The sequence below is a fragment of the Podarcis vaucheri genome (assembly GCF_965113315.1).
Source record: "Podarcis vaucheri genome assembly, chromosome: 1".
Lineage (NCBI taxonomy): Eukaryota > Metazoa > Chordata > Lepidosauria > Squamata > Lacertidae > Podarcis > Podarcis vaucheri.
Window position 1 is genome coordinate 112,281,981 of NC_138759.1, and position 133,522 is coordinate 112,415,502.

The 133,522-nt window shown below is 42.7% G+C and overlaps 1 protein-coding gene and 1 long non-coding RNA gene across 5 annotated transcripts; one reads left to right on the forward strand and one right to left on the reverse strand.

Annotated features, from left to right (window-relative positions):
- Positions 1 to 5,423: 5,423 nt before the first annotated feature.
- On the reverse strand, positions 5,424 to 111,426 carry LOC309540002 (sodium channel protein type 1 subunit alpha). Of its 4 annotated transcripts, none has more exons than XM_082236557.1 (27): positions 111,218 to 111,426; positions 57,240 to 57,555; positions 53,484 to 53,604; positions 48,402 to 48,489; positions 46,727 to 46,855; positions 45,499 to 45,590; positions 44,174 to 44,443; positions 39,984 to 40,047; positions 39,205 to 39,346; positions 38,822 to 39,028; positions 37,979 to 38,278; positions 35,880 to 36,227; positions 34,223 to 34,355; positions 31,973 to 32,211; positions 30,186 to 30,359; positions 28,979 to 29,335; positions 27,948 to 28,424; positions 27,234 to 27,351; positions 26,060 to 26,214; positions 25,274 to 25,447; positions 23,795 to 23,917; positions 15,392 to 15,673; positions 13,311 to 13,368; positions 12,477 to 12,610; positions 11,734 to 11,838; positions 10,947 to 11,217; positions 5,424 to 8,639 (listed from the first exon to the last, which is right to left on the reverse strand). In XM_082236557.1, the coding sequence occupies exons 2-27, from the start codon at positions 57,501 to 57,503 to the stop codon at positions 7,465 to 7,467; spliced, it is 6,000 nt and encodes a 1,999-aa protein (XP_082092683.1). In that variant the 5' UTR covers positions 57,504 to 57,555; positions 111,218 to 111,426; the 3' UTR covers positions 5,424 to 7,464. The 4 variants fall into 4 exon arrangements, with proteins under 4 accessions (XP_082092683.1, XP_082092681.1, XP_082092682.1 ...); XM_082236555.1 differs by having other exon boundaries at positions 35,847 to 36,227; XM_082236556.1 differs by lacking the exon at positions 45,499 to 45,590 and adding an exon at positions 45,689 to 45,780.
- Positions 111,427 to 114,340: 2,914 nt separating this feature from the next.
- Positions 114,341 to 115,574, forward strand: LOC309540372. The gene is made up of 3 exons (XR_014223225.1): positions 114,341 to 114,754; positions 115,111 to 115,265; positions 115,411 to 115,574. It is a non-coding gene; the product is annotated as an uncharacterized lncRNA (long non-coding RNA).
- The last annotated feature ends 17,948 nt before the right edge of the window (positions 115,575 to 133,522 follow it).

A 133,522-nucleotide genomic window follows, 5' to 3' on the forward strand; every position in this document is an offset into this window, starting at 1 on the left:
AGGATTACCAAAGGCAAGCAAAATAAGAGAAAATTAAGCTCCTTTTCATTTGCTGGTTGTTGTTGTTGTTTTAAATAGCATCAGATCCTCTTTCCAAACAAAACGAGGACAGAATACCAAATCCTGGGGTAGCAGAAGCAATGCTTTTGTGATAGTACTCATCCATATAGTACCGTCCCCTCTCTTTTTCTGTGTCAGGACATGAGTAACTGGCAGTTCTTTTCGGGGAAAGGAGCGGGGGGGGGGTATCCGTCCAGGTTGGGCTGTCTTACACTCAGCGCACGTCTCAGGCGCCAGTTTTGCAGACCCGCACGCTGGGCTCTGAGCCCGCATGCAGGAATTTTTCCTCCATTCCAACGGGAGCCGGAAATGCGGTGTTACGCGTTCCTCCTCCTCCTCCTCCTCCCTGTGAATCGGAAGGGAAGCTCTTGAGCGCCGCCGGCGATGGGAAGGTTCGCTCGTCAACATCTTGTGTTGGCACTTGATTGGCTGGAGGTTCGCTTTTATGGAGAGGAGCGGACGCCGGAGTGAGCTTCTATTGGCTTACGCCGGAGACGGCAAAGGGGTCGTCAGAAGTCCCAACGTTTTGCTGCAACGAAAAGCGGGCTCTTGCGCCCTCAAGTAGCAACTCTCCCGCAGCTTCAGCCAGGAATGTTCAACCCCCTCTCCTCCAACAATAGTTACACAGTTATATAGTTAGCATACCAGAACGAGACCGTCTTATATCACCCATCAACCTTATTGTGAATAACGAAGAGTCTTGTAACGCCTTAAAAAACGTGCTCTCTCGTCTTTTTTCCTGCAGAAGACCAGCACGCTACTGTTCTGATGTTATCAGTTGTCCGATTATATTGTGAATAATTGAGCTTTGCATGGAAACACCATGTATATCACGACCATTTGACTCTAGTAGCTTAACTTTCCCGTCCTCTATGGTCATGTATGTAGATAAATGTACTGTATATGTCATAGCTGTCAACGTTTCCCTTTTTTAAAGGGAAATTCCCTTATTCCGAATAGGATTCCTCGCAAGAAAAGGGAAAAGTTGACAGCTATGGTATGTGTGTGTGTGTGTTGCATATGTTTGCACACACAAATCACACACATAACCTGGGACGAATCTAGTATGAAATGAATGAAGCTTAAACTTCAGGAGGCCCCTAATCCTAGAGGGGCCCCAGAAGTGATTTTAGTCCACGTTGCTTAACAATTTTGGGTCTAGTAGACCCAATTTGAGCCGTATGACGCAAACTGATGATGATGATGATGATGATTAATATATTTCAACAATCTGAACATTTGAGAGTCAGTAGCACAGATGTTGTAAATGTGTAGGGATCTGTCATGGAACAACCCCATGGAGGAAGAGAACAGTGGTTACCCAGACCTTGTTGCTAATGGCGAAGGGGCCCTCGTGACACTGCAAGCTTCAGGGATCCCAAAACGTAGGTCTGCCAACTGCAGATCACCTTGAAGAGATTGTCACAATAAGTTAGTGCGTCTTTGACGTAGCAAAAGGCTCACCTTGGCTGTCTTTTTGTTGTTGTCTTTATTGGCACAGGCTGTGGCTGGAATCCTAACCCCATGGATTTCAACAGGAATTTCTTCTGAGTAGACATGGTTAGGATCGCTCTGGAAGCTCAGCTTCTCTGGAGATTATATTAATATTTAAAACCTGTTTGCACACTTCAGGCAGGCACTCGGTGCTGACCATTGTACATAATGCACACAGTAGAAAGCCAAGTGAATGGATCACCCCTCAGCTCTCAAGCCAAGCACAAATATGGAGAGGGAAAGGCAACACCCACACAATCCTTACACTGCTCTGTAAAAGGGAGAGAATGTTAATAGAACACTGAAAAAACAAGGGTGTTACAAGCATATCAACATAATGTTTCTTTGCTAAGTGGCTAGCTACAGCAGTACTTGCCTCTGGTAGCTCAGTTGATTGGGGCATGGTGCTGATGACACCAAGGTTGCAGGTTCGATCCCCATAAGGAACAACTGCATATTCCTACATTGCAGGGGGCTGGATCCTCAAGGTTCCTTCGAACGCTCTGATTCTACGATTCTGTATTCCAACCATGGTTATGGGCGAGTTTAGGAGGTGCATTTGACAACAGCATATGGACAATACAACCAGTCTATTACAATATTCTATAATATAATATATTAAGTAACTCCCATGAAATCAAACATCCATACTGGATGTTTATTGTGCTCAGCATAGGCATGCTCTGTTCATGCACTTTATACATGGTACCTGCATGAACAAAACATCATTTCAGTTGTTATTCTGGGCAGTAATGGCTTGTATAGCCCAGGGGTCAGCAAACTTTTTCAGCAGGGGGCCGGTCCACTGTCCCTCAGACCTTGTGGGGGGCCAGACTATATTTTTTGGGGGGACACACGAATTCCTATGCCTCACAAATTACCCAGAGATGCATTTTCAATAAAAGCACACATGTAAAAACACCAGGCAGGCCCCACAAATAACTCAGAGGTGCATTTTAAATAAAAGGACACATTCTACTCATGTAAAACCACACTGATTCCCAGATCGTCCGCGGGCTGGATTGAGAAGGCAATTGGGCTGGATCCGGCCCCTGGGCCTTAGTTTGCCTACCCATGCTATAGCCATTCCCTTTCCTACACCCTCAGTCGCCTCTCCAGGAATCAACTATTGCTTTAGCGCTTCCCTTTCCAAATAGCATTGCCTTTATATTTATGCATATTCCCCCCTCCCTCTCTTTCTGCCCCCCCCCCAACTGCAGCAGGGGGCAGTCATGGTCATGAGTGCTGAAAGGATGTGGGGGGAGGATTGAATCCTTCTACATAATGGCCCCAATGAAAATCTCTCTCCATCTCATACCTCGTCCTGAGACACATCTGTCACTCGAGTCAACAAACTGCTCCACTGACTTGCATGCAGACACGGTGTGCTTTAAACAACTAAAACAAAACAACATTTTAAACAAGATAGTATGAGTATGATCATGCTCTGAGTTCAAGCATGGCCACTTTATCTTTTTTCTGCTTCCTTTTCCCCCTCACAGCTGCAGTCCATCCAAATAAGCAAGATATAAGAAGTTACAAGATCCTATTTTACATCAATATTAATAAATCTTTTCATAAGAAAAATAAAGGTAGAATCTTGGATTTCACACCATTTGTTCTGGGAAGTGCTTGCGAGGGAGGGGAAAACCATCTAAACCATGACATGGGAACCTTTATCTGCTGAGGAACGCATTCTGGCAACATCGTGGAGATTGGTCTTTTGCTGCTACAGATCTTTTAACAATTTTTAAACCGCTTGATGGTTGCCTGTTTATGATTATTTTAATTGTTGTTTTGTGATTGTGTACTATACTGTATTTTATGCATTTTCTATGATTTGTTGATATTGAGATGCTCACATAACAGGTGACGTGCACGCGTTTGAAAAAAATTAGAAACGAAAGGGTGGAATGCATGTACTTATTTGTCTAAGTGTACAAATTATTATTATTACTTGTTGATCATCAGATGGTGCTGAAAAACAGCCTTCTTCATCAAACAGGGATTGGCTGTCAGTAGTGCAAACAGCGCTGACCACCTGATTAGCTGACCACTGTGGGTGAGAATCTTGATCCTGCACTATGGAAATTGAATACAAAATCTCTGGTACTAGATGCAGAAGCCATAATCCTGGCACTCAGCCCAAAAATGTCTCCCATGGGCAATTTTCTCAGAATGAACTCTTATTGATATCAATGGAACTTTGTTCCACGCAAGTGTGCTTGAAATCACTACTTAGTTATGTTCCTATTTACATCAGTGTCCGGGATTGGCTTGTTGAGGAAAAGTGGTGGGTGACACCTGCCTAAGAGTCCCCCAGGGAGGGTTGCCATATGTCCTCTTTTTCCAGGACACGTCCTCTTTTCCAGGTTTGGTTGCCATATGTCCCTTTTCCCCTTGACATGTCCTCTTTTTCAGAATTAAAATTTTTGTCTGGGCGGATTTCTAAAATTTGGCAAAATGTCTGGGTTTTTTGTTTGTTTTTGTTTACAATAACTGAAGAATTTTTTTCTAGTGTATTAGACTCAGATCTGAGGCACTTGGCTAAGCTAGTCTGCAGCAGAGAATCACAACAGAGCAGCATCTTAAGCTAACTACATACTGTATAAATCCATTCTCTTGTGGCCGAACTAAAAGGACACTGGCTCAGCTACAAGATCCTGGAGAAGGAGTCTGGGAGGGCAAGAGTTAACATCCCCCTGCCCTTAAGGAAAGTCCATATTTACATGTTAACATAGCTGTCAATGTTTCCCTTTTTTTAAGGAAAATTCCCTCATTCCGAATAGGATTCCTCGCAAGAAAAGGGAAAAGTTGACAGCTATGCATGTTAAACAGTTTAATAAATTGTTCCGTGCAGACTTACGTTCACAAAGATGTGAACATGAGCCAAAATACTTTCACGTGGCAAGTGAGGGAGCAATATGTATTACTATTATTTTGTTGTTGAAAGTTAAGAACATTGCTGCTAGCAAAATATCACAGTTTCCATAGCCTGCACATAGTAGGGGTATTTAAAACGAGAGTTGTCAAAGCAATCCGTAGTTAGCAGTCGGCAAATGTGTCCTCTTTTTTGCTCTTCAGAATATGCCAACCCTAACACAGAAGACGATTTAGACCCTGGATTGTGGTGGTGGGACACTGGGGAGCAGTCTGGGGAAGGGACGATCTGGGAGGTGCTAGAAGCAGGAGGTTTGAGCAATGGGGGGGGGGGCAGAAGAAAGAGACTCTTCCAGGACAGGGCTGGAGGCTGAGAGTCACAGTGCCAGTGCAGACTCAGAGGGAGAAGTCAGAGGTTGCCAATGCTACCCAGTAGCAGGACAGTCCCAGTTCTGCTGCCCCCCCGACGCCCTGCTCGAGGACAGTCCTGCACATTGCTGAGCAATGGGAGAGACAGGACTAGAAGACAAGCTCGCTCCCTTGATACAGCTTTTGTCTGCTTGCGGGGTGGGGATCTTGAGTGAGAGGTTAGAGAGAAAAGGCAGGACCAGTGGTCAGTTTCAGCAACATCTCCAACTAGAGCTAAAGGACCTCTGCTGTGTTGTTACTTTCTGTGAACCAAAGCTAATTGCCTTTCGTGTCTCAGGTTCTTTCCTGCCCTGTGGATGACTTGTGCTCGCCTGACAGCTCCTTGACAATCAAGAGGTTGCAGTTCATTTTGTCCTAGATACGAAAAGTAGCCAAGGAAATTACAATAAAAAATTAATCTTTATTATTTTGCACATTAGTAATGATGTATAGCATTATTTAGGATATTAGTAGCATTTCCTGCATGCAGTTCACCAATACAGTATAAGTTGATTGTTTATTAAAAGAAATAATCTATATTTAACATATCCCATGTAAGAAACATAAAATGTCCTGATGTGTTTGGTTATATAATTCTGCTATTTATTTTTTTCTGTGAAAAAATACTGTGGACCCAAGATATATTTGTAACAGTTCTATTAAAGCATGAGTCAAATGAACAAACACAGTCCGCGTAAATAAAAACAGGAAAAGAACATGGTTCTGTGAAAGAAAAAGGCTACATTTTCTGATGCAGGCACTGCTAGAGATTTAAAATAAAAACATTGCATCCTCTTCCAAGTGCAAAGAATTGCTGGAAGCAAGCGAACTGTGAATCTTTCCTTCACAAATAATTTAATTATTGCACCTTGAAAATGTTTGCAAATACAATTTTAAAAAGCAGAAAGCTACAATTACCCGTCTCTTCTTCATTTCTTATTTTCTGAAGTTCTTCCGTGAGAAAGTGCTATGGACAGAATGTAACCCAAAAGGCTGCAACGTCAACCTCAAGATAAAATTCATTTCTCATTTTTATGTACATAATGCTCAAAAATAAAACAAACATGATTTTTTTTTTTTTACAATATTTATATTTGCTTATAAAATTCTAACCACATTATTTTCAACAGGTTTAGCAGTTTGCAACGTGTCTGTACAGTCTGGCTATACATCAGATTGGTTTTCACTTCAAATTTAAAAATGTCAAACAGAAAGAAAGAACCTCTCAAGTAGCTGCAAATATTGCTTAATGATATGAGGGGATGAGGTCTTGTTGAACACTTTTTTCCACTTTACCTCTGACGTATGGCTTCCCATATTTAAGATTCTGGACACTTGAAGGAAGAGCAGCATAGGCAATATAAACATGCACTGATAGGATCCAAACTATCTATAATGGTACAGAATACATTGTTTTTACCTGTTGAAAGCTTGCACACTAAACCTATTGTGGTACATATTTGATGCAATAAATGTGCTCAGGTCGTTATTCATTTGCTCAAACATGCACCACAGGTAAAATTACTATTTACACAACAGAGGGCTCTTCATTGAACACGTACGTTGGCAACCTGGCTGAGAGCTGAAGATGGCTAAACAATACTGCAGGATGAAGTGGAACAAATTCATAAAGGGGTTTTTGGTCAGTTCAGTTGTTTCTTTTTTTCTTTTCTTTTTTTTAAGGGCACATTGCCTTGAATACACCATACAGGGAAAAATAATTGACACAGACATAAAAACAGCGACTCCCGACCTCCAGCTCTAGCTGAGATTTAATTGCCGGTGCAAAAATAATCCGTCTTGTTTTGCTCTGGTGAGTTTGAGGGGACTTTAGAGGCATTTAAACACTTGCCTGAATGTAACACAACATGAAAACACGTATGTTAAAGCACCTCAGAACGGAGTATTCCCTCGCAGTTTTAACAAGAGTTGTTAAAAACACGTTGCTCTTGGTGGACGTAATGTTTTCCCCCCATGCATGATCTATAAGAAGTGCAGCATGCCCCCATGCAAATCATTTTGGTGTGCATATAAGAGAGTCATATAATAGAACACCTGGTCCTCATACCGACAAAGTAGTACTTACCCCCTTTCCCCAGCATAAACCCCATTTACAAAAATAGTCACAATGTGTGAATAAAAAGAAAGAAAGGAAGGAAGGAAGGAAGGAAGGAAGGAAGGAAGGAAGGAAAGGAATCCACCAACACAGATTTCGTAAAAAGATGACAAATGTGGCAGTTGAAATGGATATACTTACTGACTGTACTAAGTGTTCTATGTTTTAACACACACACAAATTAGTGTTCCCCCCTCCCAACCCCTTTTACTGGTCCCTACAGTCTGATTAGCCATTTTTTCCTCTCCTCTTCAGCAGTGTCAGCTGGTAATGAAAACAGGAACCTCCTGCCATGCTTCCCATAGTTTATATATAGTCACATTTTGACGACGAGGGGTTTCTGTCTTGTTATAGGCACTGACCTTAAAGAATACAGTATATTTGTAAAAACTGTCTGTTTGGCATATACCGCCTAGAGGAGTCCTGTTGACACAACTACATTACTCACACAGGCTGTAAACAATTTGTCACCCAATCAGTTTTGTGTTTTTGTTTAAACTGGCGCTTTACTTTTTCTTCTGTACATCTTTACCTTCTTTTTCGTGTTTTTCTTCAATGGGCTTGGTTACGCGGTCGTAGGATGGTGGACAAAGAGCGGTGGACATGGTCAGGTCTGTTTTTTCTGTGTAAGAGTTTTCATTGATCTTGTCAATGAGAATTTCATCCTTGAGACGCTGGCCCGCCCCTCCTTCTAATTTATTTTTATTATATACAAAGGAAGCTTGGTGTATTGTCTGTCTTAGGCGGTAACGCCTGTAAGCCCGCTGAATGATGACAGCGGACAACTCCTCTTGTTTACGTTTCAATGTAGTTGTGATGGGCTCGTAGGAGGCCTTGGAAGGGTTGGATTGCATAAAGCGGTCCTCCATCTGTATGCGGAGAGCATCCATCTCTCCGCTCTCCCCGAGGACGCGCTTCGTAAAAGCAAACAAGATGTCAAGGCAGTGAATTCTGTCACCACTTACCATGGGTAGATCCATCGCAATAAGCTGAACCTTGTTGGGTTTTGGTAAATGAAGAGGAGGTTCCAGAGCAGCTGCAAACTCCGAGAGTTTTTCAAATTCCATAAACTGGGTTGCATCTGGGTCAAACTTTTCCCAGACTTCATAGAACATCTCAAAGTCGTCCTCGCTCAAAGGCTCAGCACTTTCTTCGGTCGCCACACCAAAGTTCTCCAGAATGACAGCGATGTACATGTTTACTACAACTAAAAATGATATGATGATATAGCTGACAAAGAAGAAGATCCCAACAGAAGGATTGCCACAATCTCCTTTGACTGAGCTTCCAGGGTGGTCTTTTTTAGGGTCACAGTCTGGCGGCCCACTGTTGAGAATGGGAGCTAGCAACCCATCCCAGCCAGCAGAGGTGGTGATCATGAAGAGGCAGATCATGCTGTTGCCAAAAGTTTCAAAGTTGAACATGTCATCAATGCCCACTTCTCTCTTCACGTAGGCAAAGTTGGACATTCCAAATATAGCATAGATGAACATGACCAGGAAAAGGAGAAGACCGATGTTGAACAAGGCAGGGAGAGACATCATCAAGGCAAAAAGCAGAGTGCGGATCCCTTTAGCACCCTTGATGAGACGCAGGATGCGACCTATCCTGGCAAGTCGGATCACTCGGAACAAGGTGGGCGACACAAAGTATTTTTCAATAATCTCTGCTAGGAACATACCTGTTAAAAATACAATTAAGCAATAGTCTTAGGGCTAATTGTTTATCAATGCCAATGTCCTGCCTTGACTTACCTGTGAACTTTAAGGAGCTTTCAGTGACAAAGTCTGCAATCCTATGCACAACGACTCAGAAGTAAATCTCATTGAACAAAGCAACCCTTATTTCTGAGTAAACATGCATAGGAATGGGCTGTAAACTGCCGAGTTTCTGACTTTATGGCAGTGTGCAGTAACAACTCAAGAATGCTAGAAGTCAACTTTTATATTTTATCTAACACATAGAAAATTATGTCATCTAAGCCTTTCTAGATTCATTCATCTTAACCTATTGTTATTTGAAATCTAAATCAAGCAGCACATCTGGGAGTAACCAATTTAAATATAACACATTAGGCAATAGGTGGCTTATGCAGATGTCAGAAATGGAACAAAGATACTAGAAGACAGTGATAACCAACAAAAACATACCTTATCAAGATAATAAACAATGCCGAGGCTCCTGCCCTATGGAACAGGCAAGCCTGCTGGGCTGACATTAAAGGAGGATGGTGGCTGTTTCCATCCAACTTAGCAACTTCTTGGTTCCCCCCGACAGCTGAGCTGGATGGGTTTGTGCATCTCCACTAGATCTGGCCCTTACTAGCAGGCCGAATGAGTTGGCCACCTCAGCAGCAGATGCTGCAAAATGAGGAGTGGCAATAGGTATTGGTGGACAAAGCTACCATATGCGCGTCAGGCAGCCAGTGGCAGAGCAACATGCTGCAGTCCCCAGAGTGGAGAACAGGCAGGGGGATGGCTGGCACGCGTCCCTGGAGGGCACGTGCCTGGCACGCATCCTGGGGTGTGTGTGTGTGTGGCCGCGATGACACTCTTTCCCCAAATGGTACCCGGTGCACTCACCCTGCCCCCCTCAGTACACCAGTGCAGGCAGCCTGTTCTCCACCCTCATAGGCTAGGCTATTGCCTTCAGGTGTAGTGCAAAACATTGCCCCATCTCCAGTGTTGACATAAGAATCAGCTGTTACTCTAGTGAACTTCTTTACATAGTGGGGTGGTGGTAGCGGTTGCTATTTTCACCTTTGCTTCAAGCAACAGGTCTTGGGCCAGTCCCGGTTCCCACATATAGAGGGAAATGGGGCATTCATCAAAAACATTAGGTCCAGTCGTGACTGACTCTGGGGTTGTGGCACTCATCTCACTTTATTGGCCAAGGGAGCCGACGTGCAGCTTCCGGGTCATGTGGCCAGCATGACTAAGCCGCTTCTGGCGAACCAGAGCAGCGCATGGAAATGCCATTTACCTTCCCGACGGAGTGGTACCTATTTATCTATTTGCACTTTGACGTGCTTTCGAACTGCTAGGTTGGCAGGAGCAGGGACTGAGCAACGGGAGCTCACCCTGTCACGGGGATTCGAACCGCCGACCTTCTGATCAGCAAGTCCTAAGGCTCAGTGGTTTAACCCACAGCACCACCCGTAGTTGCTATTTTCACATTTGCTTCAAGCAACAGAAGGTCTTTTGCCAGTCCTGTTCCCACATATAGAGGCAAATGGGGCATTCATCAAAAACATTTTCCTTTTCATCATTTCTTTAAGAGCTTGTAAATTATAGCCTTTTTGGGTAGTATTGGTTTGTAGATCAAGTGTAAGAATGAACTTAGAAAAGATAGCCTCTTTTTTTTTTTAAAGCAGCTTGTGTGATTTTTGTTACCCACCCTTCCAATGTGCTTAACCAAATATACTTACCATGCTACTAAAAATAAAAACAGGGTGAGGAAAACCCCCCTGTGTTGGAATGATTTCGGCCCACAGGAGGACTCCCAAAAGTGGAATATGTGACTCACCATCTTTTGGGGATGTTTTCTTAAGAAAGAAACCTGGGGCAAGGGGAGATGCCACAGTCTCCAAAGTGGGAAGATAAATATGCAGGGACTTTCTAACCAAATATATTGGTGGGTGTGAGAGTACCCGTCTTTACTGAAGAGTGAGAGGGCCAATACAGAAAGGAGAGGAAAATACTGCTCACTGAGATCTAGCAATTTGAAATTTTAACCTGTCTGGAATTTCCCTCATTGGATGAAATGGATACAAGCAACCTGTATCATCGCAGGCAAAGATAAACCTTTTTTTTGCACATTTGTCAAACATATTCAGAAATGATCGTGCTCCGTATGACACAATTACAGAAGATGCAACTAGGAATCAACGTAGCTGAGCAACTGAAAACAGCGAAAGAAATAAAGCAACATTTGAAGCACCTTAATATAGTTTTGACATTTGCCTTGCTTTGTTTAGAACAGGCCTTACCTACAATGGAGAGAATGACAACCACAAAATCAAAAATGTTCCATCCAATGGTGAAATAATAATAGCGCAGGGAAATTAGTTTCAAGACACATTCTCCAGTGAAAAGGACTATGAAGATCAGATTAATCCGATACAGAATATCTTCCATTTCTTTACTTTGGTCATCTGTTTCGACCATCATGGTGATCATATTAAGGCAGATGAGAATCATAATACTGATGTCAAATACTTGTCTTGTCACAAAATCAAAGACCATGCCTTGATATTTGTTCTGAGGTATAAAGAAGAGATATTAAATCAGTTAAGGCTCTGGTGTGCACATTGCTGGATTACAACTTAATTAATAACATATATAGATATAGACACACACAATAAAAACATAGTGAAACATCAAACAAAAACTTTTCAGTACAGGACTACCTTCAGATGTCTTTAGAAGTACAAATAGTTTGCACATATGCATGCCTAATGTTGGGAAGGATTGAGGGCTCAAGGAGAAGGGGACGACAGAGGACAAGATGGTTGGACAGTGTTCTCGAAGCTACCAAAATGAGTTTGACCAAACTGCAGGAGGCAGTGGAGTGCCTGGCGTGCTCTGGTCCATGGGGTCATGAAGAGTCAGACACAACTAAACGACTAAACAACAACAACATGCATGCCCCAAACCAAGAAAAACAAACTCACTTAAATGTATTCAAATATTGATTGCTCTCTCCAATTTACAGAAACTCACTTCTCATTTGCTGTTTTTAAAATGAATCTTTCAATCTAGAATAGACTCACTTACCCCTGGTCTAGGAATAGGCTTTTGAGGCTTTTTAGACCCTAACTTTTTCATTGCATTGTAGTACTTTTTCTGTTCTTCTGTCATAAAGATATCTTGACCTCCAAAGTAAGGGCATAACATGAAAAATGGTTATAATCACATTCTCATAGATGGCCTATACACTCACTTGCATTTATTCCATATTCATAATCAAAAGAAAAACAAATATTGGGCTTAATTGGTTTTTACAATGAGGTTGTTCCAAATTTTCCAGCGATGCCGGTAAAAGGTGATACCCTTTAAATGGTTGTGCCCATTTACTGATTGTAGAATAAGAATTTTAATTTAGGCTCAATTCAGTAAGAATGGAAGATTTAAGTAGAACAGAGGTAGGGAAATTGTGGCTTTCCATATGTATCCCAGGTAGCACAGCTTATGGTTGGGATGATGGGATTTGTAGTCCAGCAACATCTGAAGGAACACAGATTACCCACCCCCAATATAAACCTTAACTGCCCCTACATTCAGAGAGGAGGTATTGTCAACCACTAGACCACTCCGCAGGAACTTCTTTCCAATGACCAAACATTGCAGCTCTTCAATGTTTTGCAAGGTAAGGTTCTCTCCCAAATGGTCATGAATATGTATAGGTCTCTCCACTTTTCCCTTTAAAAGTCAGAGCAACTATTTCATTTAACCGGTTCACATGATTTAGCCAGAGTTTATGATGTGAGCTTTAAAGGTAACGCAGGTAAAATACTTATCTTCTTTTTTTGCTGATTGAAGTTATCAATGATGACGCCAATGAATAGATTCAGGGTGAAGAATGACCCAAAGATTATGAAGATAACAAAGTAAAGGTACATATAAAGGTTGTCTTCATACTTAGGCTGCTGTTCTACCTACAAAGTAAGCGAAATGGTTGTGAAACCTCAACATAGTTTATTTTAAAAAAGCTTGCAAGTTGGCATCAAGACAACTCTGGACCCCTCCAGATGTGTGAATGTGTGTGTTTTGGCAGGTGTATAATTGAACATGTCAATGATGTAGTAATAGAGCATTAGTGACAAATTTATACGGGGGCACCAAGACACCTTATTAGTTCTGCGATGCTTCCCCAGTGTTACTGCACTATTGCCATCTGGAGGGGCACTCTTGCACTCCAGCACAACAAAAGCAAAACAATGCTGCCACCGTTTGTGGTATGAAACCGGTGCAGGATTGTGTGCAGCCACCACCATAAGTACAAATGATCATAAAAGCACAATGCAAAAGCACTTCCCGAGAGTCTCATAGCAATGCTATATCTTCACTTTAATGGTCAGCATGCCTGGAATTCTTTATGTTATGATGATGATGGTATTTCTTGTACCCCGCCCATCTTTAATAATAATAATGATAATAAACTTCTTGTACCCTGCCCATCTGCCTGGGTTACCCCAGCCACTCTGGGCAGCTTGCAGCAAAGTATAAACAAACACAAACCAATTAGGGTGCTATTGAATTTGAACATAATTCATGTTTACATTAATGTTATCCTCAAGCGCATTTCATCAGCAAAATTATAGAGTCTTTGTGTGGCAAAGAATGCAAAGTACTTACATTTCTTGAATCAATCGCTGCATACATAATGTCCATCCATCCTTTAAATGTAGCCTGCGTCAAGAAAACATTTTAAACATAAAACTCTGAACTCACAGCCGTGCTCAATGTCTTGTACCAGAGTTACCTATAGGAAATGCTTTACATATACATATATTATAACTATGGACTAAAGTAAAGGGGGAGCTGTTCAAGCTTTCAGTGGGCTTGATCCTGCCATGCAGTGGAATGCTATACTGGTCAAAAGTAAGTTCCGTTAAGTTCAAAGAGATTCACTGACAAGTAAGCATGCCTCCAATGGGATTAAGCCCCATTGACTCTATGGAACTCATTCTGAGTGGACATGCATAGGATTGTGATGTAAATTTGTTAAGCTTCGTTCCCCATGAAATAAAATTGGTCCCAACTAAATCAAATTGGCATGATGGTCATGACCTGGCTTAAGTCCCACTCCAGCTGATACAGTTAAGAAAATTCAGAAGCAAACAAAGGTTTCAGTATTTCAGTTCATTATACAAAGCACAGATACAAAAGATGATACCTTTGGCAATATGGAAATAAGGTACTTTAATGTATCCTAAGATATAACAGGCTCATAAAGAACTTAATCCCCACCCCCGCATTCCTACTACAATGATACTTATTATCATAGGAGCAAACTCCTAGAGGCTGAGGTCCTTCCATCCCTCCATAAAATATTTGAGGGGGCTGCCCCCCCAAGTTGATGGGCATTGCCATTGAAATTGTGTGGGTGCGTTGCGTCTTGTGATCAGTGATGCAGGGTGGGGCTTAACTGCCCCACTTCAAATATTTTATTCAAGTTGACACCCCTGCTTATTATGCATGTTAATTAACTTGCTGTGCAAGCAGAAATCCTTGCAGGGATAGAACGATTTCCTTAGCACCATGCTGGATTCCACTCACAGTGTTCAATGGGACTGACTCCCCTGTAGGTGGGATAATTATTCTCACCTACATGCCCATTGCCCGTTCTAATGCAGAAGAGTCCATGCTACCAAAGAAGGAAATCCAGATGCCCCATTTATTTATTTATTGTAGGTTGGTGAGCAGTTATAACACTCTAAAGAACTATGCTTAAAGGACTGGTGTTTTTTAAAGAAATGTCAGCTTCTTGTTATATACTATCCAACCATATTCACTGATTTCACAAAAATTCAAGGACAATTTTTATTCTTAACCAGTGCCACTAGCGTTGATACTTATAGTCCTTGTTCAGATGATCCCAGCTACAAAGCACTAATCTAAATAAATGACTAGGAGAATTATGCATGTCAGCTCTCTCTATGAAAGATGTTTCCTAAGATTCTTTAGCAGCATACTTGAGCATCACCTTGTAGCTTGACCAAGAAATAAAACCCTGAATAGGGCTATGCAGAATAAAAGGTGGGACCAGTGGCATAGCGCACGGAGGGCAAAGGGGTGGTTGCCCCGGAGGCTAAATGGTTAGAGACACAAAATTTCAACACCAGGTGCTGCCTCAGTACAGCCGGGCACTTCTGCTGCTGGACTCCATTGAAAACGGCTTCCCCATGCAAACCAGGAAGTGACCTCCCCAGACAACAGGACAACTCTTCTTTTCTTATCTCGGCAGCTGTGATCTTCTGGATGACGCAGATGGCTCTGGGCACTGGCAACCCACGCTATGCCCCTGGGAGGGTCTACAATTCTATACTAAATGGGACTGACTTCTGAACAGACATCATATCATATCATAAATATATCACTTTCCTCCAAGAAGCTGAAGATGGTGTATGCGTCTTTTCCACTTTTATGCTCACTGTGAGGTAGGTTAGTTTGAGAGTTGGCAAATAGCTAATGAGTGCCCAGAAGGTGAAACTGGCTCTCCCGAGACCTAGTCCCACAGCCTCAAAGTAACATTTTAGGCTACCTTCATTTTATATTCTGGCAGTCTACAGTGATTCCATGACCCTCTTACCACCGAATTCCTAGCAAATTCCTATGAGCCTGATCAGACTGTAAGTGACAAAATAGTTGAACCAACTTTTTATTGTACACTAAGTAAACAAGAAGTAGTCTGTAAAGAGTGTTCACTTACTACTTGCAGTAAAGAAAGATACCCAAATCCCACATTATCAAAGTTAACTTTCACATTTTTCCATCTGGCGGATTCATTTCTTCGTATGAGCTCCTCACACTGAGTCCTATTGAAAACTTCTTCGATTGTGAACATGTCACCAGTTGTGGTATTAATGCAGTGGTAGAACTTGCCAGCAAACAAGTTTACTCCCATGATGCTGAAAATTAGCCAGAATATAAGACAAACGAGAAGCACGTTCATGATGGATGGAATCGCTCCTAGAAGGGCATTCACAACCACCTAATACACAAATACAGGAGGGGGGAAAGAGTATAAGAATACTTACAGCAGTAACATAATCACTCTGTTGCACCAATGCATAATTTTTCTGTTTTATTTTATTTTTTAGAGTGAATTATTAAATTGCTAATTACAATTTTGATTGCAACAGAGTCCCTATTTTAAAGAAAACTTTCACATATGCAACAACATCAAAGATGAGAAAACTAAAATACTTAAATAAAAGTAAAAACTAAAAAAACCTGATAATAGTAACATGAAGATTGTTGATCTCTGTAAAAAAAGAGATATATGTTAAAATACTAATACAGAAAATTAAAATATAAACTGAAATGACTGTATAATTTCTTTAAAACTAAAAACACAAAATGTCAATAATGTTATCAAAGAGAATTAGTCAAGATTAGTATATATATATATCTTGTACAGTTAACCATGCATTATTATTACAAAGATTAATTTCTTTGCAGAAGAAAGCCAGACAGTTTTGCAATATGTGCTTATTTAAATAATCACATAGTTTATTTCAAGCTCCAGTCTTTATTGAGAAAATGAATCTATTTTCAGTTTAAACATTTTGTTTAAAAATGAATAAATGAAAAATTCGTATGTCCTTATAGCTAGTTGTTTAATGAAAGTATCAAAAACATTTAAACACAATGGACTCCTTGACTAAATCAAGAAACACCTTACTTTATTGACTGCAATACATCTGTAAGTTTATCTAATAAAACATGACTGGGAAGAATGCTATCAAGAAAGCTAAGATGTTAACGAGCCTAAGATCCCTTGAGTGGAGTTCCACTCGTGGAAAGGTCACTCCCTCTGCAGTCCCCTAGATATCTGCTCCGGGGGTCCAAGGGGGCGGACTGGGGGGAATCTGTGAATGTTCACTCTCCACCTTATGTTAGTGGGAGCCCCTGTTGGCTCAAAGGACCTTCTAGAAACAGAATGGCACCTATAGAACCAACACAAGTTTTCTTTCCTCCCCAAAACTGCTATACTGTTTTGGGGGGGATGGGGACGGTGGAGAGGTTATTAATATTTAAATGTGGAATAAACTTCCTTTTCAGCATTAATTAGCATGGCTGTACTCCAACATGTAGGCACAGAACAACCACAACTTTATTTGAGGAACCCTCTCCAAAAACCCAAATCCTACTGATAGGGTCTTTGGCAGAGAAAGAGAGAGAGGGTTCCTGACCACCATCCTTTTTCTAATTGATGGGATTTAACTTTTGCCCCAAGAGGGCTCTTCATGCACAGTCCACAATCCATAGATCGATGGATTGAGCAGCAGAACTGCACAAGCAGGACCTATTTGTGGCTTCATATCCAGGGAGGGATACACATGCAGAAAAAGCCTGTAACTGGATCAGGGAGATATGCGCTTTGTTTACAATTAGTAAGTTTTTAAATGCATGTTCCCAGCATCAATCACCTTCAGAGGAGTGAGCACTAGAGGCCTGGTATGCAAGTCTCGTTAAACCATAGTTAAAATAAAACCACAGTTTGCTGCAAATGTGCAGTGTTCTGGTGCGGTGCTGGGAAACAAGCTTGCCAAAAACAATCCTTGGTTACCACTTGCGGTTTCTTTAGAGAGAAACAAACCACCGTGAGCCCAGGTTTGATTGCAACCCTGCCTAGGCTTCGTTTCCTGGCAGCACGGCAGCAGAAGAGGAGAAACGCTTGGGATTTTAGCAGCCTGCGTTAGCTCGTTACACACAAGCCGTGGTTCATTTCAACAATAGTTTGACCACAATGTGATGTGCAAACTGTGTTGCGGTTTTTGCAAAGCCTTGCTGACTGTAAAAATACCAAGGAACAACCAGAGCAGGCCCTCAGAACCCAGTCCAAACACAAGTTATGAACTTCGGGGGGGGTGTCCTTGGAGCTCACACAGCTGCTTAGAAAGCTCCTTTCCCAACTTAGAAACTTGTGCATGGCAGTGCTTTGAAATGATTTTGCTTCAAGCCTGGCTAACTACGCTGCAGCAAGGTTTCCTTTCTCTCAAAAGCGTTCAGGGTTAGGTCATGCCCCTTCTCCCAACACCACTTCCCATATAGCCGCATGCTGTGGTTATTTTGGAAACAGCATTCTAGGCTCTTTTTGCTGTACCCCAGCGCTTAAGTTGTGCAGCTGGCAGCGGCCATAGGGAATGAAGGATGAGTGATCTCGAAGGCAGGCCCTGCCTTCTAAGGTGACAGCCTCCTTGCTGCTCTCCTAAACCTTGAGCAGCGCTGTGGGGAACTCATGTGACTATGGGGCCATCTTGCCTAGCTGATGGTTAAATAGAACATGATATACTAATAGCAAGCTCATTCCCCAAGTGCCTATCCTTACATAGGCAAACAGCACCATCCACACACAAGATGTGGGGTTTTTTTTTTTGGGGGGGGACCCAAGATTAGCAGAAGTAAGAAATTATTTAGGGAAAAACTATAAAAGGAGGGGGCCCCTGACAGTGTATTGAAGACTGAGCATGCTCAGTGGGCACAGAATGTTGGGAGGAAATGGAAAACTTCTCGGTAGTGGTGCCCGCCCTGTGGAACGCCCTCCCACCAGATGTCAAAGAGAAAAACAACTACCAAACTTTTAGAAGTCATCTGAAGGCAGCCCTGTTTAAGGAAGTTTTTAATGTTTAATAGGTTATTGTATTTTAGTGTTCAGGAACGCGGGTGGCGCTGTGGGTAAAAGCCTCAGCGCCTAGGGCTTGCCGATCGAAAGGTCGGCGGTTCGAATCCCCGTGGCGGGGTGCGCTCCCGCTGCTCGGTCCCAGCGCCTGCCAACCTAGCAGTTCGAAAGCACCCCCGGGTGCAAGTAGATAAATAGGGACCGCTTACCAGCGGGAAGGTAAACGGCGTTCCGTGTGCTGCGCTGGCTCGCCAGATGCAGCTTGTCACGCTGGCCACGTGACCCGGAGGTGTCTCCGGACAGCGCTGGCCCCGGCCTATAGATGTGAGATGGGCGCACAAACCCCAGAGTCTGTCAAGACTGGCCCGTTCGGGCAGGGGTACCTTTACCTTTACCTTTTTATTTTAGTGTTCAGTTGGAAGCCGCCCAGAGTGGCTGGGGAAACCCAGCCAGATGGGCAGGGTATAAATAAATTATTATTATTATTAACTGTGGTGAGTGGAATAGAGTATCCTGGAAGAGGGAATGGCTGGCTGAAAACCTGAGCAGGAGCATTTCACACTACAGTATTCTGCTGCAGGTTCTCCTTTCAGGATAAAGCTTTGTCCTATAAGGTGGAACCCCAACATGTAAATTGGAAGGTTACAGTACAGGTAGTTTGCATGGTAGTAAAAATCAGGGGAAAGGGAGGAGTTGGCATGGCGATTGAATTATCTCATTATGGTGGAACATAATGCTTGGCATTTAGAGGGCTTTTGGTCAGGGGATATTTTGGAGCTGAACGTTTGTTTATTCTCTTTTCTTTCTCACAAGGAGACAGTTTGATATAAATGAAGTCACAGAACTGGTTAAATCTCAAGTATATGAATTTTTCTTCAGCCTTAACAAAATTCACTTGAAATGCTCATCATTTCAGAACAAATGTGTTGGCAGGGGTGGGGAAGTTCTGGCCCTGCAGTGCTGCTGGACTCCAACTCCTATCAGGTCCAACCAGCATGGTCAAAAGTCAAGGATGATGGGAGCTGGAGTCCATCAACATTTAGAGAGCCATAAGTTAGCCATTCCTGGTGTATTTCAGTCTTACATAGCTTTCTACTTTGGAGTTTGAATAACCCTTCCATGACCAGAACGCCACCTTTGACACCAACCCATTGATTTTAGCCTTTGTTAATGTTTCTCTCTTGTCATTATTTCTGGCCTTATAGAATGAAACAATCTAGGGGCGAAAGCTGTGTGAAACAATCAAGCTGCGAAAAGTAATTAATTACTGCAGAAGGATTGAAGGAGGAATTAGCTGTCCACCTCACCCATAAAAATAAATTGGCTATGCAAAGATAATTCAGTAATTAGACCTGGAGAAATGGAAAACATGTTTCTGATTCTGTCAATTGTAAAAAGAGTTATTACTGCATCAACGTAAGAGGCATTTTTAAGCATATCTTCTGAATTGTACAGAATAAAGATACCAATTTGCTTTTCATGTTGCTGTCTCGGAAACTGGACTGGAAATTTGAAATATGATATCACTTTAAAGCAATCAGCCAGAAATGTGCATAAGACATGCAAAACTAAAACTGCAAGGTGGATTAATTTTTAAAAACTCCTTTTCCGCTTTACTGCTCTAAGAAAAATACATCAAGCACGGCGTAACATGCTCTCTTTCAGTGAGTTTACACATAAACACATGCTTTACATATTTTGAACTACTGCAAGATCATTACATTACAGGGAGTTTTAAAAATGGTAAATATAAAGCAATGGATATATTCAAATCTCACTTTGCATGTAGTTATAAGCATTGATCTACGTGCACTGAGATTAGAATATAGCTTCCAATCTGTGACAGATTTAATTCACATAAAAGCGATTATTTACTTTGCCTTCCAGCACCTCTGTGGAGTTAGGATGGTTTAAATTTACTTTTGAATATATTTAAACAGTTCTCACAATAACACAACAGCCTTGCATTTTTTAAACGCTTACTTTGATAAATAATTCCCCTGTCCCTGTTGTGCATGTTAAAATAGTTGTTATACTTCACAGACTTACGTTGTCCTTAGGTCTTGGATTTTTCTTCCGCATAGGAATAATTTTACCGAATTTCGAACAGAGAAATCATATGAAGTTAATTTGAAGCTCCACATTTAAGTATAATGATACAAATATGTGAAAACCCAAACTTGATAGGTAAGAACAACAGGTCAGAATTTTAGGTTCTGATTTCATGGTTGTTGTTTTTTGTTGTTGTTTTTTTTGCAAGCTGCTTTAAAATTTGGTGTGGTCTATTCCACCAGTCAATTAAACAAAACCATTTTTTAAATAACACATTGAAAAAAAAGACAGTTGATGCTTGACCTCAGTTTCATTTAAATCTGAACAGTATTTTTTATCGCCGACTAGACTACAAAGTGGTTAACTAAAGGTCTTGTTTATGATGCCTTCTTTCCCTCACAAGACTGGCCCTTAATTCTGTAACAGTTTTCATCTCTCTAAACTATCCTCAAATCGAGATGCAGTGCTTGTCATCTTTCACTCCAAAGTAGCCTCTAAACCCATTTGGCTCTTTGGCTGCTTTAGTCAGAGGTCATGAATTCCCAGTTCAGCACCAGACTCTGAACACGGCTTGTCAGAAAAACCTGGTATTATTTGAGTCATGCTGAGAATGGAAGTCCCAGAAGACCAATAGCAGATACTACTGGAGAAGCTTTGGAGTCCCTGTGGAAGATTAGCAATGCCAAACATAGAAAGATATTATAACAAATTTTGTGAAGCATGCTATTGGGCCCAGGGTGCTTCGAGACTGCTGTTTATTGTGGGATCAGTACAGTCATACCTTGGATCCCAAACGCCTTGCAAGTCGAACGCTTTGGCTCCCAAACGCCCCAAATTCAGAAGTGAGTGTTCCAGTTTGTGAACGTTCTTTGGAAACCAAACGTCTGACGCAACTTTTGTGGCTTCTGATTGGCTGGAGGAATGCAGCCAATCGGAAGCCGCACCTTGGTTTCTGAACGTTTTGGAAGTCAAATGGACTTCCGGAATGGATTTTGTTTGACTTCCGAGGTAGCCCTCTACTGATCACACATGCAGGTTTCTTCAACATAGCATCAAAATATCTGCTCACATGTCTCTCCCCCCCACCCATTTAATCCAGATTTACACTTTCTGCAGAACATCCAGTAGACTAAGAAGAAAACCTGGTGCCCACGACTCATTTGCAATGTCAGAATGACTTGCTTGTAATATTCTGTCTCTATGTGGAAGCACTGCATTGGCACTAGTTCAGTGCTGCAGTTATCATGGAAGAAAACAAGGAGGCATTAATGATTTCCATTCATCATTTCTCTGCCACCAACCCAATCCTGCCTTTGCCATGTCCCCACAAAATGAAGTTGCTGAAATGAAAACTGTCTCAAAAGAGTGCAGTTCAGTGACTCCTTTGAGAGCTGGTCAGGTTTTATGTCTGAGATTTTTTTTTCCCTGTTCACGAATCATTCATTAACAGACACACTGATTTCTGTGAATTTCTGTGAATGGACACACTGATTTCTAAATTTGGGCCAAGTGCTTTGGACAGATAATGTTTACTGTTCAAGTTGTTTGTGCCCTTAATCCATTTAATCTGTTTATAATTGACTTTGAATTATCAGCCATATGTTGCTTATTTTGTTCTTTGGCTTAATGAGAGAGGGCCTTTAAGTGGGAGAACATGCACAGGAAATTGTGAAAAACTGACACTGTTGTGTACACGACTCCTTGGTTCCTTTTAAATATCATTAAAGAGAAAAATCGCAATGGAGATTGTGAATGGAAAAATGAAACCTAGTATAATCATATTCCTTATTCATATGAACCAGAAATTTTGAAATTTATTTATTTTCAGGTCGCCATATTCTTGGTACTCGTATTACATGAACATTTAGCAGCATTGCTATTCTTGTAGATTACTTAGGAATGAGTACAAAGGACAACAGTTCCCCAAACATTTGTGCCAACAAAAACATATTTGCAAGAATGTTCATGAATAGTAAATAAAAAGAAGTATGAACATGGATAAACCAAACAGTCAGTTAAAAAACTGAATGAATGTTCGTGAACACTACAGCAATTGACCAGCTCTTACCCTATTCCACTGCTGACTTCTCAATTCATGAATTTCTTGTTTAAAAGGATTTGTTGAAATTAAGGGGTGGTTAGATGCACCTGAAATTCATGTATCGAGTCAGTTTCAATTTACAATATTTCTTCTTAGAAATTTTGAAGAAAATATATGCAACCTGATGGATACAATTTGAGGAACTGAGCTCCAGTATTCAGAATTTTGTTTCATGGTACTGATGCGGCTTTTACATCTCATGAGTAATTAGACAGCATGTTATGTTATTGGCTGCCCATCTCACTAGAAAGGTTTTCTTTTATCATTATTCAAAAGCTGTTTCCTCTTATGTTTCCATGAAGTGGCAAAAAAGAGCATTCTCTAAAAATAACAGGTTTGAACAACATGCAGTTTTGATCAGGTTGTATAGGGAGTGTAAATGAATGTTTTTAACGGAAGTCTTTGGAGTTTTGCTGGTGACTTCAACACAGGCACAAATTCACCCAGTAACTTTAAGGAACAGAAGAAAACAGGGGTATAGTGCGGTAAGGAACTTTTCCCAGAGAAATGTTAAGCCGTGGTCCTGACTTACCCCAGAAAGAAAACATGTAACACTGCATGATTTGTGTAGATAATGCTGGGGGATTGCTGGAATTACTTTAACTGTTTTGGAAATTATTAGCTATTGTGAAAAAGAAAGAAAAATAATCCATTGAGTTGTCTGGTTAAATTAGTCACGTAAGCAAGTTTAGTCCAATCAGTGAGACCATAAAAAAATTAAATCTTACTGAGTTGTCTACATGGTATGATTACTAGTTGTCCTTGTATGCCACTAGGTTTAAGTAGTTCATTGTCAAAAACTGAGAGAGGGAAAGAGAGAGGGACAGAGACCTATATGGAGACCTGATAGTAATCAAATTTGACCTACTGAATGAAATTCTAAACTGAAGCCATTAATTTCAGTGGGAATAAATTAATTCTCCGTTAATTTAACTAGCAAGAGAGCTTACAGATCTGGATTTATGAAAGCAGCACACCCTTTCAACAAGCTGTGTAAACTAGATAATGAAGTAAAAAATATTTAATTTATCAGAAACAAAATGACACAGCATCAACTCACCTTTCAAATCACTATTAGCAAATCTGACAAACTCCTCAAATCGGCTAGAAAGTAAAGTAATATGAATGCACACAGCTTATGCGTGGTACTGAATAAAGGGTTAAGGTTTGCTAATGAAGCTTTCTGCTTATCTATTACTGATAAATGTGCAATAGAATGAAAGGGCAGCATTTCTGCATGGTTATGTCATTCCTCACAAAAGCATGCACAGAACATTCCTTACATTTAGGCATGCGTTTTATGTCTGGCAGACTTTTCTCTCATTTCATCTTACCCTCATCCCTTCAAATCTTGACAAGGCCCGTAAAGGTCTCAGAGCTCTCAGGGTCCTGAGGGATTTGATGGCTCCAAGTTCTGAGTAACCCAATGCATTTGCTGTTAAGCTAACCAATGATACCTGTTAAAAAAAAAATAAGAAAAAGAAAAATTGCCACTTTGCATTATATTATGCTATAAGGCTTTGTAGATTCAGGACTGTAGAGTTTCAAGGAATCACAGGACTATAAGCGCTCAGAAGCACATCATCCAGTACATCCTGTGCCAACTTTGGACCTTTAATTCATACATTAGCTCACCATATGAAAGTTGGGCGAATGGGTTGCAGTGGTCAAAATGGGTTTCTCAGTTGACTCTGGAAATGTGTAACAGGGCCTAGTACAGCTAAGAACGAATATTTCAATACAACAAGGGGTAAAAACACACACTTTGGCTATTTTGGGAGGACCACTGAGGCGCAAGGTTGGGTCCCATACAGGAACACAATTTCATTGTTAAAGCCTGGAAAATCTTTCTCTGCAGTAAAATATGTAAGGCTGGAGAGAATTATCAATTTTTTTAAAAAAGGTTTGGTTTGACTTTTCACAATGTGTATATATTCTTAAGTGAATATATAATTTAAATGTTGTTCTCTTTGAGATTTAATTTGCATTCTTTCATGATGCAAGATTTTATTTTTTTTAAAAAAATAAATAAATGCAAAAGGGCATTCCAGATGTTATGATTTGTAATCATAATAGCTGCTGGCACTTGTCACTACCAAGTGTTGCTGTAGAATAGGGATAACCAATGTATTGTCCGTCCCCCCCTCCCAGATATTTAGGACCACTATTTTCATCAGGCCCAGCCAGAATGGCCAATGGTCAAGGGTGATGTAAGTTTTAGCCCATATCTGGAGAGTACCACGTTGGCTACCACCGATATGAAATCCACAATAGTAGAACTCTGTGAAGTTTGCTAATACGATGCCAATATATTATGCATTCTAAAGTTTTAAAGCAATACACTACTTGCTAATAGCCTATTCCAAGGCAATATTAGAGTATTGTTCTTCCACCGTGTGGAAAATGGGTTATGTGCTTATCTTTTATGGTAATTATTATTATTATTATTATTATTATTTGCAAAGGATCTAATATTAATTGTGAACTCATTTTCAGAGTGGACCCCGATGTAAAATGGCACAATCCACACACAGGAGATAGGCATCAGTAGGCCGGGGTGTGTGGAATCCCAATATTAGGAAAAGCACAAAAATATTTTTGGGGGTGGGGAGGGAAGGCCAGTGTGTCCTGAGTCGGCTCAGTGCATGCACAATGTTGATTGGCTGTTTGAGAGAAAGGGAAAGGGAAATTGAAGTGGTATGGATATGTTTTGAAAAAGTCAATGCTAACTGGCTGGCACCCTGAAAAACATGAGCACTCCACATCTGTATATATACAAACATATATATAAATAAAACACTTAGGGTACATACATCAACAATCAGGAAATCCAGCCAACACCAGGCATTAGTAAAGTATGTTTGATATCCATATGCTACCCACTTCAGAAGCATCTCGAGAATGAAGATGTAGGTGAAGACCTTGTCAGCGTATTCTAGAATGATCTTTATAGTCTTCCTCTGTTCAATGTATATGTCTTCAAAGGCCTGCAAATTGTTCCCAAATGTTTAGTGTTATTGTTTATTATGGTAGCAGGACTGGAAGATTGGTTTGCTTTTCACTTTGTTCCTAGTCTTTAGTTTAAAAACCTTTTTGCAACCCTTTTAGAGACGCTCTTTTATCTCTGGTATAAATGATAACGCCATACACTCCTGCCATTCTTGCTATTTCTGTAACACAAATGATTTCCTCATATAAAGAAGCAGCACGGTACAATTTTTTGGCCATATTGGAATTCTCATAACATTTAATAGTCCATCTGCAAGACATCTATGAAGTTGTTCCCCCTCCCTACTTTATAAAAACACAAACTGTAGACAGCAGAGACTAATATCATACACCAGTGAATGGGTGAGCTGCAGCAAGTCTAAATAATACAACTTATTTCCTATTTGCCCTGTATTTCCATTAGGTAACATATTTTCTCTCTGTGTCTTATCTTAATCAAAAGTGAATTTGTCACTTGTATTAGATATTTCATGGGTGCTAGAGACAACTAGCAACAAGTGAAATTATTATTCAGTTTCCATAATTTCAAAAGCAGAAATATATATATATATGTAACGTTTATTTTTAACGTCTCTTCTGTTTTCACTTACCAGCGCACCACTGCTAAGAAGAATCATAAAGACAATGAAGGTTTCAAACCAGTTGTGCTCAACAATTCGGAAACAGGTTTTTCTAAGATTCCACCATTGTTTTCCTCTCCCGGCCTCTACACTAACATCACAGCACTTGAACCTTCTCACGCAACCTGAAACAATAAATTAGATTTTTGAGGAGACAGAAGGAAAACCCTCCTGATATTAATTACTTTCACATATCCCACTGTGACATCTGAATTACAGTGGTACCTTGGTTTAAGAAAAGCTTTGTTAATGAACAACTTGGATTAAGGATGCTGCAAACCCGGAAGCAGGTGTTTTGGTTTGTGAGCTTTGCCTTGGAAGCAGAACATGTTCCGCTTCCTGTTGAGTGCAAATTGAGTCCCCCGCTGCTTTGGGAAAGCACCCCTTGGTTTAAGAACACTTTGGTTTAAGAACAGACTTCTGGAACGGATTAAGTTCGTAAACCAAGGTATCACTGTATTAAGCTGTGGTCTTTCTGCAAGAATATTAACTTCCTGTAGAACAGGGGTGGCTAACCCCCCCCCATATGGGGCGGGTAGGATTCCATGATTGTAGTGGCATCAGCAAATGTTAACCCTCTCCTCAGACAATCTACGTACATCCAGTGACATAGCGTGGGTTGCCAGCACTTGGGACCATGGAGGGAGTGGGGTGGGAAGGAGAGAAATGGACAGAGTACACATTCACATTCAACTGTGTCTGTATCACCTAGGAGTTTGCAGCTGCAGAAATAAGAAAAGAAGAGCTGTTCCATTGTCTGGAAAGGCCACTTCCTGGTTTGCATGGAGAAGCCATTTTCAGCAGAGCCAGCAACAGAAGTGCGCAGTTGTATTGAGGCAGCACTGTGTTGAAATTTTGCACACCTAACAATTTTGCGCCATTGCATGCATCAGCTGAATTTGTGTGGGTGGGTGGGTGCTTATATAAATGTCTGCCTGTCTGCAACTATGTCCTGTGGACACACCACGGGAATATGTGCCCCCTGCCTAGGATGGTTGGCCAAGAGAGAATGTGGCCCTGAACCAAAAAAGCATTAGCCACCCCACAGATGGCTCACATTCCATCACAGCTCATCTCTTCTAGCGAGAAAGCTAACACAAACATTTCAGAAGCCACACCAACATTTCAGATTCTGAATATTGACCTTCTGTAAAGCAAGCTTCAGGTTCAGCTGCTTCCTCGGGTTCTACTTCCGGTTGTTCTTCGGCAGGAAGTCCAATATCAACAGTGCTTCCTTCGGATGAGCTAGAAGAATTTAGCTTCTGTTAAAGAAAAAAATAAAGGTGGAGAAAAACAACAACATTGATACAAGAATACACTCAGGTTTGCAAAACTCCTTGCGTGACTGCTCACAGTTCATTAGTGCTTATTAGTGTTCAGTATCTGAAGAAGTGTGCATGCACACAAAAGCTCATACCAATAACAAACTTAAGTTGGTCTCTAAGGTGCTACTGGAAGGATTTTTTTTTCAACTACAGCAAACCAACATGGCTACCTACCTGTATCTAGTGTTTCTGGTAACTTTTATCAGATGTTATATATATTGTCATTTGCATGAAAGTTGCCCTTGGATTAGGAATTGCGCAAACAACACAAATTGCGACAGGACTGAAACCATGTGATTTACAGCAGCAATATCAATGAAGTAGATGACAAAAAGTCATTATGGGTGCTCTTTGTTACATTTGAAGGGCTTTAAGGAGGTCTTTTTTTTAAGCAACCAAGCGGGATATAAATTATATGAAATAATAATAAAAATTCTCTAATTTGACACTGGCTAAATCCTAAAAAGCAATACAGATATAGATTGTTGTTATTATTACTAGATCAAGTAGATTAACAGTATTTAAAGGTTCACCTCTTTGCTTTCTTCCAAATCTGATTCACTGCTGAACTCCTCTGTATTTAAATTTTCAAAATCGGATTCTCCAAGAGCTATTGGCACAGTCACAGTCAGGCTTGGGTTATTTATGAATGACATGTAATCACTTTCATCAATGATGTATTTTTCCACACTGCTCCCTGTCCCTATGCCGCTTGTGGTTCCATTCACATCCCTAAGATAATCCAGATCTTTACCAATTTCAATAGTATGGTTAGAAATGCAGCTGTTCTTATTTAGCTCCTCAAGGGGCTTGATTTCGTCCAAAGCTTTCTGCTTTTTAACGAAGGACTTTTGGATGAATTCTCGGATTTTTCTTTTCATGTATTCTACTCCTCTATCTATTCTTGCCACAGCAATCTGGAGATTGTTCATTTCGTTGTCATCATCTGTGGCAGCAAGGTTGTCTGCACTAAATGAGCTCAGCAGCAACGCCAAAAATAGATTCAGTACCTAAACAAAAGGGAGGGGAGGGAGAGAAAAAGATCCTAATTTTTGCTCAGTTTATGTATTGCCCTGGAATAACATGTGTGAGATAAAGGCCTGCAGCCCAGTACATAAACCTAGCATTGTAGATTGAGAAGGGATTCATGCATAGTGTAGGCAACTATGAAGGAGATTAAGGGCTGACATCTCTCCCAGCAAAACTGCCTACTAGTAAGTCCATTCACTGCTCTCCTCCTCTCCTGTCTGCACAGCTTGACATGATACTGTTTGCCAATTCCTACTCAAGGTCATTGCAAGGTTTTATATTGGCCCAAAAGCGTATAAAGCGAAGGAAGAGTGGATGCTAGAAAAACATTTTTTTGGATAAACTGGTAACTATGATTTCGCTTTCCAATTCTTTCTAGTGTTAAAATGAATATGAAACTTTGATCACTTTGTTCACTGATTATCTGAAAAACCTCCCCTGTAAATGGATGTGTTTTAAGAGCTTTGATGAAACAGTCCAGGCTATTTTCTAGACTCAGTATAGATCTAGATTTATTTTTTTCAAAGTTACATACCACTAAATTTCCAATCACCATAACCATCATGAATACTGTAAGGCACATGGCTTGACCTGCAACTTCCATACAGTCCCACATGGTTTCTATCCATTCTCCGCAAAGGACTCGGAACACGATCAAGAAAGAGTGGAAAAAGTCGTTCATGTGCCAGCGTGGAAGCTCACAGTCCTTTGCAATCTTGCACACACATTCCTTGTAGCTTTTGCCGAACAGCTGCATGCCCACCACGGCAAAAATGAAGACTATGATGGCCAACACCAAGGTCAGATTTCCCAAAGCTCCCACAGAGTTGCCGATAATTTTGATCAGCATATTTAGCGTCGGCCAGGATTTTGCCAATTTGAAAACCCGGAGCTGGAAAACAAAAAAGGTAAATTGACAAATGTTGTCTGTAAGGGTGAATACAAACTTGTGAAAAAGTTTGTGGCCCACTCCGGAAAAAGTTAAGTGCCACTAAGTTCCACTGAAATTGATGGGGCTTTAGTAACGCCATGATTCAAGCATTATGTAGATTTAAGTCTTGTTTAACTAATTTATTTCAAATGAATTCTCTGTAGAATTGCACTGAAAGCCTGCAAACTTGTGCGCACTTCCGTAGGCCAAACAGTATGAGATGTTAGTCACAGGTTTTAAATAAGGGTGGTTAAGCTAACCAATTCATTTTGAAGCTCTGATCCAGAACATGCTCCTGATATAGATCAGGACCCTAAATCAGTTTTCAGTTAAAAAAATTATCTCTTAATTGGCTTCTCCTTGCTCCCTCATAGGTAGTGTTTGCAGTAAACATCAATTTTTGGGAATAGAAAGCAGCTGCAGGAGCCCATTTTCAACAGAAACCTGCCATGGGTCCCCAGTCCACACCCAGGGGAGGTTTCAGATAGGGACCCCATGGCAAATTTCTCTCCAGAATCGAAGTGTCCAGATTAAACACCCTTGTTTAAATATCTGACTTGAATCTTGGCCCTACAGCTCACTGAAACTCATGGAACTTGTTGAGTAAATGCATGCCACATCATTGGTTTCAATGGGATTTAGTATTGACTAACTTTCACTGGACTGTGTCTTTTATAATGTACATTTTCCATTTAAGATAGCTCTACAACATTTTTTATTTTTAGATTCTCAGAATTCCTAAAATCATGGAAAAGGAAATAAGATGATTCAACAATAACATTGGCTAGACATATCGGTTGAAACAATTTACCAATCTGAAAGACCGAAGAACTGACAGTCCTTCCACGTCTGCCAGGCCAAGTTCAACTAAACTAAGGGTGACAATAAAGCCATCAAAAATGTTCCAGCCTTCTTGGAAGTAATAATAGGGATCCATGGCTACTAGTTTCAGAAACATTTCTCCCGTGAAGATTCCAGTGAAAACCTAAATGGGAAATACAAATACATGAAGTTTAAAATTACTGTAGAAGTTTAAAATTACAGCAGACATACAGAAGATGACCATGGCTACACGAAGCATGCCTACAAATGTTTTTGGAGATCTTTGTTCATTCATCTTTTAGCACTGGATTCTTTCATTGATTTTTCTAAAAGCAGCATGTGGGCATACACAACAGCACGTTGGCAACTACACATGGCAAATGGCCCTGAGGGAAAACGTTCCCATGTCTGTCACCTGTACTTTGAGCCACTGTTCAAACCTAACAATGTTGGAACAATAATGTATGATGGCTGCCCTGAAAATGACTGAGCTGTCTTGTCTCTTTCCAACTCTCATCTTCCTTTCTGGGCATTAGATTCCCTGTTTTTGGAGAACATACAGCCAGCCTTCACCCATGAGCACTCCCCAGACAGGTCTTCAATCTGTGGGGCCTGTGCAAAGTTTGAATCTGAGCCAAACTGTCCGATTTTGCTTCTCTCCAAATCTAGACTGTGAACATTTCGCTGCTTACTTTGTTCCCTGGATACATTTGTTGGGCAGATCTGTCAATTTCACTTTCTCATTTTTCCAATCTTAAATTCAATTTGCACGCATAAACTTTCTCACAAAAAAAATTGTCAGCATGTTAGGTCACATTTACAATGTATTTCTCCTCTAACACAGATGCATTTTGTACATGGTTTTTCACTAATAATACATGCCATTTATCCACCCTTTCCACAACACACACATTTTTGTACATGTTATTTCACTGGAGAGCTGCATCTCAAAATTCAGACAAGTGTGGTTTTCAAAGGATGGATGAGTTTCAGTCTGTATATTGTTTCAGGAAGTGCAAATTAAGTAGGTTCACATTACTGTGAGAACCAGACTTAATTTACGCCCCCCCCATCCTTGAGAGAACTGTGGCTTAGTCAATCATTGGCAAATGTGCCAATGCCACAAGTGCAATATTGTGCTAGTGCGGCAGAAGACACTGTGCATATTTCCCCATAAGAATAGCTAAAACAGAAAAATAAGCAGGGCATTACAGTAGTCAACATCAATGGATTTCAGTCATCACATTATTAAACGTCTAGGACTGCGTCCAGCTAAGTCATATTACAGGTAGACTCACTGAAATCAATACTTTCAGTGGTTCCACTCCAAGTATGACTTAAGTTAGCTATGTCGCCTAATCTTGAAGACAATTTAAAATTCAGAAGTGGAATTCTAGACAGATCTTTCTGTTCATATATTCTGGTCAGAGGTGCCATCTTGGGAGTGTGATTAGGGGTAGCCATTGTTGCTGCTTTTGAAAGTCCTGGTATGTAATTATATTTCCACCATACATTCCTTTGATCTAGATAATTCAGAATGCCACTACACTGAAAATGAACAATGAAGAAAACCACTTTATATCAAAGGGTTTATGAAGACAAAGTTATATGAGTTCGAAATGAAACCTCCTGTATGTTGCGTTGGCATACACAGCTATCCAAGCATTATCCACCACTAGTTTCTTTATTAAAGGGGTAGGGAGTGCAATTTTTAACTTAGCCTTTATAAACAAACAAAAGTTAACTATCTTGTGCAATATCCAATGGATGACTTACCAGGTTCCCAACAGAAAGTACATTACTGAATTCATCTGTCATTGGGTAATGTTCCATTGCCATGAAAAGGGTATTTAAAACAATGCAAATCGTAATAGCAAGATCAACAAATGGATCCATCACCACGATGTTAACAAAATGCTTTACTTTCAGCCAACATGGACAGCAGTCCCAGATCAAGAAAATGTTTGCAAACTTGTACCAACACGGCGGGCACTTCTGCCGTGACTCTTCAAGTTCTGTTAAAAAGAAAAAGAAGACCACACTGTTTCATGCTGACTCTTCCTAATTCAGGAAATGCCACCTCAAACATGGCTAAGACAAAACCAAAGAGAGAGAGAGAGAGATGGTTCTATTGTTTCTGCTTCCTCTGGTCCACCTGAGTCCAGAGATAAAGAAATAAGAAGAAAAGATGAAAGGCTGAGTCATGTACGATCTCAAAAATGGTGTCTGGGAACTTAGAAAGTCTACAAAAAACAGGGTAGCCTAGTCAAGCACTCACAACACACACACACCTATATCCAGGGCTTTCCCCCCAGCTGGAACTCACTGGAAATCAGGTGGGAGCCACTGTCATTATAAAATAATGAGAGGCGTCCATGGGGAGTTCCAGCACCTCTTTTTCTTTTTCTAGGAAAATAGCAGTGCATATATCACTGCTCCATGTCCTCAATGAATGAACTTCTCTTAAAACATGGAGACATGGACACAGAGAAGCACCACATTTCAAAAAGGGCATTGTTGAGCTGAAAAATGTATAGAAAAGAATAACCAAAACGAACAGTAGCTCTCTTATATGGAAAGTTACAGTGGCCTGACATCACAATAAGCCAGAATACAGCTTAGAGTGTCCACAGAAAAATTACTTGCTGCTCAGGGGGAGCTCATGCCTGCTGTGCTCTTCCCTGTATGTTTGTTTTTTTAATTTCAGGGCAGGATGACAGCTAAACCAAGGTTTGGCCTAGTGTCTCATCTGAATCCAGGATCACGATTTAAGTTCTCCCCCACTTAACTATGACTACAAACTTAGCTACAGATTGTAGGAGAGACCTGGACCATGATCCTGAGGTCAAACAACAAGCTAAGCCAAAAATTGGCTTACCTGCTGGGCCACAGTGACCGAAAAAGTCTGGGGAGAAGCAAAGTGACTGCAATCTCCTGGATTGCTATCACATTCATGCTAAGCCCTGGTTTGGCTTAGTGTGTCTTCTGAACATAGCCAACGTTTGGTGCTTTTTTGTTTACAGAAATGGAAGATAAGGGAGACACAGTAAATTATGCAGGGGGTCGCGAACGTGGATGGAGAAGCCCCACCCTTCCCACATAATATTAGAAGCCAAAGTCATCATAATGCTAACTAGCAGGTGCTTCAAGACAGGCGAAGTATTTCTTCAGCACAGTTCACTGCCACAAAACTCAGCAATGGCCTCCAGGTCAGAAGGCTTCAAAAGGAGAGCGGACAAATTTGTGAAGGATAAGTCTGTCAATCGCTGCTAGTCACGATGGCAAAATGGTTTCTACAGGTTCTAAAATATGATGCCATTGAATGTCAATTGCTGTGGAACAACAGCCGAGATATGGCTATTGATCTCATGCCTTGCTTTTGAGTTTCCCCGAGACATCTGGTCGACCACCATGGGAAATGGAATGCTGGACTAGGTAAACCTTTCACCTAAGCCAGCAGGACTATTATGTCCACATGGAATTCCTCAGGTACTGTGGGGGATCACAGGTGCTTAGAATTCTTAAAAGGTCAATACTAGGAACTTGAATTGAGCTCACAATGCTGAATCCGGCCATTGTCAGGAGGGCATAAGGTACACTTCCTTGCAATAGACTTGCTTTTTTAAAGCAGTGATAACTCCACCTGTTTAAAAAAGGTGACAATTCCAATTCCATGTGCACAACCCTTTGCCTTTACAAAACCTCTCCTCTGAGACGCCTTTGCTGTTGCTTAACTTTCTGACTTCTAGTTTCACCAGAAATTGGGACTTCCTTCTTTCCCCTTCCCACCGTTTCATAATCTGTTCTTCCAGCATACATTTCCAAACTGTGTTCTCACATTTCTGCTGCTGGGTCGTCGAGAATCTGAGGAAGCCTAGTGTAACCTACCACAATCTTGTGCATTAACCCTGGCATTCCACAGAGTGGTAATCATTACAGAGTAGTTTGGGGCAACACATTTAGTACATTTGAAGGAACCTCCCTCCCTCTCTCTCTCTCTCTCTCTCTCTCTTTCTCTGTATATACCTTCCATGGTGTTTGTGATTATGCTAGCTATACTCATTGCTCTCTCTCTTAGAGTAGGGTCTTCCAAAAAATCCATAGAAACGTGAAAAGAACTTGATCTTCTTTTTTTCATTTCCGTCTCTGTGGTTGTGGCCTGCAAAAGAGAGAGTGAAATATAAGATCATCCTGAAACCAGTGGTTGAGCATGGCAGCTTATATGAAGAATGTCTAAGTCTGAAGGCATACATGCGTCATGCTTTTGAGTTATGCTTAATTATTCATGCCAAATCTTAGTTATTTATTGTAATATTAACCTGGTATTTTTTTGTTTTTTAAAAAATCCCTTAAAAGTATTTGTAAGAAACATGCTGTCCTCATCTCAGTTACTTCATTGTTATACTTCTCAGATGACTCTCAGGGAACATCCCATGGGTTCTCGTTGCGTTTTAAACTGCCTTGCTTATGTTCATTAGCATTGCAAAGTCCCACTTACCCATACGTTTCAACCTATGCATTGATTTCAATGGGATTTGCTTCCAAGTAAAGATGAGCAGGAATTCAGCCTTGGAGAGCATGCTAGACTTTGCCAAATGGGGAAATACCGCCCCCCAACATACTAGGCGCAAGATCTATGTAAAACAACCTTTTACACTTCTCTTTTAAAGAGAACAGTTGGTGGGAGAAGAAATGAATTGGAATTAATCAGTCAACAGCTGTAACCCTAAGATCGTTTACTTGTGAGCGTTTTCCACACATAGGATTACAGCATAAATCCCAGGTTATAAATAAAAATTATAATGAGAGAAAGAAAAAGAAAAAAAGGCATGTCACTTGCTTATCTTCTGCATTTAAAATGGATAGCAAGCTTTTCATTCAAACCAAATCAAAATAAATGTTAAAATTAAAATTAAAAATCCAGCATTGTCATGCTTCTCCAAATCAGCACAGAAAAGTCCTATAATTTTTATTGAGATAGCTAGAAAAATATAGTGTGTGTATATGTGACAGCAGATATGTGCACATATATTTGTAATTTGAAAAGTGTGTGCATCAATGTGGTAATTAAATATCATATTTACTTTGTCAGCCAAAAATGGAGCATCAGGTTGAAAGATGCATGAAAATGCTAAATATAAAAAGTGAAATTTTGGAGTGATTTTACCAATGTTTGGGGAACCAGAACTTCTAGCCACGTTGTTTGTATGTTGTAATGATGTTCACGAGACAGAATGTAATCAAATTTATGTACAACCAAGGCAGTGTCAGAATCCATATGGTACCAAAAGTTATAACTTCCTCTTAGTTGTGGAGTAAGATGATTTTTTTATTGGACCTGGCCAGATACAATTAATTCATAGCCAGATAAATGTAGGATCCAGCAAGGTTTTCTGAATATAAAACACACAAAGCAATATATTTTGCACATTCTCCAGACAATTTTTCTCTCTCTCTCTCCACTGCTTGTTTTGCAAAAATTATGCTTTAAATTGATTTTGTTAGTATATATAAAAAGGTATTACAAGATGCAGGAGCATTCACAGCTTGACCAACCAAGGATCATTCCCAAGGGATTCCATTCTGTAGACACACTGGCTGGTGCATTAAGAAAAGGCCACCATGCCTGAACTATTTAAAACTTCCTTACATTGTCATCAGTAGCTGGTTTATCTATTATCACCTCTGGCAGAAGCTGTCCAACAGGCGATGTAGGAACAGATGGTCCACCAACCAAGGAAACCACCCCATTGCAATCCACAGTGCTGTGCATCTTCCCATTCACTGGAAACACTGCCAGCATCCTGGATGACCTACTGGCCTGACTAATGTTACTGTTGCGCCGTTCACCATGTCTGCGCGGCACAAAAAGGGAATCTCTTCTGCTATCATTATCTTCAAATGTGCTGTGTTCATCATCAGCAAAGTCATTCTCTGATCCTATATCCTTTGCTCTACCTCTGAAGCTGAAAAGGCTCGTTCTGCTGTTGCGCCTTGGGGAAAACAGGGAGCCACGCATGCTCAGCAAAGACTGCAAAGAAACACAGGAGAACACGGCAGTTAGCTATAGAGTATCTACAGAGATCCGAAAAAGGGTAAGCAAAATACAGATCCCCATCTCCCTTTACCCGTTGATTCTCAAACACCATGTCGAGTTCCATATTATTATCATTATTATACATTAAATTGGTAGACCCAGTGCTTTTTTTCTGGGGGGACACAGGGGTATGTACACCCCTAAACATTTTGTGAATCTAACGGGAGAAGAAACTAAAAATTATTTTAAAAATTAGTTTGTTCTCTAGCACAGTGAATCGTCAGTTCCGTTGCTACCCCCAATGGTGGCCTCATTTCCTGTCACAGTGTTTCCTGAGTCTCAGACAGAAGCGAGCATTTAATGTGTAAAGTAGGAGTTGGAATCTAGCATAGTGATTGGTCAATTTCGTTGTTACCACCTCCGATGGCGATGGACACCAAGAGCAAGCAGAGGAATCGGGAAGATGTTAGTGCACACAACCTCACGCCAGTGTGGAAGTTACTGTGAGCTGTCAGCTGTGTTATATGAGGTAATGCATGTTCTTTGTACTTTGAGTATGATACCCAGCTCTACCTCTCTTTCAAATCAGAACCAGTGAAGGCGGTGAAGGTCCTGTGTGAGTGTCTGGAGGCAGTTGGAGGATGGATGGTGGCTAACAGATTGAGGTTGAATCCTGACAAGACAGAAGTACTGTTTTTGGGGGACAGGAGGCGGGCAGGTGTGGAGGACTCCCTGGTCCTGAATGGGATAACTGTGTCCCTGGAGGACCAGGGGCGCAGCCTGGGAGTCATTTTGGACTCACAGCTGTCCATGGAGGCGCAGGTCAATTCTGTGTCCAGGGCAGCTGTTTACCAGCTTCATCTGGTACACAGGCTGAGACCCTATCTGCCCGTGGACTGTCTTGCCAGAGTGGTGCATGCTCTGGTTATCTCTCGCTTTGAATACTGCAATGTACTCTATGTGGGGCTATCTTTGAAGGTGACCCGGAAACTACAACTAATCCAGAATGCGGCAGCTAGACTGGTGACTGGGAGAGGCTGCTGAGACCACCTAACACCGGTCTTGAAAGACCTACATTGGCTCCCAGTACGTTTCCGAGTACAATTCAAAGTGTTGGTGCTGACCTTTAAAGCCCTAAATGGCCTCAGTCCAGTATACCTGAAGGAGCGTCTCCACCCTCATTGTTCTGCCCGGACACTGAGGTCCAGCGCCGAGGGCCTTCTGGTGGTCCCCACACTGAGAGAAGTGAAGTTACAGGGAACTAGGCAGAGGGCCTTCTCGGTAGTGGCACCTACCCTGTGGAATGCCCTCCCACCAGATGTCAGCGAGAAAAACAACTATCAGACTTTTAGAAGACATCTGAAGGCAGCCCTGTTTAGGGAAGCTTTTAATTTTTGACGGACTATTGTTTTTTAATATTTTGTTGGAAGCCGCCCAGAGTGGCCGGGGAAACCCAGCCAGATGGGCAGGGTATAAATAATAATAAATAATAATTTTGTCCATTTACTTTTTACTGTATTGATTTCCCCCGATTTGAACTATAAAATGGTGGTTTTCTTGAGTCAAAATGAGAGTACGCCTAAAAAGTTTTTTATATAAAAAAGTACTGGGTATACCACATTTATATACTGCATTTAATTACAAGCAGTCTGCCATGCAAAAGCGGTCATTCTTAGATTAGCAATACCAGAAGGCAATATACTACAGTTACTACTAAAAGACAGAGAAACGAAATACTCAGATACCTGGTGGGGAGAAGAGTGTTTCCGTTCTAGTGTTAGCCTGTTCCCTTCAATAGAGAACCGGCAACCTTTTCTCCTGATGCTATCTTCAGATTCAGATCTATGAAACTCATCTTCGTCCTTTTCTTCTCCTCCAGATTGTTCCCTTTGTTTTCTTTTCTTCCTTCTGTTTCTCCTCTCTTTGGCGCTCTTCGAACTCAACTTGGACGCTTCAGAAGAACTTTCAGAAAGCCCCCCTACGCCGCCGCCTGCGCTCGGATCCTTCGACTCAGCCGATGCCGTCGCTGCTGCTGTCGCCGCTGCCTGCCATAAAGCATTTTTGGGTTTTATTTCGCTGGCCTCATGAAAAGAACAGCGTTTCTAAACTTAAAACACTCAAAACTCCATAAGAGAAGTCCAAGCGTAGATTTAGTTTTATAAAATCAAAATGGTTCTTTTCCTTATACATATTCGTTTTTGTGCCTTATACTCCTCCTTACATGCACCTGCACCGAATTTTATTTATGCATTTATTTTATTTTAGAAAATGTGTACCTTCACTTTTCACCTGAAGGTGCCAAGGCAGCTGACAATACAACTACCCCCCTAATACTCTAATTAAGGTTAAGGTCAGGCCAGGGAGTATAGTACCCTCTTTCCCTCAAACTACCTGGGTAGGGCTTAAATAGGAAATATATATAATAAAAACCAGACAAAAATATCAGGTAGATTTCTCTTCACAGTATCTTTGGGGGAGCTAGTTGAGACAAAGAAAACACCTTTAAGGCTTGGCAGCTTTCTAAATGATACATTTAGCTAGAGCTGTGTTCAATTATTATGTTCAATTATTTCCCATCAGAAATATACCTGAGCTGCTTCTTGTTGCTTTTTCAGCTGCTCCAGCATTTGCTGGAACTCAGCCTCCTTCTGCTCTGCTTCTTCCATGGTGGCTTGGTTCTGCTCATCATAGGCCATGGCAACAACAGCCAAGATCAAGTTGATCAGGTAGAAAGAGCCCAGGAAAATCACCAGGACAAAAAAGATCATGTACGTTTTGCCGGCAGCTCGCAACGTCTAGAGAAAACAATAGGGTTTCTTTTAATATAAAAAAGTAATATATGAGTTTGCAACCCCCTTCCCCGTGTGACTCTTGCAAGCCAATACAATATTTGTCCTCAGGGTACTTGGACAGGTTTTGTTTTGAAACCAGCATATGTTAAGCTCTTGCCACAAAAATTATCCTCTCTCACCAGCTGATAAAGGTTTTCCCAGAAGTCCTGAGTCATCAGTCGAAAGAGAGACAGGAAGGCCCAGCTAAACGTATCAAAGCTTGTATAGCCATAGTTTGGGTTTCTACCAGCTTTTATACACATGTATCCTTCCGGACATTGACTGAAAAAGGAGAAAAAGATGTTAGGCTGAAAAACAGTCAGTCATCAAAGCTAGTGAAATGCCTACTTTGCAATGGATACACATATGGGCATAGTTGAGTGGGTAGGCCCTACCCTGAACCGGAAGTTCCTAACCCAAATTCCTTGCCTTTTGTTCCTTCTCTCCCCTCTTGCTCCATTGGGACTACCAGCTATCTGCTTTCCTTACATCCATTCAGGATGAGAATTGGATCCTCCAGTAAGGTAAGATTCAAGTCTGGATTTCCCATTTTTTAAAAAATTTGGTCTCTTGCTTCCCATTTCCAATTCGACATATTTAATCAATGACCACAATCAAGTTATTTAAAATGAAGCCTAAATCAGAGCACATCAAATCCAATTCTCTAGTTCAGGAGTAGCCAATGCAGTGCCTTTTGGATGTTCTCGGACTTCCAGCTTCCCCAAGCCCTGATCATCATGGCCAGTGGCCAGGGACATTGGGTGAAGGGGCTCAAAAACATCTAGCAAGTGCCATATTGGCTACCCTCCAGCTATACACTATATCAGGTTATAGTTATCAATTATATGGTACACAACAATGTTAAAACCTGTTTTTTTACTTTGTATTTTTAAAGCTTAATGGTAGGAGGTGGTCTCACCCTGCATCAGAACTGTTGCCACAAAGCAATGCATCATTTTGTCCTTCCAGAAAGTAAAAATGACCTGTTTGGGGGAAAAAAATTTATTTCAAAACATTAGGAGAAAATAACCCAGCAATTTTGAATCATACAGTATAATAATTTTTATTTTTATTTTTTTGCTTTGTGGCTTCATTCTTGGAACCCTTTCACCAACAATTCCAATGTGGAAAAAGGAAAGGGCAGTTGGTGGTGGGTAATCTTACGAGGCTGTCCAAATAGAACGAGGGTATTGAGGGAAGACATAAAAAGAGGACACCAACAACTTTGCTGGATGTTAAAAAGGTCCCAGTTCTATAGAGTAGGCACAATGAAAAACTGGGTCACTGGAGCCATCACAAATAATATTGCCTTTAGGATGCTCCATTGTTTTGTCCCGTAATAAATGGAGGCATCAGCAAGTTCATCTCATGACAGCAAGTGGTTAAATTTACCCTTCAATCTAATTAATGGATCTCTAGCTTGAGTGAAAGCATAAGGAATTTAGCCAACTTTTCAGCTCATTGTTACATAAGAATTTAATATGGAGTGCCTTAGAGCATAAAATGAAACTCACTAACTGATTCTTAGATCCTCCAAGAACTCCCTGAGAACTATCTGGGGACCTGACCCATCCCATAGGCTACAAATACCGTATTTTTCTGTGTATAAGACTAGGTTCCCCCCGTAAAAAATAATGCCCCAAATTAGGGGGCGTCTTATACACGGAGAGTGCTGAAGGTGGATTTTCTTAAATCTGAGTCCCCCAAAATACACGGGGGCGCCTTATACACAGGGGCGCCCTATAGACGGAAAAATACGGTACATGGCTTACACCCAGTTGTTGAATCACAGAGTTAATCGTGACCTCTGTTTCACCATCATCCCTCAACATACCTGGTCCCAAACTTGAAGCAAACAATAAAGAGCAACACTCAATAGCTCAGTCTGCATGTAATAAGCAAATGTGTAGTTTCCTGGAACAGTTTGGGAGTGGGTTTAGTTATTGACCTGATTTTGGGCAGCCAAGGAAAGTTATGGTAAGAAAAGTAAAAACCTTCTGCCTGTTGTTTGTGCACCAGTTTGTACCGGTGCAAATGCCCACAGAAACTGTCATGGGCACCACATACAACTGAAAACATAGTAGGAAGGGACACTGCGGGCATCAGGGAAGGCCTCTGAGGGCACCCCTGCTCTGTAAGAATCTGTCTGTGGTAATTTCATTCTTTGTGAATGGGGGCATAGCCATGGGTGGCAGAAAATTACTACCTACTTTATTTAGAAATGCGTTATTGTCATGGAAGAGTAATGGTCACAATCACCAAAGTGCCAGATGCAACTGTACTAAGCCGCTTTCTCTTTGAGGCTGGGTGATTCATCCTAATCAAACCTAGAATGCTACATTTATTTATGATACACAGGCTGTGTCATTCTGCCCTCTATCCTCCCCTCCCCTTGTCTTCTCTGTAGCTATGACTATACTGAAAGAGACGCAAATAACCACCCTGATTGTGCTGAGAAGTGCTTTGGCACAAGAGAACCAAGAACAGCTATATCCACTTCCTGAACTCGGTCAACTGTCGGAGGACATCAGCTAAGGCAGGACAGGATTTGTGCATACACATCAGTGGAGACATCTGGTCTTGGTGAAACATGGATGGCGAAACAGATTCGCCACGCTGTCCAGTGGATGACAAGGCATCACCCACCAAGTGCTGATGTATGGAAAATTGGACTGGATCTAGCACCCACAGCCAATTCCCACCCCTATGGTGACGATATTTGCGTTTTAATGCGTGTTTGCGCACAACTTTTTTTGGTTGGAGAACTTCATTGCGAAATTGGGGAAAGTGCAAATTTCAAGAGGATAGCTTTGGCTTGTGTGTTGTTTTGAAAAGCACAGATTCGCTTTAAACCATGAAACCAAACTGAATTTCTTCCCCCATCGATACGGACAGGTCACTTTGACCTGCAGCAGCCTGAGAAGTGCAAAAACACACCCTAAACTATTTTAGTTACACATAAATTTGAAAGTGGGCAAGTCCCCCTCCCCTGAGTGGAAAAGCATATGGACGACGATTTCTATAGCTTTCACTGTTTTTCCACAGTTATTCCACTTCTTGGGGATGGGTGGGAAGGTGAGGGTTGTTGAGAGGGCACTGTTTGCCTCAAAATAGTAATTCTAAGGAACCTGAACAAGATATGGTAAAACATCCCTCTTCCTTGCAAGAAAAGTACAGAAGAGGCTGGTAGGCGGCTTGCCCTCCTACAGCTTGAACAATTGTGTCATTACAAAGTGTGATTAACATGTTCCCAGAAATGATGAGACTATCGATCCCTTTAGGAAATGGAAGCTGGAACCTTTCTCCTCAGTTTCTCCAGGGGATGCCCTTCCGTACGCTGTGAATTTCATGTTGTCATAGGCATACATTTTAAAATAGACACTCTGCAGCTTAAACTGTTGTGATAGTTGCCTCCAAGTTAAATTAAAGAAGGCAAAAAGGGCAAAAAATAGATTTTGGAAGTGCTGCTATTACAACAAACAAACAACACACAAACACACAGTGTGATGTCCTGTTTTTATAAGTGAAGAGGAGAAGTGGCCCATTTCTGGAGCATTCCAACCTTAGTCACTCATGGTGAAATGCACAAAATTTACCAGTACTAAAGAAGTATGTTAACTGTGAAAGAGTAAATAATGATTATAACTTAACAGTGGAAGGGTGGTGTTTCAGATGCGCTCCTTCTTTGTAATTATTTTTGGGACTTAGGTACCTGAAGGATCACCTCCTCCCATGCCATTGTGGCCAGATCTCAAAATCTTCCACTGACATTCTTCTGTCACTGCAAGTCAAGCTGGTGACAAGAAGGGAGAGTGCTTTTTCCATCAGTGGCACCTATCCTGTTCCATTGTGGCTTCTGGCTTAGGCCTCACAGAGGAATCGGTGGGCAACTTATTTCAGTGAGGTCACATCAAGTAATGTCTCTTCCATATTGTCACATAATGTCAAGTCATGGTAAGCAGGGTCGTATCAGGCCGAGTCAGGATGATTCGGCAATCTATGTCCAGATTCTGACAGGCGTTATCAGGACCACAGAAAGCTATCTGCGAGCTCTCTTAGCTGGTTCTCCCCTTATTATGGGTCATGGAGGGATGTTGCCCCACTAATGAAGTCACTAGAAGCCTTATGAAGTCTGGCAAGGTCTGTTTTGTGGTTGGCCTTGAGGGAGTTGGCGGTGCTCTTTAAAGACACCCTCTCTGGTTCTGAAACTCTTGGCTTCTAGAAGGCTGAGGAGATGGAAACCCTAATGGGGAAAACCAAACTAGAGAAAGTATGTCCTGACTAATGAATAGAAGCAAAAGAATAAAGTTAAGAAATTATAAAATAAGCATTATGTATTCTATAATAAAATCATGAAAAAGTTTAAAAACTTTACAAAGAACGAATCCATGGTTAACAGACCAAACAGGAATAATCAATCTTAAAAGCAAACAAAAACACTGAAAGCATAAATGATGTTTATTTAGTACCCTGACTTTATTCGTTCTTCTGCTGCTACTGGGGAATGGATGGCAGAAGGACCACATCTTCAGGCTGGAAGAGCTCAGGAAGAGGTGCTAAATGTTCATTCCTTTCTATATCTCTTCCCTACCCCCTCAACCTTTGCTTGGCTCCTTTGGAAGCCACAGAAGAATCTCAGCTGGGGAACACCCTACCTGAGATCAGTTCTTCACATCACAAGCTGAGATCAAGATGAAGAGAAAGCATGAGCGCTGTTTCAGACAGCACACTAAGCAAAAACAATGGCTTTGCGCAACAGCAGCAGCTGGACTTAAGGAGAAGCGAAGTGGTCATCATCTCCTCTCCGGAAGTCTGCATGCTTGCACTAAGTCATGGTTTCGTTTAGCATTATGTGTGAATTGGGTCATAATTCAGTCCCTGTGGAATATGGCTTAGGCTGCTGTGTCCAAGTGACCTGATGGAAAAAACTGTAAAAAGAGCTAGTTTCTATTTAGAAAAGCATTAAATTGAGGGGATTTCAACAGCTCCCAACCTCCTTATGTCATGAATACTTATGTCATGGTTATTTAATCCCACACACTGCCATATAATATTATTAATGATAATACTATTACTATTTAAAATAACAATATAAAATTACATTCTTACTTTCTTCTTGTATGTATGCATCCCAGTCAAACGGCGTGCTATTAAATGTACCATTTTCTCCTAGATTTTCTTCTAATGTGCTATTAAGGTAAGGATCACTTGAATTTGTAGCATTGGCCGGATTCCAATACAAGCATTTATGCCTCAAGTTGCCCATGAACAGCTGGAGCCCTATTAGAGCAAATACACTCAGACAAAATACAGTCAGAATCATTACATCTGACAGCTTCTTCACAGACTGAATGAGGGCTCCCACAATTGTCTTCAGGCCTGAAAGCAGAAGAGCACTGTTAGGAAGATGACAAACACATATTTTAAAAATACAACATACCCCAGTAACAGTCCCTGTCCCCAATAAAAAACCATGCAGAAGCCCAAATAAATGACTTTGATATTTTATGAACTAACAATGGTTCTATTGCTTGTGAAGATGCGTCTTGTGGAGATGAGGTCACTGGAAGTTTATATTCATTGGACTCGTGAATGAAAATGGACTGCACTTAATTCTTGAAAACAACTTGTTTTAATGCCAAAACAAGTGATTTTTAATCATGCTTTTCATTAGCTTCATACAAAAGAAATCTTACCGTACCAAGATTAAACAATTTTACACAGAAGGAAGTGCTACTGAAACCATTGCAACTTGCTCCTGCATAAACATGTTTAGGATCCAGGATTGAAGTGTTAGAGGTGTGGATTTCTAAAGAAAATTGTCAACACTTTTAACCCAACCCTCAACTGGAATTAGCTTTATAACATGTTGCTAAGTAAAAGAGTATATAACATACTAGGACTTAATGCTAAGAAACTGTGGGTGGTTTGGAAAAAGATAATAAATTTCCCATGCAACAACCATGCTATTTTTTATTTTTTAATCTTACTGTTTTGCATTCAATAGTGATTCAGATATTTCAACAAGTTCAATTGTGATACAGATATTGGTCTTCGTAAAATTAAAAAAATCCAAGAACAAATACAGTTTTACAGTATGCAGGTAAAAAAACACATGGGTAAAAAAAGGTCACAGTTATGATTATGTTTTCTGTCACAGCTTGACCTAAAAGCTTGACATTATATGATGCAAATCACACAGGCTGTGTATACTGCCGTAATCTCATGCAACAACATGTTAAACGCAAAGGCTGGTTTCAAAAGTAAAAAAGCAAATGGCAAAAAGCAAAGGACCACAATGTTCATTGCTACCGAAACATGAGTCCTGCTTTTTCTTGAGTGAGCAAGCAACGAGGCTTATGGTGAAGGAATGTGTGTGGTTTGAATTTCCATGAAGTCTGAGAGTCAGCCTCTGTGTTTAACCTAGCTCTCACCTGGGATGACTGATATTGTTTTCAATGCCCGGAGAACCCTGAATGTTCTCAACGCTGAGACATTGCCCAGGTCCACAAACTCTGTCACATATCTGCAATAGGGGAGTTCACACACAAACACAATGACAGGATAAAAAGGAACAGTTGGGACGCACGAGGGACCTAGCACTTTACACCACTTACTTCTTACCTGGGATTACAGAAATAGTTTTCAAAGCTCTCAATACTCTGAAAGTTCGAAGAGCTGAAACATTGCCTAGGTTTACAAATTCTGTTATATACCTGTAGAATCAAATCACAGTTATTCAGCATCAAGGCAGATGTTTTGCTACTTACTTGGGGTCTTTCATCAAGATCCCTTGGGTAACTTTAGTGGAAAAAATTAAATAGTGACACTGAGATGTTTACCTTTCACTGCAGTTTGCTTTTCATTAAGGTCTTTCAGTGGTGATTAGATTACATTTAAATGAAGGAGGGGGGGATGAGCCACAATAATTTTACTTGGAAAGCTTAACATTTTAATTAAAGTCATTTGTGAAGAGAAAGGGGAAGGTGTTCCGCTTTTGGTAGGAGGGGGAAATTGCAGGACTTGAAATTACCTTCTTTGTCAATAACTTTACTCCTAGTGTTCCATGAATTCCACAATCGACATTACTAATTACTTTGCTAGTATTACACCATATATGGATTCACCAAACAAACAATCAAACAAACATACAATGCCACTATCCTTATTAAAGTTGGGGAATGGGGAAGAACAAGCAGCAGATTTTTCTGGAAGATCAACATTGATAATAGTTTGCCACATGAACTTCTTAAGCTGCAAACCCTGATTCATTGTGTGTTATAAGTACCCACAGGACAAAAGAAGAATCTCTAATCTGCTGTGATTTATTTTCTCCAGTCCAGTTGGCTGTAAGCCTGAACACGGGGGTTATATGTTGGCAGCAAAAATAAACTTGTACAGAGAAGTTTCTTCTATATCTACTTGCCTATTCACATTCATATTCCTTGGTGTGGTATAACAGTATTATACGGTTTAACATGCACCAGTCACTAGAAAATTGCATCCAGTCATTAGTCACTGAAGGATCTATTTTCTCCACCCCGATTGATAAAAGCACATCGTATTACCATAAACATCATAGGTTTTTGTATGCTCTCCATGCAAAAAAACCAAAAAACAAAAACAAAAAGGGGATGGGCAAGAAAGGACCGTAAAACTTACGCAAATGTAATGACAGTGAAATCCAGCCAGTTCCAGGGATCCCGAAGAAAGGTGAAACCATCTATACAAAATCCTCTCGCAAGTATTTTTATAAGTGATTCAAATGTATATATTCCTGTGAATGTATACCTGGGCGAAATAGTCAAAATATTCATTGTTAATTAAAATGTTGTGTTTTTAAATAAACAAACAAATCTTTTTCTAAGACTGTCAAGTCATCATTCGTCTCAGGTATCTGTTTTCAGAGCCATGCTGTCTTTGAACATGGACTTTCCTTTTAGCGACTATAGGACAATGCCTGTCCATAGACCTAGCCCTCTATTGGTAGATCTGTTCCCCTTTTGAACTGTCTAAGCTAGTGGCCATCACCTCCTGTGGCATAAAGAGAATTATACATAGCAGGAAGAAGGGTCCACTGCAACCCCTGACAGCCCATTCTCTTGAGCAGTAAGTTTTCTTTAAGCATTAAACTTACAATTAAGGAAAACGTATGAGTGTGGACCTGGGCCACGCCAAGTGGCCCATGTGCCCGACATCCAAGCATACAGTACAAAGGCAGCTTTGTTCTTAGACTTCCATATTGTGTAGAACCTTAAGAAACAGGGGTTCTAGTATGTATGGGTAGAAGCTCCCTCCCTGCCTTCAGATGTTTGCGCTGCATGTGTGGGTGCCAGGAGGAGGGACTACTTGGCACAGCCCAGTTCCCTACATGCTTGTTCTCCTTATCTGTAAATATAATGCCTGAACAGGCCTTGACTGTGCAAGAAGAGGTGGATCCCCTCCAGCTCTGCACTCCTGTGAGCTCACTGCATCCTAGCCACATTCTACAGGATGCAATCCTTAAATGAGTGGCTGAGAAGTATGAAAACAGTTTCACTACTTTAGCCAATGCCCTGCTGAGCTCAGGTTGGCAGGGCAGAAGTGAGGATGGAGTTGGCTGAAGGCTCTTGCATTTCTTAAGCCATTCCTGCTCTCATTTTTTGATGCATTTATGTTGGAAGGGGAATAATATGTCTAATTTTCCCTCCTGGGGTGGTATTAGGGGCCCAGGAGTCGTATTAGGGACCCAGGAGAGACTCTGAATCCTTTCAGTCCAAGCTGTTCCCTGGCCATACCAACACTAGAGCTCTGATATTGGTTAGGCCAGAGCTTCGTTCTACCCGGACACTGAAGTCCAGCGCCGAGGGCCTTCTGGCGGTTCCCTCACTGCAAGAAGCCAAGTTACAAGGAACCAGGCAGAAGGCCTTCTCGGTAATGGCGCCCACCCTGTGGAACGCCCTCCCACCAGATGTCAAAGAGAACAACAACTACCAAACTTTTAGAAGACATCTGAAGGCAGCCCTGTTCAGGGAAGCTTTAAATGTTTGATGTATTACATATTTGGTTGGAAGCCGCCCAGAGTGGCTGGGGAAGCCCAGCCAGATGGGCGGGGTATAAATAAAATATTATTATTATTATTATTATTATTATTATTATTATTATTATTATTATTATTGCAGGGAGAGGGAATCTCTGTCCTTGAGGAATAGAACTGATCTATCCTACGTCCTCTGGAATTCGCTTCCAGGGACCATCAAATTGCACCTTACATCTATCTTAAAAACATTATTAGCTCCAGTAGAATTCAGTCCACAACAAAGCATGCAAACATGCATATTAATAGTATTCAACTTACTCTACATTCTTTGTCCAATCAGGAGGGTTACTTAGGGTCATAAATACGCAGTTGGTCAAAATAGTGCACATAATGAGCATGCTGAATAATGTAGATTATATCATTAAGGAAAATACAGTGGGAAATCATATAATTATTGATCAACAAAACACAAAATTAATGGGACGTTCTGTTTTTATTAAATCAATACATTTGTTTAAAAAGCAACTATGGGACAATACATTAACTTCTTATTTTTTTGAAATCCATGACTATAGTAAATGTAGATAAGGGCAGGCATTATTTAGATAAGGGGAAACAATAGAATTCATTTCCACCAAAGACCATTACTCACTCGAGTCAATATTCCTTGGACAGAACTATCTCAGAACCCATATAGATATGCCTCAGGCAGCCACAGCAGAAACTGAGGCCTCTGAAAATTTGTTTTTGTTTTAATTAAAAAATATTGCAAGTAGCACAATCACTAAATGGCAGCAGATGTAGTGAAAATTCCAATAGCTAAGGTGAATATGAAAATATATAGAATGACCCCAGTAGAGCTTTCAAATAGTAAGAAAACAAGTGTACTCAATACGGGATGTTAATAGCAAAGTATTTTAAAAGGGTGCAGCTGCTGTGCAAAACTGGTGCTATCCATTGAACTTCAAGTTCCAGCAAAATGAATGTAGATGCTGAAAGTCACAAACTGGATAGGGTGTGCCAAAAATAGAAGAGTATTTGCATACAACATGGGCAGCCAATGGGGTGCCCTCCGGATGTTGCTGAACTCCAGTTCCCATCATCCCTGACCATTGGCCATGCTGGCAGGGAATGATGGGAACTGGAGTGCAATGACTTCAGTAAGGCGCCATGTTGACTTAGGGTCAGATTTCTTCTGGCTCAAGCTAAAAGATAACAACCCATCTTTAATTAATAAAAACCTAAGAACAAAAAAATAGCCTGCTGGATCAGGCCAATGGGCCATCGAATCCATCATCCTGTTCTCACAGTGGCCAACCAGATGCCTGTGGGAAACTAGGAAGCAGAATGTTATGTACTGAAGTTCTCACCCTGGGCCAGCAGGGGGATACTGTAGATAGATATGCAAATAAGGGATCAAAAGTGATGTTCAGTGATTGGATAGTTTTAGAAAGTTGTTACAGTAGCGTTGTAGTGGAGCTCTATATAAGCAGGCTGACTGAACCCTTCAGTTCAGTTCTGTCCTGGCCTATGAATAAACAAGAGCTGTTTGAAGAATCACTGTGTCATCTGATATGTTCACCCACAACTTAACACAGAACATGAGCGCAAGAGCACTCTCCTCTACCGTGGTTTTCAGCAGCTGGTATTCAGAAGCACTGCTGCTTCTAACAATGGAGGCAGAACATAGTCATCATGATTGGTAGCCATCGATAGCCCTCTCCTCTGTCTAATCCTCTGAAAGACACTCAAGTTAGCAGCCACCACGGTCTCCTGGGGGACCAAGTTCCATAGTTTGACTCTGCACTACAATGTCGAAAGTTCATTGTTTATCCACAGGTAAAGGTAAAGGGACCCCTGACCATTAGGTCCAGTCATGGCTGACTCTGGGGTTGCGGCGCTCATCTCGCTTTACTGGCCAAGGGAGCTGGAGTACAGCTTCCGGGTCATGTGGCCAGCATGGCTAAGCCACTTCTGGCAAACCAGAGCAGCGCACGGAAACACCGTTTACCTTCCCGCCAAAGCGATACCTATTTATCTACTTGCACTTTGTGCTTTTGAACTGCTAGGTTGGCAGGAGCAGGGACCGAGCAACGGGGGCTCACCCCGTCGCGGGATTCAAACCACCAACCTTCTGATCGGCAAGTCCTAGGCTCTGTGGTTTAACCCACAGTGCCACCTGCATCTATCCATACACAACATAAAACATGACCACATGATGGCACCACAAACTTTGAATTTCCAAACCAAATATATTTCATTCTACAAACTTAATTTTCCCTACTAAATTGCATTTTTTTCCCCTAGCTGCATTTTTTATCATATTAGCCAACAGCACAGTGAGGTATATGTGAATAAAATATGGATCCTCACCAGCAAGATACACCACAACACAAGTAATATATTGGTCTTACAAAGCATCATTTGATTCTGGATTTTTTTGAGGTAGAGTTTTGTCAACCATGAGAACGGGAAAAGCACAGTCTCAACCAGTTGAGCTTACTTTCTGAGCCAGTCGAAAGCAAACTTTTATACTTCATTCAGCCAAGGAGCTTACAAAAAGGAGGAAGCAAGTGTTTAACTTCTTTTGCTCACTGAAATTGGCGAGGCTAAAAAAAAAAGTGTAACATTGGTTGACTTCTTGAATTAGAATGGTGCAATCTAGCACTGATGCATACAGTGGTACCTCTCGATGCGAATGGGATCCGTTCCAGAGCCCCGTTCGCATCCTGAAGCGAACGCAAGAACGCAAGAACAAGAATTAAATTGGAAAATGTGACATTTAAGATTAGATATAAGGGTTGAAATGTGAATTGGGATATAAATTTGTAATACAAAGCAGTAAATTGGGGAAAATAGGGACACAGCTAGGAAGAAGAGTCAACTTTTTGGGAAAATGTATTAAATTTGATGTAATTTGGTATTGATTGGTTAAAATTTGGAAGACTAATAAAAACTATTTAGCAAATATATAAATACATAAATACTTGCAATTACAAAAAACACAACCACAAAATCCAGGGTGGGATTGTTTGTGCTACTTGGTTGGAGAACTGCATTGCAAAATTCAGAAAACTGGAATTTGAAGGAAGGCTGTGTTTTTGTTCTCATATTACTTCAGAAATTGTGGATTAAGTAGACTCACCTTGAAATGAGAACTGTGTTGAATTTCTCCTCCATCCTTATTGGAGAATGCAAACAACTGGAGAGATTTGTAAAGTGAAAGGAAGGACGCTCACAAACACTTCTTGACCATTTTGGAAGGTGGGAAAGTACAACAAATGTCTTGCATCCACCCAACCCATGAGAATTTCTCCCCCCAAAATTCTCCCCCTTTCCTGATTTTGGAATTCAATTTCTTTTGTCATAAAATTGGCGGAGAATGTTCGAAGCGCAGGAGAAGATTTTGGCACAGCACAGCACTGCATCAGTTGATTTCCTCTATCCAAAGTTGAAAGGCTTACAGTAGTGCAGAACGAATGATACAAATTTCTACAATCTGTAGGAAACTCTACTTTAAATCAATGGTTTATTGTGCAGAGAACGTCTGCTAGTCTTAGCCGACTTACAACACAATCCTATGCATGTTTACTCAGATGTAAGTTCTATTGCGTGCAGCGGGCCTTTCTCCTAGGTAAACATGATTAGGATTGTAGCTTTAAGAAGGTCTTCCATTGGTGGCTGTTATATGTGCATCTGATTTGTCACTGATGAACCATAACAGGTAAACAAAGTACAGTCATACCTCATGTTACGTTTGCTTCAGGTTGAGCATTTTCAGATTGCGTCCCGTGGCGACCCGGAACTACTGGAATGGGTTACTTCCGGGTTTCGCAGCTCACGCATGCGCAGATGCGCAAAATGACGTCACATGCATGTGCAGAAGCAGCAAATCGCGACCCACGCACACACCGACACGGGTTGCATTCTGGTCATGTTGCAAACGGGCCTCCAGAACGGATCCCGTTCGCAACCAGAGGTACCACTGTAATACATTTAGACCATTTCATGACCTAAGAAAAATACTGCTGCTGCTGAACATCCTTCTCTATTTTGACAAAGCATTGGACACAGCATTAACACTAACCACCTGGTCACTCCCCCTCTGATGGGGCTTGCAGTTGGGTGCTTAAATGGTAAGACTAGCATCTTCCAGGATCATGTTCCAAGGACACAACATTTTAAAGGATTTTATCAATGGTGTCATACTACAGCAGCTGAATGGCAGTTCACACCAATTATATAGCACATATAAAGTTCAAAAGGTAACGTGGGTGCCGAAATGGCAAGACTGACCAGAAAGCTCAGGAACCAAGAAGACCAAAACTTTAATAAGGAATGGGAAATTTTTTATAATTTATCTTGGAGACCATTGTAAACAGATGAAAACATTAGCAGGATTGCAACAGCACTTGCAATGTAACAGGTATCATGGAGATAAAGAAGTTATAAAAAAATATGGAGTACTGGAAAAGATGAAGTAGAAAAGATTTAATAACAGAACCCATGGAGGGGAAGGTGAGAAGTCCAGAGATTCAGAGGAATCTCTTAATTGTGGATATGTGTTGTGTTATTTTTATAATTTTATACATGTAAAATCAAATAAAAATTATTTCAGAAACAAAACAAACCCACACACACAAATGGTAACGTGGGGGGCGCTGTGGTCTAAACCACTGAGCCTCTTGGGCTTGCTGATCAGGTCAGTGGTTTAAATCCGTGCGACGGGGTGAGATCCAGTTGCTCTGTCCCAGCTTCTACCAACCTAGCAGTTTGAAAGCATACCTGTGCGAGTAGATAAATAGGTACTGCTCTGGCAGGAAAGTAAACGGTGTTTCCATGTGCTCTGGTTTCCGTCACGGTGGTTTGTTGCACCAGAAGCAGTTTAGTCATACTGGCCACATGACCCAGAAAGCTGTCGGTGGACAAATGTCGGCTCCCTCAGCCTGAAAAGCGAGATGAGTGCCGCACCGCAGTCGCCTTTGACTGGACTTAACCGTTCAAGGCTCCTTTACCTTTACCTTATACCTTTCAATGCACATGCATCTTACCCATGCAGAAGCTCCAATGACAGCTGTCATTGAGGTAAGTGTTAATCAGATTTGTGGGAACACCGTATGTACAGTAGAGTTTTGATACCCAACTAGAGGAATGGAATAACCTGTGTGCTCTATTTGCTTTAAACTAATCTATTCCATCGGTATTTGTGACAGGGTAGGAAGGTGATTTCAGAAAGTCTTTTGAGAATTTTGTTAAGCAAGTTTGAAACATTTTCATTTTAGTCCTAATCATGTAAAATTAGAAACAGGGATGGTCACGAGGAAACCGAAGAACACATTTGTTGATTGCTATCTTATGAAAACAAGTGAACAGTTTCAAAAACAACAACTGGAAAAGGATATGAATGTACCAAAATCTTAATAGATATTTTTCTAATAGGGTTGAAAGGAGTTAAAATGTATAGGGCAGGAGTGGCACTGAATCGGAAAATTGCCTTTCCTCTATTCAATACTATAAAAGTCTGGAAGAAAGAAGAAAAGGTGAGAGCAGCTTAAAGTCATGCACTTCTACAATCATCTTTCATTATTAATTTCCCCCAGTGATTAAAAAAACCAGTCACTGTGAACACATCCTTTCCTGTCAAATGCTGTATTGTTATAACTTACCTGATAAGCAGGACATTATTTACTATGTACGAGTATTCGTTGCCCTTCGCAGATGCATTTTCCTCTTCATATTGTTGTTATATCGTTTGTTTGCTGTTCTACTCAGACGCCTTTCAGTAGAAAAGTTAATAGCTGGCTCACATTTTACAACGCATTTTGAAGCACCTCTTGCCTTGTGCGTGAAGGCCATCTCTGAGAACCTTCTATTGGGGAGGGTCTTAGGATGTTGCTGAACTGCACCTATGTAGCCCTCTCCCTACACTTCCTCAGAGATTAACCTGAGAGGTACCCAAGCCATTTGGTATTCTGGACAAACTTGAAGACAACAAGTATTTTCCCTCCCATGTACATGAGTATACTGATGTTTCAGTCTTTGGTGGGTTGCATAGGTTTCACTCTTTTACTCCTTAGAAGAAGAGCAGAAAGAGCCTCCATTAAGTGTTTGTGCTCTTTTAAATTAACTCTTTCTCCTCTGTACTCAAGTGCTCAAATGAATTGGGAAAGGGCTCTTTTTGCTATAGTATTTATTACTTTTTAAGCAACCATCCCAGTTTATCAAAATCCCAAAGCTTTAATCAACTGAATGCTCCAGTCACTATAAACTTTGCCCTCCAAGAACCATATTATTTGACTGCTTATGGTGGCAGTTTGGCACAGATCAGAACTGCCCATTTTGCATGCTGCTCCTTAACAAAACATAGCTTTAAGAAATCAACCACAACAACTCCAGGGGAATTATTGGATGTAACAGGGAGCAGATATATCAGAAGCCTGAAGTGCCTCTTTTTTTTTTTTTGCACTCTTCATTTGATAACTAAAACTATGTGATGTCTGCTGCCTCCCTGGTGCCAGGGCAGGGATATTCTGAGGATACCATAGCACAATGCTTTGCAATATAACAGACACGACAGTTGGTGATTCACCATGCAAAGCGCCAGGACAAGCAGCCTCTGGGCATACTTAGAGTGCCTTGCTAGAGTTGCCTGCATGGTACAAGGAAAGGAAGCCTCTGAATGTACACAGAGGGTTGTGTTCACTGTTAGTCATACTCAGGGTAGACTCATTCAAATAAAAATGGTTCAGAACAATTAATTTCAATGGCTCTACAATGAGTAGTCAATAGTGGGATACAACCTAAAGTGGCTGGTCCCCAAGGAGAAAGATAGTCACCAAGTCACCTGCATGGTACAAGAGAAGGAAGCCTCTGGGCATGCACTCAGCACAATAAAACTGAGCATTAGTTTGTTATGAGCAGACTTCTGGCACATCAATAAATTTGCAGGATTTTAATTTTTTTTTAAGGCACAATGAATGATGGGCATCAAAAGGGGAGGGAGCAAAGAAACTAATGTGCCCTAGCCCCAACCTCTGTGTGTAAATCTGGCAATGATTTAACAGCTGCTCATGCTGTCTACAGAGCATGCCGGTATGGACGCTTGCAAAGCAATGTCTACAAAAGTGCTTTTAAGAAACCCCAAACTGTAGCACTTCAAAGGCTGATGTGTGCATACACAGCCTGAGGAAGCATCATTTGAGTCAAATGCAATATTGCATATCAACATGAGAAGGCATATGCACCTTCATCGTAATAATAACATGAACATATCTTGCTGGGTTGGGAATATCCCTTTCGAATTTCAAAGAGGAGAAACAGGTATGCAGGATAAACAAGCCCATCACCCCCTCTAAAAAGTTTTGCTTCTTCCCAACCGGTAGAATTTGTTTCCTCTGTCCTTGGACAATTTAACAACAGTAATTAGCAATGGAATAACTAACTCAGGAGAATACCTTGCCACAGCTGTTGTTCCTGTGTACATGCAACCAGCAAAGGTGAGAAAATTCATAACTAACCAAAGGAACAAATGTGTCTTATACTCACTAGGGGCTTTAGATGGCAGTCCTTCCCAGTCCTTCCCAGTCCTATCTTGAGATGCCTAGGACCGAATCTGGGATCTTATGTTAGCACAGTAAGTATTCTACCACTGAACAATTACCCATTGCTGAGTTTATTGTATTGGTTTTCCTAACTTGTACAGTTTGACTATTTCAAAACAAGTGTCATTTCCCCCTAGGATGTCCTTAAAATGTCATGAGAGAATAAGTGCCATGTGCAAGCCAGCATTCCACAGATCAGGTGTGGCCCCCATAACTAGCTGCTTTGTATGTCCATGCACAGAACATCCTTAACATTATTCCATTTTCTCACAAGGAATCTTTTTGATTGCTGTGATTTGACCATACCATCTGACCAAGATGCCTTTGGTTTCAGTGAGCATATTCTTCTTCATTTCAGTTAGACAAGCTACCCAGGGAAGGAGCGTGATGTGTACCTCACAAGAGGTACTACACCTCTCCTAACATCCCACACCCCACCCCACACTCAGCTTTCACCTGTGGCTCCTAGAAGCTGTCAACATGTGACAGAGGCCACACCCCAGAAAACGGCTTCGACAGGCTGGCTCCAGAGGATTGAGCAGACAAGACTAACAATGGGCCCAATGGTCAAGAAGGTGGTTTCTGCATGTGCTGCAGAGGAAAATGAGGGGCTGATGGGGCTTGTCAATCTGAGAAGGTAGCCCATCTAGGAGAAGGAAAACTCTGATCCTAAACTTCCACTGCCTTGCAGGATATCTTTGGGAGAAGAGAAGGCTAAGGAGTAAAACCCACACAAATCTGGAGCAGAGTCCATAAGGCAGTTGGACAGTGCCTTGTACACCTCCTTCTGGCAACTCCTGCAGGAGCCAAGCTGGAGCCTAAAGTACTGCTCTGCTTTCCTTTGGACCACATCCGTGAGACTAAAAGTGAGGTCCTGCCATCTGGGTAGCCCAGGACCTCCATACACACTACCCAGTCTATGATGTATGTTTTTTTAAAAAACTGCTGTTTTTATTTATTTAGATAGATGATAGAGATAGATAGATAGATGATAGATGATAGATGATAGATAGATAGATAGATAGATAGATGATAGATAGAGATAGAGATATTAGATAGATAGCTGTCAACTTTCTCCCTTTTTAAAGCGAAATTCCCTTATTCCGAATAGGATTCCTCACAAGAAAAGGGAAAAGATGACAGCTATGGATAGATAGATGTAGAATAATTGTTGTCAACAAACAATTCAACCATCCAGCTAATCAATGGTCTCAGAAAATATGAGAAGCTAATAACCAGTCATTTGGTCTATGGAACAGTGTGTGTGTGTGATGTGATCACTGTTGTCTCCCGCCAGCTTTTTGCTAGATAATTTTCCAGCAGGGTTGAAATATGAATAGTTTTTGGTGTACAGATTGAGAGCAAATGATTAACATCCTTGCAGTGCAATCAGTTGTCCTTACCCAGAAATGCTGGTTTTCAAACCTGATAGATCACAAGTAACAGAGATCCCAGAAAGACACATGGGGAAATTGTAGGCTGTGTGCCTGACTGCAAGGAAATGGAAAAGGAAAGGGAAAGGGACAGTGTAAAATGCTTGATATGAAACACTCACTTTTTGGTTAAGATAAAATGGGTCCAGGTCTTCCAAGGGAGTAGCCACCATGCCAGGAGGTATGTCTCCATAAATAAATGGCAGTGATTTTCCAGCCTCCAAGTCACTACTGGGCTTTGGGCCATTTTCGTCGTCGTCTTTACGGTCTTGTTTGGACTGCTTAGCCTTCTCTGCAGCAATGCGTTGCTCAATAGCTGCAAGAGACTCTCTAGTGAAGTAGTGGAAGCTGTCAGGTCCTGGTGGTACAAGCACTGGCTGCTCCATCTTTTCATCCTGCTCATTTTAATTACCATTTATTCTCCTGCATAAGGAAGTACTGCATAAGGAAATGGGCAGGGAAGGAAGGAAGGATGGAAGGAAGGAAGGAAGGAAGGAAGGAAAATATGAAGAACAGAAATTATTAAGCAGGGAAGGAACACTTCCTCCACCAACTCTTTCTGAAGCAAACAAACGACAGTACTACATTGTTAAAAAGAACTTTTAAAAGAACGAGCCCTTGGATTTCCAAGACACAATCCATCAACCCGCCTTGCTGCTGTGCTTCCCTTCAGTGAGATTTGCCTGTGGTTCAGAACAGTATCTGTTTTTCCTCTGGCAGGACTTCCAGACCATTAATTATTATTTATTTATTACCCTTTGTTAAATTGATATACTGCCCTATATACCCGCAGGTCTCAGGGCGGTTCACAGGAAAACATCAGAATATAAAAACCACAAAATAAGGAGTCAAAATACAACAAAACCAACCCAATTTCGATGGGTGGCATAACCAATCGAAATCGATCGGATGAAGCTTTTCCCAGCATGCAGATCTAATGACGGGGGAACTGTGAATTTCTGCTTGTTGCGGAGCTGTCAAAAGACACAGGGACCTGACCATAGGGTTCTCATATAATCCCACTGGAATGAATGGAGATTGCCCCGCAGCAATGCACAATAGTTTGGTGTCCTAAAAATAGCTTATTGATATGCCAGCTACTGGAGACAAAGCGCTGAGGCGTTCTAAAAGCTATTTGATCTTTTTTTATATATAAAAAACCACACACAAAAAAAACTCCAAGCAAACTGAAGTGTTATTGGAGGGCACAGCGTTTTACTTCAAACAATATTTTATTAATTACAAAAAATAAGAATGCTACCCTGCTACAGAATCCTAGGGGGAACACATTGGTTAATTAACAAAAGGGTTTAATTCAGTGACTCGATTTCTGCTGGGTTGATCCTGTGAAGATATTTTCAGAATCAGGTCAGAGCAAAAGCCAGCCTTGCATTCTCCTCTGCAAAATGCAGGCAGAAAAAAATATAGCAGATAGTTGGGGTTGGGATTGGGGGTTGGGGATGGAGACACCACGTTTCCACTACAGTATGTGGCTCTTGCAGAGTACTCCTGAGAGCCCACATGCTTGTTATAGTTGGAAACCGCAGCATATGCTCTTAATTCCTTTTAATGGATTTGATATTTTGGAAATATGCTTAAGAGCGGAAAGAGATGAAACAGTGTCACAAATATACCATATGCAGCCAAAAATCAGCATGGCAACAGAGGGAGGTTGGGTGGGGGGGAAACACCAAGTGCTGAGGAAAACTGCTTATGGTGCACCTTTTATGCTGCTGAGAGATTTTTCTTTCCTTCTTTACGGTTTTTGCAGGCTGGGTTTTCAAATGTGAATTTGGACAGAGGAGAGCACATCCTCCCCACCCCCACCTCCTCCGAGAGACTAGAGCGTCTGCAATCTCCACCCATTGGCAGGATGCCTTGAAGAAGGCCTGCTCGTTAGTGCCAGACCTAATACACTCGGGCAAAAGCGGGAGATGAAGAACAGCAGAGGAGTGCAAAAGGAAAAGGGGGAGGTAGAAGGTATGAGCAGAGCAGAGAAGCGATGCTGGATCAGAAGGGTGGAAGCGTGTGCCGATTCATTTTAAAGGAATGGGGAAGGATGAGAGAGAGAGAGAGAGAGAGAGAGAGAGAGAGAGAGAGAGAGAGAGAGAGGGATATCTATGGAGAGGGGAAAGGAGGGAAGAGAGAAAAGAGAAAAGAGGAGATGAAGAAAGGACAGGAAAGAGGGAGTGAGAAGAGGAAAGGTAACAACTACCTTCGATTGCGTAAGAGAAAGAAAAGAAAAAGAAATTGTTGGAACGTTCAATGAAAAAGACATAGAACTTCCAAGCAGAAAGACCAGTGAGATATTAGAATGATTTAGGGGGGAAAGGGGGTGTCGAAAACTGTCTTTTGGTTGTGACCATTTTGTTTGAAATCAAATTGCGAAAAGAAGGAAGGAAGATCTGCAGGGAAACCACTGGAAATCTTTGTTTTATTGCAAGTGTTGGGGGGAAAAGGTTGGGTTTTGTTGTTTTTGTTTTTTGCTTAATGGCAAAAGGAAAATCCCTACACTGCAAAACAAAAAACAACAAAAACAGCTAATGGATCCTTAATGCACATGCAAAGTAAATAAAGCCTGAATTTCAAAGGTCTCCTTTGACCATGTCTGTTAAGTAGATGAATCCCAATATACTTCAGGTTTAACATCTGAATTGACATTAAAGGACTATATAAGGATGGTTCACTTAAAACAGCAATTCCAACTTTTCTAGATGGATTATAAGCCAGATGGAATCAGTAAGCATTATATATTACAAGACTACCTGAATTTTCACATGGAGACGGTAATAGTATAATTGGTTTAGGAGTTCTGCAGTGTCCCAGTTACATTTATCAATCATTTCAGAAACTAATACAAATGCATACTTTTTTTGGGGGGGGGAATATGGACTTGTAATAGAACAGAAACGGCACTACAATTGGCCAAATGATCAGCAGTATTGGTTGAAAAAAATCAAACTACGGTACATGTGAGCATTATTAAAAAGAATTCAGTTTCCTTCTATACTCACAAGCACAAACTGACAATAGGACGGAATTGGTTGCCCTAAAACTCTTAACACGGATTTTAATTTTTTTTTTTAAGTAACAAGGCATGACTCAAAATTTGGAACCTTTGTTAGTGATGATACAAGGTTCCTGGCAGCCATTGGTGCCTGAAAGGATGGGTCAGCACTCTTGGTTGGCTGTGATCATTGTTCCAAGAAGTGGCCTTATAGGAAGCACTTTGCTTCTTCTGTTCATACTACAGCATCAGAGAATGGTGCAAAAGGGAGGTATAGAAGGAAGGGAGAGAGGAGGAAGGATGATGTTGCAGATGTTCAAAGTCCTGGAACAGAGAATCCGGCCTCATTCGCACACAATTGTGCTTGTGTTACAAGTGCCAACACTAAGACTGGGGAGTGGGAGTTTAAACACAGCACACTACAGAGGGTGGAGTGGGGTGGGTACCCCTATTTGATGCAGGCTCCCAAGTTGGGTTTACCCTTAGATGCACTTGCAGAAGGAGGGCTGGAATGGAATAATGTGGCTTACCCAATGCCTATGAATAACTGTTCACATGTAGAGTAGACCCAATAAAAGTTGTGGCCTATTTTACTCCCAAACTATATGCTGCTGTCTTGTCTGGCTAGTTACTCTGGGAACTGGAGGGTCACGGGGTCTTGGCATTTAATGGAGAATCTGGCCTCATTTGCCCATGTTGTGTCTGTGTGAAAAGTGACAACACACTACAGACGGTGAGCTCTCTTGACCTAGAAGATAACATTATTTCCCCTGCTGACTGAGCTAAACTTAGATAGGATATTATTATTATTATTATTATTATTATTATTATTATTATTATTATTTTAAGTAACCCCACCACAGCTGCTATCAGCCCCAGGAAGAAAGCTTCCTTTGCTGGTAAGGGCAGTTTCCTTTCAGGGGTAAAAAGCAGATTTGCTGGTGGGTGGAAATTTTCATCAGGACTGTGGTAAATGGGTAAGAGTGCTGTCATACCAGTACTGATTATCTTCTTTCATCCTCCACACAGCTGTTATTTACAAGGAACAGCCTAGGCAAACTCAACACAGTCACACATTTAATGTCACATTTAGCATGGCCCTCTGTATTAGCTTGGTAGTTTTTCATGCCTGTGTAACTGTACAAACTACTATGTACACTAATGGTATCACTTAAATACTAAATGCAGAGAGGATCAGTTCACCTAAACAAGCATTACTTCTTTTATTCATTCAGTTGTATCCTTGGAAATATGGTCATGTGAACACACACACACACACACACACACACACACACACTATAGGAGTAATAGAGTAGACCCTGGCTGCATCTACACAGCTATAAAAAACACTCTGAAAATGCTCTGGGGAAAAACGATTTTAAAGCTAACAATGGAAAATTTAATAGAGTTCCTATTTCAGCTCCACATCACCATCTGGTGTCACAACACATTTATAACGTTTTATTTTTGCTAATGTAGCTGAGTCCCCTATGAAATAGATTTACGTCCACTGATCTCAGTGGGTCTAATTCTGAGCATGGGTTGGATATTGCCTGCATGTTGTAGAAATGCAAGAAAAGGACCCAATTTAAATATCACAACTAGATTTTCTCTTTGCACGTAATAACGAGGGAAAGCACATTTATCGTGTATTGTCTCAGAAATACCGAACTCATCATAGCTTCTACTCAACATTTCTTATATGCTTAATTCTGCCTTCAATAAACTGCAATGAAATGCTCCGCATCACTGTTCCCTCGCCTCACTTCCAGCAATTAACACATAACATTGTTGGTGTCAAGAGTAATGATCATCACAACAAGGTACCCAGTCTCTCTAAAACCTGAGCTACAGTTGGCATCTAAACAGTTATTACCTGCCAAGTACAGTCCTCTTCCTTACAACTAGGACATACGGTGTGCACCAGTGATGACCCTAGAGCCTGAGAATTACTGGCAGAGATCACCCTTTTGTGAAAAAGCTGCCTGCACTCTGTTATGGCCAACGAACCCAAAATATGTTGTGTTTATTATGGGTACTGAAAAAGATACCCTTTGACCATTTAGGGGTTTTTTTTGGTTTGGTTTTTTTTGCAGGCAATAATTTCATTTATTACTGTTTATTTAAAGCATCTTTAACCCAGCTGGAAAGGCTCCCAAAGCAGCTTATATAAAATCAGAAAGAAAGAAGGCAGCCCCTGCCTGCTCAGAATCTAAAAGACGGAACGCAAAATGAAAAGGGAATCAGGTGGGAAGAAGAAAACAAACCCATTTCAGAAACCAGTTCTTAAAATTCCAAAGTTTTTAGAACGACCAGCTTGAAAAGAAACAATTAAAGAAGAAAAGCCAAAGGGAGCTGTCCCTTCAGCAGAGCCAATGAGATGCTTCCTGCTTGTCTTCTCTCCCCCTGCTGTAGCTTGATGGAATACCTGCTGCCCAAAGTTGCAGATCTGAAAGTATTTGCCTGGTAAGAATCACCTTTAAAGTAGGACTTAGTTTAAAGAAACAATGCCCAGCAAATTTAGCATAGGATGCCAGCTTCAAGGCTGAGGTATTTTCCTTCCTTTGTCAGGTGTGTGTCAGAGGAACAAAGCCTTCCTTGATTCACCCATGATATGCCCTTTTCTGCCTGCTTCCATCAACAACAGTGGAGGGATAGATCCCTGGGGACAGACCACTTCCTTCACCCATGAAGAGGGAGGTCTGCAATAACCTATGGTGCCTGGAATACCTTCCCAGGGACTGTAGGATTGCACCCTAAATGATGTTCCCTAACAACATGTATCTGAAACCATGACAGGATACATAACAATATTACATTACTAAAATACAGTTTTTTCTCTCTCTTTATCTATGAAAAGGGTGCTGTTTTTCTGCCTCGCACACTCAGTTCCTCTTGCAGTCTGAAGCTGATCACCAAGGATGTATTTGGGCAACAGAAATCTGTTACTGTAAGCAGTCCTTACTCTATATCCTTCTGTTTGCCCTTGCCCTATGTTATATATTATGGTTTTCGCTTTTGGCTAAAAGTTGATAAATCAGGGCAAACAGAAAGCAGACACAAGCTGCTCTTTCGAAAAGCTATCAAAATAAACAGGGAAGAGTGCTAATATCATTTAATTAGGTAGTTTTGCCCCGGGTGCTCATAAAGGTTCTATATCTGGGTGATTTAACATTCTGCTATTCTATAATTATTATATTTTGTGTGTGTGTTTTTTCTTGTTTTCTGAGTCACTTTGGAATTGAAGAGCAGGACAGAAGTGAATTATATCTTCCTATATACATAAAAATGTAAGGTTGCAAACTGAGAGGGAAATGGCAGTTTGAAACAACAGCAAAGGTTTGAGTAAATAACTTCATACATTGGAACATTTGTGGGCTCCGAATCCTTTATCTCTCACACATGAGGCAGCTGAGGAATGGAAGAGGTAGAAGTTTGAGTACAGTGAGAAGGGAGAAACACTGAAAGGAAAAAAGTGGCTGGTTTGAATAGCAGACGTTTGAGTAAAGTGGAGGTGGAGAAACACTGAGAGGAAAATGGCATTTTCAAACTGTCATTGTTTGAGGTCTGAGTAAAGCGGTGAAGGAGTGACACAGAGAGAAATGGTGGTTTTAAATAATAGCAGAAGGTTGAATAAAGCAGGGGTGGAGAAATGCTGAGAGAAAAAGTGGCGATTTAAAACAATGGCAGAGGTTTGAGTAGAGTCCAAGGGGCAGTTTAAAACAGGGTTCGAGTACAACGAGAAGGAAGTTGGAAAAGGCTTTCAATGTTAGCTTTCTGAGTGTTAGCTTCTGCATTGTACTATCTCTGCTATTTCTCACTGTTTTTGTTTTTTTAAAAAACAGTACTCCTCCATCTCTGCTTTCCTCAAATCTCTGCTGTTGTTCAAAACCACATTTTCACCTCAGTGTTGCTCCACTTAGGTTTTACTCAAATTTCTGCCATTGTTAAGTACAGTGGGGGAAATGGCTGTTTGAAACTTCTCCCTATTCTATCCATCAAAAGCTTCATGTGAGAGATACACAGGATGCAGAGCCCTCAAATATTCTATAGTACCTTCCCACGGGATGCGGGTGGCGCTGTGGGTTAAACCACATAGCCTAGGACTTGCCAATCAGAACGTCGGCGGTTCGAATCCCTGTGATGGGGTGAGCTCCCGTTGCTCGGTCCCTGCTCCTGCCAACCTAGCAGTTCAAAAGCATGAAGTGCAAGTAGATAAATAGGTACTGCTCCAGCAGGAAGGTAAACGGCGTTTCCGTGCACTGCTCTGGTTTACCAGAAGTGGCTTAGTCATGTACGCCGGCTCCCTCGGCCAATAAAGTGAGATGAGCGCCGCAACCCCAGAGTCGGTCACGACTGGACCTAATGGTCAGGGGTCACTTTACCTTTACCTTTACCTTCCCACAATGTATTTCACTCCTGGTACCATGTGTTGTCTTCAACAGGAAGTTACAGATTCAACGTTGTTTAGAAACTGCATGGGTGTTTGCTTGTGACTAAAATATATGTACAACATTTATCAGTTGAGCATGACATTCTCTAATTAGCAAGCTAACTGACAGGCTTGCTCTTAAGAGGCTATTTGTCTTAAAGATACAGCAACATAATCAGCATGGTGTGTTTGTGTGTGCAAAGGGGGCTGCAGAATGGGAAAGAGGCAACAGCATGGAAATAGGGGTGGCCTGTGTGCAAAGGAGAGTTGGGAAAAGGAGAAAGGGGGAGGTAGTAAAAAGGACAGGGAGGTGATAATGGTGTGAGCATGCAAAGGGGGCTGGCAACAGGAAATAGAAGAGGTGGAAATGGGGGAGGATCTTTCTGCAAGGGAGAGTTGAGAAAAGTAAGGCGGGGGATGGAGGGGGAAAGGGGATGTGAATGTGAAAAGGGGATGGCAAAAAAGGAGGAAGTAGGGGGTTTGGTAAAGGGTTTGAGGTTGAAAGCAGGGGCCTGAATGGATCTGAAGCATAGAACAAGATGAAAAGGGTGCTTAGTAGTTGAAATGTGTGGGAGGAGTAGGCTGCAGGATCTGGCCCTGGGGGTGGTTGGTGTGCAAGGGGGCATTGCACAAAAGGAAGGGAGAGGAGACATAGGCATTGGGGTGAAGGTGGAAACAGGAGTGCAAAGTGCCTTCAGAAATGAGGTGTGTGTGTGTGTGTGTGTGTGTGTGTGTGTGTGTGTGTAAAACAAGCTTAGTAGTTGCATGGGATGGGAAGGGGAATTAATGTGGGAGGAATGGTAGGGGTGGTGGTGAACAGAGTGAGCTGGGGCACATCGCTTAGTAAATTCATAAAATGAAACAAAGGGACTTTAAAAAAATTGCATTCACCATTATACTCACCTCATCGGTTCCTACACCAAAACAATGGAAAACAGAATCTATTTATTTAAGTGTGCACCTCACCCTGTCCTGAGAACACGCAGTGATGTATTTCAAAACTTAGCTAAAAACGGCGTTGGTGGTATAGTGGTGAGCATAGCTGCCTTCCAAAACTTAGCTAAAAACGTATTTCCATATAGATCATAAGTAGCAAATGCTACCTGGGCATTTCCTAATCTGCCACTTAGGGAGCACACGCTGAAAGTTAGAAGCCCAACTGCCTGCAACTTTTCTTTTGGGAGTTCTGCCACCCCTGCTGCACCTGGAGTGCAGCCAACATTCATCTGCCCCCCCCCCCCCATTATCTCTACTTCATTTGGTGCCAGGATACCATGCATTACTCACTGTAGTTAGAAGACTTCCAATGCCTGCCTGCCATCACTTCTCATCTCCTCATCTGCTGCTCCTCTGCCCACATGCTGCTGCCCAACGGTGGCCCATCTAATTTTGCCACCTGAGGCTAAATGTGAAGGTGCTGCCCCACTCCCCACAGCTCCTGCTGAAGCCTTGCTTACGGGAGTTACATGGCTGAGATTTCGGGGTCATGGCAAGATTTTGCGGGATCTCCTGTAAGATCTCACTGGAATCTGGAGGCCATCAACACCACTGCTTCTCTGGGGGTGAAGGGGTGTGCTCACCCACAGAGGCACCCCTTGTAGTCCACCGCCTGAGGGGGCTGCCTCAGACTGCCTCGTGAACAGGCCGCCTCTGCTGCTGCCCATCTCACCCTTGTGCCCACACACTTCTGCTAACCACCCCCGTGTGAGAGAAAGACCGCTTCTTCCTGCTTCAGTGGGGAAAGAAGAGCCTTGATACACAAAACTGCAGCCTGCTTTAACATGAGAGGGAGAGAGGCTGACTGACTAAGCTGTGCCTCAGAAAGCGAGGCTGGTCATTGTGACCACATGCTGATGCTGTCTGACTCATAAAAGAGAGATGGGGGATTGTGACCTAACAATGATGTTGCTTAACTAAAAAAACAAAACCATTCTGCCATTCTGACCTCCCACAGCTGGTGTCCACTTGAAGGACAGTGGGAAGTTTGCATCCTGCCCCACATTTTTCCAATAAGGAAGGTGCTCTTTCTACTTTGGACCAGACAGGATTCTTAGGTTTATGTCTCTCTTCTCAAATACAAGTTTCACCTCTTCTTAAGCAGGTGGTAGAGAATTGTGCCCAAGATTGCTTTTTATGACACAGGATTATTGGCCTCTAATTCCCCCTGATATGCTCTGTGTTATTTCTGAATGCTGCCCACACATCAGTTCTCTAACGTGCTACTGAAGGGCTGGAAGCCACCATGCAAGTATGAGATAACATCAGAAGCCAACCTGAGATGGGTTCTAGCTAGTATTCCCATGGGGAAGAAATGGAAAAAAGAATGAAAAATGCCAAATATTTTCTCTCTCAAACCCAAACCAAACTCCTGCAGAGCCATACTGTAGTCTCACATCAGTCACCAAGATTTAAATGCCATTCGCTAAGCAGCGGTATCTGCGTAGATGAGTGTGGGGAGAAAATTTTGCTTCAGTCAAGAAGAATTAGTTTCTGAAACAATGTCAGAGTCACAGTTGGAATGCTCTGCAGTATTGCAGCTTCCTCCTTCAGCCTCACTGATTTGGAAAAAAAGAGAGTTTGCATTCTTGCCATGTAACTTGCCTCTCCCAGTCCTTGAGGAAGTTCACAATAAAACAATAAAACAGTATCATATCCAGTTCTAGATATGAGCAACTAGTTGCTCCTCCCCTTCATGGATCACTGCCTTGCCGTGGCGAAGGGGCTTGAATAACTCAGAGAAGCTATGAGCTATGCCGTGCAGGGCCACCCAAGATGGACAGGTCATAGTGGAGAGTTTTGACCAAACATGATCCACCTGGAGCAGGAACCGGCAAGCCACTCCAGTATCCCTGCCAAAAAAACTCCATGGACAAAGACAACAGGCATAAAAAAGTTATGACGCTGGACCAAACTGCGGGAGGCAGTGGAAGACAGGAGTGCTTGGTGTGCTCTGGTCCATAGGGTCACAAAGAGTCAGACATGACTAAACGACTAAACAACAACAAGTTGATCCTAAGAACCCATATCTGTGGGCAGGCATACACATCCCCATAGACACCCAAGGGTGCATCTAACCAATATACCGTAATATATTGGCCTGAATATAAATCACACCCAAATATAAGCCGCACCTTTAAAATTCCGCAGGCACTCACACCCATTCTGTTTTACTGTATGTCTGTTTCAGCAGCGATTCGTAGAAGCCCATTTTTGTAATGTCGCAAATTTAAGCTGCACTTTAACTTTTCATGGTTGGAATTTGGGGGGAAAAGTGAGGCTTATATTCAGGCCAATATGGTAATGGGTTTCAGGTGTGCATTGTGATGTGCATGTAAATATGCATCTGCACCTGCGTGTGTAAATTTCCTTTACTGGATCAGAGCATACAAAATGGCAACAATAAAGCATTTTAAAAGATCATTCAATTGAATGTAACACTGTAGTATCATATCCCTTTGATACAAGTTGTGGAAATGGGATAGATTATATAAAACATTTCTGATTGCCATGGCCTCCCATCATGACATCAGCAGCTCTCTGATCCAAAGTCAGCAAGTTCACTTGGAAGTACTTGCAAAATTTGCAAAGGTTTTCTGAGCTGTCTACTTGAGGACTCAGCTTAGAGAAGGTCAGGTCATCTCTCTAACATGTGTTTATGCACCAAAAAATGAAACTACATTTCCTTAGCTTGTCTTTTAAAGCCAGCAGGTTTTCTTTGCAGGATCTGGTAAAACCAGTGGAGGCACAGTGAAAGTACTTTAAATCTCCCTTAAAAGAAAGGTTCAAATCAAAAATGGATCTAAATATTACAGTCTTAAAGTACATGCCCAGTAAAAGGTAAAGGGACCCCTGACCATTAGGTCCAGTCGTGTCCGACTCTGGGGTTGCGGCGCTCATCTCACTTTATTGGCCGAGGGAGCTGGCGTACAGCTTCCAGGTCATGTGGGCAGCATGACTAAGCCGCTTCTGGAGAACCAGAGCAGTGCGCAGAAATGAGGTTTACCTTCCCGCTGGAGCAGTACCTATTTATCTACTTGCACTTTGACGTGCTTTCGAACTGCTAGGTGGGCAGGAGCAGGGACTGAGGAACGGGAGCTCACCCCATCGCGGGGATTCAAACCGCCGACCTTCTGATCAGCAAGCCCTAGGCTCTGTGGTTTAACCCACAGCACCACCCGCGTCCCTACATGCCCACTAGAAGAGCACTAAATTTGAAGAAGCAGAAGAGGGGGGGGCAGTACATTTGATGGCCTGCATGACTCTACTGTGAAACCTTCACAGCTCCTGCCCACTTCTAACAGGGTTGCCATGTGTCCTATCTTTCCAGGACATGTCCTCTTTTTCATGGGTATGTAAAATTAGGGTTGCCATATTTCCAAATCCTAACACAAAAGTTGTTGAGCTTTTTTATTTGTTTTTGTTGGGGGGGGAGGCAAAGTTGAGCTTTTTAAAGGTTTTTTTTAAAAAAGCTTTGTTCTGTTCTGTTTTGCAAAACTTTTGCAAAGTTGTTGAGCAATGTTGGGTGTATGGGGACCCTAGTAAAATGAGAGTCATCATAGAGAATCCATATTTAACAGTAGAAGTCAGTAAATGTGCCCTCTTTTTTCGCTAACCCTGGGGAAGAAGAAGAAGAGTTTGGATTTGATATCCCGCCTTTCACTCCCTTTAAGGAGTCTCAAAGCGGCTAACATTCTCCTTTCCCTTCCTCCCCCACAACAAACACTCTGTGAGGTGAGTGGGGCTGAGAGACTTCAAAGAAGTGTGACTGGCCCAAGGTCACCCAGCAGCTGCATGTGGAGGAGCGGAGACGCGAACCCGGTTTCCCAGATTACGAGACTACCGCTCTTAACCACTACACCACACTGGGGAAGCCTTCTTAGAACAGTTGTTTAGAGAATCAGTACAAAAGGTGAGGAGAGCTGTATTTCAACAGTCTGTCTAAGATGGGGTGGGGAAGATGTGGCCTGCCAGATGTTGGACTCCAACTCCCATCAGCTCCAGCCAGAATGGCCAGTGGTCAAGGATGTTTGGAACTGGACTCCAGCAATATCTGGAGGGCCACGGGTTCCCCATCCCTACTCTAAGGGCATGACCCAGTGGCAGCTTCCTGCAGTCCTTTTCCTTGGTGTGCAGTCAGAACTTCATGATGTTACCTTACATGAAGTCTGCATATGCAAACTGCATATGGAAAGCAAAGCCTTTTGGCAAGGGCCAGTTATTGCCCTTGGAGACAATACAGAGAAAATATCTAGCTAGGCAGACTAATAGTTGACTTGGTATAGGGCAGCTTCCTTTGTTCCGTAGGCCTTATGATCTGGTACCACATTCTGTCTGCCATGTCACCTGAGGAGGAAGAGTTCAAACTGAAGAACCTCACATGTTGTGGTTGTACAACAATTCTGAACTATCCTGTAAAAAAACAATGTAGGAATTCTTAGAATGCTAAACCCAGGAGAGGGGGCAATAGTTAGTAGAGCCCCCGATGCTGTCGTACCTTCAAAACTCCCTCCCCCCACTTCTAAATTTGAAAAGCAAAAAATAAATCTGACTCTTGCAAAACACATGAAAGGTGAGGAAGCTGCAAAAACATCCTGCAATTAATCATTATTAAAGGGAATCATCCCCTCGAGACTAAGGTTGTTTAGCAGAGTTGCCACCTGTGTTCTGGGCCTCTGCTGGGTGCTGAATGCTTAGCTCATCATGGTTATCTGATTACAATGCATGCTGTACAACCGTAAGAGAGTACAACAGGAACACTGAAATTTATGACATTTTCCTAATGTGTCAATTTCATTGTATGTGTAAATGTGATGTGACAAGTTTCTTGACAATTGATTTTCATTTGTGTAAGTTAAAAGGTAAGACATTGATGTCTTTAATAGGCATATTTGGTCAAAGTCCTTAGCGTGCAATCCTATGCATGTTTACTAGGAAGTAAATCCAGCTGTTCAGTTAGGCCAGCGGTAGGCAAGGTTTACTGGCCATGGGCCGGATCACACCCACAGAGATCGTCCGTGGGTCGGACTGGCGCAGCGCGATGCCAGAAATTGCTTCTGCGCATGCCCAGATTCCAAAAAATGTGCCTGCGCAAAAGTGGTTTTCAGCGTCTGGACATGTGCAGACGCAATTTCCGGTATCTGCGCATGCACAGACTCGATTTCCAGCGCTGATCGACAAGTCCCCATGCCGTGCTTGTTCAGCACAGCGCGGGGGGTGGGACTCGCCGAACGGGTGGCTCGTAGGCCGGTAAAATGGTCTTTGTGGGCCCCATCCGGCCCACGGGCTGCACATTCCCAACCCCTGAGTTAGGCTAAAATCCTAAAGCTAAGTCATATGTGAAACAGCAAGTGCATAAATATAGCTCAGACATGCTTAAGCTTACTTTGACTGCAATGCTAGACATGCTTACTAGGGAGAAAGTCCTTTTTGACACTTGCTTCCAAGTAAGGATGAATACGACCACACTGTTCATATATAATCATATTTGACTATAAATTAAGAGCCAAGTGTCCAGTTGCTGATCTAGGCCCTAGATCCTAGGATGACCACTAAGTAAATTTCTTTCAAAACTGAAAGTTGATAGCACATTATCTGATTAAATATTTTTTGCATATATTGTAACAAACATAAAACCACAGTCTTGTCAGCAAAGATAATGATGTTTTATTCGGCTACACTGTAACTGAAAGGCCTCTAAACAGTTGTAGGAATGACAGGTTCCTAGAATATGTAGAAAAGAATGTGAAAGTGGGTTATTCCAAACTCATCCTCCAAATCTGAGACTAACTCAGGAAGGAAAACAGATGACAGAGCCAAAGACAGAGAGCATTGTGCCACAGCTCCTTTGTTTATGTAGGTTTGTGGACTACTCCACCAGTTCAGCCAGGCAAGTTACATCTCAGCAATGAGACATCCAGCTGAGAGGTGGCTGGTACATTATACCCAATGGGACAATGCCCTGCCCATGTCAACCAGCCTCAGGCAGCCTCCGCCTGCCTGCCTTGTGATGTAAAACCAGCCTACAGGATAGCACTGCCTACCAGGTTCCTTCTGCTTAAATTTCAGTGCTGCCCTTGTAGAATTCTGAAAGGAGGCAGATGAGGCCAAATTAGAATTATCTGGCTCTGCCTGCTTGCCATTGGCTCTGCCTCCACCTTCTGGGCCCAACAGGAACCAGGCACCACTTATTCAGCTTATGGGAACAACAGAGGTTTTATTTATCAGTCAGAGATGCAACAATACCAGGGCTGGATCTAGACACATCCAAAAATCGTTTCAGGAAAACGTGTTGTGAAGCTCATAATGGGGAATCACGTTGCTGAAAGATCAAACTTTATAGCGCCATCTGGTGTCACAGTGTTATAAAGCATTTAAAATGTGGTTTGTGTGTGTGTGTTTTTACTAATGCAGCTGAGTCCCAGAGTCTCACTGGCTCTTAACTCTTAGGGTTAGGGCCTAATCTTCAGAATTACCTCCCACAACCACACTCTCAGGCCCTCACATTTCCAGAACTTTCTGGCTTTAGGAGAAGACTCTAGACCCACACACTTCCATGCAGCCAGAGGAACACACTCCAGCTTCCTATTATGCCTTATTCATACCTGCCAGTTGTCCTGGATTGACAGACGCCACATGATGGTGGTGGGTGTCCCAGATTTGGGATAGAAAAAGTTGGAGTGTATGCTTTTTCAAGTCTGTAAAATGTTATATGCGTTCCTGGGAAGTGTTTGCTAGTGGTTTCTGATTTTTTTAAATTCTGAAGAAGGTATTATTTGTATAAGAGTGAAATGTTTGCTAGCTTTGATATAGCTCACTATTAGTTAATTTGCTCATTTAAAGGGGAGACAGCTCTGGTCACTCTGCACCAGGGAGCAAGGCAGACATGGCTCAGTGCTTGGTGTCAGCTAATCCTAATTTAAATTATAATAGTGCTGCTTGAATTTTTGAGTGGCACAACTACAGCATTGCAGCAGGTGAGAAATTATGAACATATGTCCTTCCAAGACAATGGCAGAGAGCTAGGAACTCTAGCTGCTCCTTTTCCCTGTGAAAACCCCTTTTTGGATTTTATTTGTTCATTAATTTACTAACTGCATTTATATGGCTGCCTCATTACAACAGCTTACTAGGCAGCTAACAACAACAACAAAAAAAAAAAAACCAAACACAAAAAAAATTGAGCAGTATAAAATAAAAATTATAAAAATAGTTTCATAATTCGCTATAAGGCTGTAAACAGTAATTATTTAATAGGCTTGCTTCCCACAGGGAGCTACTTCTGATAGCTCTACTCACAGAACCCAAATATAAGATGGGGGACACCTGGCTTACTAGTAAAGGTAAAGGTAAAGGGACCCCTGACCACTAGGTCCAGTCGCGGACGACTCTGGGGTTGCAGCGCTCACCTTGCTTTATTGGCCGAGGGAGCCAGCGTACAGCTTCCGGGTCATGTGGCCAGCCTGACTAAGCCGCTTCCTTCAAACCAGAGCAGTGTATGGAAACACTGTTTACCTTCCTGCCGGAGCGGTACCTATTTATCTATTTACACTTTGATGTGCTTTCGAACTGCTAGGTTGGCAGGAGCAGGGACTGAGCAATGGGAGCTCACCCTGTCGCGGGGATTCGAACCGCTGACCTTCTGATTGGCAAGCCCTAGGCTCTGTGGTTTAACCCACAGCACCACCCGCGTCCCTAGTATATGTATATGTATATGTATATGTATATGTATGTGTATATGTGAAAAGGACCTAGGGGTCTTAGTAGCTCACAAGCTTAACATGAGTCAACAGTGTGAAGCAACAGCTAAAATAAATAAATGCTAATGCTATTCTAGGCTGCATCAACAAGTATAGTGTCCTGATCAAGGGAAGAAAGAGTCCCTCTATATTCTGTCTTGGTCAGACCACACTTGGAATACTGTGTCTAGTTCTGGGTACCACAATTTAAGAAGGATCTTGACAAGTTGGGACGTGTGCAGAGGGGGGCAACTAAGATGATCAAGGGTCTGGAAACCAAGCCTTATGAAGAACGGTTAAGGAAGTTGGGTATGTTTAGCATGGAAAAGAGATGGAGAGGAGATACGATAGCCATCTTCAAATATCTTAAGGCAGGCATAGGCAAACTCGGCCCTCCAGATGTTTTTGGCCTACGACTCCCATCATCCCTAGCTAACAGGACCAGTGGTCAGGGATGGTGGGAACTGTAGTCCCAAAACATCTGGAGGGCTGAGTTTGCCTATGCCTGTCTTAAGGGCTATTACATGGAGGATGGGGCAAGCTTCTTTTCTCCTGCTCCAGAGGCTGAGCCCCAAACCAATGGATTCAAGTTACAAGAAATGAGATTCCTACTAAACGTCAGGAAGAACTTTCTGACAGTAAGAGCTGTTTGACAGTGGAACAGACTCCCTTGGGAGGTTGTGGGCTCTCCTTCCTTGGAGGTTTTTAAGCAGAGGTTGGATGGCCACCTGTCATGGATGCTTTAGCTGAGATTCCTGCACTGCAGGGGGTTGGACTAGATGACCCTCTCCGATTCTATGAAATTTGATATGAAACCCATGGCAATAGGTAGGGGCACAGAAATGTGCCCAACTCAGAAATGTCACTTCCAAAGATTCTGACAAATGACAACTCCAGGCCCAAGGCAAAGATAGGGACAGTGACTTGCAAGGGACAATAACACAGGGACTGTCCCCTGTAAATTAATAGGGGAGGCTGGAGCATGTGATGCTATGCTGTGCCAGACAAAATGTGCAATTGCTAGAGGAGCCGTGTAGATGGAGGTTGCTGTTTTGGGGCTACGCCTGGTATCGAGATTCTAGCACTTGCTTTTATGCATTGCCAGAACAACAGCTGCTTATAGATCTGGGACGTAAAAGAATGCATATCACGCGGGATAATCAACAAGACGGACTGATAGGTACATCGAGGTGACAGTAAGGAGTTACATTGCTGTTACGTTTTCATGGGCTTCACCTGCACCTAGATTCTATCCTCCTCCCTATTAGTTACAGTATGCACTTCCAAATGCACGATGGCATAGGAAACAGAAAGGGGCCAGTACTTTTTAATCTGACAAGGGTGTTGCCGTTATTAGCTGCGTTTAAAAATACATCAGTGGGTGGGATCGCACAGCGCCAACAAGATCGCTGCATCCGAGCAGCGACGTTTCCCAGGGAAAAAAGGTCTGCTGAGTTGTTGCTGCCAGACTGATGTGCGTTTTTCTGCAGTGCTCCTCCTGCAGCAAATGACTGCAGTGGGGAGAAGCCTGTGCTTGAGATCTTTTCAAGGTAGCGACTGAGCGACGCTTGCCTCCTTTTCAGATTTTGATTTTTTTTTTAAGCAACCATGGAAGTTCCTTGCAACCGGGAGATCACAACCCTCTTCACTGTGGCTCCTCTTACACAACAGCTGCCGAGCGATTTGCAAACTTGACACCCACAAACCTTACAGCAGTGCCAGCAGCCCTTTCCTCTCTCCCCTTCTCCCCTGCTGTTTCAAAATGCCTGTTTAGAGGAAAGCATATAATGCTGCGGATTCTTTAGAACGAGATTACTAACTTGTAATATAATGTACATTCTATCCAGGATAAGACGGTGTTTTTAAAAGGGGGGGGGGAAGGAATGATAAAGGCTTAGGAAGAAAGGGTTAATAAACTGGAATGAAGCTACCCATCTACAGTAAAAATGACGCTGCAGTTTTTGCAATATGATTCACCATGGAAAATAGAGGCTGTCATTTTAACAGACTTTGCTTTAATTCTTGCTGTTCCAAACCATCAGAGGCCAGAATCTGATTTGGGATGTAGCATTCATTTCAGCAGGTGCAAAAAAAAAAAAAAAAAAAAGACAGAGCTAATTTGATTGTTTCTGCTTAGGAGAAAGAACTGCAGGGAAACGGGGTACTTCTCATTTCCATGGCTTAATTTAGATAGTACTGAAGCATCAATAAAATGAAAGGGGCCATGGCTTATTGGCTGGAACATATGCTTTGAGTGCAGAAGGTCCACATAGCCAGTTAAAAAGCCACAAAGGAATAGAATGTCTCCATATGGAGGGAAATTTGACGATATCTCCCTGGCACCATAGAAACGAGGATGAGGTAAGGTCTTTATTGCCACATGGGGATGCTACTCACATGACTACATGAAGCACCACTTTTAAAAGCTCACCTGTTTTCACTCACAGAAGGCATAACTATTGAGAATATTTTTCATTTGATCTCTATAGTTTGCCTCTGCTTTTCTACTTTGCTTGAACAGCAGCTCTGCAATGTTACTTCTGCATCTTCTAGAGCTATTCCGCTATACCTCCTTGTTTGCATCCCAAACAAAGAGGTTTCAGTTTTCCTTCTTTTACTTTTGCCCTACCATCAGGATATCTTCGGGAGAAGGCTAAGGAGTAAACCCTACACAAATCCAGAGTAGAGTCCCTAAGACAGTTGGGTGGCACCCTGTACACCTCCTTCCGGCAACTCCTGCAGCCAAGCTGGTGCCAAATGTATCACTCTGCTTTCCTCTGGACCACATGAGTGGAGACCGAAAGAGGGGCCTTATCATCTGGGCAGCCCAGGACCTCAGTACACACCACCCAGGTTTGTGTACCATTGAAGATCACTTTGGTTCTGCTAACCCAGCAGCTTGACTTCACCCCTGGAGGCACACTCCATTGCTTCTTGAGGCAGATGGATGCCAATAACCAGCCACCAACCATCAGTAGTAGCAGATGGCATGGTAGGGCTGTGCCGCTCATCTGACCTCCCTCTGGCTGAGTTGCTGCTGCATTCTGGGATGGAGAGGGGGAAAGGCAGCCAGAGGTGAGGTACAAACACGTTTGCGGAGCCAATCTGGTGCTCCTGCTGGCGTGTTTGTACCACACCAACTTCACCACTATTTTTTCCCTCCCTCCCCTCTCCATTCCAGGATGCAACTCAGCTGGAGGGAGGTCAAGTGAGTGGCACAGCCCCACTATGCTGTCCACACAACTGCCTACAGTCAGCAAGTTTCAAGTTGTTAACTACAGTCACAGCTCTCACTACTCGCCTAACTAATTTCAAAGCAATCAATACATTATTGCTGCTACTAAGAATTGCAATTAGGGCACTGCTTATGGCACTAAGCATCTCTGCTACGTATCTTAAATTAACTTTCCTCTTGATTTGTTAGGCAGAGAAACAGACTGAATCTATGGAGCCACAAATTGAGATTCCAGAGAGTTAGTTACACCCAAGGTCTCTTCTGGTTTTATTTATTTATTTATTTATTAGATGTTATTATACCCCGCCCGTCCTCTGATCTGAAGTACAGCTTTATTTGAGATACTGGTAAGGTAAAGGTAAAGGACCCCTGAATGGTTAAGTCTAGTCAAAGGCGACTATGGGGTGCGGCGCTCATCTCACTTTCAGGCCAAGGGAGCCAGTGTTTGTCCACAGACAGCTTTCTGGGTCATGACTAAACCGCTTCTGCCACAACGGAACACTGTGACGAAAACCAGAGCACACAGAAATGCCGTTTACCTTCCCTCCACAGCAGTACCTATTTTTCTACTTGCACTGGTATGCTTTTGAACTACAAGGTTGACAGGAGATGGGACAGAGCAACAGGAGCTCACCCTGTCACAGGGATTCAAACCACTGACCTTCTGATTGGCAAGCTCAAGAGGCTTGGTGGTTAAGACCATAGCTATTTGCACCCAGGGCATACAGTGGGAAAAGAGAGAGCATTAAGTAAGAAAGAAGCACACTTCATTTACACTTCATGGTCTCACCCAAATCTTCTAGATGATTTTGGCTTGATAACCGGGAGGTATTGTTATGGTGGCAGGCTCTGCCCCGATCTTTGAAGTTAATTGAGTGCCTTACTGGACTCCATGGATGAAACTGACTCTCACTCATTTAACAACAAGTAATAGAACTTTTCGACCTTTCTAAATCAGGCTGCTGAGGTGAGGAGAGCTTGTATGGGAAACCAGGAGTGATATTTCTGTGTGACGGAAATATGAGCCTAGAGGTACCCTGTGCCTTAATTCTGTGTCCTCCAAGCCATTATGGATCTCAGGATTCCAGCAAAGGACGAAGTAGATCCCACAATCTCTGCTTACAAATTAAAGCAACCACACAGTGCAACAAATACAAACTACAAGAACACCGTAACTAATTTTCACAAGTCACCAACGAACAGCAAAATCCCCTCTTGGAGCTCAAACACAAATGCAAGCAGAAGTCCCTGTCAGATTGAGCCATTTTAATAAAGAATAGTAAAAAGACTGGCTGATAAAAATATGCTAATATAGTTAAATATGGCAAAAAAACCTGTTTAAATGCCTTGTTGGAAAAAGTTCTAACCTTGATTTAATTCTACAGGCCACCACTGAATAGTCCCCGACCCCCCGTTGCCATCCTCTGAGTTTCACTTCACCTCTGGAGGATCTCTTCCTTATTATTGTACTGCATAAGGAATGTGCCATTGTTGTGAGTGCTGTATTAACAAATGACATTGTGAAATAACCAGAATATTTTTACAAGAACAATACACTTGAACCCAAGGTCCGCCCCCCTTTATGTATGATAAATAAGCCTGTTCCTTCAAAAACTCTACTACAGTGGTACCTCGGGTTACATACGCTTCAGGTTACAGACGCTTCAGGTGACAGACTCTGCTAACCCAGAAATAGTGCTTCAGGTTAAGAACTTTGCTTCAGGATGAGAACAGAAATCGTGCTCCGGTGGCACAGCAGCAGCAGGAGGCCCCATTAGCTAAAGTGGTGCTTCAGGTTAAGAACAGTTTCAGGTTAAGTACAGACCTCCAGAATGAATTAAGTACTTAACCTGAGGTACCACTGTATCTCTGAACCTATAACAATATTTGTTTAAATAGTTCTTCTCCATAAAATCAGGGATGGGGAACCTATGGCCCTCCATATGTTGCTGAGCTGCACCTCCTATGATCTCTGACCACGAGGTATGCTTGGCTGGGGCTGACGGGAGCTGGAGCTCACAGCAACTGGAAGGCCATTCCTGCCCCAAATAATCCCTTCCACCAGCCCCCTTGTCCAAACATAAAAGGATTGAACAGAATAATTCTGCTTGCAGCTAACTGCTCTGTTGTAGCTTGACAACGCCTGCTGATATTTAGACCTCAGACCAGCTGAGATGTCCTCCAAATAGGACATCATAATTGTGCAGCAGCATCCAGCACGTACACTGACTCTGAAGTGTCCATTCCTCTTGAAGGACAGCTGCAGATGATGCAGTGCCTGAGGAGCCCCCCCCCTTTGGGACCCCCATTCTGCCTCTATACCTTTGCGCATCACCCTCAGGATTGCAACAGCCATGGCAACAACTGGCCTGTGGCAAAGCTCAGATTCAGCCTCAAAGCGTTCATTCAGCCACCCAGTTTTGGCCTATCCAGAAGAAAGATGACCCCATTCATATTTTGGGCCAGAACCCCGAGAAGATCCAGGAAGAAGCAGGCCCACCCGGTCTACTATAAAACTGCCAGCCTCAAGATGCTTGTTGCTGCTATGGAAGAAGGAACTTCAAGCTTGTTTCCGAGCACAATTCAAAGTGTTGGTGCTGACCTTTAAAGCCCTAAACGGCCTTGGTCCAGTATACCTGAAGGAGTGTCTCCACCCCCATCGTTCAGCCTGGACACTGAGATCCAGTGCTGAGGGCCTTCTGGCGGTTCCCTCATTGTGAGAAGCAAAGCTACAGGGAACCAGGCAGAGGGCCTTCTCGGTAGTGGTGCCTGCCCTGTGGAACACCCTCCCTTCAGATGTGAAGGAAATACAGTGGTGCCCCCCAAGACGAATGCCTCGCAAGACGGAAAACTCCCTAGACGAAAAAGTTTTCCGTTTTGGAGGTGCTTCGCAAAACGAATCTCCTATGGGCTTGCTTCGCAAGACGACAATGTCTTGCGAGTTCCTGCTGGTTTTTTCCCCTCCCCCCCTTTCTAAGCCGCTAAGCCGCTTATCAGCTGATCCGATCAGCAGATAAGCCGCTAAAATCCGCTAATAGTGCTAATCCGCTAATCCTTCAATGGGCTTGCTTCGCAAGACGAAAAAACCGCTAGACGAAGAGAATCACAGAACGGATTCTTTTCGTCTTGCGAGGCACCACTGTAAGCAGCTATCCTATCTTTAAAAGACATCTGAAGGCAGCCCTGTTTAGGGAAGTTTTTAATATTTAATGCTGTACTGTTTTTAACATTTGATTGGGAGCCGCCCAGAGTGGCTGGGGAAACTCAGCCAGATGGGCAGGGTATAAATAAAATAATAATAATAGTAATAATAATAATAGTAATAATAATAATAATAATAATAATAATAATAATAATAATAATTATTATTATTATTATTATTATTATATTCCTGGTGCCACAGCTCTGCTGACCCAGCTCTGGGTGCCAGGATTGTGCTGGACAGCTCCCCTGCTGATCCAGGCCTCATGGCAAAGCCATTCAGTTTCTCCTGGACAGCTCCCCAGCTGGTCCGGGCCTCCTGCTCAGTATTTGCTCTGGTCACTTGTGATCTCCTGCACTGCTCAGGGTTGGCAGAAGCACTAACAACCAAGACCAAGCAACTTAAACACAACACCCTCCAAAGCTTGAAGTTCCTTCTTCCATAGCAGCAAACAAGAAAATGAGAGAGTTGCTGTAAGATCTCACTCGTGTTCCCAAAGATGCAACGAAGAGCAAGGAACCTAAAGAAGGCAGCTTGCCATAGACTAGATCCCATAGCAGAGAAGATACCGGCCACAATGCATTAATATGTGATGCAGCCACACATGGGACTCATTATAGGTAGGACTGCCATTCTATTACTGGCCCAGCTAACATGACTTTATATTTCAGTGTCATACATGGAAATAGTAGACACAGTGTTGTGGAAATAAGTGACGGGAAGACCTTCACTTGTAGAATTTCTACGTTTGTGTTAAGGCTTAAGAACTGTGATTGTTTCATGATAAAAGTGAACTGCAGAAAATGACCGACTAAATATTCAGAGCTCCTTATGTGTGACGCTCCTGTTGCTGCCTAAAACCGTACCCTGCTATTCACACTGTGCAAAAAGTTATTGAAGATATTTCTGAGTACCCCTTCCCCTCTGCCCACCATGCTAATTAGCACTTAATTTGGTTCTGACATCAAATGGTTAACTCCGAGCCACAACAGCAAAAGCTGATGTTTCTGCCCCACCCTGTTGATGATGTATTAGGTTTACAGAGAAAGAAGGAAATGGCTTTTCTAGGGATTGGCTTGAACAAAAGCATCAGGCTGACAGCTGTTGAATGCGGACGGATCTTGGCAAGGGCAACTTCTACAAGCAAGGCAAATACTCTGCATTTATTTCCTTTTGATGTACTGCACTATTATATTTATTTTCAGTGAAATGCATTGCGTTGTAAATCTGCATGAGATGCATCTTAATAAGTTGACTCCTAAAAAGACCTAAAAAATAAGGGTAGGTGCTGATATTGTGTTCTGGAGTGTACATTGTGATAAACTGTTAATAGTAATGAGTGGTGGATTTTAATTTATTTACTTTGGATAAAAATTTAATTGTGTTTCAGGAGCAACAGAACAAATAACGGCAACTATTTTTTAAAGGGTTCAGCAGTACGTAAGGCTTTTAAAAAATAAAACCACATTGAACTTAAGGAGTGGGGGGGGGGAGCATTTTAAGGCAGAATGCCTGTACATAGAAATGCTGAATATTTCTGTGCAGTATTATTTTTAAAATCAGATTTATTAATGTGTTTGCACCCCCCCATTGGAAAGGGTGACTGTTTTGATGTTGGCAAAGCATGAGATGGAAGTGTGATGAAACAAGAGTTTTCAGCAAGTGATACTTATTAAGAAGAAAATGCAATCAAAGGGTTTAACAGGACAGCACACCTTTCACAATTCATTGTCAATTAGAACTGAAAACACACAATAGTGCTATGAAGTTAACCAATCAAATTCTGTCTGATAACTATAAAGGCCAGGTTCCTGACTAGTGGTTAGGCATGTGTGGGCACAGATGGAGTTATAAGAGCATCTGTGCAGTGAAATGCCTTGAGGGCTTGTCTTTCTTAAGCATCCCTGATTGCAAAATGAGAGCCATTCTGTTGAGGTACTGTCCTCCTCAGACAATTTTTATAGGCTCCATCTTTTAACTTTTATATGCTTTTGGCTGGAAAAGTGGGGTTCGCGAGCCAAACTTTGACCCATGACAGGTGAGCAAGGCTATCAATGCCAACAAAAGTCGTCATCACTTGCCTGGCAGTGCACATGCATGACAAGTTAGCAAAGCATGTGGAAGCCCGGGAGCTGAATGTAGGATATTAGGTATTGTAGCAATATCTGTATTTGTGGGGTTTTGTGGGGTGGGGTGGGGTGGGGGGAGGGTGTTGTAAAACATAATGATGCGCAGCATAGATAACCATTTTTGTACTATTTTTGGCGAGCATTATTAACGTTGAACCTTCCTATCACACATATTAAAATAATGCATGCATCTTTGTTTGTTCCTGCTGGAAACTGGTAGGAAGAAGCCAAGGAAGGTAAGAAATAAACAGGAGATTTAACTCTTCGGTGGTGGGTCAGCAGCTAATGGACTAATTGGTGGCAGCACTATTAAGTGTTGTAGTGACGGGACTCGATTTGATGGCAATTTCAGTGGCTGAGAGGCAACCATTGGGGCTAAGATGAGGCTGCATGTGGCCTGGAGATTGACCACTTCTGTCCTAGGGGTTATGTGAGAATGAAAGTGGACTTCTGTGTGAGTTTGCTTAGGTAGGCAAAGTCCTGCATGTGTAAGGTAAAGGGACCCCTGACCATTAGGTCCAGTCGTGGCCGACTCTGGGGTTGCGGCACTCATTTTGCTTTATTGGCCGAGGGAGCCGGCATACAGCTTCTGGGTCATGTGGCCAGCATGACTAAGCCGCTTCTGGCAAATCAGAGCAGCGCATGGAAACACCGTTTACTTTCCTGCCAGAGCGGTACCTATTTATCTACTTGCACTTTGACGTGCTTTTGAACTGCTAGGTTGGCAGGAGCAGGGACTGAGCAATGGGAGCTCACCCCATCGTGGGGATTCGAACCACTGATCTTCTGATTGGCAAGCCCTAGGCTCTGTGGTTTAATCCACAGCGCCACCCGCGTCCCATGCCTGCATGTGTAAAGAGCTGTAAACTTGTAAACTTGCTGATTGGTTGTTGGGCAAGGATTCAGTCTGCCCTCAGCTTTCCCCTCACATTTTAGCTTCTAACAAAAGGGCTAGGAGCACAGGGCTGCAGGGACTCTATATGGACTAGTGCCAAAACAATTCAAACGTTGCTACAGATTATGTACAGGGATGCCTTTAACTAACCATATGTAGATAATTACAATGGCAGAAAAACAACCTCCATACTCAGAATTATTCCCACCATAACCTTAGGCCCTGCAAGGTTTTACAATCTACTTTTTAGTTGTGGTTTAGAAATTGGTCACCCAATAGCATACAAAAGCTGAAATATTTTGACCTAATTTTGCATAAACTATTACTTGTGTGTCAAGCCTTTATCTCTGTAATTGTTTGTAAAGGTTTTGTAAATCTGACCTCTCCCAACAAAACAAAACATTAAGACAAATGAAGATTGCATATCTGATATCTCCACCGATAATGGCTGTTTTAGCTCTGGCATCATTTTTCTTGACATTAATTTCATCTAACTATTGGCTGAGCTGCTATGGCGTTAATGGCATTATTGTGAGCATTTTGATTGCTTGGGTGTTGTTGTTTATTAAGATGTACCACACAAGGCCCAGGGTGGAAAGGGTTGTTAGTGGGAAGAGGTGGAAAGAAGGGAAAAGGGGGACTTCCGGTTCGGCGCCAGCGCTAATGGCTGCTCCCTCTCCGAGCTCCGGAGAGAGGACGGCTCTGCGAGTTCGGGTCTGACCCGCTACGGCAAGCAGGGGACCCCTAAAATCACCTTAGTGTAGGTAGGGTGTGTGTTGTGAGTATGAGGGCTGCAGGTGTCAGTGTATACAGAAAGGTGGTTCCCTGTGGTAGTATATTGTAGACTTGAAGCTGCTCATCAAAATGCCACATAGTATTATTTTCCTATTTAATCCAGATTTACCATTTCTGCAGAAAACCCAGTAAATGAAAGAAGATGACAACTGCAAACAATAGAAACAGTAATTCAGTGTTAGATGGTGTGTGTGCGTGTGTGCGTGTAATATGAGATAACATTCTGATGTGGGACAATGTGTGGATGCTGCAAAAAACTTGCCTGTATGAGCAGCACAGAGTCCTTAATAAGGAACCATGTGGAAGTGCCGTAAATAAGTAGAAGTGTGGACTCCCTGGTCTTGAATGGGGTAACTGTGCCCCTGAATGATCATCAGGTGCGCAGCCTGGGAGTCATTTTGGACTCAGAGCTGTCCATGGAGGCACAGGTCAATTCTGTGTCCAGGGCAGCTGTCTACCAGCTCTACCAGGTACGCAGGCTGAGACCCTGTCTGCCTGCAGACTGTCTGGCCAGAGTGGTGCACGACCTGGTTATCTCCAGTTTGGACAACTGCAATGCGCTCTGTGTGGGGCTACCTTTGAAGGTGACTCGAAAACTACAACAAATCCAGAATGCGGCAGCTAGACTGGTGACTGGGAGTGGCCGTCGGGACCATATAACACTGGTTCCAAAGGATCTTTACTGGCTCCCAGTGTGTTTCCGATCACAATTCAAAGTGTTGGTGCTGACCTTTAAAGCCCTAAACGGCCTCGGCCCAGTATACCTGAAGGAGCGTCTCCACCCCCATTGTTCAGCCCAGACACTGGGGTCCAGCTCCAAAGGTCTTCTGCTGGTTTCCTCACTGCAATAAGTGAAGTTACAGGGAACCAGGCAGAGGGCCTTCTCGGTAGTGGTTTGATGTTTTATTATGTTTTGATATATGCTGTAAACCGCCCAGAGTGGCTGGGGAAACCCAGCCAGATGGGTGGTGTGTAAATAATAAAATTATTAGGAAGCTATGGATTTGAAGTGTTACAATATGTGGATCAGGTTCATTCATCACAGGTGGCTAGGCAAATACTATCATCAAGCCTATATTAAAATATAAGGACAATCTGCTCAAGAAAAATTTGGGAACTCAATTGATAAAGTTTTCTATCACCTCCAGCCACATTATTTACCTGCTACATTTGCTCTCATTCATCGTAGTGTACAAATTCACAAATACGGAGTTGTCATTCTGCCTCCTTGCCTGGATTCAAGGATCAAGTTTCATGCTGGTTTTTAGGTGACCACTAAGGATTTTATTTCTTACTTCTAATGCATTTCAGATGTGGCAAGGAACTGGAGCAAGATTTGCCCTTGCCTTTAGGCAGGCTAAAAGTGTGCTGTGCCTTGTTGACCTTTACAAAAAGGAAAAAACAGTTTTCAGTACACATGTCTGTATTCAGTGTTCCAATTACAGATTAGGATCAGGCTTGTCCATTTTTAGATTCTTCCAGAAATCCTACTTATGGAAATAATTGGTGAAAGGAAGACAAGCATAGTGACTAATTCAGTTCATCGTGTCAAGCTTAACAAAATTTTAGTGTGATGTTGCCTTCTGAATGGGCAATCCATTGTCTGCAATTGACCAGCAAGCCAGTGCTACAAACAATGTGTTGAAGCAAACCACGATGTCTGAATTGACAAACAATAGTTACAGCTGTTATTCAGCCTTTAGAAGCCACTGCAGCTGAAGATGAATGCTGAGCAGGCAGTAAATGTAATATACAGCTCTGGTTTGCCTGTTTTGGAAGGTCAAACCAAGGTTTGGGGTTAGTACAAACACTGGATTGATATGTTGTTTGAACTGAGCCCGCAACATTCATGTTATCTGTGATCTTGCACAAAGAGAAATAAACCATTATGAGTGAAGCATAATAAAAATGGCAAAGGAGCCGCAAAATGGGACATTGGTACCATATATAGAGAAATCCAACTGGATTTTTCAATCTCAAGTGTAAAACCTGTCCATCAGTACTGTGAGGTTTATGCTGAGTTTTCATGGCTGTCACATACTATTCAGCAGAGTTTTCCTTCAATTTAGCTATGACATCAAATTCATAGTGACAGCTATGAAGCAAACCTGGTCTGTGGGTGCAATAGTCATCAGGTTTTAGCTAGAGAAAAATTCAAGAAATGGGACAGCTCTGGACCTCTAAAGAGCCAGAGCTTTCTGGGCAGAAGTGTGGCCACACTGTCTACATCTGGTCAATGGCAGGATGCTAGGGACTTGTGGCTCTCCTGAGCATGGGTAATGGGAGTTGTAGTCTGATTTATGGATTTGGTGAGAGAACAGCTGGAGTTGGCACTATGCAAGAGGTGCATTGCTTTGGGTTTACTTATTTATTGCATTTCTAGCCTACCCTCTCCTCCTAGGAGCTCAAGGTGGCACACATGGTTCTCCCTCTCTGCATTTAGTCCTCAAAACAACAACCTTGACATAGGCTAGGCTAAGGGGCAGTGGCTGGCCCAGTGAGCTTCATGGCCAAGTGGGGATTTGAACCCGGTCTCCGAGGCAAAGAAAATGGAGACGGGCAAAGGAATGGTGGCAGCACTCCATGTACAACAGGGGTGACACCTTGCAGGGTCTTGTCAGAACTGATACAGTGCGAGACAAATTAACAGGATGAAGGTGGGAAGGAAAGCAGAAGACACTGGTGTGACACCTGGGGACTGGCAAATCTCTCAATGTCAGTGTCTCCCTCTTTCTTATTTTTTCAATCTTGAGTCTAGTTCTCCTAATTTCCACATCAACATTTTAGTTTGCACTTCTAATACACACATCTGTGTGCAGTTTTGATAAATATAGTAATGTTTGAAAACCAATTTCCCTGATTTTTGTATGGTATTTTCACTAATATATGAATTTATATAACAGAATCATAAAATTGTAGAGTTGGACGGGACCCTGAGGATCATCTAGTCCTGTGGTATTTGCTTTCACAGCATCATCCTTGCCCCTAATTGAGTATTGCTATTAAAGTTCTCATCACCTTGCCAACAAAGGTCCGTATAGTTAAAGCTATGGTTTCCCCAGTTGTGATGTATGGAAGTGAGAGCTGGACCATAAAGAAGGCTGATTGCCGAAGAACTGATGCTTTTGAATTATGGTGCTGGAGGAGACTCTTGAGAGTCCCATGGACTGCAAGAAGATCATACCTATCCATTCTGAAGGAAATCAGCCCTGAGTGCTCACTGGAAGGACAGATCCTGAAGCTCAGACTCCAATACTTTGGCCACCTCATGAGAAGAGAAGACTCCCTGGAAAAGGCCCTGATGTTGGGAAAGATGGAGGGCACAAGGAAAAGGGGACGACAGAGGACGAGATGGTTGGACAGTGTTCTCGAAGCTACCAGCATGAGTCTAACCAAACTCCGGGAGGCAGTGGAAGACAGGAGTGCCTGGCGTGCTCTCGTCACGAAGAGTCGGACACGACTAAACGACTAAACAACAACATTAAAGTCCTACAGCAGGATTTCTCACTGTATCTCGTTGTGTTGCCTGGTGCATTTGCAAGACCAGCTGGTAATGGGAATAAAGCATTTGCTGGCTATCCAGCCAAAGTTTCCTACTATCCCCCAGTTGTGTGAGAAGAACGTAGCTCTTCTCCTGCATCTCCACTGAGCTACAGACCTTACATGAAAGGAGATTGCAACTTATCATAATGAAGAACTTTCTGACAGTAAGAGCTGTTGAGCAGTGGAATATACTCTCTCAGAAATGGTGGACTCTCCTTCACTGGAGGTTTTTAATCAGATTGGATGGCCATCTGTCAAAGATTCTTTAGCTGCAATTCCTGCATTGCAGAGAGCTGGACTAGAAGACCTTTTCGGTCCTTTCCAACTTCACAGTTCTATGTGTCTATGATTCTATGACCTTCAGAATATAAATACCCTCACCATCCCCAATCTTCAAATTCATCCCTCCTTCAGTTCCTGAGTTCTTGTCTTCCTCTTTTTTATTTTAGTCTTATTTGAAAAACCTGAAACACAATAGGTGATTCAAAATTAGCAAATATATGTGCTTAATATATATAACTTATCCTGAATGCATTTGTGTAGGGGTGGGACATACACATAGTCCTGAAAGTTTGGACCTATTTCCCATATTGTATGTTAAACAAGCTTCCTTTTTTCAGTATGATCTCTTCACCTGTCCATATGAAAACCTGGAGTACTACAAATTGCTATGACAATATAGCTATGGATGGGGCAAAAATAAATAAACTGATTCATACTGAATTCGCACTTTCTGAAAAATACAGTGGTGCCCCGCAAGACGAATGCCTCGCAAGACGGAAAACTCGCTAGACGAAAGTTCCGTTTTGGAGGTGCTTCGCAAAACGAATCTCCTATGGGCTTGCTTCGCAAGACGAAAAGGTCTTGCAAGTTCCTGCGGGTTTTTCCCCTCCCCCCTTTTTCTAAGCCGCTAAACCGCTTATCAGCTGTTCCGATAAGCTGATAAGCCGCTAAAAGCCGCTAATAGCGCTAATCCTCTAATCCATCAATGGGCTTGCTTCGCAAGACAAAAAAACCGCTAGATGAAGAGAATCACAGAATGGATTCTTTTCATCTTGCGAGGCACCACTGTAAATAAATTGAAACATGATCATCCTTCAAAATCCACATTTCTCCAAATTTTGCAATACAGTTCTCCAGACAAGCATTGGGTCAAAATTCATACAGTTGGCTAAAGTGTGACAAAAATGTACGTATCAGTGAAATTAGTTGGGCAAAATTGCTTTGCAAAAATATGTATGTAAGTAGAAATTTGTAAACAAATACTGGTGTATTTTCAGCAGGGCTTTCTCTCTTTTTTTAAAATAAGCTGAAATTAAAAATGAGAAACCAAAATGAACATCCATTGCTAATAACTACAGGCACTGTCTGTTGATTGATCCCTTAACCCAGCTAGGAGCTATATACTTTTAGAAGCCAGTATTTATCCTCAATGGATGGATATATATGTGTGCTGTATGCACACTCCACTTTGTGTAGCCCTTTAAAGAAAGTTAAAATTTCACATATCAGCTGCTCCAGAGGAACACCAGTGAGCTGGATTGGCTTCCCTTGGGCCCTTTTCCCACCAAACAGCTGATTGTTAAGATTTTAGCTTTTGCATTCTCTGCTGGATCAGACCTTTGGATTTCACCTAAGAGATTGTGTCAGGAGTGATTCAGAGCACTGGATGGACTGATATTCTTCAATCCCCCAACTACTCTATGGTTTGGCTTCCAGGCTCTCACAGCCTTCATGTGTTAACATTTCTAAAAACCCTTTCACATGAAATATATTATTGACAGCATGTTAACAATGGTAACTTCCAAGCACATGCTAACTTTTTCTTAGAACTTTTCTTTTCTTTTTTGAAACAAGGGTCTCTCGTCTTTGATGGAGAAAAGCTAACCTAGTTAATTTTTAAAGCAACTAATTATTCCGGCCTTCAGAAATTTGCTTTGTTCTTTCAAGTAAGACTTGTCGGTAGAATAAAGCAGTATGCTAAATATCAGGGTGCATGTTGGGGGAGGAAGAGAGACACATTCCACCTAGAACATTTTTTTTTACAACAAATTCGAGGGTATGTAAAAATGCATTTTGCTTGCTGCTCCAAAAGAACGATATTTAGTTTTATCTGTCACTTTTGTATTTCACCCTGTAAGATTCTCCAAGCTGCCTGGAAAATGCAAACAATAGTTTTGTTAAAACAGCTTCAGCATCAGCAAGCAGTTAGGAGTGAGGCCTACCAGTATCTTTCATGGCTGTCTGGCCGAGTCTAGGTTGTGCACAAAGAGAGGCCTCCTTCAAGCATCGCAGGGGGAGCAGCGCATCTGTAAACGCAACCTAGACTCAAGAATGCCACCGTGTCTGGGGGTGGCCAGCAGTGTGACCCTGCTATGTCTTCAATTCATGAATCATGTGGCTAAGTTTATAGGAACAAGAGTGGAGATAAGAAAATGAGCCAAGCTGAAAGTATGTAGGTGACCAAAGAGAGAATTCTGGGGAATGCAGGAAAGATTGAGGTCCAAGGTTAAATCTATTACCATGGGGAGCATGTCCAAAAGTCAAGCACAAGGGGGCAGAGGCAACTCCTTTCAGAGGAGGGTTCATAGCTCCATGGCAGAGCACATGCTTTGCACACAAAAAAGTCACAGTTTCAATCCCTGGCATCTCCCGATAGGGGTGGGAATGTCCCCTATCTGAAACCCAGGAGAGCTGCTGGCAGTCAATGTTGACAAGACTGAGCTAGCTGTGCTCTGACTCAGCATAAGGCAGCTGCTTATGTTCCTCTGTTTAGTCGATCAAGGTCTAAGAGCTGTTCGGATATCATCTGTACCAGACACCTATGGAACTGCTTCTATAATAATAATATTCCAGGTGTCTCTGTAGGAGTATGTCACGTGCCTCCTTCTGAACTGCTACGCTCGGAGACTGTTAGGAAAGTAACAGCCTGAGTTTTCACCCTAAAAGGATGTATTGAAATGTGCTCCTTCTCCAAAGTACAGTGGTGCCCCGCAAGACAAATGCCTCGCAAGACGGAAAACTCGCTAGACGAAAGAGTTTTCCGTTTTGGAGGTGCTGCGCAAAACGAATCTCCTATGGGCTTGCTTCGCAAGACGAAAATGGCTTGCGAGTTCCTGCGGGGTTTTTCCCCTCCCCCCTTCTTCTAAGCCGCTAAGCTGCTTATCAGCTGATCCGATAAGCCGATAAGCCGCTAAAAGCTGCTAAAAGCCGCTAATAGCGCTAATCCGCTAATCCATCAATGGGCTTGCTTCGCAAGACGAAAAAACCACTAGACGAAGAGAATCACAGAACGGATTCTTTTCGTCTTGCACCCAAGATAGCAGCCATCCCCACCCAGAGCTGTCTTTCCTATTGGTCTTAGTGGTTTGTTGCGCCAGGGCGCCGGCCTCTCAAGGGTGCCCTAGTGATTTGGGGGCTGCGTGGCTTTGCCAGCAGCCTTCCCTTTCCCTGCATGCCCGCCAGCTGTGCCCTGCCAACTATATGGCTGGCGGGCATGCAGCTTCCTTCCCTTCTCCTCCACAGGAGGAGAGCGATCCCCACAGAGGCTTAGAATGGCTTCCATCCCAAGCCTCTGCATCTGCTATAGACAGCTCTGCTCCTGGTCATTGTCCTCCTCCTGCTTCCTGGCAAAAGGCAGTGAGCAGCCTTCCCGGGCTGCCTTCTCGGGTGCCCCAACACCGGAGAGCGTGTCCGCCAGCACGTTTTCCTGCTTGATCGCTGCCACCACGCCGGGCATCAGGGCGGTGGGGAAGTCAGAGGACATTTTCCACTGCCCCTCCCTTGTTTTGGGGTTGCGGGGGGGGGGCGCTGGAGGGATCTTTGCACCACAGCACTGGATATGCTTAAGACGGCCCTGTCCCCACCCGCCCACCCTAAACCAGGCCCCATATATTAAGGAAACCTTTGCGAGAGTGTGTATGCGTCTGGGGTGGGGGTTGGCTGGTAGCACAAAAATGCTTGGCTTTTGTGCTGGCAGCTATTTTTATCCCTTCACATTGCACTGGAAGTGGATCGATCTTCCAGGCATTGTTGAAAATCAACATGGTGGCTGCTGGAAACCAATGAGAGAGATTTAAAGAAGTCAGTTGCCAGCAGTGGCTCTTGGACCCTAGCCTGTAAGGTACAGACACAGGCTCTGCTTATAACATCATGAATTAATTCACCAATCGGGTTCCTCTGTACTTTCACCTTTTTTCATGATAGAAAACCTGAGCTCTAACTAACTGGCGAGTGGGGGAAATAGCATCGGTTACAGGCGCAGGAGATCTGCAAGGGGGGCAAGTAGGCTATAAAAAGGGAAAGGAAAGTGGGACAATTGCAGATGAGAATAGCCAATGAGAGGTGTAGCTAGCACTAACATACCCAAATTGCAACAGTCCCTCCTGATGACGCTCACCCCACCAGCACAATGTGCAACACACCTACCCCATTTTGGTTAACATCTCACCGAAAGGGCCATAAAAAAGGATGAGCTACAGCTGAAGGGAAGAGAGGGAGGAATAACAGGTCTGAGGTAAGAGGACAGATGAGGCAGAAATGTCCCAAAGAGACACACACGAGGAAGCAGGGGTCAAAGGGAAAGGAGGGAGAATGTCAGCTGAAAATAAAATTAGGGCTGGTTCACCCACTCAGCTACAGGCCCTGTTTATGACCACATTTCCAAATATACTTCCGCCATCTTGTGGGCATTGGGCTAGCTATGAATATAAAGACAAATACAAATGAAACACATTCTAAATGGAGTTTTCTGTAGACTGCAGATCCTTATTTCCCCTGTAGTTCTGTTTTCCACAAAACAAAAAAGGGCAACAGGCAGAGAATCTTTCCCTAAGGAACGCTTCTAATGTATTCCAAGGTGGATTACGACACAGAGCTAAACTGATTGTAGCATGTATGTATTGGTTTATCCTCCTTAGCCTGGCATTTAGCATGATTATCCTAAAAGGGATGTATTTGGGGGAGGGGGGAATCTACAAATCACTGAGTTCTTTAGTTTGAGATTATGACACTGGCAGATCTTACACATCAGCACAAAATGAGCAACATCCAACAGTGCTGCTTCACCAGCAGAACAGACTTCCACTTGTGCAACAGGACTTACCTTCCCTTCCTCTCCCCTTTAGTGCCCATGTACCCCCAAAATATGCTATGTAGGGCTGTGAAGGCCCTCCAGAGTAGATTTGGGAGTACAGGTTGCTGCAGGAGGATGGGGAGGCCATTCACAGGTGTGGATGTTTGTTCTTGTGACATTGGATTTCATCCAGTATGAACTTCTTCCACATTGGTAACCAGCAGTTTGGGGATCTTCCTGGCTGGCCACTTTGCTTGACAGGCTTTCCCATTGGCCAGTTTTTTAAAAATTTGGACCAATCTCGCTAAGCCAGGTGGATGTGCTTTGTGAGTGGACCAGAGTGGAGCAGGCTTCACTCTGGTCCACCCCAAAAGAGATTTTAATCAGTGAAGTAATTTTTTGCTTAAATCCTAAATACTGTATGTAATAGTTCTGCTGTCTCCCACAATGCATTTCTATGTACTAGGGCACCCAGGCTAACATGAGAAGTGTGCTGGTCGGACCCTGATTTATCTGCAACAGCCTTCTCTTTAGTAAAATATCTTTGCACTGCTTTCTGACTATTAAATCAAGCAATTAAAACATTTATTACTTATCCTTAAATAATCTCGTAGTGGAGAACAATAAAACTTCATTTTAAAACCACAACCCACTCATCAGAAAGAGAAGCAGATAATAATTAAATGTCAACCAATCATAAAACAACACAAAACGTATCTAAGGACTCTGTGTTGTGTGCTCTCCCCATTTATGTGTGTTAATAACTATTAAACCCATATTCCTATTTACAGGATTTTGGGGTGATCTGAGATACGAAGAGCTTTTGTGTTAATGACCATACCACAGTCATGGCACCTTTGTGAGAATGTCAGCTTGCCAGGGCACAAGTTAATTTGATTTAGTCCATGCAGGTTAATCTGCAACCCCACCCCCACCTTATGATAAGTTGATGGAAACAATTGCAATTCTAAGAGTGGGGGAAATGCAAAAAGAGCTCTTTGAAAGTTCTTTTTAGGAGAGGGCAAGGAGGATATATGTATTTTTTTCAATTATCTATAGACTGCTTGGTATTTTAAAAATCTCTCGGCTTAAAGGAGATATTAAGTTAAATCTGAGTGCTTAGAGCAAGCGACAATATTTTGAGTGCTGGATAAATTGACAAAAATGGTTTGGAAGCCAATTGTATAGCTTGAGTTTTATTTTTTTAAAAAAAATAATGTACATTACAGGCTGATTAAGTCTCGTTGTACTCAATGGTACCAAGAGTAGACATATGCAGGATTGCCCTGTTATGAAACTAGTGTTGTTCAGTATTAACAATACAGTGGTACCTCGTGTTAAGTACTTAATGCGTTCCGGAGGTCTGTTCTTAACCTGAAACTGTTCTTAACCCGAAGCACCACTTTAGCTAATGGGGCCTCCTGCTGCTGCTGTGCTGCTGGAGCACAATTTCTGTTGTCATCCTGAAGCAAAGTTCTTAACCCGAGGTACTATTTCTGGGTTAGCGGAGACTGTAACCTGAAGTGTATGTAACCCGAGGTACCACTGTATAGTAAAACTGTTGGCTTGAAGCCCAAGAAGTGTGAGTGGCTCACCCATTTTCTTTCTTCTTGCCACTACAGCCGTTTGAAAAGCTGCTCCATGGATCCCTTTCTTGCCCTGCACACCCTACACTGTTACGGATGTTCCCCCGACCTTGAAGAGTGGCTTTACAGAGCAACGCAGGGAAGCCCCCTTATGTGAGCTAACCAGGATCCAAGCCATTGGGAACAGTTTGCTAATTCACATCCGCTTGTGGTTCCTACAGCTTCTAAAGAATGAAGACCACTGTATTCACAGCATCATCTTCCTCTTTGGGGTATGTTTCTGCTGTCTTCAATATCCCTGTATAGATTTATGATACCAAACTGGACTGCGTAAAAATTAAAAATTCAAAGAAGCAAATGCCTTTAAACAGCAGGCCAAGTGTTATCAAGAAGTGCTTTAAAAAGAAGAGGCAACAATGTGCTCTGCTTGGAATGTGCTCTGCTACCATGCATTTTTAAATACCCTCAAATAGACTTTAGAGCAAGTCCGCCTATTACATTATTGATGTGATAATTCGAGTTATCACTTATAACCTGAATGTGCAAATGCCTTTCCATTAATCTTCCCGTTCACAAAGGGTCATTTCTCCTCATTGCATCAGGATAATGTGGAAGAAAATTGAGACCTGCAGTGTCAACCTGTACAGGTCTACTCAGAAGTAGGCCGTATTGTGTTATTCTCAGACAAGTTGTATATAAGCAGCAATCCTATCCACACTAATTAGGGAGCAAGTCCAATTGCAACCAGTAGCATACCCTCCAACATTTCGCCAATGAAAATAGGGACGTCCTATTCAAAAACAAACAAACAAACAAATTAATAATAATAATTAATACCCTGTCCATATGACTGGGTTGCCGTTCTGGGCGGCTTCCAACATATATAAAAACATAAAACTTTTTAAAACTTTCCCTAAACAGGGCTGCCTTCAGATGTCCTCTAAAGGTTGTATTGTTACTTATCTCCTTGGCTCGGATGTCCCATAACTCCATACCCTCCAACATTTCTCCGATGAAAATAGGGACGTCTTAAAGAAAAGCGGGACTTTCTGGGATCAAATAAAAAAACCAGGATGGCTTCTTTAAATCTGAGATTGTCCCTGGAAAATAGGGACACTGCAGTAGGGCTTACTAATGAGTAAGGATTGTGTTGCAAAACTCAAAAAGCGCATTGCCCAGGACTTGCTAGATGTAACATCTGTACTAGTTGTTTTGGCCACTGTAAAGTTGGAATCAGGCTTAAGTTTTCTCTTGCTTGTTTCTTGTTATTTTTATGTAAACTAAAAAAAAAAAGAATTCTCAAAATAAACTTTGTATGCGTGGAAATGATTTTAGGTCGCATTCATACTCTCTTAGCTCAGTCTCACCATATTGAACCAATTCAGTTTTGACAGAGTGACCGACATCACACAAAAGGATATCTAAGGGTATTTATTACTTGCTAGTCTACCCCATATTTACCTTGGCTGGGAATCTATGTAGTAGTGAGGGCTTTTCAGCTCCTCTCGTAGTGAGTCAGACCACTAGTCCCTCTATCTCAGGATTGCCTACAATGACTGGCCCATCTCTTCAGATTTCGGACATGGCCCTTTGAACTGAACCCGGAACCTTTTGCATGCAAATCACCCGCTTTACCACTGACAATTTCCTATGACAATTCCTCAATGAGACTGAGGGGCACACTTCTGATGTAACCATGTTTTAGAGAGGTAGAAAATCTTGGAAGCCTAAAAAGAAGTTGTTGGAGAATCACAGCTGATGGAAGGACAGGACAGAAGACTGGCCAAAACATTTTGAACAAACATGAGAGGTTGGGGCCTGAAAGATAGACCAGGAAAGAGTTGGCTCTATTCATTGTAGCAATTGAGATAGGTGATATGTTAATGTTAACAGGGATTTGGAAGTACAGAAGGCATGGAAAGGTTGGTTGGTTGGATGGTAGGTTAACATCAGAGCTGTGAGGTGGTTGGCACAGCATGTAGCAAGTCAGCCAGCAATTGGATGAACAGGTAACCAATCAAATAAAACAAGCAAACAAAAAAACCCTCTGAAAGTGAGGACTGTGGGCAAAGGGAACAAGCTGCAAGAAGATGCTGACTATCTAAATGATGAATGAAGTGACAGGGGATTGTCTGTAGGGACAAGGCTCTCCTGAGAAAGAGGAATGGGATGAAATCCAGTTGGCATCAACAACCACGTATTCACAGGAGAATCACCAGTTACAGATCTGGAAGCCTTGAAAAGACTGGTCCATAGAGTAAATACCTTTAACTTTTGCAGAATTGCCAGAGTACTTAGTTCCACAGGATGTGTTTCAGGGCTGGTTAAAGGATCACATAGGTATCTTACCTTGCAAATAAAACTACAGAGCTAATCTAGCATTCAGTTTTCTTAAAATCCATTTTGACATGAAATACATTATCCAAAAAGCTCACTGCTAGACTGAAAGTAACACAGGTGAAAATTGGTACCATCTAGGAAAGCTGGGCCCCTTAAATGTAATTGTCCATTCTGAATATACAATTTCCTCTCCCCTATGCATGGTTTGATTCAATCTAAGTGATATTATTAAGGTGAGACCATAAAAGTTTAAGAAAAACCCTTAACACTGTTCCTAGCCAATGTTCCATAGTAAAAAAAAAAAAATGTGACAGAGATCTCACTATAGAAAACACATCATTTATAGTTCGGCACTCTGGATAAAATATACACACACCATCTTAATACATGTTCAATTACACAACGTGCCTAGTCTGTCAACTAGCATTCTGCTTCTCATTCACATTAAGGGAGCGTGATCAATGGACAGTTTACAGTGGATTGCACCCTACAGGTCCAAACATCTCTCTCCATCATTGAGCTGCAGGATGTAAGCCTGGCCTGTGCATTCTTTTTTCCCTGTGGCGAGATAGTGGCTTTTTATCTCACTGCAATGTCTAGCGCGACCGAGCAAATCAAACATCAGAATGAGACAGAGGGTTTCTTTGCCACCAATGCATACTCCCAGGAACATCTGGCATGGGTGAGAAAACTCTCCACACAACCAGCAATAGCCAAAAGAAAAAATGGACCATGGGGATAAGCTCCCATGCCAGCTGGTCCATACTGGGACTTGTGGGAAGTTCTGCATGCAACACAATGGTACAGTCGGTTACATAGCAATGAAGTCAGCCATAGTACTTGGATGAGTGGAATGAAACTGATGCAGCCTGCTCAAGATCTGTGCATTAGAGAAGCAAGTGAAGGCCCATTACTTTTTCTAAAGGTCTGCAAGGGTTTTGTTTTGTTTTTAAAATGGCACCAGTCTTTACAATGGCCTACTTGGGTCTGTTTTCTTTTACATGGTACCTGGCTGGTTCTTTCTGGAACTTACACCTTTAAGGAGAAAAGGCTCCCCTGCCAACTTTCAGAGGTGAGGGACTAAGAGCTTCAGATGATTCCACAGGGCTGTCATCACACCTGTGAAATCCGTGCCTTGGGACACAGGTCTGGAATCATGACCTTAAAGGACCCACCTCAGGACCTCAGTCAAAGTATCCAGCCAAATACTAAAAGAAGCAAACAACCACAACAACAACTCTCTTGTCAGGTGAAAGGGGTTGTGGGGAGGGGAGACCAAGCCACGCCTGATGAATCTGATCAAGCCTTAAGCACATACCTTGCACAAGAAGCAGCGGACAAATCCATCTTAGCATAGATGCTGAAAGGAGGACTTGTCGTTCACCTGGCAAGTCCCCTGCACTGTTTAACAACGCATTTTCGGATGATGGAAACAGAGCTGCGTCTGCAACACTGATCACCAGGGATGCTGTTTATCTTAACCAAAGGCTTGTCATCTCTCCACCTCATTAAACTAGTGATTCCCTCTAGGGAAGGGGGAGGAGGTTTGGAGGGAGGGGGAGAGAAAAACAACAAATAAACCTTGAAAAGACATTGGGCCTATGAAACAGAGCCTCTGTTGGAATAGGGTGAGGGAAGCTATTCACCCCTGCAGTGCTAAGACTCTGGAAACCCTCCTGCCTTGCTCCTTGACTTCAAGATAAGTCCAGAATATCCTTCACATCAAGGAACAACATGACCTCCAAAAAAAGAAAAGGAGAGCATTCCTAAATGACGACTGGGAACATCTAGACTGTGACAACAATTAGTAAATAACCAAAAGACCTGGCATGCACCCAGCAAAATGTAAGGTAAGTGAACCCCAGCTTGCAACAGAATGCTCCGCTGCAATAACGACCTCATTTCAGTCTCTACTAAGATTTTTTTAAAAAAAGCAAATTCCCAACTGAATTGTCTTTTCTATGCCCGGAGTAAGCATTTCCATAAGATTGAAAAGGAAAAAAAGCAGAACAGATGAAGTCTCTTAAACAACAAACCAGACTGCTGCCTTACCTGATCATTAACAAGCGTTATAAATGTGTCGTACGAAAGGACCCCCCCTTCCCCACCTTCCAAAAAAGATAAGATAAGAAAAGGGATCTAGGAATAACAGTTGTGATGAAATGCTACCTAAGCCAGCTCTTCTGCTTGCCGGTTCGGAAAAGATTTCCAAGTATTCAAAACTGCTGCATTTCCATTGTGATGGTGGGGGGTGAGAAAAAGGAGAGGGAGGGAGAGAGCTCTGCAGTATCCTTTCTGCTTCAGCCTCGGCTTCCTGTTCTAAGGCTCACTCTATGGTACCTAATACAAATCAGCAAATAGCTTGGGAAAAAAGTGAGGGGGGGGAATGGAGGAGTGGGGGGGAAGGAGCCCATCATCTTTACAGGACAGCTCCATCTACTGGCAAAATGAATGAACCTGTACTCTGTTTATTTATTTATTAAATCTGAAAAGCCTCTTCAGCAGAATGGCATCTTTTTCTTTTTTTCTTTTAACCAAGGCTATGAATAGCCACTGTGGGCCACAATCCAGAACAATTTCAGAAGAGACAGACTAAAAAGAGGTTATTGTCATTATTACTATTTAAATGCTAACATTTCCAGAATCTTTGTTTTTGTATTTTCAGTTGTTTCCCTCTCCCGTTATTCGAAGGGTTACTTTTCCTCTTCTCGACGCCCAAAACATCTGCAAGCGAAATTAACTCTTTGGATGGTTTCAGAAAACTGCTAAACATTGCCGTGTGCATTAAGACCGACCCCTGCCTATCCCAAAACAGATCCCCCCCCCCCAGTTCCTGTTGTGTTTAGTAGAGTGCCACTTCACTTCAGGGACAATGTGCACATGCAGTAGAATCACAAAACACTGCTTTTTCTGGACTGTTCCACATTGCACTGCAGGTGTGAGGGGTGGAGGGAGAGATTCCATACTTGGAAAAAAAAACACTCTTACACACTGAAAAGTAGGCTAGTCTAGAAACCTTCTCCCTGATATGATAGTCTGAATAACCAGGAAGATTTCTGGGAGGAGGGAACACACAGCTATATGACAAGTCTGAATGGGACAGTGACTGTCCAGGAAAACCTGATTCGGCTACTCATATATAGTTCGGCTGTTACCAGCGGATTCAGGAGCAGCTCATGTGGTCGGGTGGAGCTGTCCTCTCAGCACCGGTTTCGCTACAGTTTGCGTGGAAGGAGCTGGGGGGGTAGGACAGGGTAGCAGCAAGTTTAGAGCTGTGTGGGTGCACCAGTAACTGGAAGGTGGCTGTACAGCTCCACCTCACCCCATGGGCCTCTACTGAGTTTAATTATGTGACCAAAGGCATGTAAAGTATCTATTTTTGCATTAATATCCCAACTTTCCTTCAAAAAGAGCTCAAACTGGCATACATGATTCTTCCCTCCATGACAACCCTGTGAGGTAGGTTGGGCTGAGAGTTAGTGATTGACCTTGGGCCTTTATGACTGAGTAGCGCTGTGAAATCTGGTCTCCCTCACCACCCATTTCCACACAAATATCACCATGTAATGTGACTAACCATCGCTTGTCACATCTCTGTGTATTTCAAAGCATTCTGATAGCTGCAACCTGCAGCTCCACAAATCAATGGTATCTAAAGCATTTTTTTCCCTAGACACAGCTTAAAATGGGCACCACAGAATAATCAGACAGTGACAACAACAACAGGTAATTTCATTTCCAGAACTTCCAGACACAACATCGGACACAGAATATCATTATGATCAGAGAAGTGTTAAGTTGTGAAAAGGCTGCCCTCTACTTCTGTATGCTTGTGAAAGAACCAACCACAGAAACGTGACAGACTCTAAGCAAGTGTTTCGGAAAAAAACAAACCTTCCATACATATTAGGGTAAAAATAACAAGAACGCAAGGAAAGTCCCAAGCCTGGCCCAAGACGTTATGTTGTCCTGAGTTGAAGGGCAAAGATGGCACCCTCTGCTATGCCACATGCAGAATCCAACAGGCAGCTGAATCTTGCTTCAATGCTAACACTCAGGAAATACCCTCCATCACACCTGAGGGCACCAGCATAAAGCAGTTTCAAACACTCTGAAAACAGTTTAAAACATTCAACCAGGAATTTCAGGGGTGCCAAGAACAGTATATTTCAGCCATCAAATGCTTGGGTAAAATGCTTGTCCTAAAAGTCAAGAATGAGGGAGACAGATGCACCTCACCAGAGAGGACTGTCCACAAATGGAGAACTGCCCCTGAAAAGGCACTTCTGCCCTTCCATCCTCTCCCCACCATTCCTTGTCCTCAGCAGCTTCCGCCTAATGATATGGTTGACCCTGGGAAGTTGTAAAGAAGGGGTGGGGAGCCCAGGACCATCCAGGTGGTGCTGGTCTTCAGGTCCCAGCAGCCATGTCCAGTGTGGCCAACAGGAATCATAGAAGCTATAGTCCAGCAACATCTAGAGGGCCACAAATCTCACACTCATGTAAAGCAAGTAAAAGTTAAAACACACACAACAAAACACTTCTATCACAGTCTTGTGCATGTTGTACAGAGGTAAGCCTCACTGTATTCAGAAGGCCTACCCCTAGGTAAGTGTGCATTAAGTTACAGTGTTAGTCTCTCCTTCTCTCCATCTGTTACCTCTTGTAGAAGGAGAAGGTTTCATGAGAATTGGGGTTCAAGCTTTGTTCCTGGCTGTCTCATCCCCTACAGATGACTAGGACAGTAAGGTGGCAGGGCCACAATCCCTTGCATTTATACTCTCGCTTATTCAAAGATGCAGGAACGGCTCAGCACACACTCGCAGCAGCCTGAACATCGTAAGTGAGGGAGCCAGGATTGAGTTCACTTCCACATCCTGGGAAATCACCTGGTGCATGGAATGAGTGAAATTAAGGCAATGGGACAAATCAATACGGAGACATGGCAAGTTGGGGCAACATAGCATCCATCAACTATAGAAAAAGAAGTGGACTCATCAGATCTGATAATCTTGTGGTATCCAGTATAATGTTACAGCCGTTTGGCAGTTTCCTTTCATTGGGTGAATTGTGGGTTAATAGTTCATAATGGCCCATTGATGTTTCCTCCATGGGAGCCAATTTTACAGAGATGGCCTTCTGATGCCTGGCGATCTCTCTTGAGTGTTTTGAAGGAGCGACAATGACTTCCCTGTCTATTGGGGATGTAAGGGGCCCATAAAAAGTGTCTGTGCACGAGAGAGGCTGGTGGGTGCTGCCTGCAGTTTGGAATAAGAAGAGAGATAAGCACAGAGAGCTGGCTAAAGGCATCTCTCTTCGGGACTCTTTCTGTGGGATCTGGTGTAGGGTAGCAGATCATTTAGGAGTGTCAGTTGTTTGCCTCCATCTTATTCTCTCTTTGTACATTTGTAAATAAAGCAGATAATAAAGCAAAAATCGGTATCAGACTCCAGGGTGTGCGCTCTCTCTCTCTCTCTCTTCCCCAAAGGAAACCCTACCTAGGTAGCACTGCCCCTTGGGACTTCTCCCTGCTTAGGGAAGTGTGGCACGTGCAGCAATATAAAATCACAAATGCCTGATGCTTGCTTTAATCAGTCTGACAAAGCTATGTCACAGACCCAAATGCTTGAAATGTGGGGGTTCTTAGAATTGAGTGATAAGTGCTTAGCACCCCATGAGATGAGTTAGACTATTAAGACAACTATGCAGTAGTTCTAGGTTAGGCAGAGAGCCCAAGCATAAAAATAAACTTCAGCACCCAAAATCTGTAGGACCTAATGGCCCCCGAGTTACCTATACACATGTACTGCAGACAGAGCTGAGCAGAGAGAGCCTGACCTGATTGGAAAAATGCAGTGATGGTGGTGATAGGGTGAGGAGAGCATAGTAGACTATATCCAGCCTCTCTGAACAGCTAATAAGCACAATTCTCACTCTACAGAGTGGGCTCCATGTTCACTGCCCCAGAAGCTGAATCAGGAAGGGAAACACATGATGCACAGCACTTCAGTGTGGTGTGGGTGCAGTGGCAGTGGTGCTGAACTGGCTTTGGCACTGTGCTTGCACCACACTGGCCCCCTCCTTCCTAGTAAGCACAGCAGCGTGGCTGACAGCACCCATCCAGGCTGGCCACCCCTGCCAAGTGCTGATGCCAGTGGTCCAAATGTGGAAATCTGCATCCAGAGTTGCAGGCAGGGGTGGATGTTTCTCCCCGTTTCTAAATTGTCTCATCTTAAGTTCAGTTCTCCCCATTTCCATGTCAGTTTGTGGGCTAGTTTTTCTTCAAGACAGTCCACATGAAAAAATTGTGCGAACTTTTGTGTACATTTCTCCTAACGTATGGATATTTGAATTTTGTCAAATAGGTGCATTTTTCTTAACAAGCTTTCTCTAATACAAAGCACAATATATCTGAATAGTCTTTTCAGTAACGTGCATATTTTCTGGTGCACTTTCCGCAAACGTGCACTTTGGCTGGTTGCAACATACTTTGGTTGCTTACAAAATTCAGAGAAGTGTGGATTTTGAAGGACAGCTGCATTTTAGTTCACATCTTGGTTCAGGAAGTGCAGGTTAGATAAGATCACTTTAAAATGTGAACTGGATTAATTTCCTTCCCATCCCTACTTTCAGGTAAGGACATCACCACTAATAGGTGATGGATGGTCTCATTAAGTGCCTGGATTCAGCCCCCTCACTTCCCCCCAAAGTGGACCAGCACCGTATCAGCTTTGAGTGGTATGCCAGTGGAGGCATCAGTGTTGTGAACCTGCAGTAGATCAAAATGCCAGGGAACAATCTGAGCACAGAGCCCTGTTCATACATATTGTTTGCCCTTGTGTGAAATGAGTGAATTTTACTTCACCCATCTCTTTGCCAGACAACATGAACTTATTTAATGTGTTACTTGCATTAAAAAAAAAAGAACTTAAGAGAATTAGATTTAATACTTTATACTCTACTGTGGGCTACTGTGTTGACAGGGGAGTTAATTTCATCACTGCTGCTTTGAATTCTCCACTTTCTTTTCACATTATTTCTTACCCTGGGGCTGAATGTTTAGTAATTCAGAAAAGCCTGAGCTTGGCAGCACTGGAGACTGAAGTCTTTTGTGTGGCAGGACAAGTGCAGTATGGCAAGGAACATGACAAGCTTTGGCCCTGATAGGGAATGACTGAAGGGGAGGAAGGAAAATATGGATCACCTTCTGTGTGCATTTACTCAGTGACCTTTGTGCTGAGGCTGCAAGTTAGGAGCTTGGTACTGAGGTCATTTTGCATGAGGAAAACCAGCATCTTATGTTTGCTTGACTTGGGACACTCAGTTAATAGCACCATAGTACATAGAACTATTATTAGTAATAATCTGGCTACATGGCCCCTGCACAACTTGGGGTCAAAGTGGACTCTGCCACTGAGCAACCTGAATAGCCATTTGTGTGTATCCCTTATTATGTGGACAATGTCATTATGTCATTTAGCCAGTAGGTGGCACAGAACTCAGGGTTATCTGGGTGGAGGTGGGAGCTGCTTCTTGCTCTGTTCTTCTCAGAGAGAGAAATAAAGACAAAAAAATTATTGTATAGCTTTCTGACTGTGTCATCTAAGCCTTCCACCACACTTAATTCCTCTCATTTGTCAAAGTTCTGAACACAAACAGTAAAGCACGGTTAATTCCACTCAAGTCATAGAATCTAGAGAACTGGGAGGGACCTCAAAGGTCGTCCTATCCAACGCACAGCCAGTTCAGGAAAGCCACCACTACAACATTCTTGAAGAGTGGCTTTCTGCCTCTGCTTAAAAATCACTTAAAAAAGAGAGTCTACCACCTTCTGAAGCATTCTGTCAAGCCACCCATATTATCAGGAACCTCTTGCTAAAGTTTAATCAAAACCCAGACAGTCCTCACCAACTACACAATATTCCCCTGCTGGATCAGAACAACACCCGTCTAGTCCAGCATCCCATTTCCAATATCTGGCCTTTGACAATGTATTCCACAAGTTAACCATGCATTGTTGTAAGTGTGGGATGTGAAACACAAGAGCAGGCAAATACAACCTTCCTAGAGTGAACATGTTTACACATGGGGAGGAATGTTTGTCCAGCCAGCTGGTAAACTTCCTGTTTCCTTCTGGGCTGGGACAGACTTCCTCTGCATGTGACTTGAGGTGGGCATGGCCTCAACTGTGCAGGTAACGACAAAAGCACAGGGCAGGGGCAGCCACCTCTCTCTCTTTTGACTACATGCATCGAAGAAGGAACATCTGCTTAGCCAAAGATGCTCTCTTGGCTCCAGCCAAGAAAGGACAAAGGAACTGTTTTCTTATGAGATAGTTTCTAGGTATATGTTACTTTTCTAAGCTAAGTCTGCCTTCTGGGATCCTACTGTGAACAGAATGATGTGTGAGTAAACCTTTTTATACTTTTATACTGTGTTGTGTCTTATCTTTTATGAGGGAATAAGGGGGAAATACCAGAACAGTTATTATAGAGGCTTTAGCGAGCCTGAGCAAACGCATCCACTGCAAGTTTAAAAAGGGGGATGTTACTTTACTAAATTGTGGAACTTGTTAACACAAGTTGGAAAAGGATACAATCAAACAATATATCCTCTCCTGCATCCCTGAACATTCCCACTGTAAGTGCCTGCTCCAGAATGGGGGTGGGAATGGGGAGGATGCTCTCAGTGGATGCCCTTGCCATGGTCACCACTTCCCATTTTCTGGATATCTTCCTCTGAACCCAATCTGCCTCTGCTGCTCTGAAGGAGAGTGCAAAGAAGTGGAGGCTGCTCCTCATTGGTCCTCGTTGACCAGCTTTTGCTGGGCTAGCAGACCCACTGGAAAAATCAAACCAGGGCACATTTAACAGGTCTTGCAAGATCACAGTTATGGCATTCTGCATAAAGATGTGGGGTTTTTTGGGGGGGGGATGCTTTGGGAGGTGTGGCCTCACTCAGAAGATAAACATATTTACCAAGAGCTGGTTGACACAAGACTATTTCCCCATCTTCTAGCCCAGTATTACGAATTCTGACTGACAGCAGCTCTCCAAGGTCTCAGGCAAAAGCTTCTGTGAACTTTGTCACCACTTTGGCAGGAATTGGATCTGAATCCTTAGCTGTACAAGGTTCATATGCACCAAAAATTTAGGTGCCCTGACCATAAATATCTCAAAAACTTTTTAGTACAGTGCAAAAATGTGCTAACAAACTGCTAAGCGTAATTTACTATAGATTGACATGGGAGATTGTATATAGATTGACCAGCATGTTTTCTTCTATCAGCCAGTACCAAATCTGAGGCTGACCTTCCTTCCCCTCAGAGTGTAGAGGTAGCCCTTATTGCTGGGAAAGGGGCTTTTCAGATGAGGAATTAAAACCCAAGCAGACAGTCAAGGCCTGCCCAAAATACTGGGCAGGTCAAGCAGGCCTCATCTTCCATCAAAACTCCTGCCAAACATGCCAGCATCCCAGTATAGAGGTTGCTCCAATGCCTACCATACACACACACACACACACACACACACACACACACACACACCCTTTCTGAATCAATGAGGGGAGCTGCAAGATGCAACTTTTCCACGAGAATCAACCCAGCGTCATACATTTTGCCTACACCAAAAAGCAATTTTGTTTGTTTGTGCTGCAGTATGCAAGACAGGGAAGCCTCTTTCCATCCAGCACAACGCATGAGTAATCAGGACAGTGGACTGCCTTGGTCCCATGAGCCCAAGCAAGAGAAGGAGTCCCAGCAGGCCACTTAACAGCTGTGACAGCATGTCTGTTTGATCGCTTACTGCCACCAAACACTGCCTGATTCTGCATCGTTCTCAGGCTTCTGGGGCATTAATCCACTACGAAAATTTGTGTGCTATCATCATCTCTCTCTTTTTTTATCCTACGCTTTCTCCAATTAGCTTAGGAGGGCACTCATTCTTCCCACCCCTCGTTTATGCTCTCAAGAACCATGTGAAGTAGGTTAGCTTGAAATACAGTGACTAGTCTTGGGCTGATTGACATCACGTGCTCTTTTAAAATGTGGAAATAGGGGGTGGAGTAGGATTATTGGGTTGTTCTTGTTTTTGATATCGTGATTTTATATTGTGAACTGCCCCAAGAGCTATGGATATAGGGTGGTATACAAATTTAATAAATAATAAATAATAAGAACAGTCCAATGAGCTTTGTGGCTATATAGGAGGAGACTCTTGAGAGTCCCAGGATTGCAAGAAGATCAAACCTCTCCATTCTTAAGGAAATCAGCCCTGAGTGCTCACTGGAAGGACAGATCCTGAAGCTCAGACTCCAATACTTTGGCCACCTCATGAGAAGAGAAGACTCCCTGGAAAAGACCCTGATGATGGGAAAGATGGAGGGCACAAGGAGAAGGGGACGACAGAGGACGAGATGGTTGGACAGTGTTCTCGAAGCTACCAGCATGAGTTTGACCAAACTGCGGGAGGCAGTGGAAGGCAGATGTGCCTGGCGTGCTCTGGTCCATGGGGTCATGAAGAGTCGGACACGACTAAACAACAACAACAACAGGAACTAGAACTAAAAAAATAAATAAATCACCATCAGTCTTCCTACTCCAGGGATAGGGAACCTGTGGCCCTCAATATGTTGTTGGATTCTAATTTCCACCAGCCCCAGTCAGTATGCCCAGTGATGAGGCTTGATGGGAATTGTAGCCCAGAAACATCTGAACAGCCACCATTTTCTTATCCTTGTCTTAGCCCAACATTCTATCAACTACACAAAACTGACAGTCATGTTTATGTCTCTCCCGCACAGTATTGCACCAATGTTACAGAGGTGGGCACAAATGCTCTGGAAGTTTTGGGCTTGTGGGGAGGGAAGAGGGATGGATTCATTTACTTTGACATTTGATGTTTGCATTGATTCCTCTTGAAACAGCACCTGAACAAAGCAAGCTGTTCTCACAGGAATGCCAGGCCTCCCGATACACCACGAAGTGGGGCACAGATACAGAAGAAATAAAATAACAGTTTGTTGCTTTCTTAAATTACTCTGATCTGTGCAAAAGACTACAGGGACGAATCCAGATGCTTAGATGAACCTACAGCAACAATGTCCAGACGGATCTATAAAAACAATGGCCTGGTCACAGAAATAACTTGGGCCTGCATTTCCATTTGGTGTTGGCCTCATTCAGGCACCCAAGAAGGATGTGGAGAAGGGGAGGTTTGTAAGAGGCATGTGCACTGCCCCTGGCCCCAGTGTTTTTGCCCTGCATGCACTGCTCCAACCTTTCTGTCACACTAAAAAAATAATGTGGCTCTTCTCAGGCTTTAATCTGGGTTTTGCCAGTGAGATTTGTCAAGGCCATTGCCAGACCACAAGGCCACCAACTTTACCCATGGCACTGCCAAGCACGTGGGAGCACTGATATGCCAAAAAGGTGCATCTGTACACACATAGACATTGGTGCATCCTTACAATACACAAGGAGTTTCTTCCCAAAGCTGAAATTGGGAAGGATGATCACCTACATGGTGATCCATGTGTACATACACTGCTCTGTGCATGGAACCAGGAACAGCACTAAATTAATATTGAAATTTGCTACTGCTAGGTACTTAAAAGGGCAGAAATATCAGGTGACTCCTGAACAAAGAAGCTAGAACACTTACGCAACAGTGAGTTGTTTCCTGAACCTCTCTGAAAAAGCAGTGCTCCTTTAGGAATGCCACACATCCACTTATGAACATAACCCTGTGAGAACTCTGAAAAGAATGAAATGCTTGAAATTCTAATTGCACATAAGATCTTAGAGAGCCACAAGAGATTAAGATAGGTCCTCTTGGATCAGACCAAAGGCCCATGTTGCCCAGCATCCTGTTCTTACAGAGGCCAACCAAATTGCTGTGGGGAAACTCACAAGCTGGACATGAGGGCAACAGCATTCTCTGTGTTTGCATTCCCCAGGAACTGGTATTCAGAGGCGCACTGCCTCCAACACAGTGGCGTAGCGTGGGGGTGCAGGGGGGGCGGCCGCACCGGGCGCAACATCTGGGGGTTAGGGTTAGGGGGCACAAATCCACGGGTTAGGGGGCGCAAATTACTTGCCTTGCCCCGGGTGCTGACAACCCACGCTACGCCACTGCTCCAACAAGAAGTAGTACGGAGCCATTATGGCTAGTAGCCTTTGATAAACCACTTTGAAGTTTTATTTCTGTAAACCACCTGGAGGTTTTATTACATGGGATAAAGAATGAGTGAACAAGGAGACAGTTGAATCCTCATAAGCAAGGGTGGGGAACCTGTGGCATCCCTAGATGTTGCTGCACTCCAGCTTCCATCAGCCCCATCCAGCATGGCCAGTGGTCAGGGGAGATGGGAGTTTTACTCCATCAAATCTGTGTGGGGGGGTAATCAGGTCCTGTACCCTTGTTCAAAATGGCCTAGACTCTATGCACTTTAATTGGCTTGCGGTGGTCACCATGAGGGATGGCTTGTTAGCTTTTGGCTCTTTGGGGAACCAAGAAAGGCCTCACATCTAAAACAACATAACAGAACTTTTTTAAAAAACCCCAAAACCAAAACATAATTTCATTCATTCATTCATTCCCTGCCCATCCGGCTGGGTTTTCCCAGCCACTCTGGGCAGCTCCAAACACATTATTATTATTATTATTATTATTATTATTATTATTTAAAAAGCGATAAAACATCAAACATTAAAAACTTCCCTAAACACGGCTGCCTTCAGATGTCTTCTAAAAGTCGGATAGTTGTTTATTTCATTGACATCTCATGGGAGGGCATTTCACAGGGCGGGTGCCACCACCAAGAAGGTCCTCTACTTCTTTGAATCCTATATTTAATAAAGATCAGCTGGCTACAATTCTTTGGCTTAGCAAATTGACTTTGATGGTTGTGTTATATATTAAACTTGCTATCCCAGGCATACGCATTTAGGAGAAAGTTCCATGGGAACCAATGAAACTTATTCTATGCATGTATAGGAATTTACATCACATTGTTGTGCTGGTGTAAATGAATCAGCTTAATTGGCAAGAGGTATGAAATCTGTATCCATAACTTCCTGCTGTATATACACAAATACACACACACACAGTCCTCTCAGTTACCAATAGAGAACAAGATACTGTCTCCTTCACTGCTGAGAGTAGCAAAAAATATGAAGATGAAGAAAGGGAGGGGGAGGGGAAGTATATCCAAACCCAAGCAAAGCCTAACACTATAATCCTATGAACACACTAACCCTACTAAATCCAATGAGACATACTTCTCTGTAAACATATATAGGATTGGGCTGTAATATATGTTGAACAGGGAACTAAAATACACCAGATTAATAGCACAAGTACTTCTGTTTTATCCAAAAGCCTGTGTTGCTTACAGCCAATATAATATCTTTTAAATATAATTTTCAGAACTAGGACAAGGAAGCTACCCTTTTATACATTGCACAACAGTATTTCCCAAAGGATATAATGACAGATATCTAAGATTAGAATGGAAGTTCTTTTCCCTTAACATTTGTTATTGGTTGTATTCCTTACCCCCTCCTTTGTGTTATGACTATCACACAAGTATCTGGATATCCCAACAGAAAGTATTTTCATATATATATTTTTAAAAAAAGATAAATGGTAATCAGGCAACTTACCCCCTCCACTGATAGATGTGAAAGAATAGCAATGATGAAAATGACTTCATTGTGGATATTGAAAAGAAACAGCAATGATTTACTATTTTCATTAAAAAGTGACATAAATGATATGAACAAGTGAGATCTCACTGTTACAAGCCAGAACACCCCTTTAATATCTTCATATAGGCTAAAGAAGCCTAGTCGTTCTGCAAGATAAAGCAGTATGAACGCAGCCAATCTTTCTAGAACCCAGATGCAAGCTAGCAGAATTTAATGAGTCAGTGTGCTGACTGAAGAAATTCTCCTTTCCCCCACTCCAGGATGTGTAACCGTAGCTAGCTTAAAAATAATAATAATTAAGCAGCATACTTGAGCTTTGGTTGCACAGAAGTTTTACAGATGAGCAGTTCTTTTAAGGGACTTCTGCCCTGCTTCTTGTTATATATATGGTCTGATTGAACAGTGCTTTGTTGCTGTCCATGGTACTGAACAATGCCTCCGAGCTTCAGGGTACAGTCCAATGTATCATGCAGCCTCATTAAGTGGTAACACTCCAACAAAATGAGTCTGTTTGCTTGAAATTCTGTCCACAAGGCGACTGCATCAATATTGTGCTCTTCACTACCCAAGGCCTGCTCTGCTGCAACCCAATACTGAGATTCTCCCCCCTCAAAAACAACAACCCAAATCCATCATTGGTAATAGAATCCTATTCAGGGATCAATATTCCACCTCCCTGGACTCTTGGAATAGACTTTAGCATATTATTTGAACCCTTTTGGCTACACAAATCCTTCGACTGCAAACACCATCAAAGGTACTCTCTCTGGATATCTGCAGAGCAGTCACTGGGTACAGTCTTGTCCGCAGTACACACACCCCTGTGTGTATATTATGGGGATATAAATACACAGAGGTAGAAAATGACTGCTAGCCAAGTATCTTTTCTTGATTTTTACCATGAATTAATATTACAAAGAAAGAAACACACACACACACACACACAGGCACAAGCTCAAATGCAGACACAAAGCAGCTGCCTTATGAAAGAAGAAAGCACGTTTTTACACATTTGGAGTCCCAGGCAATGCAAAGATCCACAAACTGCAGTAAATCTGCCACGCTGAATAGCCATTCCCAACAATATTCTCCCACAACACCTCGAAGGAAATGGATTTTCTTTCATAGCTTAATCAGTCAAATCAACAGTAATTCCCCCATGGAGAGAGATGTTTGTTAAGCAAGCCCTGATGTATTATTTATTTGTTTGCAGGGTGTTTCAAAGCTGGAAAAGGACTAGCAAGAAACACACAATGCTTTTTCAAGCAAGGAAACAGACCACAAATTTCCTTTCTTAGCAATTTCTCCTCTGCGTCCTAGTGCATTGCTGATAGTCATTGGTATTGGAGGATGGGGGTGGGGTTGAGAATCCCTCAGCATAGTTACCAGTAAATCATGCATTTTTTTAAAAAAAATTACCCAAGTAGATGCAGCAAAAGGTCATAATCCAACTTCCATGCCCCCATGAAGCATTAAGCTGAAGCAGGAAACCCACTAGCTTGTTCAGGCCAGTAGACTCTCTCCTACACTTGACCTAGACTGCCTTACATAATGTGGAACCAGCGCCGTATCCTGAATGTCATCCCTGGCAGGAGTAGCAAGTGCTGGCAGCAGACGGGCTGGTTGTTTGCATGAAGATCACGGAGCTTCTCTCTCTCTCTCTCTCCCTCTTTCTCTCTCCCCACCCCCCTGAAAACTGGGCTGCTCAAAGAGAAGAGGGACGATTAGCTCAGAAAAGCTAGTGTCATTCTTCCCCTGGAACGAATGACCGGGATAGACGAGAGCCTTAGCGAGGCAAGGCAGACAGCAAAATCTGCATTTGTCCTTACAGCCAGCCTCACACATTCCCTGTCGTATTGTCTCGAGGACTGCATAGCTGCAGCTCATGTGAGCCAGAGAGAGGCAAGTGAGGGAAGGATATGATGCTTGCCTGTGTTTTCTCAGTGTGGTGAGTAGAAGGCAGAGACAGAGGAACGGAAGGTCAGAATCTTAAATGCTTTCGTTCAGTAAATCATGCTCAGTGTGCATGTCGCCGTTGTGTCACTATAAGAGTATTGGTGTGCAGATACTGTCATTCATTGACCCCATTTGGCATGTTGAGCTGAATGCATTCGATTGATTTGTATTTTGCCCATGCAAAGCATGTGTAAACCTGATTCTAAAGAGGGTTTTTTGGGGGGAATTATTCTTGTTCATGGGGATTCCTGCCTTTAATTATTTTCCGAAGATGAGCACCTGAGAATTCCCTAGATTGCAACTGTGTTTAGAATATTTTCGCACTTTCTCTGGAAGGGAGGCAAAAGGAACTAAACAGAAATAGGCACTTGGCTTGCAAGAGTTGGCAAAGACCTGTACATAATCCTGTCACTGGGTAATAGCGAGGATTGTTTGAAATATTGTATGTGATTTGAATTCCTCCTCCAATTTACTTGACAAGCGTGTAAATAAGTAGGAATACAAAAAAGAAGAAGAAGAAAAGGGGGGAAAGACCCAAGCCACCCTGTTTAACAACAGGAAATGAGGAAATGTTGTCAACATTTGTAGGTTGCTAACATGTAAAGGTGAGCCAGGTGATAATGTAATCCTGTAATAATGACCTTCCTGGAACAGACCAAAGGTCTCTCTAGTCCAACACTCTGCTTTCAGCAGTAGCTAAAGAGACACCCCCAGGAAGCTCAAGACCTTCCACTGCTGTCAGCATTTGGTAATTGTTGGTATACTGCCTCTGAATATGCAGGCTCCATTTCTAGTGAGTATAGTTGGTCATCATGAATGGATCCTTCTTCCTTACCCCTTTAAAAGCCTTGTATTCTATTCTAACCACTGTGTGAGGAAACACTTTTGGGGTGTGCCCAAAACTTATCAGTTTGGTTGTTTGATCCCGAGTTGTAGTGCTTTGAAGAAAAAAAGTGGACAGAATAATCTGCATGTGTGCACACTCTCTCCATACCAAAAATCAATTTATAAATCTGTTTTGTCCCCAGCTTAGTCATTTTTACCTAACCTAAAAAATCCTCCTCCTCCTCAGCCTTTCTTCCAATGCTCCAATAAATTGTACTTACTATTTTATGTATGTTCCACAGTCTAAAGGATATATATATATATATATATATATATATATATATATATATATATGAGTGATGAAGATTGCATGTGGTGTTCTAATGATGGGTGCACCATATGTCTGCATAATCTTAATAAATGCAAGTTGCTGTTATATTTCCAGTCCTTTCCCTAATATTTCTAACACTCAGGGCTTGGCATTCTCATTTACCTTTTGACCTGACATCATGACCCCCATTTCTGCTTCCTAGGTAGCTGCAATCAATGTAGGTATCATTTGCCCTTAAGGCATAACCCATACCTATCATGCTGCCTCTGTTTCCTTCAACCTCCTCCTGAAAACTGACTTATCCCATGAAGCCCTTGACAGAATCTCTCAACCCCGCCCCCCTTTTGTGTCATACCTGAGATCTAAGCTCATTGAGGGCAGGAGCTTGTCTTTTTGTTTGTCACTCTGTAAAGTGCCATGCACACTGATGGCACTATATAAACAAGCAAATAAACAATGTGGCAAGTATTAGGAGCATTGTAACTAGCTTCCTGTTATTCCAATACACTTTTATTGCATCTCGTCTGTCGTGCTGTTGCACATTCACCTAGTTTGGAGATCTCCTTTCAAAGCTCTCTGGTGTCTTCTTGTTGGCATCTATCTGTCTCAGGAGACAATGGAGTGTGCATCTGGAGGGGAAGTCAAAACCGATGTGTTAGCAGCAATGAAATGACCTCCCCAGGGTGCAAGCCTGGGCAGTATGTATGAAGGTCCTGATAGGGATGTATTTGGGTGTCTGCTGTGGACAAGAACCATCCCTACTTTCATCCCTCAGGATTTGCCACAGCCCAGTCAGAAAGCCAGTTTCCAACAGTATATGCTTGTATGTTCAATCCTCCTCTTTGGAAGAACTAATGTCATTTGGTTGCAATTTCCCCACAATAAAACTTATGTTTTTACTTCATTAACATGCCAGTGGATTAAAAACTTCTCTGCCTCAGCATGATCAAATGCCCTGTAGGTCACAAACTATTGGCAAGTAGATACATCTTGGCTTCTGGTAAGAGAAACTGCAGCATCGCTAAGGACTTAGGAAAGTTGCCTCTTTGGTGCTGCTGTTTAACCACCCTGGCATCCAGGCACATCCAAGGGGTGGGATAGCCAGGTACACTTGCCCCAGGCCTTGGAGGGCTAAGTTGGCCAGGGAATCCTGCCAGGAGCCTCTCAGCCGATTGGGGAATTAATGGGCTATCCCAGGGTCTCAGACAAGCTCTGCACAGGCCTGCTGGCATCTGTCTAATAATGAAGGCAACACACACCTGCATGCATGCACACCTGTTTACTTTGCACAGCAACAGTTATAAAAACATGAGGTTGGAGCTTGAGAGTGATGCATTCCTGCCAGATTCATAACCTTTGCAGAGCATCATCCCTGAGATCATAACCTTTGCAGAGCATCATCCCTAAGATAGCAGGACCACTGGTCAGGGATGATGGGAATTGTAGTCCAAAAACAGCTGGAGGCCCAAGTTTGGGAAACACTGGTTTAGAGTTTGGTCTGGCTCCTCATGGAGCATATACTCACGCCTTCAAAGGAGGTGTCAAAAGTGAATGATCAGGAAGAGAGCATTGTACATATAAATATGTGCTGCATGGGGACACAGCACACTGCCCTTGTGTCGTGAGAGCTTAGTGCAAATCGGTGAGAATTTTGGTGTAAGGAAGGGCTTTGCACAAGCAAACAGTCAATGTTAGCTATGAAAGAGGAAGGATGGATAATTAACTTTCACCTGGTCTGAGAACCTTTACAGGTACTTTGCTGCAGGACTGGAGACACAAACCCTCAACAAGAAGCCCAGCTTTGATCCCACAACTGGGCTACAAGAACAAGCTGCGCCACACAGGTAAGCAAAGAAGTCACCCAGTTACGGTTAGGACTCATACTTCAAAGGGCAAAGTGTGAGCATCAGCCATCTCTTCCATCTGCTCTCCAAGGAGAGATATGGTTGTGTAGAACATCCACTCTCATGATCACAAAGTGTCTTCTCCCTCCAGGCCCATGCAATTAGAAGCAACTGGCTTAGCAGCCTTCACACAGAGGATAGGCAAAAAGTATGTCCCGTGCCACAAAGCCACAAATCTCCTAATGCAAGTAAGTCCACTCCTGCCATCCATGCACAGGTCTTTGGATCATTTGGTGATGACTATTAGCTACTACTGGCACAATGCTCACGATTATTATTCTTTTTTAATATTTCAGGTAAGAGCAAGGGCACACAGCATGGAATTGGACAAACTGCAGTCAGCATTGAGTGCAGTTTTTCCCAGTGGAGAGATGAAGGTTACTGCCATGACTACACAGTCTCCCCCAACAGGTGGATCTCCAAATGTAGACCTCAGGAGAACTGCCAGTGGGTAAGTAGGGAGCCAAGCTGTGATGTGACAGCCCTTTCTCAAGCCCTGACTCAGCAACGAATGAGCACCTAGTCATCAGAATTATCCATGGCAGCTGCTTCCCATTCTTCCTTCCCACCTCCATCTTTTTCATGTCTCCACACAGGCAACCACTGAAACTGTGCAGAGGAAAGGATGCTTCTCACACCCAGTGCCATGCAGAATGCAAATGAGGCCTCCAGCAGCAGCAGCAACATTAGATCAACATGACCAGTGAGGAGAATAAACACAGCTGTTTCTTTTGTGATTTATTTGGTCCTAGCAGGGTTTCTGCACCTATCCAGAGTTTTTTAAATTAATTCATTAATTAATTTACACCACCTTTTTCTCCAAAGAGGAAGGGGGGGGGGAGAGAAAATTTCAAATGTACACGGAATGAGGTTTGTTTGGTTCAATATGTTTTGAAGTACATTTCCTTTTCAGGGCACGTCCAGCATACAGATGTTCTTCAGTGTCCTTATCTGGCTATAGAGCACACTGAAGAGCACTGGCCTTTTTAAGATGCCCCTGAAGAAGAGTACTTCTTCCAGACATGTTGGGAGTCAAATCAATATTGTTTCAGGCACCTTCAAGGTTTTATCTCCTGCTCCCCACCAACACATTTTTCATTGGGAAGTTCTGTGTCTTTTGTCTCATCTCTCTGCATTTGGACACCTCTTAAGATGTAGTAACCAAATTTCACAATTTTTCTTGAGGAGTTTCCCCACCCCTCCTCATTTCAAAAGAAGCGTGGATTTTTTAAAAAAATCCAGCTTGGACCAGTGGGCAAAAATAGTGCTGATCTATTATTGGCAGAGTTCCCATCTCCTGCTCTGGAAAACAAAGTGTTTCCTGACAACCGGGGGTGGGGGGTGGGGGTGGAATGAGGTATGTGTGTGTCGCACAATGCGATTGTCTCTTCTGAATCACACTAGCTTATACTGCAAAGGATGGTATGTAATTTGTGGTGAGAGAGATGCTTTGGCTGCAGTCCTCAAACCACTTAACGGTGGAGCTCCCTCATAGGCTTCAGCCTGCCCCCGTTTTGAGTAAATGAGTTAAAGAAGACTGTGGCCTAGCAAAACAGCAGAAACAAAACAAGTGTTAAGTGGCTCACACGTCTCCCACCTTCCAGAAGCTGCCCAACTCTGCCCTTGTTTATGGCTACAGAATATCACCATCAGTTTGGAAATGTAATACCCTGGTGAATATCAATATACTTTTAGTCTGCTCTTGGTTTTAGTCTGAATGTATATGGCTGCACTGCATGTTACGATTGGTACTGTTGAATAATAATAATAATACTATATATACATATATCAGCCAGGTAGTTCAGAGAACCAAACACACCTCATAGAATCAGAGCTGGGGGTGGGCATCTAGTCCAACCCTCTGCAATACAGGAATCTCAACTAAAGCAACCACATTCCTTTGTGATCATTTAGACAGAAGATCAATTACTGAAATTGTTTGGTGTTTACTGGAAAATGCGTAGACAAATGCCTTCATTGTTTTGAGAAAAGTCTGGCATTCTGACCTCATGCTTTCTTATTCAAATACTTCCAGCTACAGTCCAGTTTGGACATCATGCCAAACCATGGTTTGCCAAGGTTTTACTGTGATCTGGCATGACATCTGAATTGGCAAACTAAGCTGAGATTGGCTGTCAACTTCCCTACAGTGGCAGGTTGATCACGTGAAGTTCTAGGAGGTAATGAAGTAATATTGTAGTGGAAGGATGGGCCTCCAGCTATTGCTGGACCACAACTTGCAGCATCCCTGCTCATTGGGGTTGATGGAGTCGGAGTCCACCAACATACTGTACGGAGGACCACAGCTTCCCCATCTTGCTATGCACGCCTTGGTTCAATTCAGATATGCTACAAACCATCGTTTGTGTTAATCATGCTTTCGAAATGAGCATACAACCAATCCATGGTTTGTGCTCTGTTCCTCGCTTCCCCAAGAGTCCCTTGATGCTGTCCCAAACCATTCTGCTGTGCCTTGCTTTTCACAAAGCAATACCATGTGTGAGGCTTTGTTAGTATTTCATTTATTTACTTGCAGACTTTCTAACCAGTGTTTTTTCTTCTATGGTTAGGGACGTGGGTGGCGCTGTGGTCTAAACCACAAAGCCTAGGGCTTGCCGATCAGAAGGTTGGCGGTTCAAATCCCCGCGGCGGGGTGAGCTCCCATTGCTCGGTCCCTGCTTCTGCCAACCTAGCAGTTCGAAAGCACATCAAAGTGCAAATAGATAAATAGGTACTGCTCTGGCGGGAAGGTAAACGGCATTTCCGTGCGCTGCTCTGGTTTGCCAGAAGCGGCTTAGTCATACTGGCCACATGACCCGGAAGCTGTCTCCGGACAAACGCCAGCTCCCTAGCCTTTAGAGCGAGATGAGCGCCGCAACCCCAGAGTCGTCTGCGACTGGACCTAATGGTCAGGGGTACCTTTTTCTTTACTCACCATGGTTACAGTAAGTGCCACACTTTAACAACAAAAGGAGTACCTTGAGTACCCCCTCCAAAAAAAGAGCACTGTACTCTTCACCAAGTAGTCACGTTGGTCAGTTATCTCATGGGAGCAGTGCAGCTGAGGATTCTCTTGCCCCCAAAGGCCACAGGATCCTCATGCCTGGCATATACAGAATTGCGGCTGAAATCTTTTCTCCCCAAGTCCAATACAAATGCCATGACTTGGCAGCAGATGGCTTGACAGCATGAAGATGCTGAGTTAGCAGGAAAGGATTGATCACATCATTGTCTTACTTGGACTTAGGGGAATTCTGATCCGTTAAATGCACTTCTTTCTCATGGCCATTTCAGGCCTACATCCCAGCTCTAAGAGTTGCTGCCCTGGCATAATGAATACTCCCCTCCCAGTGCCACGATACTATTTGGGCCCCATTTCTTCAGTCAGTGCTAGCTCCAGATTTGGGAAGGCTTGCGGGGGGGGAGTTCTCATTGGTGGACCCCTTCTTATTTTAATGGGCTCCTTTGGTCCTACCTGGCAGTGGGGACAGCAGGAGGGCTGGGAGCTGCTGCTTTAATTTCCCACAAAGCACCAAATACACTCTGGGTGTCCTGAACCGCTAGCTTACCTGGGGCCAATATGCAAAGTCCAAAGTCCAAGGGTCAATCCACACAAGCAAAGTCTAAAGGTCAGGAAATGCAGCCCAGGGTCCGGCCAAGTAGTCAGGTCTGAAGTCCAGCAGTCAGGATCCTGTCAAACCTGAAGGACAGTCCTGTAGAGGCCCAGAAGCATCCAAGCCAAGATCCATCAACATGGGCAGTTGAGCAGATGCAACACCTCAGCTCTGCTGCTATTTTATAGTTTGCATGCTGATTGCAGCATCTGGGCTTGACGAGGCAGGTGACCCTCACCTGTTCCAAGTCCACTGCAGCTGAAGAATCACACACCTCCTCCCAGAGTTAGCGAGCCCCAGCTGGCCAGCTAGGGAGCTGGGCTGTGGGCGCTTGCCTGCCTCAGCCTCCTAGAGCACCCCTCTCACTGCTCCCTACGCCTCAAAGCCCACCGTGTTTGTGGAGACAGCCCCCCCCCCCAGCATTTTGATGTCCCGGATCCAGTCGTAAGAATGTTGGTGCGTGTGAGACTGGCTGGTTAAAATTGCACAAATTAAATGCATGGAAGGCGGAGAGCTTAAAAGCTCTTTTGTACAGGGTTTTCCTGGTGCAGAAATAGCTTTCAAGCACTCAGACTTGCTTACTGGGCGTGGGAGGCTCTCATGAGATCTTGAATGGCCCCCAAAGATCTTTCTAGAGCCTCCCAGAGCCTAGTAAGCGAAACAGCGAACATTTAAGGGGGATGGGTTTGCAACCCATTTGGCCCACTGCCTCTGGCAGGTAATATGTCTTGTGCAGGGATGGGTCCAAGGGGGTGGTTTAACTACACACATTTTTGTGTATGTGAACCATCCCCAGAACATAACCTCAATGCAAGTTGTGAGTTACGTGTACTGTACTTATTCTATTGCATTTGGAATGTGTGGTCAGTCACATTTGTGAGAGAGACCCCTAGAGTCTGCTCTAATCCAAAATGTAGATTAATACAGTGGTACCTCAGGTTACATACACTTCAGGTTACATACGCTTCAGGTTACAGACTCCATTAACCCAGAAATAATACCTCGGGTTAAGAACTTTGCTTCAGGATGAGAACAGAAATTGTGCTCCAGCGGTACAGTGGCAGCAGGAGGTCCCATTAGCTAAAGTGGTGTTTCAGGTTAAGAACAGTTTCAGGTTAAGAACGGACCTCCGGAACCAAATAAGTACTTAACCCGAGGTACCACTGTAAATATATTTATATGGGTAAGCAATATAAAGAATGCTGTCCTGTATTCTATTATTTGGGTTTCCCCGGTAAAAACAGAAATAATATTAGTTAGTAATGGCAGGAGTGAAATTTATTTGTGTGGCCGCGAGCTATCACAAAGGTAGAATATCAATAAAAAATAAAATGCTTGAACAGTACCTACAATATTGATGGGAAAAGTAAAATAGCACTTATGTGACTGGCACATTCCCAACCTAGAGGTGTCCTCTTACAAATAGTTACACGTGTGTCTATATATGTGTTTATACAGCTATATATGTCTGTTTTGTCACCCTGGCCTTCTTTGGAGGAAGGTGCGGAATATAAATCTAATTCATCATCATCATCACCATCACCATCATCATCTCTCTCTCTCTCTGTGTGTGTGTGTGTGTGTGTGAGAGAGAGAGAGAGTGTGTGTGTATGTGTAAATACCTTTTCTGTTAAATATAAGGCAAATCTGTATAATAAAGACAACATCTAGGGATGGTTTATTTGGATTCTTTTCCTCTTCAAGATGCCACATGTGATCTCAACTTTGCACCCTCAGCATTTGCTGCTGCTGCTGCTTTTATTTAGCTGTCAGGTCAGCACCCCTGCTTCACTCAACTCCTTCTGTTGTACAGCTGGGCATTTCTCCTTATGCATTGCCTCCAAAGAGGAAATGCATCACCAAAGAGAGGACAATGAACTGCAGGCCTGTTTCATGGCAGCCGCTCTGCAGATAGCTATTAGCTATCAGTTATCTTGGACAATTCTTAAAGAAACCCTAGAAAGCAGGCCAGTATTACTCTCCCTGCGTTGGAGGTGGAAGGCTTAGACTGGCTGCCCTCCATTAACATGGATTATAGGAGTGACTGTCACTTTCTCTCCAAGAAATAGGAGACCTCCAGAATAGGTAGATGCCACCTTCACTGCCCATTTCTGAATGCAATCAAGTTATCTGGGCACATGCATCATTATTTTTTGCTCCTCCTGCCCAGTTCCTGTCTGCACTGGCTCCACCTCTCCTACAGTGAATATGCCCATATTTCATTGGATCCACCCATAGCTGTCAACATTTCCCTCTCGCTTTTTCTGCTCTTTTAGGTGCAACAACCCTTTGGTGTTATGCCACATCCTCACAGGAGCCATTTAATGATTGATGACAATTGCACTTTCTCAGAAATGTGTCCGTTGGCCCAGAAAAGTTGGTATTTGTGCTCTGGTTTCATTTCGTTTCATTTCCTCTCTCTCTCTCTCTCTCTCTCTCTCTCTCTCTCTCTCTCTCGTTATTTTGATCCCAGCCCCTCTCTTTAACTCAGTTTGGCTCTCCACATGTCAATCTAGCTTCTATTATCTTTCCCTCTCCTAATTTGGCACCTGGTTCCTCCCTCCTCAGCCCTTCTGTTTTTTTTCCATAATATTTTTTTTATTGCTTTTTTCCAGGTACAAATATATAGTCAGGTACATAACAGAAGCAACAGAACAGAAAAAGAAAAAGAAAAATAAGAAAGAATTCATCTTTCCAGAACATTTTTTCATAACCAACTGGACTTCCCCACATCTCCCTTACCCTGCATTCTTTGCAATAAAGATATCAGCAAATTGTTACCTTGTTTCATACGTTTTTTGTACTTTCTAATAATTATACTTTAAATTTAAGGTACTTATTGTCAGATTACTTTTATCTTAAGATAGGCATAAAGATTACTTTAAACTTTGGTCCTTTCATAGTTATAACTTAATTTCCCAAATCATCAAATTTTATTGCTGAAGCTAATTTTCCAAACCATGCAAATTCCTAACATTCGTATAGCTTATGATGCTTTTGTAAATAGTCCTTAAATTTTTTCCAGTCCTCCTCCATTGTTTCTTCTCCCAGGTCTCGGATTCTGCCAGTCATTTCAGCCAGTTCCATATAGTCCATCAATTGCATCTGCCACTCTTCCAGCGTGGGTAAATCTTGTGTCTTCCAATGTTTGGCGATAAGAATTCTTGCTGCTGTAGTTGCATACAAAAAGAAAGTTCTATCCTTCTTTAACACTTTCTGGCCAACAATGCCCAGAAGGAAGGCCTCTGGTTTCTTGGGAAAGGTATACTTAAATACCTTTTTTAGCTCGTTGTAAATCATTTCCCAGAAGGCCTTCACTTTCGGGCAAGTCCACCAGAGGTGAAAGAATGTCCCTTCAGCCTCCTTACATTTCCAACATTTATTATCAGACAGGTGATATATCTTTGCAAGCTTGACTGGGGTCATGTACCACCTATATATCATTTTCATAATATTTTCTTTCAGGGCATTACATGCCGTGAATTTCATACCGGTGGTCCATAACCTTTCCCAGTCCTCAAACATAATATTATACCCAATATCCTGCGCCCATTTTATCATGGCTGATTTAACTGTCTCATCCTGAGTATTCTCTCTCTCTCTCGTTATTTTGATCCCAGCCCCTCTCTTTAACTCAGTTTGGCTCTCCACATGTCAATCTAGCTTCTATTATCTTTCCCTCTCCTAATTTGGCACCTGGTTCCTCCCTCCTCAGCCCTTCTGTACAGATTACTTACTGTTCTGTCTCTCTCTCTCTCCCACTCCCTAACTCCCTCTACAACTTTAACCAAATAATTGACAGTCACAACGGACTATTTCCGTAATGAAAATCAATATTTTCCATAATGAAAATGGCCCATTTCTGTAATAAACCACATATTTGATCATTCTAAGCTCTGGCTTGTCCCTTATGGTAGACCTAGTTTTCCTATGGCACAATGTGACTATTGCTTAAAGGTCTGAAAACAAGGCATCAAGTGTATAAGTATATTGTTATACATGTGTTGACAAGGACACATGGTAGAATTTGCAGAAAATGCATTTTCCTTGGCCAGCAATGATTTGAGGTTTATGTATAATAAGGGTCTTCTCTTCAACAAACCCAAGACAAATGCAAGATCCTCCCGCAAACACTACCTTTTAGCAGCATCACTGCATCAGCCAGTATCACACTGTTTCATCAAAATTGCATGTGGCACTCTGTGCATTCTGAGGACTTTAAATCATAATTCATGATAGAGAGTTTTTGATGTTTCTGCTGCTGGACTCGCACATAACCTTGGGAACCTATTCCAGAAAATGCAGTGGTGATAGCACCATGAACTCTCTTAAGTGTTCAAGTTGACCGATGCCAATGCACAGTGCTGTAAGGAAATTGCTTCTCCTGCGATCACGTTACACAGATTTATGGTTCAGGATTATCGATGCAACCTCAGCAGTAAAGGCAGTTAAGGGCTACTTTCAAAAATGATTTGTACCGCCCTAGGCATACATCATTTGTTATTCTGATTTATCACAGGTACTGAATTGCAAAACCTTGGAAATAAGACGTGCTGCCGAGACATTTCACAATACTTTCTATACCCTCTAGGAACACATCAACACCATGCTAAAAGACTAACATTAATCTTTGCAACACCATTCAGGAAAGTCTGAAACAATGCTTCTCATTCTCTCCAAACGTCAAACAGCCTTTTGGTTTTTGTCATCCGTTCAAGCATAATCACACACCTCTGTATTGATCAAATAAGAGAGGGGAGCCCATATTTACATTCTGATCTAGGAAACAAGTTGCTGACCAGTAATATCTGCCTCCAAAAAACTTTGGATTGTATTCCTCATTCTATAGCCAGGTGATAGCTATAAAATCTGCATGCTAGTACAGCTCTACTTATTCCACTCAAACAACTTTTTTCTTTGTTGGAGCAAAGTTAATCAATTACCATAACTGATGTGTAGTTGGTTACAGGGAAACATGCAGAGGGTCTTCTTGGTAGCAGTGTCTGCCCCATGGATGTCGAGGAAATAAGTAACTATGTAACCTCCAGAAGAAATCTGAAGGCAGCCCTGTACAGGGAAGTTTTTAATGTTGAATGTTTCATTATGTTTTTGTATATGCTGGAAGCCGCACAGAGTGCTTGGGGCAACCCAGTCAGATGGACGGGGTACAAATGATAAAATTATTATTATATTGAAGTGGAGAGTCTGACAGTCCCCCACAACAACTTTTGGGAAGGGGGCCACAGTGTGTGGGGAGGGGGGGACACTGGCCAGCCCAATCCCACAAGTGCATCACCACTTGCAGTGGTTAGGATTGAAGCCATAATGCTTATGGGAGCCAGTGTGGTGTAGTGGTTAGGAGCGGTAGACTCGTAATCTGGTGAACCGGGTTCGCGTCTCCGCTCCTCCACATGCAGCTGCTGGGTGACCTTGGGCTAGTCATACTCCTCTGAAGTCTCTCAGCCCCACTCACCTCACAGAGTGTTTGTTGTGGGGGAGAAAGGAAAAAGGAGGTTGTTAGCCGCTTTGAGACTCCTTCGGGTAGTGATAAAGCGGGATATCAAATCCAAACTCTTCTTCTTCTTCTTGTGCTTATCTCTTTTTACACTATCTTATAGATCACCACTCTTTATATTAAAATATAATCAGAATTCCTTTGGCTTCTTGGCCATCCGGCAGGGTACTAAAGTAAACAACCTCCACCCCCTTTGCTGGCTGGCTATATGTCAGCTTGAAAAGGTTGCTCTTAAATGTATCGATCCCACTCAGCTCAGTTCCACACCACCTTTAAAAGGGATACACTAGAGCAAGCAAAAATCAATCCAGCATCTTCCTCTTTGTTGGCACGGCTGATCGGTGATTCTCTGCGCTCCTGCATAAAATTGCTTCTGAATTTCAGAGCCAAATGGAATAGCCCATCAAGAGGAGATTGCAGATGGTCAACATCAGGGCTTCTCTTTAGGAAGTGTTGGTGGTGGTGATGGGGAAGGAAAGCACTCCTTGTTAGCACAGTCGCTTAAATAAGGCAGAGTCCAGAGAGAAAGTAAATCCTTCTAACACTTTGCTGAGGAAAGCTGAATAAACACGGTAAAAATCTTCGTTAGCTGACACCAGAATTAACACTTAAGTTACAAACAGAATGAGCCCTGCTGTTGTACTTCCAACACTCCTTTTTTTATTTTGATCATGGAATGATTCCCCAGGAGTATCTAAATATCTGGGTAACTCACTGATTCTACACACTGAGTAACTGGTGTTTGGTTTAGACATAAGACAAGCCTATGCAACAGCTCTGTACTTCGCTTTTTGACTAATGTTAATAATATTGTGGTAGTTATTGAACGGCATAATAAAGTGACGGGGGGAGCTTGCAATTTAATTTGAATATTTTAACCTTTTGCTTTGAATGTTGCCTCCTCCAGAGTGGTTTAACAATCCCACTTCAGAGGGGAACTCTAGGAATTATAGCCCTGGGAGCAAAATAGGGGGTCTCCTAACAACTCTCAGTATCCTGAACAAACTACAGCTCCCAGAATCCTTTGGGGGGAAGCCTTGACTGTTTAATGCGGTACTGCTTTAAATGTATGGTGTGAATATAGCCCTGGTTTCCTTTTGCACATGAACTTCACACAGTCTTTCTGCATAGCTGCTCAGAACAAAAATGAAATTCAGCAGCATGCCACATAACAGGCATCCCCAAACTCGGCCCTCCAGATGTTTTGGGACTACAACTCCCATCATCCCTAGCTAACAGGACCAGTGGTCAGGGATGATGGGAATTGTAGTCCCAAAACAGCTGGAGGGCCAAGTTTGGGGATGCCTGCTGCATAATCTTATGTGCTTGTACTTAGGTGTACCTCAGCATATTCCCATGATACAGATGCATCAGGTAAGCAGCAGTGATGATGATGATGATATTTGTATGTTGCACATCTTACTGGGTTTCGCCAGCCACCCTGGGCAGCTCCCAATGGAATCTTAAAAACACTATAAAACATCAAACATTAAAAACTTCCCTAAACAGGGCTGCCTTCAGGTGTCTTCTAAAAGCCAGATACAGTGGTACCTCTGGTTACAGACGCTTCAGGTTACAGACTCCGTTAACCCAGGAATAGTACCTCGGGTTAAGAACTTTGCTTCAGGATGACAACAGAAATCGTGCTCCAGCAGCGCAGCAGCAGCAGGAAGGCCCCATTAGCTAAAGTGGTACCTCAGGTTAAGAACAGTTTCAAGCTAAGAATGGACCTCTGGAACGAATTAAGTTCTTAACCCGAGGTACCACTGTAGTTGTTTATTTCCCTGACATCTGACGGGAGGGCTTTCTACAATGCATAGCATTTAATTCAACATTTGTTCTAAATTCCAATGGCTAAAACGAGTGCTTTTTCTGGGGGGGATGAATACCCCTAAACATTTTGTGAATCTAATGGGAGATTCATCAGTTCCGTTGCTACCCATGATGGCAGCCTCATTTCCTGTCACAGTGTTTCCTGAGTCTCAGATGGAATGAGATTACCCCTAAACATTTTTTTAAAAAGAAAAAAAGCACTGGCTAAAACGATAGCTTGCATGAAATATTGTTAATGGGACATTGGCCTGGTAATAGATATTATCAAGACAGCCAGTGTGATTAAGTGGCTATCAATGGCTGCTAGTCATTAGGCCTGTGTATTGCCTCTGTTATGGGAGGCAGTGTGCCCCCTGGATGCTGGGAACCACGGGTGGAGAGAGTGCTGTTGTGTTCAGATTCTGCTTGTGGGCTTCCCATTGGCACCGCAAGAACACGATGGGCTAGATGCTCTTCTTACATTCTTATCTCACAGGCCTCTTGTGAGGAACAAGTGGAATACAGTGGTACCTCGGGTTAAGTACTTAATTCGTTCTGGAGGTCTGTTCTTAACTTGAAACTGTTCTTAACCTGAAGCACCACTTTAGCTAATGGGGCCTCCTGCTGCTGCCACGCCACCGGAGCACGATTTCTGTTCTTATCCTGAAGCAAAGTTCTTAACCTGAAGCACTATGGTGTCAGTCACTCTCTTCTTGCCAAAAGTAAGGACCAGGACTGGGAGTCTCCTTTTGCCTGTAGGGGCCTTTGAGTCAGACGGAGCCACTACAGGCATAGAGAGGCTTCAGTGCACACAGACTCAATACATGAACTCACTGTGATCAAGGGATTGGAAATGTTTGTTTGTGGGGAAGCCTAACAGACGGAAAGCAGAGGAGAGTTTAAGCCAATTTCTTTTAACAGTCAGCAAATTAGGAAGTCAAAATATAGGCGTTCTGATGAGACCAATCCACTTGGGCTTTGATTTAAGGTGTAACTGGAAATGCTTCAGCAGTAATTTGCATCTTCCTAGCACTTAGGTTTATGCATATTTAATGATGACGTTGAATAATTTTGAATCATCCTGGATCGACAGCACACGCTTCTACTTTCTGAAGGCAAGCTCTAAATAACCCAGAAATGCTTGTGTTTACCGGGAGGGGGGGGGAGTCACAGGGAGACCATGGCTGGTCTGGTCAAAACGAGGTGCCAAGAAGGTGCTGCATGTGAATAGTTTCTAATGTGGAGGCAGCAGCCACAAGAAGCAATTCAAAGTGGGTTGTGTGTGGTCCACTTGTGGTGTCGGTGGCAGGGCAGAGCTGCACTACCGACAACAGAATGGCTGTTACTGATTTTGATAAGGATGGTTTGCACCAACGGGAAGCCCCATCCAGGTAAACAGCAGCGACACCGATGTTGGGAAGCTGGTTCTGTGACTACGTCAAACCACTTGCCTCACTACTGGTGTGGTCCAGGGAGCAAGTGTATACACAGGGGAAGAGGGGGTGCTCAGCATGTCCGATTACATTTGGGCAAAAAAAGCATCTCAGATTCGGGAAACCCAGATCACTGAAACAATTACTAATAACGTCTGGCATCCCACATGGCACACAGAAAACATAGAGCCTCAAGAACATTCACTATTGGATTTCCAATGGCATTTTGCAACACAGCACACCTGCCATTGCAGAGGAAGTTGCCGTTTGATTGTTCCAGTCACGTTTCCTGTTGGCAGTATTCAGCTTTGGCCTGCACTGTATTTTGTGTTTGATTTGTGTTCTCCAGGTGGCATACAGAGGATTTCTTATTTAGCAGGTATTGCTGAAGCTTTTGCAGTGTGACGCTAGTGAATGTATGGGGTGCTTTGCTTTCTCGTTATGAGATTTATTTTAAAGATCAACCATCAGATTACTGTCTTTCTTCCAAAATAGTCAATAATTTATAAGGAAGAGGCTTATAACGGGGCTGCTGTGTTCAGCTGATCAGTAGTTAGATTAAGGAATTTAAAACACTTTAGAGTGACAATTATTAGGCAGGAGATTGTGTGTGGGGAGTGCTCCTGTTTAGGTTACCAGCCAGCCGATCATACTGTTCCTTCCCCCCACCCCAATCGTCTTTCCCACAACAATCAATCAGCATTCCATGCCCATTGAGCATACTCAGTCAGCATGGGGTTTTATTTGTCCCCACCTCCATTAGGTAAAGGTAAAGGGACCACTGACCATTAGGTCCTGTCATGGCTGACTCTGTGGTTGCAGCGCTCATCTCTCTTTATTGGCCGAGGGAGCCGGCGTACAGCTTCCGGGTCATGTGGCCAGCAGCGCACAGAAATGCCGTTTACCTTCCCGCTGGAGCGGTACCTATTTATCTACTTGCACTTTGACGTGCTAGGTTGGCAGGAGCAGGGACCGAGCAACGGGAACTCACCCCATTGTGGGGATTCGAACCGCTGACCTTCTGATTGGCAAGTCCTAGGCTCTGTGGTTTAACCCACAGTGCCACCCGCATCCCCCACCCACATTAGCTTTTCTCTAAAAGTGTATGTGTGTGTGTGTGTCTGCGCAGGCGCACAAGACTTCAGGTTCCCCATAGCTTGCTGATACCTCCTCCTTTGGGCTTCATAAGGACCCATACTTGGAAAATTACTTTAATATTAGTATGTAGGATGCATATATTTATAAAGATTGCAGGTGGCATGTGCCATATTGAACTAGGCATCCCTGCTCTTCTCTCACATACCAAAATAAATCAACTATAGAACCTGCCAGCATTACTCCAAGGGGAGGGGGGGGAAATACTGCTGGCATCCCAAAGTCCATTATTCACAGCCACACAGGACTTGGGAGATAATACATAACTGTCCACTCAGGCAACTGCTAGCATTTCATGAAAAGGTTCAAATAAACATGTCCCCTTTTATGTGTTAGCTTTTATGTGGCCACAGGTATTCACATTTTGAACCCAAAGCATGAACATCAGTTTTTTATTTTGTCTCGACTCTACCTGAAAATGACATGCAGCGTGAGTCCCTTTTCTAAGGCACCTGCGCGCTTTGAAACAAAAATATTTCGCTCTTTTGACTGAGCATAGATAATAACATCTTCCAGTTTGAACTGCCAGCGCTTCACTCCACCCTGCCCCCAAGAATGCATTTGCAAAATCAATCATTCCTTCCTTTTGTATTTCACTTGCAATAACTCGGATGGAAATGACCTAAAACATCCTTGGTGATGATTCCTTTCTCGATGATTAGGAGTGCTTCACCCTCCCCAAGAAAGCCACATTGTCGGCTTATAATTATTTCCAGCAGTCCCTCTTGGCTCCGTTTGGTATGGATCTTAGATCAATGGCTTCTGGTCTGCAACAGCTCTGCAGAACTCCACTGCCAAGAAACCTCCACCTTCATCAGGAATCCAGACTGCAAATTGTCAGTAATCACAGTGGAAAGCTACATTTAGGCTCCCACTTTCCCATAAGCTATCAGCAGCCCCTTCCATTCTAAAATTCTTATGTTAGCATCAGACAGGCCTCAAAAATATGTCTCATCATAGGGAAAGGGGGCGGGGAATGAAGATATTGGTTCCGCCCCCCATCTTCAGATATATGGCTCACCCGTTTAATTTATAGTGTTGTCCGTTTTTCCCCCTCTCCAGCGGACAAAATATTTAGCCCCTGAAATCTCCCTCCCTCCTGCCTTTCTCTCTCTCCTCTTAGAAAAATGCCTATCATGACGGGTATATCTCTGTGTTGCAGAAGGTCACATCTGTGGTCCTCCAGATGTCATTAGACTCCAAACTCCTATCAGCCCCAGCCAGTGTAGTCAAGGGCCAGCAATGGTGGGGGTTGTTCCAACAACATCAGGAGCACCACAGATTCCCTTTTCTCTGGCCTACTCTGACTACCACTAGCTCTCCAGGGTTTCATGCAGCTTCTTTGCCATCACCACTTGAGACCCTTAAGCACAGATCCCTGGGATCAAACCAGGGATCTTCTCTATGCAAGGCATAGTGATGGATGATTTTCTACCAGAAGCCTTACACCCTGCACTGCTCGGGAATTCAGGTGAGGAAACCCCATAATCTGGGCCATTTTGAAAACCGTGGTGAAAACCAGTGCAGTTTTGAAAAGTTCAGTTCGCCATCTTGATTCAAAATGGTGTCCAGTTGTATCCAAACAAAGAGGAAAACCTGCTTCTTGTTCTCCTTGATCACTTTCTTTAATTTTCTAGCATTTCTTGAAAGGCAGGTGGCACCTTATTTTACAATCAGCAACCAATTTTCCCCCTTTCTCTTAGCATTTATGGGGAGCAGGGCAAAGATGCAAAGATAAAGGTGTCTTAGTAAGACACAGCAATATGAATTGGAACATAGAAGGGTGTTTACTTCTCACTGTTTACAGTGGTACATATATTTATCCAAATGTTGTGTGGGACATTCAGAAAATTAGGAGCTATAAAAAAAGGGGTGTGTGGATTAACTTTGGATGACAAAATCAGTCTGATTAGGAAATAGGACTTGCCAAAAGCAAAGCAGGATCCTTCTAAATTGATGCAAACGGAACTGAGGTCTCCAAGGCAATTCATAGTTATTTTGAGATTCAGACTTTAAAATAAATGTGCAGTCAATGTATCTGCAAAAACTGACAATATCATCTCTTCCATTCATTCCTCTCACCTCACCTTCCCCTAGCCTCTCAGAAGTCAAATAACCGCTGCTGGAAAATTCTACAATAGTGGGACAAAACTGACCATGGAGCCTAGTATTTTTATAACAGGTTCATAAGAGAAAAACTGTATCTATTTATAGAACACAAAACTAAGAAATTATCATTAATAACATTTTCTTTGGCTGCGTCCCAAGGAGAAAGAGTACAGACTTCTTGTATCTTTAAAATATATTTAATCAACACTCACATTGGTAATAAACAGATTTGTGATATTGAGCTGACGGTGTTTTAGCAGATGACTCAGTCTTTTTAATTATAGCCTCCAAATGTATATTAGAACCAGGGCTGTATGCAGTTCCTGTGAGAAATGTCATTGGCATTATCAAAACTTCCCATAGTTTCCCCTCAAACATTCTCTGACATTCACCCTAAGTAGGAATCTCCAAATCAGCCTCACATTCTTTTCAGGCAAAATCAATGCTAATCAGAAGATGGTGAGAATATGCCTGTGTCTGTCTGTACTATGGATGGGGGAGAAATCTGGTTCAACTGATGTTTAAAGGTGAATCTACCTCATCCTCACTTTCTAAAACAACACACAAATCAAAACATAGCCATCCTTTTAATTTGCACATGTCGAAATTTTGGTAAAGTAATGTGCTTTTATGTTATGCTTTATTCTCTTAAATTTTTCGGAGTCACTTGGAGGCTTTTTATGTGGCAAGAGACTTACCAATTTACATAGTAGTAGTGGTAGTAGTTGTAATTGTAATAGTAATGTCCCATTGATTTCACTGCATTTAAGCATGACTAAGATTGGATCAAACTCTATGTGGCCAATAGCTTTTTCAAACCAGCTTGCCTTAGTGGCACACAAAAGAGAGATTATCTAGGTGGGTACTGTGTATGTTGGTGTGCTAATGTTGTAAAGGTAAGGTAAAGGACCCCTGGATGGTTTAGTTCAGTCGAATTTGATTATGGGGTGTGCTTTCAGGCCAAGGGAGCCAGCGTTTGTCTGTAGGCAGCTTTCTGGGTCATGTTCGAATCCGCACAACAGGGTGAGCTCCCACTGCTTTTACCCAGTTTCTGCTAATGTTGTATGTATGAGGATGAAGGCAAAGCCAGCCATGTGGAATGCTGTATACTCGTTTTCCTTCATGCCTAGCAGTGCCATGTTTAAATCAGGTGTGAGCTCTTTGGATACTCAAAACAAACAAATGCCTGAACTTACCATTAAGGTCTTTCAAGATCTGAAATTATTTCCATATGTATATTCATTATAATTGATTTAATTGATTTTCGCTGTTGCCTTTAAGTTTTATTGTAGCGTTTCATATTTTTATGCCGTCTCCTACTATTTATTGTTTTGCACATTGATTTTTATGTTTCAATAAGGTCTGTAATTTGCAAGCCGCTTTTGAATTTTTTTTATCAAATTCAAAGCAGGAATACTTGGAATACTTCAGTATTCTATTGTAATAATGAACAAACATGTTACCCTAGTTGGGGTGTTTCTTGTCATCTGGGCAGTCCAGGACCTCCATACGCGCTGCCCAGGCTTGCACCCCAGGGAGGTCTCTTTGGGGCTGGCAACACAGAGGTTTGACTTCAGCCCTGGAGGGACACTGGTCTCTCGAGATGGATGGATGCTAATGACAACAATAATCAGCACATCCAAAACATAGGAAGATGCATTGTAAAGAGTGAAATGTAGCAGTCCATGTAGCTCAGTCTTGTCTGCACTGATTGTGGCTATCTAGGATTTCAGAAGGAAGTCTCTCTCAACCCTACTTGGAGATGCTGAGGTCTGAACTGAGGACCCTCCTGCCTGTATGAACACCACAGCACATTTGAGACACATTTGTGTCTTTGTAGATTCCTATGTTTGCTTCATCCACAGTGCAGTACTAGGTATGTCAATGCATTTTATGGTTCTTGTTCTGAGCTGGCTTGAAGGGTAAAGGTAGAGAGGTAAAGGGACCCCTGACCATTAGGTCCAGTTGTGGATGACTCTGGGGTAGTGGCGCTCATCTCGCTTTATTGGCCGAGGGAGCCGGCGTACAGCTTCTGGGTCATGTGGCCAGCATGACTAAGCCGCTTCTGGCAAACCAGAGCAGCGCACGGAAATGCCGTTTACCTTCCCACCACCTACTTGCACTTTGATGTGCTTTCGAACTGCTAGGTTGGCAGGAGCAGGGACCGAGCAACTGCCGACCTTCTGATCGGCAAGCCCTAGGCTCTGTGGTTTAGCCCACAGTGCCACCCGCTTGAACTTTTTCTAAAAAGAAAAAAGCAGGGCAGAATTGTTTTGAATAAACATTTCCTTGGCAATAAGTCCTTCTGCACTCGGTGAGACTTGCTCCCAGGTACGTGTGTATAGGGATACAGCCTCACTCTGGGGTTTGTGCCATGTCTGGAGAATGGCAGAAACGGCTGCAGACTACCCAGACCCTCTCTGCATTGTGAAATATTTATTGCTGTAGTGTATTTTAGATACTGACAAGTGTACAATGCGGAAAGGCTGCCATGGAATGTATGCACGCCATTTTAAAAAGAAGCAGTGGCAACATGGATGCACATCCTATTCCTCAAAGATGCTGCTTCTTAATACCATCAGTGTCCATGTAAGCTCAGAACAGACCTAATATGCATGTTGCTTTTCAGCGGATAACAATTTCATACCTTTAATACAATGTGCCAACAATCACATACCTTTCAACACAATGTGCATATTAAAATGGGTCGGTGGGTTAAGCAGCAGCTGCTGTCCAAGTGCAGCTTTCATTGTGTCTCTTGATTCAACTCCAGCAAACTTGCAGCATCAACTGAACGGAAAGGGGGGAAAGAAACAGTCCAAAATGCAGAACTTGGCTGCCTTTTGGGTTTCTGATAAATTGTTGATGAGGTGCCTTTCCCTGTTTCCATCAAGAGCTGCTCTTGCAGCAGGGACCATGTGTGAGCCGGCATGCAATTTCCCTTCTCTCCCCAGAGATGAGAATGTGCCGCAGTTTACTTTGCTTGGGTATGTACTGCAGTGTGATCTATTTTCTTAAGACAGGCACTAGGTGGATCTGTGTTTCATGCTACAAAGCAGCTGTCTCTCCA

Bases quoted from the DNA above. Each gene is read 5' to 3' on its own strand.
- LOC309540002 (XM_082236555.1), bottom strand. From the start codon at position 57,503: ATGGAGCAGCCAGTGCTTGTACCACCAGGACCTGACAGCTTCCACTAC. The intron at 32,212-34,222 runs GTATATACAGAG...TCTTTTTAACAG, and splicing joins AATCACAAACACCATGGAAG to AACTTGAAGAGTCACGGCAG. The intron at 28,425-28,978 runs GTATGTAACTTT...CCTTTTGTTTAG, and splicing joins TGGTGATTGGAAATTTAGTG to GTACTGAATCTATTTTTGGC.